This window comes from Trichechus manatus, unplaced genomic scaffold (assembly GCF_000243295.1).
Source record: "Trichechus manatus latirostris isolate Lorelei unplaced genomic scaffold, TriManLat1.0 scaffold00007, whole genome shotgun sequence".
In the NCBI taxonomy this organism is placed as follows: Eukaryota; Metazoa; Chordata; class Mammalia; order Sirenia; family Trichechidae; genus Trichechus; species Trichechus manatus.
Window position 1 is genome coordinate 22,023,483 of NW_004443943.1, and position 124,784 is coordinate 22,148,266.

General features: G+C 43.8%; 1 protein-coding gene across 1 annotated transcript; it reads right to left on the reverse strand.

Moving 5' to 3' along the window:
- Nucleotides 1–2,318: 2,318 nt before the first annotated feature.
- On the reverse strand, nucleotides 2,319–118,320 carry SORBS1 (sorbin and SH3 domain containing 1). The gene is made up of 31 exons (XM_004369961.2): nucleotides 118,271–118,320; nucleotides 116,543–116,611; nucleotides 113,612–113,707; nucleotides 110,530–110,658; nucleotides 102,228–102,254; nucleotides 102,005–102,117; nucleotides 95,747–96,115; nucleotides 91,373–91,517; nucleotides 86,836–86,865; nucleotides 82,362–82,534; nucleotides 80,614–80,677; nucleotides 78,656–78,730; nucleotides 78,263–78,325; nucleotides 67,794–67,841; nucleotides 67,531–67,660; nucleotides 64,002–64,116; nucleotides 58,031–58,114; nucleotides 53,773–53,838; nucleotides 53,102–53,203; nucleotides 48,529–48,578; nucleotides 40,079–40,251; nucleotides 37,369–37,454; nucleotides 33,851–34,018; nucleotides 29,691–29,737; nucleotides 26,025–26,139; nucleotides 25,745–25,870; nucleotides 23,800–23,994; nucleotides 21,103–21,876; nucleotides 9,022–9,080; nucleotides 5,985–6,097; nucleotides 2,319–2,561 (listed from the first exon to the last, which is right to left on the reverse strand). Exons 1-31 carry the CDS (start codon nucleotides 118,278–118,280, stop codon nucleotides 2,494–2,496), a joined length of 3,882 nt encoding a protein of 1,293 aa, XP_004370018.1. The 5' UTR covers nucleotides 118,281–118,320; the 3' UTR covers nucleotides 2,319–2,493.
- Between the last annotated feature and the right edge of the window lie 6,464 nt (nucleotides 118,321–124,784).

Below are 124,784 nucleotides of genomic sequence, written 5' to 3' on the forward strand. Positions count from 1 at the left end.
TTAACATATGATTATTATTAAAGACGGGCGGATTGGTGAGGCATACCTGGGTTTCTGGAGATACACAAACGCGTGAGGCTGGCATCATATGCAAATGTGGCTTTACAAATTGGTTTTATTTTCTAGCTGTATTTAAAGAGATGTTCAAAATTACCCACTTAATCAAGAAGCATCCCTCAAGAAACTATTAGATAAGATTATTAATAGTTTGAATCTAAGAAAGACCAGGAAACACATTAGCCAATACAAGAGTTACATTCAAAATGGGTGAAATGCTGCCGTGCAAAATGCACATACATGTACACTTTTACTATATTCCCTCAGAGAGAGAGTGAGCCAGAAAAACAGGGCTCTTGGAGAGTGGAACAGACCTTCTAAAGCAATGGGTCTTATTGGTGGGTCTTATTGTTACTAGGTCCTAAGGAATATCAAGAAGGCCTTTCTTTCCAGGAAGCCCTCCACTCCCAATCCATTAGTTTCACAGCCTATTCCCTTGGGATTAAGGCTCTTAGTTAAAAACAAATATCTCTGGGAAGAGGTAACACATACCTCTTATCATTTACACTGTAGTGCGAATGAGTCTGTAGTAGTTTCCTTCCTGAGAGCAGGATTCGAAAGAAGGGAAAGGGAAGGGAGAGAGTGAGGACACTGAGGCTGACCGGTGGAGGGTGGGAAGTTGGTGGGCTGCTAAGATGGGGACAGAAGCGGAGGCAGAGGCACTGAACACAAACTTTGCTACTTATAAAGATTCCAAACTTTGGAAAAACCATCCAGGGGTAATCCTGAGCTACGTGCAGAGCTCCAGGAGTCCCTGTACACACCCCTTCCACCCTGAATTGCCACTCCTATTTGTGATCTTGGATGTGTAGCTGTGGGGAGGATGAGAGTTTGGAGATACTGGAAACAGTCCTACGCATCTCCAGCCATAAACTACTCTCACACGAAGGTTCTTCCAGCATCCTAGTTGCTCAAAGGTAAACTAATGGAGACAGAAATATGACAATGCTTTCCAGGATCCCTCCGGGAAAATGTATCTCCTCCTCACTCACACCCTTCTTTGCACGTATCACAGTCTCTCTTGATTTAGTATTTTTCTGTGTCTGTCTCCCCAATCATCTCTGAGTTCCCAGAGGGCAGGGAATGGGTCATTTCCATCTTTGTCTCCCCAAGGGGTCTAGCTAGCACAGAGACCCTGAATTGGACGAAGCTGTGACTGAGCTCCCCAGGGCTGGGCAGGGTCTCCCTGCTTGGGTCTGGTCGCCACTGGGGGTGGCAGAAACACGCCTCCCAGGCTCACACTGGGGCCCCTGCACCTGTACCTTCTACTTTGAGGAGGAGCCTCATCAGGGTGCATTAGATTCCTAACCCCAGATCACTGCATTTCGAGTTGACACAGTGAGCCTCCTCTAAGGCTTGGAAGTATGTCTTGCTCACCTGTGTCCCTTGCATCTGGTGTCCATCACTGAGTTAAATGACAGAACACCATTCCTGGTTTTCTATGAGAACAGGCCTACCAACCCCAAACCCTGCCAGCCAAAAACAAGCCAGAAAAGAAAGGCATTCTACCAAATGAGGACACATTGCCCTGAAGGTGACCATTTATAAAAGCCAGTGATATGGGAAAGGAACACACTGCAAGTGACCTCAAGAGCCACAGGGCTTCTTGACACAATCACCCAGAAATACAAATTTAGCCTAGCTGCCTGTCCCCCAGCTCCCCAGCTCTATGGGCAAACCTCGTGTGCTTTTCTGTCTGAGTGCCAGGGGAGCCCAGGACAATGCTGCACAGCACTGAATGCACTTCCCACCCTTATGCCTTCTGCTGTGCATGGGGTCACCACGAGTTGGGGACCGACTGGATCATAGCTAACAACACAACCACCTCAGCAGGTCTAGCAAGGGATTCAGTCTAGGGCAGTTAGGGGGCCTCCACCACCATCTAGAATTGGCTTTGGCAGCCCACACTGATCTTCAGCAGTGCTAGGGGATCGGCTGGCTCTGCGAAGCAGGGGATGAAGGCTGGGAGAGTGGGAGAGTCCGTGGGTCTCAGGCTTGGAGCCTCTGGAGAATGGCTGGGGATCTACCTGACTGTCTGAGGGTAGCTTCAGGCTAAAGGACCCCTTTGAACCAGGACCAGTCAAGGCTGGGGCAGCATGAGGCATTTCTGCCCTAACTCTTCTCACAGCCTGTGCTCCAGGTCAGATCACCCAAGAGGTGAAGGGGAGGGGAAGGTTGGAGCGGCTCCAGAAGCAGCTAAGTAAATTACAGCTTTGCCTCATTCCTTTTTGCTCAGCACACGGTTCAGCCCTGCCTGATACACAGTAAACTTAGAAAGGCTTGGGTTTAAACACCACACTTTTCTGTCCCTCTCTTTTGCTCCTTACTTTATCCACTGTATTAATTATCCTATTGACTCAATGTTTAAAGAAAGAGCCCAGTTCAGGAACTATGCTTCGTTCTCCAATAAAAACCAATCTCTGGTTTTCAGTCTTCTTATAGATACAAAGGTTTTACATAGTTGCCTGGAAAAGTACCAAACTGCCTTGTCCTTCTTGACGTACCTATAAAAAAAAACACACATACACAAAATGAGAAGACCCACCTGCGTGAATTCAGAGGGAGAGAGACTTCCTCTCCAGGGTCACCTGATACCAATCTCTTAGGCTTGTTGCATAACATATGGTTTCCAAAGCTTATCTCATTTAGAGATAAGCAAAATAACATTGGGTGGCAAGCAAGGCAGGTATTTCTAATACTTCTGTTTTTCAGATAAGGAAACCCAGAGAGCTTAAGTGACATTTCTGAAGTCCTATAGTGGTGCAACGGTTAAGCACTTGGCTGCTAAACGAAAGGGTGGTGGTTTGAACCCACCCAGTGGCTCCGTGGTAGAAAGACCTGGCTATCTGCTCCCATAAAGATTACAGCCTAGGACACCCTACGGGGCAGTTCTACTCTGTCACACGGGGTCAAAATTGCCTTGGCGACACCTAACAACAACAGAGCCTTGTAAGTATCAGAGGCAGGACTTGAACCCAGTTCTTCCGACTCCCAGCCCATTGCTCTTTTTAATACCTCACATTTTTGGAGGAATTACTGCACATTTGTCCAATACAACAAGATACCTGAGGTTCAGAATTTCAAAACTGTAGGATTTCTAAAAGCCCACCAGCTATGACTCAATTCCTCTCGGAAGCCTGTGCCTAAGTCTCAGACGGACTGCCTGGCTTTACTACCGACCTTGTTAGGGTTCTGGAGCCAGGAGCATCAAGCTCCGACTGTTCCACACCCAGAACTGCTGGATCCCTAGTCTAGATCCTTCCCTTGGGAATCTCTCTCTAAAGCGAGGGTGGCAGATACATGTTGTGTCATACTACCTTCTTCCTGGCAGACATCACAATCCACTTGGCCTCAGAATCCTTTTGAACACAACATTTCGAGCAGTCACTACCAGTGAATTGGAGTTTTTGTCTAAGATGAAATCTCTAAGCTGAAAGAATATGTCAGAGCTGAAGACACCTAAAACATCTAGTTGAACCCCCATCTTTTTACAGGAAAAAGGAAAGGAGGTTGGAGAGAACTTTGATGGTAAGGAACTTGCCTGTGCTCCTATAACTGGTTAGCACCTTATGGATGAGAAAGTTCGCTCTGCCGGGTACTTTATTCATAGTCTAATTAACTGTGACCACTTGCCGCTGAGTCGATTCCAACTCATGGTGACCCCATATGCTGCAGAGTAGAACTGTGATCCATAAGGTTTTCAATGACTATGACTTTTCAGAAGTAGATTGACAGGCTTTCTTCTGAGGTGCCTCTGGGTGGATATGAACCACCAATACTCTGGATAGTAGCTGAGAGCTGAACCATTTGTGCCACGCAGGGACTACAGTCTGACTACTAGGCTACTTTTTTGAAGTGATGGAGGAATGTGAGGAAGACACTTGTCTAAAGATATTTTCTTTACTCAACTGCCTGGGATGCTCCTGTTGGAAAATTGGTGCCCTCCCTACAACCAAGTTCTTCTAAAAAATATAAATACCCCTGGAAGAGTTTAGCAGCTAATATATACTAGTGCTGTGCTATCTAATATGATAGTCACATGTGGCTACTGAGCACTTGAAATACAGCTAGTCTGAACTGAAATGTGCTGTAACTGTAAAAATACACACTGGATTTTGAAGACTTAGTACGAAAAGAATGTGAAGTATCTCACTAATAATTTGTTATACTGATTACATGTTCAAAAGATAATATTTTCAATGTATTCAGTTTAATAAAATATATTGTTAAAATGAATTTCACCTGTCTCTTTTTACTTCTTCAATACGGCTTCTAGAAAATTTTAAATTTTATATAATAGTACTCCTTATCCGTGGGGGATCCATTTCAAGACCCTCATGGATGCCTGAAACCACAGACAGTACCAAACCCTACATATACTGTTTTGTCCTATACATACATACCTATGATAACGTTTAATTTATAAATTAGGCACAGTAAGAGATTAACAACAATAACCAATAATAAAATAGAACAATTATAACAATATACTGTAATAAAAGTTATGTGAATGTGGTCCCCGGGAGGGACGGAGTGGGCCTACACAAGATTTCATCACGCTACTCATTTAACATTTTTGGACCACAGTTCACCGCTGGTAAATGAAACTGCGGGAAGCAAAACCACAAATAAGCAGGGGGGACTACTTCTATGTGACTTGCATTATGTTTCTATGGCCTGTACTGCCCTAGAGCATCATTTCTCTGATCTGGTCTTCTTCTAAACAGACCGACTTTAAGACTTCTGGGATCCTGGGGAGGAAACAGTAGCTTTCTAAGAAGCTGGTGGGGATAAGGCAACTCTTTCTGGCATCTCATTTATGCCAAGGCCTTGCTGTACTCCCCACCCGACCCTGACATTCCTTCTCTGTTACAAAGCTTTTCCAGAGAGAGCAGGGAAGAGCTGGTCTTTGGAAAGAAGACAGAGGTAAAGCCATCTGTACAGAGAAAAGGTGAGGCAAGGAATGGCTTAGTGGCTTCCAACAGTATATTCATGTCTGTCCAGAAAGTATATAGGCTTTGGGGAGAGATGAACTTCAGTTTAAATCCTGACCCAACCATGTACTCCCTGGGTGACCTCGGGTTAGTTACTTAACCTCTTTGGGCCTCAGTTTCTGAATCTGTTAAAAGACAATAATTCTTATCGTACAGGGCTGTTTGTTGAGAGGAATTCAATAAGAAAGCATATGCAGCACAGCATCTGGTTTAGAACAGAATCTCAGTAAATGCTGGTCTTTCTCTCCCCCTTCCTATTTATGTCAATCTTTTGTTTAAATTAAGCTCATTGCTTTGATTACAATTATCAGAAGCCAGGAGTAAATAAGAAGGTCTTTGGGATGTCTACACATATGCTTGAGTTTTATGGCAGAGATCTAGGATTAATCAAAATTTTGTATTGTTTCACAAGAGTTTTAAAAAATAAATTTTCCATATGTAGAACAGACATATGCACAATAGAAATGTGAACAGAAATCTAATTAATGAATCTGATAACTACTCTTCCATGCAGCAGATATTGGCATATTTGGCCAATTTCACAAATCTATTCACTACCTGCAACATCATAATAGTAGCAAACAAAACTTTGTAAGTGAGCCAATCATCTTCCATTTCCAGTGGATTCCAGTGCATACGCAAGAAAACAGGGGAAGGAGTCACTACCCAGAAACAAGAGGTTCATTCTGCTCTGCTAAAGTCAAAGGGGCAATTTAACTTTACAGTTGTTCAAATGTATTTGGGCTCAAATGAACGTCATCTACAGTGTCTTAAGGGCAGACATAGACGGTGTGACACATCTTTCTCAACTGTGGTATATGAATTGGGAAGGTTCTTCTTTTAGTACAGAGAATACTGCTTTTTGGATGGCTCATTACTCCTGGTCATTTCTTAAGTACACAACTGGGAAGAACAGCACCATGAGGTACTTACCAACAAACCATCCATCGTCACATTTTTCCATGACATCAACGATATCCCCATCTCGGAGTTCCAATTCATCATCGTTCTGTGGTATATAGCTATATAATGCTTGGTAGCTAAATCTGAGAATGAGAAAAATGAATATTGAGTGACTCAAACACTGACAGGATTAAATAATAAGTTTTTAAAACCCATTTCAACTACTCAATGTTTAAGCAGTGCTTCCTACTCATCAGTGGGGGTAAAAGTATTTTATTGTGTATCTCTCCAATAACTTAGCATTTGGGAAGATGCATTCAACACGTGGTAAGTCTATCAAGACTGACAGGAATGGGGAAGTTCTGACTCCAAGTCTTGATTAATCTTCTTATTTAGTGTTATTTTGCTTATCATAGCTAAGTGTTTTTGCCTAGATGCCCACACCCCTTAAAGTTAACCAATCCTTTTTCTTAATATAGAATAATATATGTAGATTATAAAGAATAATTAGAAATTATTTAGGCCCAGAGACATTAGTAAAATCAAATGAAATAATATTTATGCCTTCTGGTCATATACACTGAAGAACATCTGGCAGTTAAAAAATATATATATTAAAGGTATACAAAGTACTTTCCAATTGCCTCACTGATTTGCAAGACTACTTTAGGTTTCTTTACATGCCTAAACATACTTCATTAATTGCTTTTAAGGTGGATGTTATTTTTCTGAAACTCTTGAAAGCATTTTGCTTTTTTTTTTTTAAATCCCAGAGATGTTTGGGAGTAAGATTTTCATTTACTTGCTGGTTGGCCTAATGCAATTTGGTCTGTGGTGTTCTGTCTGTCCTAACAGCTGCCACCAGAGAAAGCTGACTGCTTCTGGTGAAGTCTGACAACTGCTTTGGCATCAAGGAAAAGCTTTGCACGCTTTCATTTATTCCTTCAACCAATACTTATGGAGCACCTACTGATGCGCCAATTTCACAAATCTATTCACTATCTGCAATTATAATAGTAGCAAGTAATACTTTGTAAGTGAGCCAATCATCTTCCATTTCCAGTGGATTCCAGTGTATAGGCAAGGAAACAGGGGAAGGAGTCAGTACCCAGAAACGAGGTTCATTCTGCTCTGCTAAAGTCAAAGGGGCAATTTAACTTTACATATTTCTCCAAATATATTGCTCTTCCAGTGGATGGATCTGCCTGCTAGAGGCAGGTATCTAATGAGGAATCAACAAACGCCCGTAGATTTCCAGTTGGTATATGAATGCATTTTTTTGTCCCTTTGTTTTTTTGATGTTTCTGTATTTATAGGCTGTCTCCTACCCAACCTGGATTCCTATAGCTGGCCTTTCAATGTGTGTCCTTGCTAACATCCTAAATGCCTCGTCCCTTTAACTTTCACCATTGCTGCTTTGCTAGCCTTGGCTCTGGGAAACGATGTCAATATCTGCATTTGTGTTCTTATTCCCAGACAGTGGAGACTGGCTGGAGAAAGTCCCGTAATCTTGTTGCCCGGGTCCACCAATCGGCTCTAATTCTAGATGGGCCTCAAGCTGCTCCTGCCTCTACTTCCCCATCAGTTCTGGTGCCTCCGCCTCAGCAGAGCACTCTTCATTCCACCCCCATTTCCTGAGATGGAAACTTGCTGTGGGCAGCACCTTCATTCTACTGCCCTCCAGATTTAAGTGTCTGTGTCTTCACCTTCCCTCTTGCTCCTGTTGCCGTGTGTCAGGAAAGGTCTCTTCTGGCCATGTTGAACCCCCTTCCCTGGGCTCTTTCCTTTGTAAGCTCCTTATCCTCTGGTACAAATGTGTTTAAGTCTCTCCATCCTAAAAATACCCCCCACTCCACTCCTTCTACTCAAGATCAAAGTTACTCATCAACCCTTTCTACCATAGCTTCTGCCTCCACCTCTACCAATGTTGCTATCTCTGAGGTCACTGATGATTTCCCAATTGCCAAACAAAATGCCTGGAGCACATTTTTCACTTCCTCCCCTTCTTGGCCTCTCTAAGCAGGCAGCCTGCTGACCAAACGCTGCTTTCTCTGTTCTGTGGATGTAATTCTCCCACACCTTTTCCTGTACCTCTTGCTGCTCCTTCTCAGTCTCCTTTACTGGTTACTCCTTGTTGTCTGCGAAGTTGGTTCCCCAAGGATCTAGCCTCAGCTCTTTTCTCCCTTCACCCTCAACCTCCTCAGGTAATCTTATCATGCTTCATGGTTTCAAAGTGTCCACTCTGTCCTAGCTCAGGCCCTCATTATTACTTGGCTGGATTAATGTCTCTTAACTAGTATCTTTGCCCCCCACCTCTGAAATCTGCCCTCTACTGTGTTGCCAGTTATCTCCTTAAAACAAAATATGATCCATATGTCCCTCACTTCAAAAACGTTCAGTAGCTCCCTAGTACCTGCAGAATAGAATCCAAACTTATTCAAGAATATTCTGGATTCTACAATCTGGTCCCAACCTACTTCTTAACCATGTTCATCGCTAACATTTCCTCCATGACCTATATATACTGCAATCACACAGGCCTTCATGCAGTTCTCCAAACATACCACCTACTCCATGCCTTTACATATGCAGATTACTCAGCTGGGAACTTTACTTCCCTATTCTAGCGCTCAAAATCCAATTTGCCTTTCATTGCTCAGTCCAAATCTCTCTTCCTCTGCTTGGAACACAGGATGTATCCAATAATTCTTTTTTTTTTTTTTTCAAATGAATGAATGAATCAGCCGTGTTCATTCATCTCCAGTCAGAATTAACTGCTCCTTCCTCTATGTTTCCACGAAACTAGGCTTGAAACCAGTCAGCACAGCTCTTGTTTGCCCTTGTATGGCAGTTATTCTTTATCTTCTCTCTCTCCCAGAAGTCTGTGACCCCTTTATTTACCTGCCATCTGCTTCCACACTGGTTGATGGGAAACATGATCTTGACTAGAAATCCTCAGAGAATCTGGGAGCGATTATCTTATTCCCCCAAATGGCTGCTCCCATATTCAGCCAAGGACCAACAGTCCACCAAGAATGTGAGCATTAAGTTTGCTAAGTGTACTTACAAATCTTGTGAGGTTTGACTCCTGTCTGGGGTGACTCTTCGCTGCTGGGCTTGAGGTTGCTGAGAAATGATTAAAGATGATTTATTGTCAAAAGGGGACACCGTGTGATGAAAGTCAAGGGGATGAGAAACAGTGCTGCAGTAATGAACAGATTTTTCGGCAATGTTTATGATCTCATTGCAAACTGCTTCCTGTGAGGTGGCCCCGAGATATCCAGAAACCCCCATAAAACAGTCAACAAGGGGACAAAAAAAAAGAAAGAGGAAGAGATGTAACATTCCAGACGAAGCACATAAGTCCAGGGAAACAACAGAGTTGAAGATCCAGGTTAAAAATATATATATTCCAGTAGCGGAGTGCAGGAGGGATCCAGGCGTAAGCATGGAAAAACAGGTAAGATACAGAAGAATTTCGGATTTAGTATGACTATTAAAAAAAAAAAAGGCAGCAGCATAAAAGCCTGTAATTAGTAAGTAACTGTTACAAATGGAATAATTTCAGAATAGAAATGCAAGTATGTATTCCCGATCATGCACTAATACATTCACTTAATCCGGTATGTAGGCAGAGTGGAAATAGTCTCTAAATTCCTCTGCTTTTTTTTTTTGGCGGGGTGGGGGGGGGTGGCCTAGTATCTCTTTTTACTACAATAGCCACATAACTCTTTTAACTAATGGCTTTGTGAGCTAACAAGGCATTACTCTAGTCTAGACTTCAGCAGTCAGTAAGGATTCTCTTTAGAAAAGCTACAGTCTTATTCAATAGGCATCTTACCACATAGCTCTTTTCAGATTCTGTGAGATCAGGTCCTGCTCTCAATGAATGATGAGAAGGCTGTGATCACCAAGCAAATTATAAGGGAGACATTTTAGCAGATGTCACATTGGAAAGGATTCAAAATAAAAGTGTGTGCAAATACACGTACCACACCATCACACTTGGATGACACCGGATACCCGCGGCCTACAGCCACCGAGTTTCCACAACACAGTGGGTGCACAGGAGAAAATGCAAATGGACACAGTTAGAAGCAAGCATCCAGGCAATGAAATGAGAAATTGGAAACATGGCTGCAGCGAGTGAGAAAGAACACAGGGTCCGCAGACTGGCAGGAGACAGACACGAAGGGCTGTCTTGAGAAACAGTTATGTCCCTTCATGAGCCACACACATTGGTCCCCTCACTCTGAGCTAGCAAGCATCTGTGGACATGGTGCTGTATCAGAAGCCAGCTTCAGTTATTTCAGTGATCGGGGGCCTCCTCTGGCAGCACAGGCTAATGAAACCATTAGGTCTGCATTATTTCAGTACTTATAAAATGGAAGAAGAAAACACCACCTTTGAAAAGCTCCTTGGTAATATCTGAAGTAGCAAACAAGACCTTCTCCTGGAAAAATCTGCACACTCCAGCTTGGAAGGAGATGAGCTCCGATACCTCACAGGGCAGCACTTGCTTCTAGAAATAGGACTGTGTGTCCTGACACAGTTGTAGAAATGAAACCAGTACTCCACTTGTCAGCCCAGGTACCTACCACATGTTGACATGGAAACAGGTGCAATCATGGCCTAGCAGACGCACTTTTTTAGCAAGGCTTCCATAGTTGAGCCAGGGTTTAATTTAAGGAGGTTTGGAATCATTTCCTTTAGAGAGGATTCAATTGCCAAGCTCTAGAAAGTCTCCCTAAATGAATATTTGAAGAGCCATCCTCAGAGAAACTCTCCAGGTAATGTGTAATAATAGCAATGAGCAACAACTCCAGGGCCTTCTAGAAGGGGACCCAGAGATCTTTGTGTATGACCCACTTGTTTCACAGAGAGGCCCAGAGAAGGTGAGGGCCTTCCCTAAGATCACGCAGCGAATTAGTGGTAGACCTGTCTCCTGGCTCCATCTACCGTACCACTAGACCATCTCCCCTCTTGTCCTCAGACCATTTCCCACCTTACAAAGTGCACATACTGACATTAATTTCAGTGAGTCCCACAGAAATGCTGGAGACAGGTAGGACAGGTTCATCATCCCATTTTTAAGTACCTGAGGAAGCTGATGCTCAGAGAGGAAAGCTTAGTGCATTCCCCAAAGTCACACAGCTAGTGAGAGGTAAGGCTGCATGGTTGCTCTTTCCATTCCACTACACCACCCTCTTCTGTTCATCTCCAGTGTAAGTGTCCTCATTCTTCAGGTGCCCTGCAGGACTCATTTCCATCCCTGGCATCACTTCCACACTCCTGTCCGGTGTAGGAGCGGACAGGCTCTCCCAACCCCTTCCAAACTGCAATCACTCAAACCAGGCCCCTTGAACTCTGGAAGGCAGAAGAGACAAAATTGGAAGGGACTGTTTCAAGCTCTTTCTACGATGTCTCCACACCTGTGGGCCCTTGCTGGGTGACTAGGAGCTGACTTTGTGTGGCCCCACTCACCACTCATCTGGCCTCTGGATCAAGACTTCCATGTGACAAAGGAAAGAAACGGACATTTCCAAGCACCTACCCTGTGAGCTTTCATGTGGCAGAAGAATGAAACTTGTTCTGGGAGCCCTGAGTGGGTGATATCTGCAGGCAAATTCTGACTTGCTAGAAGCGAGAACCTTCTAAAATGAGAGCTGCCCAAGAACCAAAGAAGCTGCCTCCAAAGGAAATGAGTTGCCTGTCACGGCAGCTGTTTGAGCTGAGGCTGAAGTGACTGTTAGCTGGGATATTGTAGAGCAGTGCTTCCCAAACTTTAATGTGTGTAGGTATCACCTGGGATCCTGATAAAATGCAGATACATCAGGAATGCCATCTGAGACTCTGCATTTCTATCTGGGATGCTGGTGCTGCTGGTCCACAGACCAGCTTTGGGTAGCAAGGTTGTGGAAGACCTGAATTATCCTATACTGAGACTTTGTCTACTGTGTGCCAAGATTGGTCTAGGTCATTCCTCGAGTAAACGAAAGTTCTCACAAAAACCAAGTTATTTCCAAACTCCAGCTGATGGCCTCATGACCTCAGGTAAATACCGTTCAAAGAACGACGGTAGACAATCTCTTGGCATGATCTCCACAACTCAGAGAAGCCCCTAGTGCTCTTCAGTCAATTCAATCCCAAAGGAGTGACTAGAAGCCATCATTTAGTAAGTATGTGGTGCTTAAAAGAGGTTTGATGAACCAAATACAGTGAGAAGGACCTGATATTTTACTATGCCTTTCTTTTCTAAAGCACTTATTTAAAAACAGCTTTTAAAGGACGTATAGGTTCACTACCTCATCTTTTGTACTATCTACCTCGTTTTTGTCATCATCTGACTTTTGTACTAACCTTTTGACTTGAGGAGGGTGAAAAGGAAATTTTAAGGCACAGAGAAGTTTGAAGGCTTATGCGAGGTCACAAGGTCACTGAGGGGAGAACCGAGCCTCGGTGTCTAATCACCACACACCACATCCTGCCTGGGTCACAATGGGACAGGTGGTGCAACTGTGGGAGCAACACCCAGCTTCTGCCACTTCTGAAAACAGGCACTATAACTTTGTTTCTTGAATAATTTTTATTCCAAGAGCTCAAAAACATTTCCTATGTCAAAGGTATGGTGTGCAGTAATAGATACCATCCAATCAACCCAAGGAACCACAGTACTGGAAGTGATACTGACTGCCCAGCTAGTACCTTCCTTGGTCTCAGGCCATTTCCAAATCAGAGGAAGTACATCATCAAACCCTTTACATCTGCACAGTTCAGACTCAACCTCATCCCTGAGTAGTAGAGATGGCTTGGTTCCTTGCTTAATGTTTGTTGAATAAATGACGGAAGATGGCAAGATAAACATTTATCCTATCAGGAAGAGAGAAGGGAAGATAAATATTTATCCTATTAGCTAAAATTCAGTTTCTCCCTATCTGAAATGCATTCCTTAGATTTAAATGAAACTTCTTACACAGCTGAAATGTAAGCTAGTTTTTGTTTTTTGGGGGGGGGGTATATGTGTGGTATGGAGTGGACTCTCAGTGGAGACGGAAACCCCTAATATCTATCACAAGGATTAGCCCTTCATTTCAAAGGCTGTCTACCCTCAGATTTTTTTTCCCCTCTAGGCATAAGTTTTTCCTTCCCTGGCCCCACTTTCTAACCACTACACAGCTTTATATAGTTCTTCCTTGTTCCCTGTGCTGTCCAATATAGTATCACACAAATTCTACATGTGGCTATTGAGCACTTGAGCTACGGCCAGTATGAACTGAAATGTGCTGTAAGTGTAAACATACACATAGTACAAAATAATGTAAAATATCTCATTACTATTTTTTTACATTGATTATATGTTGAAATGATACTACTTTGGCTATATTATTAAAATTATACCCTGTTGCCATTGAGTCAATTCTGACTCATCGTGACCCTATAGGATAGAGTAGAACTGCCCCATGGGGTTTCCAAGAAGCAGCTGGTGATTTGAACTGCTGACGTTTGGTTAGCATCCAAGCTCATCATCACTGCACCACCAATATTAAAATTCATTATTAAAATTAATATTATAAAATTATATTATTAAAATTAATTCCACCTCTTTCACTTAACTATAGAGAACTTTAAATTGTTTATGTGGCTCACATTTTATTTCTCCTGGACAGCACTGCTCTGAACTCTCCCCAGGTCCTCAGTGTCTACCCTTACTTAAGCGTAAAAGTAGATACAAGTTCGAACCAGGACCTCACCCAAGGTTAAAAATAAAAGGTGTATTCTCTCATGCTAAGTACATTTCAGATTCCTGGGGATGCATTCCAGTCTTTCATGTGTTTGGAAAAACAGCAACCAAACCAATATATACACGTGCTAGTGCTGCTGATCCAGAAACTGCTTTTCTGCCATGTTTGTACCCAAGCTGTACTCCTCTTGGCCTGGAGCACTTGTTTTATTCTCCCCAAGTGAGCTAAACTGCATGCGTCCTTACTGTTGTCCTGCTGCCCTTCCATCCTTCAGTTCACAGAAGTCCCTCAGAAATTTGATCCTAGCCGCCTGGGGCTGTTAATCCCTCTTCATCCACTGAACACCTGGTGCGACTGTGAGGTAATCAAGCCTTCTCTTTGAACTTTGGGTGTTTTCCAAGGCTTGAAGTCCAAAATAAACTAGGCACAGGCTAGAGAACAGCAGGAAATCCTGGAGACGTGGACAAGATACGGGAAACCCAACCTCGCCATGGCTCCCAGTCCTCTCTGGAAATATCGCCAGTCTCTTCCACCCCAGAGTTTCTCAGAGGTGGCACTCCTCTTGTCACTTCATACCTCATATCTTCTCAGACCCTGCCCCACCTTTCTGGTGACCTACACAGGCCCCCCTGTAGGGACACAGGACTAGAGTGAGAAAAGCTCAGTTCTAGACCAGACTCTGATATTGTCTTTTGAGCAAGATGCTTAACTTCTTTGGACTTCAAGTTCTTAGTCTGTAAATAAGAAGACTGAATATGATTTACGTAAACGTCCTTTTTAGCTCTAACATTCTATGATTCTAGTATGCCCATTCTATGAATTGAGAATTAGGATTAGGCGGGGCTGACATGTATCTCTGGTGACGCAGTGGTTAAGAACTCAGCTGTTAATCAAAGGTCAGAAGTTCGAATCCACCTGGCGCTCCTTGGAAACTCTATGGGGCAGTTCTACTCTGTCCTATAGGCTCCCTATGAGTCAGAATTGACCTGACAGCAACAGGTTCGTTCTTTTTTTTTTGCTTATGGCTGACGTGGCTTATGGGAGGCGGCACTCTACTCATTGCCTACTGAAGACTGGGTGAGGGAGGTTTTTGCTTGCAGCCTCCAGATATGAATGGCTAGCTCACTTCTGGTGGTGTGAAAAGTGAGGGGTTGCCCTGGGATGGTGACAGAAAATTTTCAGCTCTTGGAACACCACGGGAAAACTCTGTAAGAGAGGTAAAGGCCTGAATGATTTGGGCTCCTGGTTTTCCAATCCAGAAAATCTCCAGAGGACCCCCAAAACAGCCTCTGACTCCACTGAGTTTTTCCTGAGTTTACTGAGAAAAAGATCTCAGTTTAAAAATAAACTAATTACTGCTTACAATCTGGACAATCTCCTTGCAGATCATTCAATAGACACACATTAACTTTGCTGTAATTTGAGTCTGATTACAAACTAAACTTAAATGCTCAGACTTCATAGTTTGTAGTATGGTCTTCTGTTTCTTTTATAAAACAATTGGAAGTAGATGTGTATTAAGGTATAAAGATTTATGGAGAAATCAAAATCTTTCCAAGAGTGTAGCTTATGCCTTTGTACTCAAGATGGGCGAGAATAAGGAGAACTACTTATCTGGTGAGTGTAAACTGCAAACTTTCTAAATTATGGATTTGTGAAACCCAAAGTAGAATGATCCTCCCATCTTCTACTTCCTCTCTCTCTTTCTTTTCCCCCATCTTCCTCTATTAGGTGGGGGAACAGAGAGAATAATATAAACTATTTTTGTGCGTTTCTTCCCCCTCCTACCTCGGTATCATATAATGGGTATTTTTGAAGTCCCAACTACATGCTCTGTGCTAAGTGCTGTCATCTCCATTATATCTCATTTAAACTTAATAATTTATTTAAGATGGTCAATAGTCATCTCATTTTACAAATAAGGAAATCTAAGATCCAACTTGCCTGAGATGGGAACTTAAGAACCAGGATGTGAACCTCTCTGAGTCCAGGCCTGTAGATTTTCCACTATACCTTCATCTTCTGGACTTGTAATCTTCCAGAGAGAGAATCAGAAGAGCTGGAGAGATCTGCTTATCAAGAGGTTACCTTAATTCATTCAGGACTCTATGGCTGGCATTTGGGTTTCTGCTGATATGCACCATTTAGCCTAACACCTTTTTAGGGGTGGGCATTTCAGCTTGGGGTCTTGGTTTCCCACCTTAGGTGTTGAGAGAATACCCACTGTTTTTTTTTTTTAAGAACTGCAGCCAATGTTAAATACCTTCTGTTATTAATTTAGATATTTCCCTTCCTAGTGAGTGGGAAATGTTTTCCATTTTTTATTTGAGTTTAACATTTTTAATTTCCTTTTTGTTCCTGTAAGTTACTTCACATGCTTTCCCCCTTCTATTTCTGATTTCCACACTCACAGCAGGTCTATCTCTTTCTCCTTCATCTTTCTGGGAAGTAACCTAGCTTCCATGTGGTAAAGGACCTTCCCTCTGAACTTACCAAAGCACATCTTTCAGTCTTCAGTTCAGCAGCTTTCCCTCTCTCTTTCTAAGGCTGAAGAATATTCTTCATAATATTCTTATGCTTCTCATACACTTTGAGGACACTAAGCTTTCCTGAATACTTTTATTTTAAACTTCTTGCCCTCAGATTTTATTTTTTTGATTGGCTTCCTTCCCTTTAAAATCCAAATTGGCATCACAGAAGTTTGGTCACTTCTCTAAGGCCTGTTTTCTCATCGCATCGTAAAAGTTGACAAAAATGGGGGCTTGGAACCTGGAGATCTGTGGACTCCCAGGAGTTCTTGGATGGACTCAGGTGTGAACCTCTTGAAACTTTACACAAAGCTGTGTTTGCTCCCCCTCCAGCCCTACCCAAATACTGGCCTGAAGTCCTCAGCTGGCCCCAGATCATCAAAGGTTCCATGATCCAGAAAAGGTTACGAATCACTGGAGTGGATATTCTTTAGAGATCCATTTAAAATAAGAACTTCTATGAGGCTCTCTCAAAACTGCAGGAGGCTCAGGAAATAGCTGATGATGCTAATGACGGAGATTTTTCAAGATGGTCTTCCCTTCTGCTTTCTTGATTGTTTTAAACTTTCTTGGCCAAAATTATTCTAAACAAAATCTAAGAACTCAGTTGATAATTCTGAACTCTTGTGCATTTTGTATGTGTTTGTGTTTTTTGTCAAATTAGCTAAATTGTCCCTCAAAAAAACAAAAGAGAAAACTTTCAGTTTTCGATTGTGAAGGCCTGAAGGTCTTTAATAAGCTCTACTACTTCAACTTTTGTATTTACTCTTCTTTCTCCTTTCAACTGAAATTCACATAGGATTTTTACCTAATCACAGAACTTTAGTTCTCTTGTCTGAACCTTTTGTTTAAGGAAGGGGAAGCCGCCAGGGTAGGGAAGTGATTCATCCAAAGACACACAGCAGGTCAACGGCACAGCTGGGGCTAGAACCTGGGAATCTCAGCTTTCAGGGCAGTGCTCTTCCCATCCTCTCCTGGTTTCCCCTAGAGATCCGCTACACTTCAACCCCTCCATCTCCTGTTCAAGGAAAACACATACCTAAAAACATGAGCAACCCACCCAATGTGGAGCCAGTTTGGGAGGCCACAAAGGAGTGAAAAGTCAAGCCATTTTACAAGGAAGTGTTCACACATCTGCAGAGTTTTGGAGGGGGAGTAAGTTTTGGAGTAAGGGGGAGGAAAGCAGCAGAGCAGGGATTTAGCACCCCACAGGGAAGTCTAACAACTGATTCGCAAGGGTCGCCCTGACTGTGAGGAAGATGACTTAATACATTGTTAGGAGATGCTGATGAATGCTGGAGGAGGCAGGGCCAACAATCATCTCCCACCTCTGGTCCCAGCCCCTTGCCCAGACTCCCTCCTGTTTACCTGCGGATGCCCTCAGCTTCACCCCAACAAGACCTCACCATTCTCCATACACACTTTTCACATTCCTGTCTCTGGGCTTTTTGCCTTGAATGCCACCTCTGACTGTATGTCTACTGCACAGCTTCCTATTCTTTCAGGCCCAGATCAAATGCAATTTTTTTTTCTTGAAGTCTTCCAAATGACCACCTTCCCCCTCCTGCTGCTTATTCTTTCTCCCCATCTGGTAACTACCCGAGTGAAGTGTTTGTGACTCTTTTTCCATTTGCATTATAATTATCTGTAAACATGTCTTATTCCCCCAGGGGAGATCATAAACTCCTTTAGTTGGAGTCAGTTTCTTTTTGCCTCTTTTTTTTTTTTTTTTTCCATTCAACAAATATTTACTGAGTGTCTTCATAGACCAGGTGTCCTTGACTGTAGGGAGATAAAGTTCTAATGGGGACACAGGCAAGTAAAGGTGCAAACACAACACAGCTGAGAAGTGCTCCAATGGGTCAAGTACAGGGGGCTGTGGAAGCACACAGTCCTGGCACTTAATCTAGGCTTATGGGTGGGGTGGGTGAGGGAGTGGTTGTCAGGGATGGCTTCGTGGAAAAAGTAACATCTAAGTGGAGAAGTAAAGGATAGGTGGGAATTATTCAGGCAAACAAGTTGGAAGATGACGTTGGTGAGGTAGACAAGGGTCAGATTACATGGGGCCCGTGTAAGCCCTTGGGAGGAGAAGAGACCCTCCTGAGAGCAATGGGAAGGACCTAATGATGTTCATCCCCTCTATCTGTTGCAGTGCTTAGCACCGTACCCGGAACATCCTAGATGCTCGAATGAAAGAGTAAATAATTATAACATTTCAGAAAGTCTTTTCACTTAAGGCTCTCAGGTAAAATTCACTATATTTATTCGTCAGATACTCATCCTAATTCTCCCAAAACTACAATATTAACCTGGGTTGACTCTCCACAAGGAGAATATTGGTTGGCAGTTTTCTTGATACACAAAACTGCTCTGCAATGCACTGATCCAAGTCACGTGGCCTGAGGTTCCATCATCCTGACAGGGCCATCAGATATCAGTTGTCATTTAAATCCTTTCTATCTTTAGCTCTGTTTTTCACCCAAAAAGGGGCCCAAGAGGCAGGGAACTTACTTCTGGAGGACCCCAATTCCGGAGTTGCTGGCTCCTGCTCTTGATCATAGGAGGGAAAAGTGAGTAGGTGAGAGGAAGGTGTGTGGGCAGGAGTTTTTTTTTACACAACCCTCCAGCTCTCAAAGGGAGCAAGCCCAGGGGCCACGGTCTGGGCACAACTGTAGGCAAGGGGCTTATGCTAGAAGAGCAGGAAGGAGGGAGTAGACAGGGAGTGGGACATCTGGGGTCTGGAAGCCCACCAGGGAAAGAAAACCAATTTTCAACAAGCCTGGCTTTCTACTGAACATAATTCCCAGTGTTGCCAGCTACTCCTCTTGTATCCTCTGCTAGGAAGTGGGAAGTCTGCACGCATAACCCCGCTTGGAGCTCTGGCACTGTGCGTACTTCCTGTACACACTGGATCCTGGAATTGGGCTGCGATGGTGACTCACCACTGACCATAATGAGGTCTCCAGGCACCTTGGTTTGACTTAGAAAGTTTACAGAATTGTTCCTGTGTTGGAGACATGGAATTCTTTTCAACTAGTCACTTCACCACCTCTCCCTACTGAGCTGTCCTTTCCTTAACCAGACACACCCTGTTCCTCATCATACCATGCACACTCAGTGAGCACCTGCCCCGGGGTCAGGTATTTCTGATTTCCCTTGGCCTCACACTCAGAGCTAGGACAACAGTCTGCAGCAACAGCAGCGGGAAGCCACCATTTATGGAATGTCACTCTAAGTCCCTTACACACACCATCTTATTGAATCTTTGTAACTACCCTATGCGGAGGGGCTGCTTCCTCTCCTACTTTGCATGTGAGAAAACTGTGGCTCAGGGAGGTCAGCTGCTTGCTAGTGAGAGGCTAAGCTGGTTTCATATCTCTACCCCGCACTGCCTTTGTCCCCAGTGGGCCACCACTCCCAACACACTGGCCAGTGGACCACATAGGTTAGGCTGGAACTGGACGTCTGGCCTAGTCTGGGCTTCAGGCCTCTGTGCTCCTTTGGCCTCCAAGTATATCTCTATCACTGCACTTGTGACATTGCTGTGTCTGCCAACTTCCCTGGAACACAGCCTCCTCAAGGGCAGGGATGGGATGACCCCTGTACTCTGCCCAGAAGCTGTTAACTGTAGGCCTTGAATTAATGCTTGTTGGGTGAATCAGTGACGCTCCAAAGGGAAACTGGGATTTCAACTCTAAGGATTGAGCGTAGTTTACTATGTGTTATGTGCATCGTACATACTAAACACTCAATAAATGGTTGGGAAATGCCTTCAGGAATTCCATCTGGTTATAAAGAGGTTCCAGAATGTTCTCAGTTCCAGAAGTAGCTACAGCTCACCCAACAGGGTGGTTCCTATTTATAAAGTGCTGACCACGTTCCCAGCCCTGTGCATAGTACTTCACATGCATTATTTCATGGAATCCTCTCAACCATTCCATGAAACAGGTGTTATCTCCATGTCACAGATGAGGAAACTGAGGCTCAGAGAGGGAAGTAACTACTGAGTCACCAGCTAGTAAGAGGTGGAACAAGCATTCAAACCCAGTTCTCTCCAACTCCAAAGCCAGTATGCACTCTTAACCAGGACTCCACACTACACTTTGGAGGAGCTGACCAAAGTCTCTGACTTTTGGGGTATTAAATGGCACAGCCAAGATTAGAATCATGACCTGTCTAGTTGCCAAGTTCTTCTCCTCCTAAAAATTTTCAGCCCTCAGAAAGCCCTAAGGCCACCTTGGTCCAAATCCTGACATCTTTGTGGCCGACCCAGAGAGAAGATGGGACAGACCTCTAAAACCTGCGTGCCCCTGGATGACCCCGTGTCTGCCAGAACCCCAGGGAGCTGGGCCTGCACACTGCTCCCCAGAACCACAATGCACTGTTCATCATAAACACAGGCCCCGCACTCCCACACACAGACATTAGACAGGATGAAACTGAGCACTAGAAGCACATCATGGGTTATGGAAATAGTGCATTGCACACCAAACCAAATCACACCACACCAAACAAAAGCCTGGTGTTCTCAGCTGTGTTAGTCAGAGCAAATCAAGGACAATCTCCAAGGCATAGATGGGGCATGAGGAAGGCTTTCCTTATTATGGGCTTTTGGACCTAGAGGTGCCCAAAGTGGGGGTTACTTCTGGATCTCCAGAGGCCAGAATCCAGCCTGTACTTGGCCTCCAGCTGTGCCCAGCCCTGACACCTTATTCAACGACCCCTCCATTCCCTCCTAAGCCATATCTTTACTCCCAAGGCAAACAAATGGGTCTCGCCCGATACCCACTTGGCTTCAGTGGATGGGCCACAGTAAGATGCCTGGCCCACCCTGCCAAATGCAACGCCGAGGGCACACATGTCATGCGGCAGGCCTACCTGGCTCACACCACTCAGGGTAGCTTTCCTTTCGGCCTGCTCACCACCTCTATGCAGCTCTGTCTGCTCAGCCTCCCTTCCTGGAAAAGGGCTACCCAGGGGCTTGCAGGGCCGGCCTTCCTCAGGGGTGTGGAGATCTGAGAGTCTCTGTTCAGTGCTCAGGCTCCTGACCACGTCTGAAGGTTTCAAGCAGCTCTTCTTAGAGATCTTGAGTCCGCCAGGGCATCTCTCACCTGCCTCCTTCTCTGCTTGCCTCTCACACTGTTTGCTCTCTTCCCTCCACTGCTGCCACTTGCTCTGGTTGCTAAAGGCATCGCTAAGCTCTGACATGACCCTCTCAGAGCTTCCAAGCAGTGGCTGAGAGAAGCTATCCTGGCGGACACCTGAAGGTGGTAAGTGGATACCCCTGTCTCCATTGATGTGAAGGGAGGCCTGGGCACTGGATGCCAGGGAGTAGCGTTTGTGGGGGTGAGGTAGGGTCAGTGGGGAAACTACCGAGTGTGGGGTGGAACGATCTGACCAACTAGAATGAGGGAGGCTGAGGGGCAGGGAGCGACCGGCCTTCACTGACAAGGCAAGGGGGTCAGTGTTATAGACAGAAGCCTCTGGCAGCGGAGGCAAGGGTGCGGTCAGGGCCAGAGGACGCCTGCCTGGGACTCCCACAGTCAGTGAGATCCACTCAGAGGTAACAGCGTGCATCTCAGGGGACATAGTTCGGCGAGGGTGGGGCACAGATGAGAGGGCTGGAGTGATGAGCTTGCTATGACTAGGATACTTAAAAAGGAGGGAGAGAGAAAACAAAAGAAAGAAGCAAAAGATACAAGTGTCAGCATAAAGAAGAAAGAAGGAAAACAATCACAAGGGGGGTATAAAGAGGAATGAAATGGAGGAGATGAGCAGGACACGCTGGTGTCCAAAAAGGAAATCATTCAGTTAGGTTTGGAGGAAAGTTGGGATGTGGGTACGTGGCCAAATATGCATGCACACGTGTGCATGAGTGGGTGCAGTTGGGGGGAGGATGGGAGAAGCAAGTGGTATGGAGTTGGGAGAAAGGCTCCCATCAGAGTAGGTACAGACGGTGCCTGCTTGGTGCGCAGAATCAGATTTTCAAAGGGACACATTGGAAGCTCCCTCCCCTCCATTCTCCTCACCCCTCCACCCAACTCACCTCTGCAACCGAAGCCCTGACCCAGAACCAGGGAGAGAAAAGGTGGTCCATCACCCTGGTCCTTCCTTAGGCCTTTATTCTCTCTAGGGGGCCCAACAAAGAGTCTTCCAGAAGGGAATATGAGTAGTGTAGTCATTTTGTTTTATAACCGTGCTTGGCTCTGGTTGAGCGAAGAATCTAGCTGAGTTCCCCATACTATCACAAAGCAGAACACCCTGCTCCAATTTCACCTTCCTCCCTGTGAGATCACAGGATATGGGTCTCCCTTCCCATGAGATCACAGGACATGGGTCTCTCTCCCTGTTAGATCACAGATACGGGTTTCCCTCCCCATGAGATGGCAGAATATGGGTCTCCCTCCCCGTGAGATCGCAGGATACGGATCTTGCTACTAGGGTCAGCGATAAGCTGGTGTGAGGGGGGAAATGATCGGAAGATGAGAGAAAAGAGGTACCTCCTAAGTGTCATCCTGGGTCCTGGATCCTGCTCTCATTCTCTGGACACCCTCCCTACAGCTTACCACATGTGTTCGGCCTATTTCACAGGACCTCACCCCACCTTGCCACTGCTGAACCCAAGGCTCTAATTTTGTCTTGGCTTTGGGTAAGTGAGGATGAGTTTGGAATAACTTACATTTTAAGACAAGCTTACTCATAATTAATGTTCAGTAAAGCAAACATCTTATTATCCCTGTATACTTAATTTGTTTGAGGTTAGTGCTGACAGAGATGTCAGATGGGCTTTTGGACCTAGAGGTGCCCAAAGTGGGGGTTACTTCTGGATCTCCAGAGGCCAGAATCCAGCCTGTACTTGGCCTCCAGCTGTGCCCAGCCCTGACACCTTATTCAACGACCCCTCCATTCCCTCCTAAGCCATATCTTTACTCCCAAGGCAAACAAATGGGTCTCGCCCGATACCCACTTGGCTTCAGTGGATGGGCCACAGTAAGATGCCTGGCCCACCCTGCCAAATGCAACGCCGAGGGCACACATGTCATGCGGCAGGCCTACCTGGCTCACACCACTCAGGGTAGCTTTCCTTTCGGCCTGCTCACCACCTCTATGCAGCTCTGTTCATTCCCAGCCTCATTCCAGTGACTGCTTGCAAAGAATATGCTGAAGCTTTCTACATATTTTAGAATCAGAAGATGAAATTCTCTCTTTCAACCTTTGTCTTCTCTAGGCCAACCCTGGCCAAAAAAGATGACTAGGAGAACCACTCTGGGCCATGGTATTGATGATACTACCCTGGGCCTTGATATTCACAATATAGTGGCAGTACCAGAGCACCAGCTTCTCTAGGATAGGATGCTTACAGGATGGACTTCTGGACCAACTGTTTCCTTAGTCACCTTATCCCCAGATCACTTCCTTTGCCCAAGATCATACTTCTCCCACCAAGTACCATTTGTATGCATGAAAACCAACCCCAGTGTATGCTCTACATTGCTGCAAACAGATATGAATCACAGTGCCATCAGCACTGGTAGTTTGTTAAGTGTGAAAACTGGTGACAGGAAGTTTAGATACCTGTGGGCTCGCAGTGGCGCTACGACTTGGGGAGGAGGAGAAAGGTAGGTCACCGTAGTCCATGGGGGCTTTCACCAGTGGCCGTTTGATCACATCCACGTAAGTGATGGGGAAGATGCCTTGCCGGGATGTCCCCGGGATCCTCCCTTCATACCAGTTCTCATCCACCTGTCGAAGCAGCGTGATCCTCTCTCCCTGCAAGACATAGCAAGGCAAGGGCCCTTGTCACCCCATGCCTCAGCTGCCAGACGCCCCTGCTCGCACCCTGCGTGTTCTGAGTTATTTATCACATTCTTGGCTCAGAAAAACCTTCCCTGCTATAGCTGCCTGGAATAAACATCATCGGATGGGGATGCTAGCAGCAGTAAAGCTACCTGGATGCTGGGAAGTGAAGCTTGGTCTTTAAATAATTTCAGTAAGGGACAAGGTCTGATTCATTACCTCCAACTTGAAGACAAATGTAAGCTTTTTTTTTTAATTTAAGCTCATTTAATGAAAATAGTTATCCAGTATTCTTTTCTAAGGGAAAGGTTTTGTGGTGGGGGGGGGTCATCTTTCTTTTTATAACTTTCTTTTTTCATGTATCAGTAGAGAAAAACTAGAACACAAATAAACTTAAAGAAGAAAATAATAATCACCCATGATACCATCACTTGGGGATAACTATCGTTAACATTTTGATATATGGTCTTCCCAGATTTATTTCTTTGCACGTGTATTAGACTTGCACATATTTTTTCTTATGAGAACTATACACTGTATTTCTCTTTTGAAAATTGCTTTTTTATACTTAATAATATAGTGAACATCCTTCTTTATCAAGAAGTATATTTCTACGTTTTTAATGGTATTGCACAGCATAATGGACCACTGCAGGGTCTTCCACTGCACAAACATACAATGATCTAATTACTGATTCCCCAGCTGATGGGCATTTAGGTTACTTTTTATACAAGGCGGCTCATCTTTTTCAAAGGCAAGGCTTGCTTCTCTCAATCCTCAACAAAATCAGTAACTTTAATAAATTTAGCAAGCAGGGAATTTTGGCACACAAAGTATTTGAATTCCTCAGAAGAAGAGTTTCTGTACACAGCTCAATTATGTTCAAAATAAACATGCTGAGTTTACTCGAGGGCGATAAGGATGTTAATAGTACCGACATATCCTGTTTACTGAGCACCGACTAGATGCCTGTGTCATGTTGGGGGCTTTACATAAGTCAGCTCGTTTCATCCTCTTACAACAACTCTAGGAGAGGGCCATTTATCTTCATTTTATATATGAGGAAATTATGGCTTGGAAAGGTTATTTAACTCCTCAAAAGCTGCACAGTTGATAACCTGTGACTTCTGGCCTCAAAGCTTTTTTAACATTTCTCCTGATATGAAAAAATACTTGCTTTTTCCACTAGGCCATATCAATTATGTTATAAAACCTGTCCCATCACAGTATTCATCACATTACCAGGTGCTCAATAAATGTTGGTTGAGTACAGTTTACAAAGGATGTCTTGTTGTTATTAGTTGCCGTCGAGTCGGCTCTGACTGATGGTGACCCCATGTAAAACAGAATGAAACACCACCCTGTCCTGCACCATCATCACGATCACTGGCATGATTGAGGCCATCATGTATTTTGAGTGCCTTCCAATATAGGGGGCTCATCTTTCAGCACTACATCAGACAATATCCTAAGACTCCAGAAACACTGTCTTTCGCACTGAACTCAATGCAGTTAAACTCTGACCCTGACGTATGGTTTTTTTTTTTTTTTTAAATACCTAAGTTCAGAAAATTCTCCAATTCCTCTAACTCAAACATGACTGGTGCCAATCTCTTAGGGGTACAGACAGCACCGCTACACTGGCCTGCCAGGCCAGTGCCACACTTTCCGTAACAGCGCCATCCAACAGAGCCTAAAATACGTGATGAGAAGGGCAGCTTACCTTTCTGAAGGACATTTCTACCTGTGTATCACCATTAAAGTTAAACTTAGCAATAGCTTCGCCGTATTCCAAAATCTGCACTGGTGTCAACTTTTTGGGCTGAGCCTTCTCAGCAGGAGGGAGAAGCTGAGGAAAGAAAAGAGGCAAAAGAGAAAGTGAAAAGAGAAGAAAGCAGGGAAATGGGAGAAAAAGAAGGAAACAAAACACAATGTCCTCGGTGAGTCAGTGGTGCTTTTGGCACGACTGGGCTTTTCCTTAGAAAGAAAAGGAGCTGTGGTACCTCGATGTAGGTGCATGGGAAGATTCCCACCCGGCCGTGGTGCTCGCCTTCGTACCAGTTCTGATCAATCTGCTTATAAATGTAAACAATATCTCCCTTCTGCAGAGGAAGCTCCCTGTCAACAGAGGATCATGACATTTTAGCAGAGGTCTCAATATGTATTAAGATTAAGACACTTCAGTATTTTAGCAAAAGGAGACTCCAAGTGGGACCAAAGGGGACAGATTACAGAAAAGTGGGCTCCATATTTGGAAGTGAGAACCCCACTATTGAGGAAATTACACCACACTTGGCACTTTCCCAGTCTTTTGTGGGATGGATGTTAACACTCAAAATGACTAGCACTCGGAAGTGCTCAGAGGCCTTATCTGCTGTGGTTTTCTCAACATATTTTTAAGTGGGAATGCTGTTTTATGCTCAGAATATTCACCAATGACATAGTAATGTACACAGCTGTTTTAACTGATGTTTATTAAATGATTAAAAAAGTCTCTTTCTAAGACACCTGCCTTCACTACCCTCTTCTATACCCTAACAAGTCACACCTTCATTTAAATTACCCTCAAATCACTTGTGATATACTGGTATCCTTCTATCAGTCCATCCATCCAATCATTTCACCACCCATCCATCTATCTATTACTGTGCAGTAGAAAGGGTCTGAAGTTAGACAGATCAGGGTTCAAAACCTAGTTCTATTGCGCGCTAGCTCTGGGCCCTTCAGCAAGGTAGTTAACCTCTCTGAGACTCTTCCTTGAACTAAAATAAGAGCTAAATCAGAGTTGTTAGGAAACTGCAACGACCTACTGCAAATAATACACTTAGCACAGCACCTAAATAAATGTTAATTCCTTCCTTTTCAACTTGGAAAAGAGATTTGAAAAAAAAAAAGTGGATTTTCCTTCATATGCTCTTCATGCCTTTAAAAATTATTTCATATCCATCCCTTTGCTTGCCTCAATAATGATGTCAACACCTAACCAGGACTCCTTTCCAAAAAATGAGACAAAAAGATAAATTATAAACCCAATGAAAACTTAAAAGGAGAGCAAAACTTTTAACTTGAAATTTTCTTGAATTAAAAAAAAAAAAAAAATGAGCTAGATTTTTTCCATTTGCATCACACCAAGAACATGGGAAGCAAGGCCTCTGATTGTAATTTGGAGGGGGGCGTGCCTGCTTTGCAGAGTGCCAGGAAGTCCCACAGTACCATGAGGGATGCTGGCTAAACAATGGGGGCACATCTGGAAAACTTTACACAAAGTCAGCACTGTGTGGCCTGAAAGAACAAGGCGCCCTTTGTGGGTCCCGCCTTGATAGACAGGTTTCTGATCCTAAAGAGGCCTGTGAAGGGGATACACTTGCCTCTCAAAGAAGGGAATGTCTTTGGCCAAATTTTTGCAAAGGCCTCCTTGGATCTGTTCTGAATCCCACTGCCTTGCCCCCGTCATGGACACACAGATGAGTCAAGCCCTCAGCATATCGCCTCCTGCTGGAGATCTGTAGGCTTCTAATCCTACCACCTGAGCGGTCTCACAGCCGCAGAGGCAGGTGCAGGCTGTGATGGCCTCTGCTAGGCAAGGGAGGAGGACAGCAAGTGTGAGAGTAAGAGACGGATGCAGAGAGATCTGTCGTTATGGCCAGATAGACCACTGGGTACCTGGGGCTGCCATCCTTCCCAAACTGTGGTCCCCATCTCATCTCCCAAAGAACCACATGACAAGGTCTGGTGGGAACACAGGAGAGGTCTGGGAAACAGTAGCATGATGTACTTTAGATCTCTCCTGGAGCATCACGGTGTGCGTTAGCACAATGAAGGCTCTGAGAAGTCCTGTGGTAAAGAAACCTGTTACACTTTGTTAAATTAAGTGCTCCCACAGCACACTCTTTTGAGTAACATATTACAGGGAAATGTAGAACCAAGTGACCAAGAAGGTGCTTCAAAGTCTGCGGATCTGGCATTTACTCTTTTAAAAAAGTTTTATTAATTCTTTTCTTTTTTTTTGGAGGCAGCATGGCATGATGGAAACACCGAGTACAGAGGATGGGACCCTCTCTCTGGCCGTTAGCAATGTGGATAAATGGTGACGATTTCTCTGGAGTTCAGCCTCTCACCTATTCTATTTGGCAGGGTTGCTCTAAAGAAAAAATTGTTTTTAAGACTTTTTAAAATGAAATCTAGGCAAAGTAATATCATCACTACACCATTCAAAGAATCCTACATAGAACTTTTCCAATTCAAAGGAAAAAAGGTATCAGTTTGATTAAACTGAAAATCATATATCTCTGTTACCCTCTCCCTGGTTAAAAGAAGGGGTGGGAGATAACATTTTGAGTATTTTGCTACATTGCGAAAAATGTTTTTACCGGTGATGAATTACGTCATTAATATCCTCAGCTGCCTGGCAAGAGAGGTATTTTTATCCTCATCATACAGACGAGGGAACAGAGTGGGAGAGGTTGGGTAACTTGTCCACGGTCACAGAGACTGTTAAGTAGCGTAGCCAAGATTTGAACCCAGGACTTCCTGACTCCAAAGCCCACAATCTTTTCATTATATTAAACCACCACCTCTTGATAGCTGTTGAGTCAAAGGACTAGAGTAATTACAAACACACCCAAGTGCACCAGATTTGCCCTTAGGTTCTGGAAATCGTGGCCTGGTCATTCATTTAATGTTGGAAGATATCAGGACCATGGCTGCTCGGGCCCCACATAGCACTTCCCAGCTTCCAAGGATGGGGAGCCTCCTATCGGCAGGACAATGGGATGGCTGCTGGCTACTTTATTTTCAGCTGCCAGTGGAAACTTATGGCCCATTTTAACCCTCAATTAGAAATAAAGTGAACAAGTTCCTTTTAGAACCCAGTCTTTGGTGGAATTACCCAATAGCATCCTATGGAAAATAAAAAAAAGTTCCCTGCTCCCCTAAATTTAGAAAACACTAAGTTAAATAAGCTAGTCAGGTTTATCCATTGGAGGATTTTTAGAGCTATTAACAGTTCAGTGAGCAACACAGTACCTCTTCAAGGGGGATGGGAGGTATACAGTATGCAGTGGTTTCCAAATTTATTTTCATGATGGAACACTTTTTTCTGAGAAACATCTTCTAGTGCTCTGAGGAACATACTTGGAGAAATGCTAGTCTCTTGTGGGTTCCCACAAAGCCTTTAATCTCCTGGGATGTGTTAGCAAAGCTGGTAAAGTTATCTTCCTGGTAACTGGTTATGGTTCCTTCTATGAAAAGGGCTTGTCAGATCAAGTCACACCTTAATCAAGCAAACTGAGCCCCTACACAGGAGGGGACAGGGTGGCACAGCAGGTGAGAGCACAGGCTCTGGCCTCAGGCTGCCTGAGTTTGAATCCTGACTCCTTCACTTACCAGTCTGGGCAAGTTTCTTAACCTCCCAGTTCACCGGTTTCCTCATTTGTACAAAGGAGATAATAATAGTACCCAACCCACAGGTGGGTTATAGTGAGGGTTAAATGAGTTAACATATGGTGAGGGGTGAATGGGTTAAGCACTTTGAGACACAGTAAACTCTATTAAACTTAAAAAATTTTTTTTTTTTTATTGTTATTACTTCTCCCACTCTTGTCTAAAAATGTACTGCTGTGTTTCAAAGAGGCAGCTAAGGCAACAAATAAATATGACATGGCACTTACTTTAGTGTCTGAGCTTTAAAGTCAAATTTGGCTCTGGCAGGTCTCATCTAAACACAAGAAACAAGGACAGGTTAAAGTCACGGATTGTGTACAACAAAAAGGACACATTTTCACAAGTTTCTTGAAAGCAAAGCAGGGAAATTCACTCTAACCATTTCGTTCTGGTGTAGAAATGTGGGCAAAATTCCAGTTGCCTGACCTTAGAACACTAGATGAACATTCAGTCAACTATGTCATGCATGAGAATGCCCCTCAGCTGGGCCAGATTTGGGAAGGAGATGGTTAGAAAAACCCCAAAGCTGACCATGGCTCTTAAAAAAATGATCCTGTGGTGATCAAAACAAAGTGACACAGAAGTCATCAGATGTTCTTATCTACTGTCTCACTCTCCAGGGAACATCTTCTATGTGCCTGACTTAAACCATGACCTGCAATAGATGAAACCTCAACATACCTCTCACCTCATCTTCAACTCCATATGTTCCTCATGGTCTGTGAGGCCATCCAAAATGCCAGAGAAAGCAAGCCCAGATCTCGTTCTCTTTCTGCCAAGACATTCCCATTCCTGCTGGGGGCAGCCCTCTCCTTCCAGACCCCAGGCGTGGAATCATCCTCAGCCCCAGTCTCCATTTCCTCATCTGTCTGTCATCAAGTCATGTCAACCCTCCCTCCATCGTTCCACAACCTGCTCAGGTCTGACCGCTTGTTCCTACAGGCACAAAGCTTCCTTTCTCTTCACTCTAGTTCACTGTCACTCAGGGCCACAAATAACATTCCTCAAATGCTTCCATCACATCACTTCCTTGAAGTCAGCTGAGGCACTCAACTGTCTCTCAGACCAAATCTCAATTCCTAACATGCGTTAAGACCCTTTGAGCAATTTCTCCCTACTCTTACTGAATTGCCTTTCTTAGTACATCCAGGTCTTCTTCCTGTTCCAGTCAGGCAAATATATTTGCCACGTCTCACCTAAACAACCTGGAATTTCTTCATCTCCGTTTCCATCAAGAACTGTGCCTTTACTTACCATATTTATTTGCATATCTTTCTTCCTCATCTTTAAAAAAAATTTTTTTTTTTTTTTTTTTTTTAATTTAAAGGCAGGTAGGAGAGAGAAATCATGTGAGCAAGCTGTTCTGGCTGCTAGCATAATTCTCTCCCCCAGCCCTGAGCAGAACCCAAGGTCAGCAGGAATAGCTAGTATCTGGTGCTGCCTGAGCACCAAAGTTTCCTTTCAGCAAATGGGGCCTTCCAACTTCAACTGCCATGACCTTCTGGTCTGGGGAAACAATGTGATGAAAATTAAATTATACATTTTCTCCTCAAGTGGAGGAAAAAAAAAAAAATCAAAGACTCTACGTCAGAAAATACGATATTCAAAAGCTTTATCAACCTTAATTTTAGATCCTAATCCCTCAGTAATATGCCTCGTATTTCCAGGCTCCTTAAACTGCGGTCTTATAGGGATCTTCTTAAGGGCTATGAGTTCGTCAAAGGAATTTTTTTACTTTTGCATTTTTATTTTGATCTTTCCACCTATCTACACACATACATATTAGAAGTCAACTGAATACCACCTTATAATCAAGTTATAGCCAATACCAATTTCAATACCTGCATCTGTGATCAAATAGCATAATTTAATTGTTGTGGGTTAATGAGAAAAGAATGGATGTGAGGTTACAGATAAATGACAAGTTCACAGAGAAGGCCAAGTGACCAAAAGGTGCATTATAAGGACACAAGTTTCACAGTGATTCCAATAGAAAAAAAGCGGTGAGAGAAAGAAGTCACCACATGGCACTCAGTGGCAGAGCTTTGTGAACTTTAAGGAACTGATACCAAAACAGCACCATATTCACACCTGGAGTGGTAACTGAGTTGGGCAAAACAACATCACTTATCAATTCCATTAATAAACTATATAGGTGTATAGTTTGTTTAGTATTTAATTTGTAAATTGGTTTGGCTCAATCAACTAGGAGTTGGTAAGATTATTAATATTTTTGCATTAAAGGGTATCTATACATAACTCAAGGTTGACAGACACTGACTTCCTTGAATTCTTAAGAAACATGTGGGTCATCATTAGTTGTACAAAGCATAATCTCCCTTCTCATCTTCCTAATTGTTCCTGAAGTTGAATCCATCTCTCTCCTCTGGCTCCCCCAGCATTGTGTTACTACAGGACAGACTAACTCTGGGCATGAGGGTGCCTCTCCCACTAAATTACCAGCTCCCCTAAAGGCATGGTCTGAGTCCTGTTCTCTGCCTCCCCACAGGGCCAGCCTTATACAGAATTAGTGGTCAAACAAGTTCTACTGAATGGGACTGAAGTCCATTTACACAGCATAGTGCACCTGGGACTTGTTGGTCTCTACTTTCTCATGTCTGTCAGTCAGCTTCTAGGACAGTGATTCTGAAGGCATGGTCCCTCAAATGGTATCATCAACATCACCTGGAAATTTGCTAGAAATGTAAATTCTCAGGCCCCAGCCCAGAATTCAGCAACCTGTATTTTAACAAGCCTTCCAGGGGACTCTGATGGTAGCTCAAGTTTGAGAATCACTGCTCTAGAAGAAGGGAGGTGGGGCGGGTTAGGCAGAGCTTGCCTCTGCCCATGGTTACTCCAGCACAGCTGCATTTTCATTGGCATGCATTATCTATATGTGCAAATGTACAGCCCTAAAGTGCCTTTGCATGTTCCCATCTCCACCTTCATCACTCACAACAAGGCAGGCCTGTGAATGTGGACAAGCCATTACCAGAGCCTTCAGAACAGAGCTGCTTTGAGGAGAAGCTGGAGCACTGAGGGCCAAGGGGCTGTCCTTCCCTGGCAGGTGAGTGACACTTGCTAGCTCTTGCCTCTTCCCTGTTAGTTTCTTTTTCTCCATCATTTTGAGTTTCCTTCCCCTCCCCTGTATTCCTTCTTTTAGTCGGTTCCCTCTTTCTTCTATCTCTTCTTCCCAGATACTTTTTCTTTTTTTTTAAAAGCCATTTGATGAATACCTAGTGATGCCTCTGTCATTCAAAAGATATAAACATAATATTAACCAACTATTATACTGAAGCAGCCCTGGTGGTGCAGTGGTTAAGTGATACGGCTGCTAACCAAAGGTCAGCAGTTCAAATCTACCAGTTGCTCCTTGGAAACGCTATAGGGCGGTTCTACTTTGTCCTATAGGGTCACTGTGGGTCGGAATCAACTTGACGACAATGAGTTACTATACTGAAAGGTTACAAAACCTGTGCACACTTCGGGTATCACTCCGACTCCCTTCTCTTCCAAGCTCCCTATACACCACTCCCTGAAAGTAGATAATCTTTGGCAGAGCTACTTAAGGGTCACGTGGCAAAACACAAACTCTTATACCAGATGCAGCATTTGGCCAGCACAAGAATTTCAACATTAGTGCAGGAGGCCAAGATATTTCAAAGGCTTGTTGTTCTCCATTCCTTTTATAATATTAAGCTTTTGTAAGCTGAGTTTAGAAATGTCAAAATTAAGGGAACAGATGAAACCTCTCTCGGAGCTCTCTTACCCGCTGCAGGCTTAGCCTAACAGCAAATCTCTTTTGGTTTCAGAACTCTCCAGCGGGGTGCTTCAGCCCTACTCCACACTTTATACAATCCATCCATCCATATGTAAGCAGCAGTATTGTTCTCTGATACTTCAATATTAACGTCAATACATTTCGGGGCCTTTGTAAATGGTGTAAAGAAAGCACTGCTAGCTAACTTTTAGAATATCAAGTGTCACTAAACCATCTCTTTAAAGAAGACTGTTACAACTGTCTCTATCGTAAGCTACGAATGCACATGGACTAAGGTATAAGGGCTCTAAGCAGAATGCACAGCATCGGTGGTAAAATGCAGGATGTAGAGGACTGGGCTCATGAAGGCAGCTGACACGCTAAAGGCATGCATGAGGGTTGCACCAGCAGATCCCCGTCCCACAGCCAGGCATGCTTGAACATACAGAACACAGGACATAATGGGGATCACATCCTTGTACCAGCCATGAAAGAGCCAAAGCAAGCCTAAGTGCAGCCAGGATGACAGATGCCGTTTGGAGAACTAGTTCGGCCTATAGGAGGGCAATGCTGGGGGAAGCAAATATTGCTTTGGGTCAAGCGCAGATCGAGGCGACCAAAACAGACCTCTGACCCAGATTTTCTTTTTGCAGTATCGTCTATATTGAGGAGGTCCCCAAAGCGCTCATTAGTGATAAACTGATGGTGTGTCGGAATGACGCCCGTGTGGCGTCGAGCTGCAATATCGGCCTCTTCTTGCTCGCGCTTAAGTCGTCTCTGGTCCGCTAAAAGTTTCTGCCACGAAATTGCATAAAATGGGCAGTGAATCATCTGGTCCAGGGTACTGGAAAACTGCCAACAAAAGCAACTGAGGAAAAAGGGGCTGGGGTAACAGGGAGGAAACCTTCAGGGTCAGATGGACTTTATGGCCAGCCACAATGACTACATTCCCATATAACCACCTCCCGCACCCTCTGTGTGGGAAGGAGACAGCCGGCACAGGAGAAACCTGGGGGAAGCTGGGATACGGGGAAGGAAGAATTCCATACAATTACATGGCCTGGCAAATCATCCCCTGGCTCAGCCAGGAGCCTCCTGCCTCCTGATCCACCGGCAGTGAAGGCTAGGTGAGCCCGGGGCTAAGTTCAGAGCATTCATGAGCATGCTGGGCTGCAAACGGAGGATGGAAGTGCTACCCTTACCTCTCGAAGGCAGTGAGGAGTGCCCACAGGGATTCCCATGCTGGGGCCAGAGTGGGGCTGACTCCCCTAGCCCCTATCAGGCCAGCTGAACCTGCTACGGGCTCAGTGGCAGCTGAGGTCATTTTGTGCTTCCTGTGTCTGCTACTCTAATACGCTCAAAAGAGCAGAGCTGCCCATTTCAGAAAACATAATACCCCTTCTCCTAGGTCAGCTAACCCTTCCCTTAGGAGGTCTTAGCACGCGCACAAAAGGCCATTTATATGCCTGAGAGAGAACATCAGTTACGTACTTTCTTAGTTAACTATTTCTTCATTAGGTGGAATGTAGCCAAGGTTAAGGAAATGAGGTGAAATATAAATACATAAAATAATAATGGTACCCGAGGTTAGAAGAGATATTCTCTTCCACACTATTTTTAAAAGCCTTTTCAAAAAATTAAACAATGTTGCATTTTACCAAATGTCCTCTTGCTACCTCTGGAAATGATCCTATGAAATATAATTTTAATGTGTTTTCTTATCTTATACTAACCTAACATTCCTGAGATTAACCTTTCTTGTAGGAAAGTATTCATTAGAATGGATAAGATAATTCTTGGCATGCTCAACAAAACACCAGCATTCTTCCAGCAGGCAATTATATGTCTCAAGTGACATCTAGAAAGGATGGTGGGCCTGTTTTCTTCAGGGTCTATAAATACTAAAGTGACAACTCATCCAATGGCTGAGGGATTTCCAGCACTCAGGTGAGCTGTTGTAAAGGCCAAAAGAGAAAAGACACCAGACAGTGTTTGTAAAGCACGGGTCATGGAAAGAGCACTGCCCCGGGAATCTGGAGCCCTGAACTTCAGCTCTGCCTCTGGGATCAGGTAACTTGCTATAAGGTCTTAGGCAAGCCACCACCTTGCCATGGTCCTTTCCTGGATAAAACAAGGGCATTGGAGAGATGATCACTAATGTCAGTAGGGTTGACACGTTCTTATTTTTGGAAACGCCATTACATCAGTGTTAAGAATAAAGAGTTTACGTAGAAAAGTGCCAGGACTAACACACTATTGGCTGGGCATTCTGAGTTGTTTCTACAGCAGAGGGAATGGACTGATGCTTAGGCTACCATATGCCCTTGCTCAGCACCCTGGTGCTCTAGCCAGGGTTAAATATAATCAGTGGACATCAAATGGAGCAAAGCTCACAACCTAGTGCTTGAATCTCTGACCTCAGTAAATCCGTCAGCCCCAGTTTAACCACATAAGCCAAAAACTATGGATAAGAACAGGGAACCTTTAAGGATCTGTGAGTTCATCTTATTCAGGGGACAAGGAGCTCGCCTTCTATGTGCAAATTTTATTACATTAATTGCTAAGCCAAGTAAGTAAAATATGCTTCCCACCTGCTAGGTAAAATTCCACCACAAAACTTTACATGCTGGATATGAGGGTTTGTACTAAAACGGAATTTCATCTTCATTCACATAGAATCCCAGGCCTGTATAGGTGGGGATCTTACATCTCGAGATGTTAAGTGAATACTAAGCAAAAAGCTAAATAAATGAATCGATTCTGTGGCCTGATGAACACTCGTGAGTTTCTGGTCTCGTTACTACAAATGATCCAGTACATCAAATGTGTCCTCTTGTATCTTTCCATAGACAAGTACAGGTGTCTTACTGAATCTGTTTGGATTGTGCCTGGCGAGGGGGAGAGGTACGATCATTTCTTTTTTTGACTTTTGTCTCACCATCTGGTAGCAATGATTACTATCGTTCTGCTCTCCTCAAAGTCAGCATTACCCTAAGTCCTTAAGGAAAGTCCACTCACCAAAACAGCAGAACACAGAAAGAAGGCTGTAGACTTTAAAAGGAAAGGGACAGACTTTAAAGGGACTTGAGCACCCTTCACCCACTGCCGCCGGGTTCAAAACAATTCTTCCGTCTCTTAATTGATTACAGGAAAATGGACATAAGAGCTTGGTTTACTCCATAGGACCATTCTCCTGGGAATGCAAAGTTCAGAAAGCATTTACCATATCAACGTTTGATGACAACAGAGCTTTTGATTTTGCCTATTTGCCAGATACGTAGAACTACGTCTTCCTAAGTCCTGGAGAGAATGGGCTCCGTTCCCTGCCCTGTTAGTCACATCACTACCACAAAGACGTTTCAGCAGCTTTGCGGAAGGTCTGCATTTTGAAGTTCTTAGCTCGGGTTTACCAACACTTATTGGGGTATCTTCCATCATTTGAGTTAAAAGCAGTAGAGTCATAGGCCACTCTCTCAACTTTTATAAAATGTATCATGGTCATTATTCTTTTTCATTTTCCTTTTTTTATTCCTGCATCTTTCCACATTGGAACTATGCTTTGGAGCACTGGTGGCACAGTGGTTAAGAGCTACGGCTGCTAATCAAAAGGCCAGCAGTTTGAATCCACCAGCTGCTCCTTGGAAACCCTACTGGGCAGTTCTACTCTGTGCTATAGAGTTGCTATGAGTTGGGATCAACTCGATGGCAAAGGGTTTGGTTTCATTTTTGTCAATAGAGGGGTGAGAAGTATTGGAGAAATATGTGGGTGGACTTCCCTAGAGAACATCAAGGCTGGGGAGGGAAGGCATCAAAGAGGGAAGCAAATTCCAGTTTCCCACCCATGAGGCACTGAACAACCTCTTCCGGCACACCCCTACCCCTCGCCCCACCCCACCCGTGCAGCAGCGCTGGCTGGACTTTGCATTCATATCCCAGTGCCCGTGGGGAACTCAGTTCGATTTTTTGAACAAGTAGACTAGACGAGGAGTGACTAAGCCTGTGTCATATTAACAAGTCACAGTGAAGACCCAATCTTTGCTTCTAATTGCGAGGCCATGTCCCCTCTCAGACAGATGCCTAGAATGTTTACTTCCTTCCTGTTTTTAGCTGAGGAAGAGCTAAGAGATTTTAAAGATAGGATTTACCTCTTTGTCATCATGACGTCTTCGGATGAATTCTTCTGTGGATTCCAAGTAGTCAACTGGTATAAAGTGTCTTGGTGATTCTGAATCTTCAAAACAACAAAGTAGAGTTAAAACAGGCAGCAATTTAGCTCAGGAAAGCAGGCTGGGAAACGAATTCCAGCTATTAACATTTCGCAGATTATAAATACCAAGATTTTAACAGTCATTACTGATCAATAATCAGATTCTGAAGAAAACACACCACCCCCCTTTTGGATCTACTTGTGAACTAGTTTAATACAAAGGAAACTAATCAGAAGGCAAAGGTGAGCAAAAAGAGAGGTCCTTCTTGTAAAGTGTCCCTACTAAGAGGCGTGCAGTATCTTACAGGACAAACCGTGCACTCACACACACACACAGGGCCACCGAGAGAGGCTGCCTCTCAAAAAACCATGGGTAAGTCGGGGATTGGTGCAAACAGCAAGGGGTTCAAGGGTTCCAATGACTGAATTTCTCAGATGAGCTAAACGGCCAATTTTTCTTTCGAAACAGAGTTTGGCGGTTAGTCTAAATGACACGGGGACTTTGTTTTTAAAGAAGTGCAGCCACTACGAGCCATGATTAATTGCCAAGCAAAACAAACAGAAAACAAAGGACGGACCAGAAAATGAGCACCAAGGGCACAGGGGAGGGGGGAGAAAGCAAGCAAAGTGGAGACGGATGAGATGAGACTGGTCAAAGACACAAAATGCCACCTCCGCAGGACGTTCCCAGTTCACTTTGAGGGTTGTTGTTCCTGTCCAGGCCGTGGTCTGAGAACGGCACAGCATTCCCATTAGTAAAGGCCCTCGGGCAGTCCTCTGGCACTGCCGGTCTCTCCTGTGGGGGTTCTGAGATCCGCCTAAGCCTTTCCATGGTGTGCCGGGAAGACAGGCGTTTGGGAACAGAGGGCTTCCCCCCAGAGGAGGGCTCGTGCTGAAGGGGCTGACTGGGGTGGTCTGGCCTCTGGCATGCCAAGAGGCCTGTGGAATCACCAGGGGAAGGCTGTCTGGAGGGGTGCTGGAGGGGCTTTTTCAACCGAAAAGGCAGGGGGCTCATTAGGTAGATGTTCCTGAGGAGAATGCTTTTGTCGCCTCTGGGGTCTGGGCGCCAGTCAGGCTGTCTGGAGGTCTGCTGCTGCTCGTGCTTCCGGATGGTGGTGAAGCGGGTGTATGAGGCTGGGCAGGTGCCCTTGCACTTGTTGAGGCGATGTCTGGGGAAGTCTCCATGGACACTGCTGCTGCTGCCCTCTCTACTGTCACTGGAGATGTTTGAACAGCGGTCTAGCTCATCAGAGCAGACTGAGAGGGGGTCAGAGGGCACAAGGCCCCTGAAGCCCAGGGTGGGGTTCGCTATATTGCTGCATGTTGGAGAGGAGTAGACCCGACCAGGGTTCATCACATTCATCTCCCTGGGCCGGAGCTTGGTTGACTCAAGGAGGGACTCAGCTGAGCGGGCAGAGGTCAGGCCGCTCCGGGACAGCACAGGTGTGGGGGACTTGCTCAGCCTGCCGTACAGGTCCAGGGATGGCATGGACCGGGACCGCTGAATCAGCTGCTCAAAAGCTGTGATACGAGAGGAGACAGTATGCTTGGGGATGTGCTCTGAGCCCTCCTGGCTAGGGCCCAGCTCGCCCCTGGCCAACGCCAGGCTGCTCCTTTCAAAATGGGAAGCAAGATCCCGCACACTCGCGGAGGAGCCAGAGCCCAGGAAGAGGGCAGCTCGGTTGATCTGGTGCATGTCCCGGTAGAACATGGAGAACTGCATCCCAGCCTTTCTTGAAAGAGGACAGGGCCTCCTGGTGCTGGAGCTATACTCCTGGAGGCTCATGGTGCTGCTTGACTTGCTGTCATATTCCCGCCGGCAGCGCGTGAGCAGGTTCTCAATGCTTCCCCCCACATGCAGGGGGAGGCCTCTTCTGGAATCATTCAAAGAAGCTGAAACGCAAAGGTTCTCACAGCTCTGAGCCTTCTCTGAAGACAGTAGGACACTCTTCTGTTCCGGCAAAAGAGTGCTGGGAGCAGAAAGCCTGGGTTTGAATTTGGAAGGAAGGATTTCCGAAATGCAGGCTTTCGCAGCAGAGAGGGGCTTCTTGTGCTTACACACAGGGCCTAAAGCATTGCTAGTGTAAAACGTTCGGCTAGGAACTGAAGATGAAGAAATCATGTGAGCATTCCCACCTTTACGGTCCACTGGTAAGCATGCAGAATAAAATAAACAGACCCATTAGGTTAAAGCTGAAAGCTGCTAAAGAAAAAATAAAGGAGAGGTAACATGCTCATCTTCCTTAAGGGTTTTTTTAATTTTTATTTCCAGTCCATGTCTGGAAGCAAAATAACTGGTGCTGCAAAGCAGGTGCAAAGACGCAACGAAAAAAATGGCCACCCTGCTAGAGTCAGGAAAGGCTGAAGCTCGGCTAACTTCTAGGAAAAGGGAATTAGAACAAAAAAGAGAGAGAGAGATGCTTCAGGGAGAGCAAGGTTGGGGGTTCAAGGGAAGGGAAACTATCAATACCAGAAAGAAAAATGGCCGGTGAGAGAACAGGGGATGGGATATCAAGGGCTCAAAGACCTGGATATAGATCCGAACAAGTCAGAGCCTATCCCAGTTGCTGGTGGTTGCCCCACTGCCGCCATCACCAAGGTGACGGCTGTGTTTGGGAGAGAGAGACCTGCAGGCGTCACTCAATTACCTTTAGTGGAAGCTGAGCTGGATGGTCGCTTGAGCCCACTCAGGCCCTGAAGAGGGATGTCGCCACCTTCCAAGACACTTTTATAAATCTGCCTCTCATTTTCCAAGCTAGTAAGATCCCCGGGGGCCCCATCTGATTCCCTCTTCACTGCATGGAAGTTGGAAGAATATATACTATGAACAATGTAATTTCAAAAAAGAAAGAGAGAAAAGGAAGGAAAAAAAAAAAAAGATAAGAGTTAGCATTTTTCTCAAAAGCACATTACCAGCTGAGGACTAGAAACACACTTGCTGGCCCGCTAATCAAGTGCTGCCCTTTCTAAAGGGCGTTCTTATGTAGAGTAGGTTTCTACAGACAAGACAGGCCCACCGGTGCCCAGAGTGCTCAGGAATCTTGTCTAAACAGGAAAGTGCTCTAATTGAGACGATTGTATTTGTGCTTGTAAAAGAGCAACTCTGTGAAACAATGCCGGGGGAAGGGTGGGAGGGAGGCAGGAGGGTGGGTTGGGTGCCCAGTGCTACATGCAATATGGCCCAGCCCAGGGCATGAGCAGAGCTTCTGACATGGCGCCGGCCAGTGTCAGCTATCTCAAGTCCGCTCCTTGGACTATTTTCCTGGGTTGTTCTCAAACGACTTGGTTGATAGAGCATTAAAGTCATCTGCCAATCAGCAGTGTAACAAGGAGGCGTCGGCTGCCCTGAGCCTCCGGGAAAATCAGAGACTAAGAGAAACTGGAACCTTCCGTTCTATGTGCTCTTACTAACACAGCCAAATTCTGCACCCACTTCTTTTAGAATGTGTTCAGAAGCTTATGACATGTATTGTGAGTACAAAGTACAGTTCAATTATAGCCTTCATTTATTTTTTACCGTGCTTAAATCTAGGTATTTTTGCAAGTTACCGCAAGTCCTTTTTGGAATGAGGTGGGGCATGGAAAAAAAAATTAAGAGCACTTGTCGAACCCCTCCCTTCTCCTAATCCCAGTTTCCTACGCCCTCAACTACTGACACGTTGAGACACACACACACTTATTTCTCAAGAAAGTCAATGACTCTTTTCCCACCCAATTACTTAGGCTGCTGCTTGGCTGCATTTCAATCCTACTGAATTCAGTTTACCGGTATCAACACTATTTTTTCACCTCTGAAGATCCACAGCTTGATGGAATTCCTTCCTCCCAATATTTCATAATGAATATTTTTAAATATATAGAAAAATTATACTAGTGAATACCCATACATCCACCACCTAGATTCTGCAATGAACACTGGGCTGCATTTGCTTCATTACACGTCTATCCACGTATCTTTCCCTGTACCCACCCATCAAAGACGAATTTTTTTGTACTTCACACAGCTGGCCTTTCCTGAGTCCCCAGGGTCACAGATAATGATGGCAATAGCAACCCTACACACCACTTGGTAAGATGTCCTACGTGGCAGGCACAGGACTAAGTGCTTGACAATCATTCTCTCTCTAATCCTCACAAAAAGATCTTATTTTTTCCATTTTTGAGATGAGGAAACTAAGGCACTGAGAGATTCCATCTCTTGTCAAAGAATAGTTAGTAAAATGGCAGAGCTGGAACTTGAACCATGTTGTCAGACACCACACAGACAGTATTCTCAGTCATTGTTTTATAACATTTCCCCATAACCGAGGAGTCCCTGGGTGATGCAAATGGTTGACGTGCTTGGCTGCTAACTGAGAGGTTGGAGGCTCAAGTCCACCCAGAGACACCTCACAAGGCGTGGTGATCTACTTCTGAAAATCAGCCATTGAAAACCCTATGGAGCACAGTTCAACACGTGGGGTTGACTTGACAGCAACTGGTTTTGGTATAGATGTCTTTTCCCCTTGCCGACTAACAGCTGCAGGTGACTGAGGTCAGTTTGTTGAGCAGATGGTCTCTAGAGCTTCGCTCACCTTGGTTTTAAGCTACAAGACCTCCCTCAGCACTGGGGCGTGACTCTGACAGTGGCTCCCATTCTGCTGGCCTCTGAACTGCCTCACCCTCAGTCAGAAATTCCAGTCCATCTTCCCTGTTGTTGTTAGTTGCTGTCGAGCCAACTCTGACTCATGGCGACCACATGTGCATAGAATAGAACTGCTCCATAGCTTTTCAAGGCTGTGACTGTTTAGAAGCAGATGGTCAGGCCTATCTTCTGAGGCACCTCTGGGTGGATGTGAACTGCCAATCTTTCGGCTAGTAGTCAAGCACTCAACAGTTTGCGCTACCCAAGAACTCCTCCATCTTCCCTTGTCATCGAGTCGATTTTCAACTCAGCAACCCCATGTGACAGAGTAGAACTGCCCGGTAGGGTTTTCTTGGCTGTAATCTTTACACAAGCAGATTGCCAGATCTTTCTCCTGCAGAGCTGCTGGGTGAGTTCGAATTGCTAACCTTTCAGTTAGCAGCCAAGGGCTTAACTGTTTGTGCCACCAGTGTTCCTATCCATCTTCCCTAGCTCCTCTTAACTTCCTTCCGCCATAACTCTAGGCCATAACTGGCTGCCTGACCTCAAATCTCCTCTACTTCACCTGCTGTCAGAACTCACCCCCTCTCCCCTTACCCTACTCTCAGGCTTTATTCTACCCATTATCACCATGTTTTCCTGCTTCCCCACCAGAACAACAAACCAGCACTAAGGAAACCTCTCAGGACGGACTTGCTACAGTCAACTGTTTTCTTTCTAATACAAAAGCCAACAAGCTTTTACCAGATGTGAACACTTTGCAAATCAAGAGCTCCTTGTTTAGAAACAACACCTGGAAGCTCTGGAACAATATTTTTAAATTTAACATCCGTATCAGCTCTCCTAATGTTGGAAAGACGGGCATCATTTGCCCCATTGTACAAAAGGGGAAACTGAGGACCAGGGTGGTGGAGACATTTGCTCATGGTCACAGAATTGTTAGGTTCTTGCTGTGTCCAGGCAGGTCAGAGAGGAATGAGAAAAGCAAACTGATACCCCAGGCTGGATGAGGAAGACCCAGTCAGGATTAGCAGCTACCGATTAACAAAACAAATTACTTTCAGAAGCTCAGCTCTGAGCAGTCCGGCTTGAGCCAGCTTTCAGCTCAGGAAGAGCATGCCAGGAGGAACCAGGGCACAGAATTCACCCTCTGGCTAAAATGCAGAACTGGCTGCTGAGTTTCAAGGGAATTCAGTGAACACACACTCACGGTAAGACTAAGGAGAGAAGAGAGCAATCACGTAAGGGCCATGGTTTCCAACTGTGCTCACAAACAGGCTTTGGAGGCGGGATCCTGGAAGTCTGAGATTCCAGTCTGACCCCAGCAAGCAATGTGGATCAGCTGGGGCAAACCCGCTCTGCTAAAATACTTGAAAACAATCTTTTTCTATCAGCCTGAATTTCTTTCATCTGCAGGAATAACAGGTGTGGTTGAGACTATCCAAGAATCCCATCTTCAAATCTGTTTTCTATGTAGAGTTTTCTTTTGAGCCCCCGATACATTCAGCTGCCTTCTAGATTTCTACACTTAGATGTCCCTCAGGCATCTTAAACTCAGCTGTCCCGAACCAAATCCAGTTCCGTTCCTCCTCCCATGTTGAAAATCCACCTACCATCACCCAAGCTGAAAACCCAGGGAGTCATCCCTTCTCCCTCTCCTTGCTTCCCAAACCTAATCAGTCACCATGTCCTGTTTACCCCTCTTCTGGACACAGCTCACACCAGTCCCTTCCCACTCTATATCCCTGGTATCTCCGTCTCATCACCTCTCATCTACACCTCTGCAGTAAGCGCACCATCACTCCTCAAGCCTGGACTCCCTCCAATCACCTGTGCAAAGCACTGCCATCAATATTTCTAGAAACGATCTCCTCATGTCATTCCTCTGCTCATTTATTCACTCAACCAATATTTATTGAGCACCTACTGAGTGTCAAATCGCTCTCCTAAGTGGAGATTCAGCAGTCAACAAAACAGACACAGAAGTCCACCCTCATGGAACTGAATTCACTGTTCAGAATCACTGGGTGAGTTCAGGAAGGGGAGGGGAAAGTAACCGCTGTTAACTGTAGCTTTGGTGGAAGGAATATGGACAAGGTGAAGAGGGAGGCTTCATCATTAGCACTTTGTACTGCATGAAAATTTTAAATTATATTCATGTTTTATTTGCAGCTCCTCTATAAAGTCTTCCTTGACTTTTCCTCCCCACAAGACAGAGGTGCTCACTTCCTCCTGGGTCCTGCCGATGCAATTACACTTGATTTTGATGGTTATTTGCAAGTCTGTCTCCTCTGTTATACTTTGGACCCTTGAGGGCAGGAAGTTTATCTTGTTAATCTTTGCATGCCTGGTGCATAGCATTGTGGTTCAATAAATATTAGTTGAATAAACGATTCTATAAATTAAATGCCTACATGCACACAGATTTCTGACACATTTGCCCAGGAGAATGTCCAAAGTTTCATATAGTTCTTCGGGTAATGATTTGTGTTTTGTTCTTAGATTAAGGGGAAAAGGTGTTGTCTATAGTTGTAGCATCACCACTTGGGAAACAGCTGCTTGTTCTTGACTGCCACCTGCTGGCCAAATATAGTAAAGCTCTTTGGTTAGGCAAAGACTACTGTGCTGAATGATGAAAATGTGTAGTCACCACTGCTGATTTATAAACATGATAACTGTAGAGAAACAAAATACAAAATTGCACATTCACTTTGATGGCAACTATAAAAAAGGTGATTTTTGAGGGCAAGGAATGGTAGCTGTATTGGGATACCAGGACTACAGGTGAATTTCTTCCTTCCTGCTCCATTTTAACGTTTTAATATAAATTCTAAATTGTAGTCTGTCCAAGATATGAAAGCAGATTTAAAACAAAATCATCACTTCCCCAGTCCCCACAATACTCTGGACCTGGGCCGTCTGTGACTCTTCTTTATTCATTCCTTGGATTAAGTCAAGTCCTGCCAATGTTTCTTCCAACAGATCATTCCCGTCCCGCAGTGAAAGGGGCCCAACTCAGTTCGCAAGTTCCCTGCCTGTTCTAAGTTAGGTGGAGTCTAGCGAAGGGAGATGAATAGATCCATTCATTTATCCAGCAGGCACAGATGGTGCCCTTTCCTGTCTGTCAGACGCTGCACTTAAAGGTGGCTCCTCACCACACTAATTCCAGATATGGACAAATCTTACTCATTTGAACAAACTGGGAGAAAACCAACTCTGAATTACTGAAAAATCCCCAAATGGTAGAATAACAGAAAGAAAAAACTCATCTGTTCCTGCTAAGTATTTCATGAGAGCAGGCTAATGCTGAAAAACAGGTCTTTGGAGACCTAGTTCAATGATACAAATAAAAGTGCTGGGTAAATTAACACATCGAATATCTTTACGTACATAAATACTTAGAATGGCTGAAACAATTTTCTCTTTTAAGCTGTTTACATTAGTGCCCTTCAATCCTGTTAACACAATATTACAAATAGTTGCTAAATTGTTTTTTAATAGCTCAAAACCAGGAAACCTTAGTGTGGCTTCTGTAAATTTATTACTGAAATTTGAATCAGTATGGTGGAGATGAGAGTTTACTGCTGACCTCAGTCCCTAGAACTTCATTGCCCTACTCTGGGTATACCTCTGCCGTGTACCAGCTGTGTGATCTTGGGCACACTAATTATGCTGCTTCTATGTGTCTGTTTCCTCACCAATCAAATGGAGATTAAAAGTGATACTTAATCCTAGGATGTTGAGAGGATTAAATGAGGTAAGGTATATAAACTGCTATGTATAGGCCCTGGCACACAGCACATGTTCAATACATCATTAAGACTATCATTTCATTCAAAACCTGTACTCCTAACCCTAACAGTCAGTGGTAGCTGCTTTCTCTTCTGAGCTTTTCTTTTTTTCCTAAATAATTTTATTGTGATAAAGCATATAAACAAAAATTTGCCGTTTTAACCATTTTTAAGTGTACAATTCAGTGGCATTAATTACATTCTCCATGTTGGGCAACCACCACCACTACCCATTTCCAAAAGTTCTTCTAAACTCTTTTGACCCTAACAGTCTATTTCATTCATTTGCCACTTTGCCTTTTTATTTTCTAATACTTATTTTTTGTGTGTTGTATCTTACAAACGAAGGGACTATATCTTATGCTCCACTGTATCTCCTATTCTAACATCTAGCGCAGTGCCTTAGTTCTAGCAGAGCTAAGGAGTTCACTCAGCTGGCCACCTGAGCAGCCTTCTCTGCCTTGTGCATTTCAGGAAGGTAGGGGTGGGAAGGTAGGCCAGGGAGGCCAGGCAGCAGGGTTAACGTTAAACAAAAAAATCAAACCCATTGCCATCAAGTTGATTCCAACTCATGGCAACCGTACAGGACAGAGGAGAACTGCTCCACAGAGTTTCCACGGATTGCCTGGTGTATCTGAACTGCTGACCTTTTGGTTAGCAGCTATAGCTCTTCACTACTATGCCAGTTGGGACCCTGGGTTAACATTGGGCAGTCCTAAACAGCAGGAGCAAGGAGAGATCTAGCTAACAAGCCCGACTGGGTGCTGGACAGTCAAGATGGTCAAAGTGACAAGCCGAGCACAAACAGGCGGACTTTGGGAGCAAGGAGAGTTTGCTGGGAGCTGTGGCTCTGAGGAGGCCCTTTATCCTTGGGTAGTCTGTGGTCATCTGGCTAGCTTCACCTTTGCAAACACACTTCTGGGACCTAAAAGGCATGTGACTGTTGTCATACTTTGAGCTGAAGGCACAGCTCAGTTTGAAGCTCTTCACAGGAGTGAGCTTAGGGGGCAGTGAACTTCTGTTAAGGGTGGCAGAAAAACCCGGAAATGGATAGCAGTGTGGTTGCACAACTTCATGAACGTAATTAATGTCACTGAATTGTACATGTAAAAAAGGCTGAAATGGTAAATGTTTTGTTACATAGATATTTACCATAATTTAAAAAAAGAGAGCGAGCCTCGGAGCCCAGAGCGGGGGCAGAGAGAAGGGAGGAGGTTCTGATGCCATATCTGAGCCCTGACGCCTCTTTGCCACATTGGTGGCCTCACCACCAAAGCCAAGGTTAGGAGAAGAGACTTTATACCTGGCCTTCTCGAAGGCAGAAACTGCCCTCTAAGGCAGGTAACTTTCACTCTGTCTGCTGTCTTAATATAGCTTCTCAACTTCTTCTCATGCTCTGGGGTATATTAATAATAAAGCACACATATTTATAGAAGGTAAATTAACATAATTAATCTGGCTAGAGCTTTTGATTACTACTCTAAGAGGATTAAGATTTTTCCATTATTTCACTGAAATACTCAAATCTCAGCTGATTTTCAAATGAAACTCCTCTTGCAAAGTACCTTCTTTGGCAAGGTAGGTAGGACCTGCCCAAGTGACCATAACACTTGTCAAAAAATCCATAAACTCAGCATTCAGACCAAGCTGGGCTTCTTATCTGAACAGGTGAATTCTGCTCGTTTTGGATTTACCCATCTCGGATGGCGCAGGTCATAGTTGTGTCTTTCCCCCCAACCATATTTCAAAGAACGAGATACAGACATGTTGGTGATAAGATGAGATGCTCCTACCAGAACAAGCTCCTTTCCCAAATCTACTGGATGCATCTGGTATGTAAGACTGAGCCAGGCACTGGGGAGACACAATCCATGCCTTTGAGGTGTTTATAATTGATCAGCAATTATAAAAACACAAAGGTATAATTCAGGTATACGGCAACAGACATGTGTCAGGAGAGGTACTAACCTGAGACTGGGTATGGAAAAGTTCAGTTAGGGACTATCTGTACAAGCTAAAATGTTTGCCATTTACCTTGCACATAACAAGGGTAAGGGTAGTGCTGAAAAATGTTGAACTGGGACAAGAGCTGCATGGCAAAGCACTCAGAAAAGTAATCTGGTAGAGGAGTCAGGGTGGTTTGGGAAGGGGGAAGAGCAAGGAGGCTGGTGGTTACCCTATGAAGATGTAAGTGGGGTGTGTACACATTAGCACGCAAGAGTCCTAAGGTTCAGTATAAGGATATCCACCCACATCCCCGTTTAAGAATCAGATACATCAGCCTCCCCGCTTGGCCCCATCTTTGCCAACCCCACCCTCCCCCAACCTTTACATCAGATTCCATCTGTCTCAGTCATCTCTCCCATCCCCCAAGAATCAGCAACAGATGACAGTTTCAATTCTAAACTCAACAAATAAACTCACATTCTAAATGTAAAGATATCAACATGGGGAAAGACCTATCAAAGGTAATATGAATCACCACAAAATTAATTTAGACAAGGAAGAGAGGCCAGAAGAAAAGTAATCTGAAGACTATAATGAGACTGCTAGTTGTCACCAAACTGTCCATCATTCGAAGCCACAAACTGCTACAAATAAAACACACTTTGGATCTAAAACACAAGCCTCTTTCCGTTTCTGACATTTTATACATGAAGCTATATAAACAGTGACAACTTACTATCCAGGAGATTCTGAAGAAGCTTCCGGAGTGGGGCTGACTGCCGAGCTCTGTGAATGTTAAAAAAAAAAAAAAGAGTACAGATGGTTTATTTTGACTCAGATGCTTCACACCAAGGGGAGAAAGAGAGAAGTCATTTTCCTTTTCTAGTTCAGGTAAGTACCTTGGGGAGACAAGAAGCCTGGCTAGAAAGGTTTTCCGTGCTGGTGGAGGGTGGTGGTCTCTTTCTTTGGGAGGACATCTCTGGGCAGGTGGGCTTACCTACTCTCTGGTCTCTCCCCTTCCAGTGGATGCAGCCAAGGCCCTCTGGGTGGGTCAGGACACCACCTCTTCGCTTATATTTATTTCAAGTTGCAGTCCCACTGGGTGGATGGCTCACTATTTGGCCAACATGCATTAGTGTTCCTACAACAGCATATCCTTCACCAGCTTCTCCTTAACCCTCAGACCCTCCTGCCAAGCCCATCAGATTCCTTCATGCACCCCAGATGCCACCCTCAGAGGGAGAGTCATCCAACTCTTTAGGTTCAGAATGTACAAAACAAACTTTAAAATACCATACTGTCTTTAGATAATTTGTTTATGCCTGCAGATTTAGAAGCATGCAAATGGGTAGAAATGCAATTTCACAAAGCCTGTTAATGACCATTTCAGCACGAATGGGGGGAAAATCTTATAAAGTTATGGGCCACTGCCCAAAAGAGAAGAAAACAATTAACCAAGAGGTACATACAGAGAAAAAGCAACGTAAGTATATACTTTAGGGTTTCTGTTGTTGTCTTGGAGAGAAAAATGCAAAGCGTTCAATGTATTTGTTTTTAAAAGTAACGTGTTGAATAAATCAATGTAAAAATTAACTTTAAAATATACTCGAATCTCTAATAATGACCATTTAAAGGAAAAAAGCCATCTGGAGGAGAAGAGATAGTTGGGGAAAGGAGAGAGGCACTAGGAGTGGGAAAAAAGGAGGTCGTGAAAGACGAAAAGGGAGATGACAGGGAGGGAGAATGAACCTTCATCAAGGGCTCGCCCACCTGGCCCTCTGCCTGATGAAACACCCACCCTCAACTTGCTGGGTCCTTTAGTTTCTGAGACCACCTTTGCCCCAGGATGAAGACTCTGCCCCGCACCCATTATTCCTCAGAGAGGGCACCCTTTCTTACCTCCACATTCATCCTCCCAGCTCTTTTGGCTGCCCTGGTCTTTCCTGCCCACTCTCTCTAAGCCTCCCACCCCTCGGCACCTGTCCCATTCTGGTTCTTCTACTACCTTTGATGAGCGTGTTGTGCTGCTGTTAGGTGCTGTCAAGTCGGTTTCAACTCATAGCAACCCTATGTACAACAGAACAAAACACTGCCCAGTCCTGCACCATCCTCACAGTAATTGCTATGTTTGAGCCCACTGTTGCAGCTACTGTGTCAATCCATCTCATTGAGAGTCTTCCTCTTTATCACTGACCCTCTACTTTACTCAGAATGATGTCCTTCTCCAGGGACTGGTCCCTCCTGATAACATGTCCAAAGTACATGAGATGAAATCTCGCCATCCTCACTTTTAAGGAGCATTCTAGCTGTACTTCTTCCAAGACAGGTTTGTTCGTTCTTCTGGCATTCCATGGTATATTCAATATTCTTTCCCAACACCTAATTCAAAGACATCAATTCTTTGCTCTTCCTTATTCATCGTCCAGCTTTTGCAAGCATATGAGGCCACTGAAAATACCATAGCTTGTCCCTGATGCATCTTGGAAAAACTTTCGCATGACCTTGCTGAGTCTTCTGGGAACTTCTTCCTTCCTTCTATGATCACATCCATCTCTTCCATCAGTGCTGGACCCCTGTGGAGTCCCTCGATTCTTTGCCACATACTTACCCAGCAACCTCCAAAGGCTTCAGAAACCTCTTAAGTAGCAAATCTACTCACCTTCCCTTGGAGTCTGCTTTTCTGGACCTCTCTGGAGCACTGCATATTTCTCAGGCTTTCTCCCCTTGCTCCATCAATCACTTTCCCCCTACCTCTCTGAACTGTTGTTCCTCTGCCCCTCCCCTTCTTCCTCTGTTCTATGTCAGTACACCCGAATGGAGAGTTGTTGGTCTCTCATTCTTTTTCTTAACATAATTCCCCCATGGATGTTTCATCTACTCCCAGGGCTTCAATCATTGCTTCTCTGAAGGTGACTCCAATCTATTTCTCAAGCCCTTGCCCACCTCATGAGATTATTTTACATTTCCAACTGTCTGTTGGATACTCCCTATATGATACCTGACCAACACCTCAAAAGTAAATTACCAAAACTAACTTACCTCTACATTGATTTCCCCACATCTTTCTTATGTGAAGTACTGGCACCTCCACTCTCCCAGATGCCTAGCCAAAACACCATAGCGTTGTCTTGCCTCCATTCCATCCCCCCAATTCTTTTTCAGATCAATTAATTAAAATGTGCCATTGCCATTTTCTCTCACATCTGCCCTTTCCCTCCTTTCAGGCTGGTCCTATGCCAGTATAGGCTCCCACCATTCATGCCTGGACTACCACAGTAGCCCCCTCATCGCCTCTCACACTCCAGGTTCTTCTTCCTTCAATTCAGCCTCTCTAGAACAATGCCACTAATCTTCTTAAAACACCTCCTGAACTACCTCATTGGTCTGAGGGCAGAATCAACCATCTCCGTAACCTTGCTTCATGAGTAGCTACAATCCCTCTTTCCCAAACCGACCTCTCACTATTCCCACCCATAAATATCAGTTCCAGCTGAACCTGTCTACTTATCCCTTGAATGTATCTTAAACATGGTCACTTCTGTACTCTTTCTAATGCTTTTACCATGCCCCAAATGGATGATCCCTTCCTTCACCACATATCTAAGTTCTAGACATCCTTTGAAATCTCTGCTAACTCCTCTGAGAAGCCTTCCTTGATTTTCCACAAGATTTCTCTCTCTTTTCGTACTTAGAGCCCATCCCCTTCATTTAGCTCTTAGTAAGCACTGATGTGTACTGTTGGTGATCTTACTTACGAGCGTCTGACTAAACTGTGAAGCTCTTGAGGGTAAAGTCCATTTCTTATGCTGACTTAGAACCCTCCCTCCACAGCATGTCTTATGTGCATTCGGAACTAACGTGAAGATGACTCATTTATGCATCAGACACTTCTTTGTGCCCACTGTGCCCCAGGCAGGGTTCTAGATGCAGAACAGTCTCTGTCCTTAGGGAGGCTGCAGTTTAGTCATTCTCTAGTGCCTTTCATCCTTGTAACGTGTTACAGAACCTGTTACCATTTTGGACTACTTCGAGAAGTGCCCCATTTTCGCTTTTGGCTGACCTGTAATCTCAGAGCCCCCATATCCATGCCCAGCCCACCTTAGGACTTACCTGTAGCCAGAGTCCTCACTCTAGAACTGTGATTACTTCCCACCTCAGACGTTCAATCCCACAGTGGCTGCACCGGGTTCAAGTCCCCTCCCCCATTACCTTGATCACACACTCAGGTGTCTCACCTCGGGTGCTTCCTTTGAGTTCCGATTCCTGGACCTACCCACTGCCTTCTCTGCCTCCCTCTTCCTCCAGTGACTCTCCGGATTCCCGAATCCGAACCCCTCGGACCTGCCTGCAGCTACTCAGCTTCTGGCCCTCTTACCCCAGCCCTCCTTGGCTGCTGCCACAATCCCCTGGTTTCAGTCTCTGACACATGACTTTGCGTAGGCCAGTGGTCTGACTCTCCTTGTCTTAGTTCTGCTCAACTATAACTGGTCAACTAGCAGTTTACATTTTTCCTGCCATCGTCTGTGGACCTTCCCAGCTTCTTCAGCAGTGTCCGCAACCCCTTTTTATTTTCTGTGAAGATAACTTTTTCTTGTAAGTTTTTTTTTATTTTGTCAGGGAGCTTTCCAAACATTTAGTATTTCTCCCCCTGGGAACCTTTACCCTGGACTCCCTTTCTGACATACCATTTAATAAACCACATTTTGACGTAGCTCCCTTTAAAGACATCCATGCAGGTTGAGTTTCAAACGCTTGTTTGTGGCCAGGCTGTCTGGCCTCTGGAGTGCATTTTTTTATTAAGTACTTTCTGACCTTTAAAATGATAACTACTACTACTCTGACAGTGCCATGCACATAAGAGGCACTCAAATCATGGCTGCTGCTTTTGAAAATGATCTCTGAGGCTGGCATCTCCCAGGGCTGCAAAAAAGCCAAGGAAACTGCCAAAATTGGCTCCCTGAAAATTCAGAGAAGGCATGCAGAGGTGAAGGGAGGGAATTTAAAAGGGTCGCCTCCTGAAAGCAGAGAAAGAGACCGGTAACAGAGGGGAGGGTACATAGTTTAAGTCGCCAGCCATGCTTCATATATTTGAAAAATTCCCCTTAAGGAAGATTGCAAGCTCAAAAGAAATCCAAGCAAAAATTAACTCTGGGGAGAAGAAATCTAAAACAGGAGTCAGAAAGCCATACAGCTTAAAACAACCAGCATAACTATCCATCACCTCAACTACATCAAAAACCATTTATCACATAGAAGAAAACAAACAGAGCTTGAGAGGAACTGATGGCATGAGAAAAACTAGGAAATACCTGTGACAAGTTTGCACTGGGTGCTTTATTAAGCGTCTCCATTTTTTCTAAATCTGCCTCTAACTCTGTCTGGCAGAGGTTGAGATCTTTGTCTAGATTAGTCTGGTTAAAGAAAGAAAAGACAGGAAAGAATGTTTTAGTTTAGAGGAAAGGGAGAAAGAATGGAAGGTTAAGTTTGAAAAAATGAATTTTTTAAGTGTTACTCTTTAAAAAGGCAAAGATGGCGTGACTAAAACACAAGAGTTACTAGAAATTAGTTAAAGACATGAAAACAGAGAATGCAACATTAGGCATATAAAATATAAATCCTGAAGTAATCAGAGCTTCTAAAATCTATTCTACTTGCTAACGAGAACTACAAATACCACAGAACCTACCTTTGTGGAAATACCTACGTTCTCTCTTTCCAAAGTACGGTGAATGTGATAATTGTTATAGCCAGAAGAAGAAATAACTTCTTTCAAAATCTTTATACGTTAATATAGGTTCTCAGAGACTACTTTGTTAAATTGTTTTATCACCAAGCCAAAAAAAAGAAAAAAAAGTTATCACCAAGTCAAAAAAAAAAAGTGATTTAAGAAAACAAAACAAAAAAGAACACCACAACACACTCACACTAACCAAGGCTAGAGAGCACGCACACAGTCACAGAGGAGGCACGGCCGAATTACCTTTCTATCCTCTCTAGGAAGGATAGAGCAGTCTCCAGGAGTATAATCCCATATCTTTTTGGGAGGCTGACGGGAAGCAGAGGAGGAAATGAAGAAATGAGCATAAGGACATAAAGACAAACACGGAGACTTGTTCAAACAGAGGGGGGCACGCTGGGAGAACCATATCAACACAGAGAGGTGAACTCAAAAGCAAACGGGGTGGGCTGTTCTAAGAAGGTCACCTAAGGTCACAAGGCTGCCTCAAGGAGGGACCCTGGAGAACTCGGGAGCTGGAGACATTAACTAGGAAGCTTGTTTCTATGTCTACGTCTGTCTCAAGACTAAATAATTGCTGGAACCTAAACAGCAAAAACTTTAAAAAAAGAAAAAAAAAATTAGAAAGAAAGCATTAACACCAATTTGAACAAAAATAAAAACATTTCAATTCCTCACTGTTCTTTTCCAACTAAGATGGACGCTGGAGTGTCTACATTTTTGAAGCAGTCTTTCCCACTGTAAAATTCATTGTTTTAACAAATGTGTGAGTTTAGTGATTTGGCCCACATAGGGTAAGCTAACTAAATGTGCTTTCTGTGGTTTTTCTTCTCTCTTGTGGCAATGAAATCCATTTATAAAAGTGTTAAATACTGCACTGTATAACTACACAATTGCACATCAGTAGTTTTAAAATTCTTGTTTTACAGTTTAGATAGAATTTGATAGCACCGTTAATCGATATAGACATATCTTCCACCCCACTTAGAGAACAGAGTTTAAACTTGAACTGTACACTATGAGGTTATTTCTGTTTTCTCTTTTAATCTCTCATGTTAGAATTAGAGTTGCATTTCTAAAGCAAGTATCTGCCCGGAGATGAGGTAAAGTTTAAGGAGGTGGGAGTTGGGATGGTGAAATATTCAGAAGTTACAGGTCAATTCTAACGCTGAAACCTGTCATTAGTATGTATCCCACCAATGGGCGGGCCCCGTTGGTCTCCCTATTTAGACATGGCATTTCTTATTTAATGACCTCTGGGGAGATAAGAAAAAGGGCTCATTTATAGCTCCTAGAATTGTATGCAAATTTAATTATAATCAACTCTATGGAAGCATTCATATTGGTTTACACTGTGAGGTTCTGCCTTGAGCTTACTAAAAGAAATCACATTAATTTCTGTAGAAATTAGAAGAAAAAGCTGATACCCAGCTTCGCTTTAATGAATCTGCAAAAAAGAAAACTGATCTGAATCCAAGGTGTGTTTACCACTGACAACAGGTCAGCAATATCATCTCTGTATGTGGACTTTTGGCATTTTGTAAAATTGGTATTAACGATTATCATTAATCTTTAAGCACTTGATACACTTGGACTGTCCATCTTAGAAGGACACTTTTAAAGTCACATATGGTACCCCTAGAGTCACTTATTTACTGCAAAAAACAAGACAGCATTTATAAATTAAATTGGTTTTAAATACTCCTAAAAATGGTCCCTGTGGTCTTGAAATATTTTATATTCTGCAACAATTTGTTAGAGCTAAAAGGTATTACAGTCAGGATCTTGCTGAAATGTCAGCTGGGTTTTGGCTTGAAGAGCAAATGTCTAGGGTCAAAGTTCTGGCAGGCTCTACTCAATCAAGGGAAGGGTGTCCCAAGTTGGTGTGAAAAAAAGTCAAATGATGATCCATATGATTTGGTAGGAGTTTTAATTTCATTTTCCTTTTGGATTGTGTGTACAAATGGTTAATGTGCTTGGCTGCTATTTGAAAGGTTGGAGGTTCAAGTCCACCCAGAGGCACCTAAGAAAGGCCTGGCAATCTACTTCTAAAAAAATCAGCCATTGAAAACTCTATGGAGCATAGTTCTGCTGACACACAGGGGCTCGCCATGAGTTGGAGCAGACTCGACGGCACCAGTGGAGGTGGTTTGAATGGCTAAAAATCTTCTAAAACAGCTTCCATGGTTCACACCACTGCTATTTACGTCTCTTACTCTTTGGTGGTCCACAGTGGTTAGAGCAGAAAGCGAAGAGAAGAAAAAATTTCTCCCCAACCCACCTTCTTCCCAAACAATGGGAGTAATATCCAGTTGTCAACTTGGAACCTTTCATCTCAGTGCTATTTCTCAGCATATGGGCATGGAGTTATTTTGGCAAGTCTTCAAGAGTGTTATCTGTTAAAATATGACCCACATAAAAGGAGCAGTCCCATTAAGAAGGACTCTGATGTCTGTGTAAGGAATGCAGCTGCCTCCGGAGAAAATGCCATTTTGGAAAAGCATCTCTAAGTCTTTAAATAATTAAGAGGCAGTTACAGCAGTGGGGTAGAGATACAAATTATAGGAAGAACTCAATATACATTCCTTTTAATTGGCTGTGTGGTACTCAGACCATATTTTCCAGTAGAAACAATGTTATTTGACAGAAGCCCATTTAGTAAAACAAATCAATCATAATTAATTAGAAAAATATTGTTTCATAACTTCTCCTAAAAGCTAGTAACTGAGATAAAAACAGTTTAGTTATTACTCGTATGAGGAGATGGCTAGGAATTTGTGGATTCTGAAAGGGACTTAAAAAAATCACTGGTATGAACTTTTTGGAAACCGTGGTGGTGTAGTGGTTAAGTGCTACGGCTGCTGACCAAAAAGGTCAATCTACCAGGCTCTCTCTGGAACTCTATGGGGCAGTTCTACTCTGTCCTATGGGGTCACTATGAGTCAGAATTGACTCAGTGGCAACAGGTTTGCTTTTTTTGTTTGTTTATGGACTTTTCGTTCATAAGGTAACTTCAAAACTAGTAGCTTTTGATTTCCTTGATGAAGGTGTGGCATTATTGTTACACACACCAATCATGTTTTTTTCCCCTTCTGGAAGGACACATACTAAAAGAAGCTTTTTCTTTGTTTATTTAAAAAGAAAAAAGAGAATTAGAATACTGTTAAATATTTGAACTCCGAAAGGATTGCCTAAGATAGGTTTAACTGATGTCTGAATGGTGAACAGCAGAGAAAAACGGAGAGACAGAAGACCGAAATGGCATGTGCACCAAAAGCTTTGGTCAGGTTTTGGGTGAGATGCTTTCCTCTCGTCTGGTCAGTAGGGGGTGCTGTTCTTTCACGACAGCTTGGCTGCTATTTGGAGATGGGAGTCCAGGAGGGAACCAGCTGGGTGAAACCTGTTTCTACAAGTAGGACGTTTGCAAATCAGGTGCCCTTAACTCAGAAGATGCCTGGGCTTTCAAATGAAGCTCAGCATCACCAACTCAAATTACTCTTCTGGGGCACCTGCTTAATATCTCTTTGTCTTAGTCTTAATGAAAAATACACATTATGGAATTTAGCATTTTACTGAACTCTAAAGTTAATTCCTATCTGCAAACAAAACTATCATCTCAAACCACAGTAATTCACCCGCTAGATTCAATGTTTAATTTTTATACACAAAACTCCTCCGCATTTTTATATACGTTTTTTACAGTTGTAATAATTAGGACATTAACTGGAGTTTTAACGTCAGCTTCCAGTCATCTCCAGTGGAAGAATGAGCTCAATTCTGCCTTCTGGTTTGATACTCCTTTGGGTGTAGGGCTAAGAAAATCCTCCTTTAAGTGCCAAAAGGCATTTTGCACCAAAACCAACTCAGAGGCATCACTGGGAAGCTGCAGAACATTAGGCTGAACACTTAATTTGCTAAAATTCCTATTTCCTATTTTAAACTTTGAGAAACATTATCCTAACTCATGGAAATCACTCCCTAAAAGTCATTTACAATGGGGCTGTGCTTATGGGTCACACCTGCAAAGAAAGGCCCTTCCTGACCTGTTCTGGCCCTTCCCTTGCATATGTGCTGTTAAAAATGCCATTGAAAGCAGTGACAGTGCTAGTCTTCTCTGTGTGTAATGCAGCTCCCTGCCTGTCTTCAGCATGCCATAAAGACTAGTCAGTGAAGGGAAAAACAGCTGAACTAACACCATCCACAGGCTCTTGATATTTGTTGCTAGCGGTGGGAGGTCCTGAGAGGAGCAATGATGTAGTGGTGTCTCTCTGGGATATTCTGGCAAGAAATACTTGCAGAGCTCACAGTCCTTTCCTGGTGAAGTGAAGCAGTGGAAACCTCACAGGCTGCAGTGAGAATGGACAGTCCCACTCTTGATGCCTGATGGGCTACAACCCACTTCCTGAATTCCTTACAAATAGCTCTGATTCTTTAGCAGCAACAATGCATCAACAGCATCATTTAAAAAGGTGTCTATAACCACTGAAGCTATTAAACTTACCGGTTTCCCAAACTCCAATTCCGAAAAGAATTTATACCAAGGTTCATTCTTTAAATCTATCTCTTCTGGGCTTATATCCCGACTCTATAGGGGTTGGTGATAGGGAAATGGAAGAGAGAGAAGGATAACATTATGCAAAGATTACATAGGAAAAGGCCAGTAGAGATGCAGTGGTTTCCAGTGATATATAACAACTGCATTTAACAGCAGCAGCCATCCATTTTTACTGACATCAAGCAAAAAAACTGGAGGAAGTGAAAATGCTGGGAGAGGATGGGTTTATAAGAAAAGGGAAACTGAGGTAGGGAGCAGTGAGTGAATCATTCTCAGTCCTAAGGCAGAAGGCAAATGGACTGCAGAAGTAGACTCTGGACCACAGTGCTGCTCTCCACAACAAACCTGAATCTGGGCACAACAGTATTCCCCAGTAATTGTCAGTACCATGGGAGAAAAGAAAGCCCCTATTTCCTCTTTATGAAGTATTAGTGACAAGCAAATAACCTGGTGAGTACACCACACATTTAGCCATCTATGCCAGGTGAGTACAGCAAACAATTTTTATGGGCTAGTACAGTTTTAGTACTTATTTGCAAGGCTGTCTTAAGGTTTTCAAAATAAACGCAAATACGGACACTTTATAAAAGCCAATTTGTTAATACTGCATCTTTAATGGCACATGAGCAGGTGAGAAACCATGTCCTGTACACAGTAAAGTGAAAGATGATATAAGTAAAAACAGAGGACACAAGTGGAGAAAAAAACATTCTAAACAAGCATCTGTGGAGATGAGTACAGACAGAATATTCTGTGTTCTAACAAATACATGTTAAAGAACTGGGAAAAATAAAGTCAAGAAAAAGCTGGACAAGACAGATAACAGAACAACAGGGGGGAAAAACTTCTGGGTTATGTTACAAAATTAAGTTAGCTTTCTCACTTTATATAGCTTAAAGAGGTAGTTCCCATAGACTGATAAATTTGACTCCATGGGATTATATATATACATACTTATTTTTTTTAGAACATTTTTTTTATTGTGCTTCAGATGAAGGTTTACAGAGCAAATTAGTTTATCTTTAAACAATTAATATACATATTGTTTTGTGACATTGGTTGTCAGCCCCACGACATGTCAACACTCTCCCCTTCTCGACCTTGGGTTCCCCATTACGAGCTTTCCTGTCCTCTCCTGCCTTCTCGTCGCTGCCCCTGGGCTGGTGTGCCCATTTAGTCTCGTTCTGTTTTATGAGCCTGTCTAATCTTTGGTTGAAGGGTGAACCTCAGGAGTAACTTCAGTCCTCAGTCAAAAGGGTGTCCAGGGGCCATACTCTCAGGGTTCCTCCAGTCTCTGTCAGATCAGTAAAGTATGTTCTTTTTTTTGTGGAATTTAATATTTGATGAAATATTTATAAAGTTCTGACACCTTATTCCTTGGAATAATAAGTATTTCTGGAAATAATTAGTTGGAAAATGAGTGCCTGGAAAGCAAATCAGGATTTCCCCTTAATAAATTGGAGGTATGTTCACTTGAGACAAGAGGGTTTGAGGCTCATGGCATAATTAAATTCATACATATGAATTAAAAAAAAACTTTGATAATCAACAAAAAAGAACAAATGGTGGATTTCTGACAACAATAACAAATACGAAATGTAAAAATTTTCTACTGAGATTGAAAATATCATCTGAGAAACTTGACTCCCTTGGGGCTACAACACATGAGGAAGGGGGCTGCCTGGAGGAAGGGTCCTGTGTTCACGTCTTCAGGGCCACTGCTTCACAAGCAGTTCCTCCTGGACGCCATCTTTCTTAGCAGTTCAAACTGTCAAGGTACTCAGCTGCTAACCGAAAGGTGGGAGATTCGAGTCTACCCAGAGGCACCTCGGAAGAAAGGCCTGGTGATCTACTTCCAAAAAATCAGCCATTGAAAACCCTGTGGAGCATAGTTCTACTCCGACACACATGGGGTCACCATGAGTTGCAATCAACTCAATGGCAGTTGGTTTTTTGGCTTGCAGTTTGTAGAAATGACTGTGAACTTTCTTAGTGATATTTATTAACCCCTTCTTTAAAGATTCTTAGAAGAATCTTTACCATTATTTCTGTTTTTGTTATAAGTAGAGAAAGATACGGACATATAGCAGAGAATCTTTAACTGAAATTAAATGAATATAAGTTAGTTGAATTCAGAGGGAAATGTGTACTGAAACAGTTGGTCCTCTAGCATCCAGATAAAGCTGCCTCCAGTCTTTAGCAACTCACAACTAAAATCTTGTCGGACAAGGCTTGCCTTCACTGAAATAAATGAATTCTAGTATTTATTCAGTAAAATGAGGCATAGTACCTTCAAGGACACAAGTATTCCAGAGAGACAGTTTAGACACTGGGACATTCTAGATCCTTATATGATGGAGTTTCATGGAAATCTTATTTCATGTTTATTATTTTTACAAAGACTATTTATAAACTACTCTCTGGGAATAGGTTAGGCTTTTTTTTAAAAAAATAAAATGTTACCAACTCTTTCGGCACACTGCTTAAAGGTTTTGGGACTCACAGCCTTGAAAGAATTAACTCATTTTATTCCTGAAGGTTGTCAGCAGATTTGTTTACTGCCCACGTTATTGCTGTGCCGGGAATTAAATCAGGAGGTATGTCAACCAGCTTGGGTCCACAGCAGCCTGCCTCAGTCCTTTGAGCTGCTCAGAGATAAGGGGAAAAAGGTAACACCACACAGCACTAACATCTACATTTGATTCTGCCGTTTATAACCCAACTATAGATCCAATTAAGTAACAAAAAGGAAAAGTCCATTGGATGCAGAGCAGGATCCTGTCCCAGCAGGCAGGCAAGCTTCACAATGCTGGGCAGAGTTCTCTGATGCTGCAGGCTACTCTTTTCCCAACTTGACAAAATCCTTGGAAAAGGCAGGTGACTCCCCAGGAAAATACCGATTCTCCTCAAGGACAGTTTTGCTGCTAGAACAGGACCCAGAGAACAGCTTAACATTTTATTTAAATAAATAATCTGAATGGGGTATGGTCATCTGCCCACTTGATAATGTTCATAGTTATTTAACCCACACTGTTGCACTGGATTCTCTCAATGTTTCAGTAAGGTTGGCAGGCCAGGTAATATTTCTATTTTATAGGACGTTCAGAAAGGTAAAGGGACTTGCCTCAAGACATAAGGCAGAGTCAGAACATGAACCCAGAACTCAGATCTTCCAACTCTGAGTCCAGTGCTCTTTCCACTGTATCAGTGAGAAGGGGACAGACCCGTTAAGTTTGCAGATGACACTGAGCTAAAGCAGGGGTAAGTGAGGAACCTGAGGGGACAAGGAAGGGACTCAAAAATCGATCTTCGTGAATTGGGAAGAAATCAACCTGGGTAAAACCCTTTGTTTTACACCTCCAAAATAGAATATCTGTAATTACTATATTTAATGTCTGTCCTTCCCACTATGGGAGCAAGGACCCCACCATCTAACCCAGGGCTTGGCACGTAAGTTATTCTATGTATTTCTTTAACTGAACTGAAGTTCCATAAGAGACTCTGGAGTATAACAGAAACAAAGCTTGAAAAAGGTCATTTCTGACAAAGCAGGGTCTGATCAATTAAGCTCCATTTCGGAGGCCAGAAGAAAACAGACTCAGATTATGATAAATGGGGACCCAGCTGAACAGGTCATCAAGGTGGTAAAATTTTCTTTGGGCGATTCTGAAGGCATTTCATTGACTGGGGTGGTTTCAGGAGCTCTAGGGCAGTTTTACAGTCTACCATCCTCCATGCCTGCGAATAACATATAGATGTGCTCTGAGGTCACGATTTAAATTGCTAGGCTTAAGCAGACATGAGTACCTCAAATTGAAAAAGAAAACTTTTTTTTCCCAAAAGGAGTTGTACATATCTGACAGAAAACTTAGATTCTATATCTGCCACTGGTTAGTATACTTATCCACAGTTAACAAAAAATGTGGGAGAGACTCAAATTCTGGCAGTCCTGATGCTGGATATCGAAAGGCAAGCCTGACACACTCTAATTCATATTCCAACTTCTGTTCATGTCGCAAAAAAGTCAGGGAACAAAATTCAAAAATAAAAGACTAATTCAACTACTGTGAAGGACAGACGACCAGAAGATTGAGGTTTGACTGAAATGTCTCTCTCAGATAAAAAACACTTTTCTTTGGAAGAACAGTGCTAAATTGGGTGAAAGGCACTAACTTAAACGATTGGAAGGTCATGTTCGTCCCTGGCCCACCTTCAGTGTTTCTGCCCCATGACGGGGTCCACAGAGGGGCTCGGCACAACACGGAACAGCTTCTTGCGCAGAAACACCTACATGGTGCTATGCAATCAATTTATATGGTCACCACCACCCTTCAAAAGGACACCTCCATGGGGGTATTACAAACTTATTTTCAGGGTTTGTAAAAACAATACCAATCATCCCCAAACTATAGTGTGGAAGACACTTGTGACCACTGTGGTATCAATGAGGAAAAAAAACAAACTATGGGTTTTTTTTTTTTTTTTTCCTTAGTTCTGAATGGTGGTTAAATTGCTAGGAACCAAGAAAGGAAGGAGAACAAAGAATAAATTAAGACAAGGGCCAAGCCGTCTGTCAAAGCAATGGCAACCTATGAACAGTAATGCTATTAGAACAAAAACACACAAAGGCCTACAAAGAGTCCCTGATATGTTTTGGTGGGTTTCAGACTTGTTAATTAAATGTCACGAATATAGCCAAACAGCATGACTTTCTAGGAACACCTGTATGGAAGGTTACTTTCCACGTTTATTATGTAACAGGTACCTTATAACGGGGAGAGAACCTCCAACCATGGGTGGAGTCAGAGGAAAAATTCTCTGTACTTCTCTGAACTTTTTGCTTAAAATAACTGTGGTGCACAGTAAAAGCTGCAGAATGACAACTCAAAAGCATTTCTGTGAACTGTTGACCTTTCTCTAATTAAAATCACTTATCCCTTTGTGCTTCTAAAGATGTCACATTTTTATTTTAGTAAAAGTCACATCAATTATTCCTTAAAAGCATGTTGAGCAGAAGAGGTGGAGGAAAAATAATTGGAACCTGCATTCTGAGGCCTGCTTCTTTTGTACAGGGTATGGTAACAACAGCATTTTAATAAAAACCAATCCCTAGCATGATAATTCTATCCTGCTGTCACAGGTTGGAGGGTTGCAATGTTTATGGAGCTTAAGAGAATCCTTTTAACCCCAATCAGAATTATTTTCTAATGATGAGTTAATAAAAGGAAGCATGATTGGCAGGTGTGAAACTAACGGGTTTGTAAACATTCTCCCCTGTTGCACAAAACAAGGTGCCTTTCCAGGGTGGTCTGCTGTGCCCATACGGGCCATTTCCCCCACTCGTAATTGCCTGGAGATGGGAACTTATGTAGGGAGCCATAAGCCAGACTGAATCAGAAATCAGTCTTCAACATTGCACATACCTAAAAAGGAAGACCTAAAAGACACAGTCTAGGTCTTTTTTTCCCAAGTCATAACATCGTATTAATTATTTAGCTTATGATGCACTAGTAACTTCTATAAAACTGATGCACATTCAAATGAGAATCACTTAAAAAAAATCAACAACTCACTTCAGTCCAGTTAATAATCAACCTGATAAATTAACCGTTAGATGTTTAAAACAAGACAGCAGCAAAATCAATCTTGACATTAGTATAAAAACTAAAATTAGTCAAAACCATGCATACAAAGAGCCACAGAGCCACAATAAGAGGATTCTTTGGAAGCAGAATTTCAGGACTTAATTTATGAACACCTGCAAAAATGAAAAGGGTAAAAATACTTCACTTTTTTCATTGTCTTCTAAACAAAGCAAGCCTATCTCCAGGGGGAAAGAATGTAATCCAACTGCACAGTGCATCCAGATTAAAGAACGTGAGCTGCACGAGACAAAGAACTTTAATATGCACATTACCATCTTTTTGTTGGTCAGAACGGAGGACTTGCCCGGCTGATATTCGTAAATGCTTTTGGGCTCTGCACGGTATTTTCTAGTGTCCACTTTCTTATCTGGGGGCTCCCAGTTGTTTCTGTAGAATGAAAATCCTATTAAAGCTGTTGTTATGAAAACTGACATCGGCTTTCAAACATGGTCTGACTTTGGTGGACTGTCTAATCAAGGAATTTTTATATCTGAAGAGTAAACTCAGACTCGGGGAACAATTCGTTTGTGCTCATTTCCTTCTCAAAGCAACCAGCTCAGTCTTTGTGTTCACTTCACCAAGGGCTTGAGGTGTCCTGTGCTCATAACCAGGCATCAGGAATCAGAGAGAAGAGAGAAGGAAGAGAGGAAGAAGCAGCAAAGCTTGCTCTGGAAAAATCGTTCACCTTGCTCTGCTCTCAGGAGTTTATCATCCCCAAACATACCTGTACTTCCCACTCACTCTAACACAGCGAGAGAGAACGCAGGTCCTGGAGCCAGTCAGCTGTGATTCTAATCTCTGCTACACCACATGCTAGCTAAGTGATCTCGACCAAGCACTTTACCCTTGGTGCCTCAGTTTCCTTATCTGAAAAATGGGGGTGGGATTAAGAGTCGTGGATGGTGTAAACAGTTAATATGCTTGGCTGCTAACTAAAAAGTTGGAGATTCAAGTCCACCCAGAGGCATCTCGGAAGAAAGTCGCAGTGATCTACCTCTGAAAAATCAGCTATTGAAAACTCTATACAGCACAGCTCTACTCTGACACTCATAGGGTCACCACGAGTCAGAATCGACTCAACAGCAACTGGTAGTGAGGATTAAATGAGACAGTGCATAAATAACTTAGTACAGTGGCAGGCCAACAGTAATCACTCAATAAAAGTTAGCTGCTCTGATAAGGATGTCCCTACCTGTTCCATACCCTACCCCACCACCCACCAATCTCAGACTTTGGCCGAGATACTCAACCTAGGCTCCAGGGATGGGCTTCAGAGGATGCATGCATCCTTTGGAGATGGCATGCAAATATTCTATGCAGGTGCATTTTGTACTGTGAATATATTTAGTTTTTCCTGCAAGGCTATAAACTTATTTTTTTTTAAATATTTTATTTTTTTTGTTGTTGAAAATGTACACAGCAAAACATACACTAATTCAGAGGGTTCTGGACAGAGCTGGAGAAGGATGTACAGCATAATTCTAACTCACACAAAAAAAAGACCAGATTTACTGGCCTAAAGGAGACTGGAGAAACCTCGGGAGTATGGCCCCAGACACCCTTTTAGCTCAGTGGTAAAGTTACCTCCGAGGTTCACTGTTCAGCCTGGGAGTGGACAGCCCCGTAAAACCAAATGAGACTAACGAGGTACAGGAGTCCAGTGACAAGGGCCAGAAGGCAGAAGGGGACAAGGAAGCTGGTGATAGGGAACCCAAGGTTGAGTAAGGATATTGTTGATGTGTTGTGAGATTGTTAACCATTGTCATAGGGCAACATTTGTAGTAACTGTTAAATGAGAAACTATTTTGTTCTGTAAGCCTTCATCTTAAGTGAGAATAACAGCACAACTGGAAGAGCGTAGTCAATGTCACGGAACTGTGCATGTAGAAATTTTTGAAACGGTGTATCTTTGGCTATGTGTATTTTCACCAAAAAAAAAAAAAAGGTTGAGAATTTAGAGGGTTAATATGTTGTGGGGTTGTTAATCAATGTCATAAAACAACATGTGTACTACTGTTTCATGAGAAACTATTTGTTCTGTAAGCCTTCACCCGAAGTACAATAAGATAAGAAAAAAAAAAAAAACATACACTAATTCAACAATTTCTACATACACAATTCAGTGACACTGATTCCATTCTTCTAGTTGTACGACCATTCTCACCCCCCTTTTCCAAACTGTTCCTCCACCATTAATATAAACTCACTGCCCCCTGAGTTTCTTCTCTAACCTTTCAGGTTGCTGTTGTGAGTTTGATCCCATACACCCATTGCCGTCAAGTTGATTCCAACTCACTGGGATCCTATAGGACAGAGCAGAACTGCCCCATAGGGTTTCCAAGAAGCGGCTGGTGGATTTGAGCTGCTGACTTTTTGGTTTACAGCCATAGCTCTTAACCACTGCGCCACCAGGGCTCCATTTTGACCCCATATAGATACTTCTTTAAAAGAGCACAATGTTCAAGGCAGACATTCTTTACTAATTAAACTAAACTGTTTGGTTTTAAGAAGACTTCAGGGGATATTTTTGGTTTAAGGTTTAAAGATTATCTCAGGGCAATAGTTTCAGGGATTCATACAGCCTCTATGACTCCAGAAATTCTGGATTCCATGAGAATTTGAAATTCTATTCAGCATTTTATTCCCTTTTGATTGGGATTCTTCTACAGAATCTTTCATCAAAACGTTCAGTAATGGTAAGGCTATAAACTTCTTGAAGGCAGGGTGATGATTTATATATGTTTATACTCCTCCCTAACACCTGGCTCAGTCTATACATAGACAGCACCCACTAGGTGCTTGATGAAAGGATTTATGAGTGTGCCCAGACTTCACTTCAAATTAATTATCAAATTCCTCAGGTAGATGCCACTTAAGTATGCACAGGGCTTTTAACACAGCCACTCGATTTTCTATGAAGATGTAAAAGATACAGAGGTTTGAAACTGAGCATGTACATGAAGAAAAAGTAAACAGTTTGGCCAGTCTTTTGCGTGTTGAGAAGTGGTGGAAGACGGGGCTGGAAAGGTACATGGGACATCAGTCCAGATGGCATAAGAAGGTTGTACCACAGGACATTTTGAGAGTATAAGAACTCAATACAAGGAAACAGGGTTGTTCAGTGCAGGCATTAAGAAAAGGCTAACGCCATCATTAGAACTACTCTCAAGCCTTATGTCTCAATAATAACATGTTGCATAAATAAGTAGAGATTAAAAAGTGCAGCTTCATTTTAAAATTATATTTTCTGTTACACACCTTGCCAATATGCACACAGAGTATGAAAATACTGAAATACATGACAAATCTACTGAAATACATGAAAATACATGACAAAGCCTGCAGCTAAGATTTTTCTTGTGAAAAAGTAATCATTATCGTCAACATTAATTAAGGACATACTGTGAGTCAGGCATCACTACAAATGTTATGTGTATTATCTCATTTTATCCCTGCAACATTCCTAGGTAGGAGGTGTGCTATTTTTATTCCCATTTTACAGATGAGGAAGTTGAGACTTGGAAAGAATAAGTCATTGCTAAGAGGTGAGAGCGTACGGACTCAAAATAAGGTCTACCTGATTCCCAGCTCTGATGCTGCCTGATCCAGCAAAAAGAGATCACACTTTACTGGCAGACTGTGTACCAGAGCCTAAACCACAGAACTGATTGTGTCCATATAAAACAAAGGGGACAGAGAAAGCTCTGCTTCCGTTTTTCTGAGGAAGGAGGCTCCTTGGTCTCAATACACATTGACAAGGGCCCTGGCTGGTAACAATGAACAAACAATGAGGGTACCTACCTTTCTGGGCTTGACTTTAGGGAGGAAGAGCGAGCTGGGAGCGGTAGCGTGGCCGACCTCTTAACTACCTTCTCACCATCAATGTAGCTCATCTCACTTTTTGAGCGAGGCACAGAAATGGGAGACTTTGCTGGAGAAAGAAAGTGTGCACAAAAGACTTTAAAAATGAATGGCTCCCCAGGAAAACTGAACATAGGAAGGCGTCTTCCCTCCTCCACCACCTTCCCTTCCTCCCCCACAACCAGGAATTCTAAATCACTTACTGTCTTCAGAAAAGGAGTATCGAGGAGAGTACAGATCTGAATCATCATCTGGTGAACAAAACAAAATGTAATCAGGAGAACTAGCTCTAAGGTAAGAGAACCAAGTTACATGCTCCCCACCTCCACAGTCCTGCAATGGCGTCCTGCCACATCGGGGAGCCCAGTGCTGGATGCTACACCACGGCGAACATCAGAGGAACAATGTTTGGAGACTTCACCCAACCAAACTGGACCTGAGGTCCTCAGTACACTGAGCATACTTGGGGGATGACTGTGCCCGACACCAAGAATACATGGTGACAGCTAACCAACAGTCCTCAAGAGCGTCTCCACAACCAGAGATGGAGCACAGGGTCCCTAGCCTGGCTGGGTCAGAGGTAGGGGCTGAGATGGACGTGTGGAAGGCCAAGCTGGAGAGTATTGGTGTAGCCTGTTGAGTTCCACAGAGCCCTTCCCAGGGGCCCTGGGGGCTGCTATTAGAGGCCCAGAGGGTCTGGTTTCTGGCCCCTCATCTCAGCCTTGACCTATTTTATATGTTAAGGTTCAATATACAATACCTTTTAACAAAAAAGGCTCTGCAGTTAAGAAAACAGTCTTGCAAAAACCACTATATCACTCCTACTCCCTCATAATAACTCTTTGTTTCAATTCCAACACGACTTGGTTCCTTGAGTGGATTTCTTTCCTCGAAACACAACACACCTGTGGCTGATGTGGTTCTCCAGTTTGCTCTGCGAAGGTATTGCAAAGGTAAGTGTCTAAATTGTGACTCTGAAGCAAATCAAACTCCCATGAGTTTCTGTGGCAAGTGGTGGCTCTCCAAGGGTGTGACAGTCATCCCTAAATAAGCTGTACACTGGGTGTCATGGATTGAATTGTGTCCCCAAAAAATATGTACCAACCTGGCTACGCCATGATTCCTGGTATTGTGGGGCTGTCCTCTATTTTGTAATCTGATGTAATTACCCTCTATTTTGTGATGTGTTGTAAATCCTAACCTCTATATGTTAATGAGGCAGGATCAGTGTGGGGTATATCTTGAGTCACAGTCTTACAAAAAAGGTGTGACTCAAGTCATACTCTTACTCAAGTCAAACCCTTGCTTAACTCACGCGCTTTAACTTATAAGAAATAAAAGGAGAGAAAAGCGAGCAGAGAGGGGAGGGACCTCGCTACCACCAAGAAAGAAGAACCAGGGTGGAGCACATCCTTTGGCCCCTGTGCTGAGCACCTCCTAGACCGAGGAGAAGACCGATGCCAAAACACATGGAGATTTCCAAGTAACACTGGGCCCACAGATGTTGAAAGAAGACAAGGACCTTCCCCCGAGCCAACACAGAGAGAAAGCCTTCCCCTAGAGGTGGCACCGTGAATTCGGACTTCTAGCTTCCTAAACTGCGAGAGAATAAATTTGTTTGTTAAAGCCATCCACTTGTGGTATTTCTGTTATAGCAGCAATAGAGAACTAAGACATTGGGGCTCTAAGATCTGCAAAATCAAACAAGATCTGAACTCTCAGGGCAGTGCCTGCGTTTTCTGAACCAAAAACTGGGCCATAGACACACTTATGGAACTCTCCTGAAAATGTAGGCTATTTAGTCACTATAACCACAATGGCCCCCTCTACCGCATTACTTCAACAAGAGTTAGTGTGAAACAGCCTTTTCCATTTCTTACTATCTTGCTAACCTGGAATTCAGAATTCATGAATATGGAATGAAAACTCAACTCTTAAAATCCATAACAGCTTCAACAAAGCACATGAACTAACCTATAAAGGCAGGTCAAAGACTCCAATGTAATATGTTAATGACTAAGTCCTTTATTCTATGCAAATTATTTTAAGTTTCAGAGCAGAAAAGGCCAGAATACTTCATGAGATGAATATAAAGGTAGCACTGCTATTATTCTAAGCATTGTTCAAAGACAGCCTCCCTAACTATCACCCCTTCCTCCCCTCCACCCCTTTTTCATCTGTCCTGGTTTACCCCAGGCCAATAGGAGAAAGGTATCAGGTACCAAGGTACCTTTTTTCCTTTCCTTTTGCTTTAAGGATAGTCAACATCAAGGTTGAGCAGGGTTATACCAATACAGTCAAGCTTTTTTTCTACTATAAACTGAGTGTGCAAGTTTATTTATGTTAACTTCTAAAAATGGGAGACAGGAAGGAATTACGTGGATAAAATGGGATCCAGAAATAAGTATTTTCAAAGACTGTTCTAAATAATTTTATGCTGTCAGTTTTTGTGTTGTTTTTAACAAAACTTCTGATTACTGTACCAATAAAATGCCAGGATGTTACAGAGAACTAAAAATTAGCTTTGACTGCAGAAATCTGATTGGAGAAATAGTTCTTCCCCCAAATCAAAATTAGCTTAGTTAGAAACCAGTGTATGAACTGCTTAAACTCCAGTCTATCATTTTAGCTCAAATCCCTGTACCTCTCTGAATTATGGAGAATTTACAGCCCATCAGTAGATGATGCCAGAAGGGTTAAATCTACAGTGAAACCTACGAAAGCCAGAACTTGAGGTGACTGCCCTGTTTTTCCAGGTCTCGTAAGTCTTCCACCTTTGACAGGTGCAATCCTACCACTTTTCTATCACTCTCTATTAGTGGAAAATATTTGAGTTTTCCTTCTCTGACAGGCTTCCATCTAACACAGGTTCCAGCTTTTGCAGATTTTAATGTATAACTATTAGCCGGTTCTTGAGGTAAGAAGCAGTTTTCATGGGGAAAAATTGTATTTAAATATTCAAAGATTTTTCTTTTAAAGCTTAAGCTCTTTAAAAAAAATTCTCCCTAGAGCTCTCTAATGTAAAATTCTAGAAAGTTTATCATAAGAAAATGAGGAATCGTTTTTTTATAAGATGGCAAAAATAGCATACTTAGGGAATTAAACAATTTATGCACTTTGAATAGTAGAAGAAATAGGAAAGATGGTGGGTGAGGCAGCAGAGGCAGTGTGAACAAGTGAATGTTCTTAAAGCTCGTTTATTTTGTGTCGGTGGGAAAGGAATCTCAACCCCCATGAGGCTAACACAGGGCAGGGGTATCTGTGTGAACCCCTTCATTTCTCACACAGTGTCCAGAGGATCTGAGTCTGACACTTGGATTTCAGTTCATGGGCTTTTAAGAGGGCAAACTGAAGCTGTACAAATTCATCTAAACAGATTAGCAATTACGACAAGTTCTAGCAGATGTATAATTTACTCTTAATTTTTCATGTTTGTCTTACAAATTTAATGAAAGGAACTTATATCTCAGCTTATGAATAAAAATAATAATCAGAGTTATCATTAAGTGCCAAATAGTAGCTGATAATTTACTAATGTAATCTCACTTAATTCTTGCAAAAACTGCATAAGTAATATTATTACTTCATTTTATAAACGAGGAAACTAAGACTCAGAGAGATTAGGAAACTTGTCTTCAGCTACACAGTGAGACCGAGACAAAGCAGGAATGGATTCAAGGTCTTTCTGACTCCACTTCCCTATGCTGCCTCTAAGCCCTGTGACAGGGATGGGTACTCTGTTCTATCTTTCACCTCCGCCTTATCTGCCCAGTCTTGGGAAAGGTGAAAAATTGTGGATATTCCATAATATCATGGAAGAGGCAGGGGAGGGTGTTGTTCTGACACTTCCGTCCCACACTGCAGTGTCAGCCAGGCTGATTCTACCCTCTGAAACCTCAGCTCTACTTTTCTGCATCACCCCTCCCTGGTGACACTTAAGCAAGTATTCTCTGAATTTAACTCTCTGCTCCCTTCTAGTTTTCCTCCTGCTGGTCTCCAGGGACAATGGGTGAATCTGAGCCACTCTTGCTACATCTTCCATTTGTTTCTTCTGCTACCTTCTCCTGGTAGGCTAAGTCCACACTGGGAAAGACAGGTATGAAGTTAGAAATGCCAATGACTGGGAAAACTGGGCAACCAGAAGGCAAGGATCACTTGTCTGCCTTTCCACACACTGTTGTTGTCAGGTGCCATTGAGTTACTTCTGACTCACAGCAACCTTATGTACAACTTGGCAAGGGAAACATGTGGGTTTATTTTATTTTTTTATCATAGTTACAACATTAAATGAAATATTTCCCAAGTCGTTTATGAACCAGTGTCTGAAATCCTGCCCTCACAATCTCTACAAGGGTTCTTTAAAACAATGCCATAATGGGCTCAGCTGAGCTGAGGTCTTGTGATTCTTGCTCTCGATGGAGCCACAGGCTGGCTGTGCCCCCAAGAACACGAAGCAGAGGACGCCAAGCTTTGGCAGCAATACGTAGAACTTCCTGTGCCAATGAGTTCCAGAAAGCTCCAACACTAAGCAGGGTTTACACAGGGTGAGCAACTCACTTCTGGGCCCTGAAGACCCCGGCTGGGCTCTGATGTTTACACACCAACAATTCTCAACTGGGCTTTGGCAATCTGTCTGTAGAAGCTCAATCTAGGGACAGCCACTCTCCTAAAACTGCCAGGAGGCACATATTAGCCTTTTCAACCACAGAGACTTTAAATGAGCCTCTAAAAGACTTTTCCTGGTGGTTTTTGTTCGTTTTTGAGAACTTGTAACAACCTTAGAGACAACTGGAAAAAGTACTGGTTGAGAATTGCTGGTTCTAAAAAAAGTATGCAACTGACCAAAATGGGGTGATGAGAAAAAAGCATCGTTTGCATAATCACTTGCCTTATCAGTTAAATTTCAATTTTATGCATTTCTTAGGACTTTAAACTTATTTTTATAACATTCATGGCTCATTTTCAACACAATCTTTTTCCGTTATTCCAACTAACTCCTTCTGCTTTCCCACACACACCTAGGGAGAGAAAGCATAAAGAGGTAAAGGGAGACATACGTACACAGGCACACATACATGTACCACAAATAAAATTATTCAAAGAAAAAGAAAGACAAATGTAGGGTTGTATACAAAATCTGGGTTGGATGGAAGAGGAAGAATACGCAAAAGGAGAGATGGGGCACAGATAGCAAGCAGTCAAGAGAGCTTGGGAAACAATTCACAAAGCTGTGTATGTTTTGGTTAAGGGCAATCAAGTTTTAAAGGATGAAAAAAAGAACAAGATGGGACATAGAGTTGGTGTAGCAGACAAATACAGAAAAAAAAGAAAGAAAGAAACAGAACTCTGAAGGAGTAGAAGATAATGAAAAGGAGCAGGAAAGAAGTTAAAGGATTAAAAGTGTGTGAGAACCAAGGGGTGGAAAAGACTCACCATCCTTATTTCCTACTTGATTCCTGGACTCAAAAGTAGAAAAGGAACAGCCACTACCGTTCCTCAACTATCTTGCAGGCCAGTTGGAGATTTTTCCACTGGCTAGGCAGAGACCTTCTGGGGCAGTTTTAGTCATGAGAGCAAAGGTGATGGATCCAAGGAGCTCAGCCCCTCCTCTGGGCAGTACTCGCTGGAGTCTGGGGCAGGAGGCACAGATCCTGGCCAAGTATCTTCACATTAGAACTATTTGCTTAAAACTCAAGCAAAATAAGGCTATTCTTAGAAATCCTATAAGGCCGATGGAGGGTTATTTTAATTCAAATATGTACAGATGTGTCTGGGAAAATCAGCCTCCTTAAATCCTTAACTTAGAACATCCTTGTCTAGGAATGAGGAAAAAACACAAGGAGGTGGGTCACCAGAACATAATACGTTGCCACACCTGGGGATGCCTAGAGGTGGTGTCTTGAGTCACTTCACCAGGAGGTGGCAGCGGCCACCAGCAGCCTGAAAGGTGGTGGAAGAAGTATCCAAAAGCAAGGGGAAAAGCTGGTCTCTGGGACTTTACCTCTGGCCGATAGCCCTCCACCCTGACATAGCCTAATGGGTCCTCACAGGTCATGGACCACAAAGTAACACATCATTTGAAAACAACTTTCATTTCATGACATCAAACTTGCCAAGAGAGCCATTATCATTTGGGCAAGTTCAGAGTGGAAAGGCTAGCTCTTTTGAATCTGTATTCCCCACTCTAATTCTATATCCAAATTCCCAAAATTGCACCTGGGTGAGTATTTTCCTCTTTTGTAGTGGGTGGGAAGGGCTGGTACCCCTCCATTCCAGTGGTTCTCAATCCTGGCTGTGTGTCAAAATCACCTGAGTTGCTTTCCTAACTAAATATTCCCAGACAATACCCTGGGAGACACTGGATCAGCAGACTGAGGAATGACTGACTCAGAAGCACGGGGAGCTGTATGCCTGAGTTAGGCATCAGAGAGCCTTGGCAAGAGTGGAAAAAACAAGCACACAAAATGTATCAGGAGAGGGGAAGGAATCAGCAGAGCAGTATTTAACAGAGTTAGCAAAAGTGCATGTTTGGGGGTCATGTAGACCTGGGTAGGAATCTTGGCTCTGCCACTTACTGTGTGATCTTGCACATGTTACTTAAGCTCTCTGAGCTTCAGGTTCATTTAGTAAAATGAGACCTTACCTCTTGGGGTTGCTGGGAGGATAAAAATGAGATAACAATTGTGATGCACTCAGTAAGGGGCCTTGTATACAGCAAGGGCTCAATAAGTAGCAGTCTCATTGTCATCATGGTGGTTACCAAAAAACCCATTGCTGTTGAGTTGATTCCGACACATAGTGACCCTATAGGACAGAGTACAATTGCCCCATAGGGTTTCCAAGGAGTGGTTGGTAGACTCCAACTGCTGACCGTTTGGTTAGCAGCTGAGCTCTAAACTACTGTGCCATCAGAGCTCCACATGGTGGTTATGATATAATTAACAGGATTATTCTTGTGAGTTCACTTAAGTACTACCACTACCTACATTCTGTTCCTAAAGCAGGAGAGACAGGAAAGGGAAACTACTCTCTATGGCTTGTCTTCCTTTTGCTCCAGCTTTGAGAAAAAACCATAGGCAGGATTTCTGAAGACTCATCCTAGCAATACTTCTAAGGTTATGGGTACAGGGGTGGGTGCGGTCAGAGCTGGTGTCCATCAACACACCCTCTCTTCACCTCCACAATCTTTCTGAACAAGTAGCATCTCAGATGCAAGGAAAGGACTTTCACCTTTAACAGAAAGAATGGAATGAAATTCACAGACAAATAGCTTTGGGTCAGAAGGGAAGAAAAGAGGAAAGAGATGGCCAAGTGCAGGTTAAAAGACAAAGAAAGTTCGTTTGTCTAGCTTTACTTCAATGTTATTCCCAAAGGATTTCTTATTTTTATTTGTAATAAGTTTTCTAGTGATCAGGGTATGTAGCAAAATTATAGGAAATAGGTCTCTTGAATTCAGTCTAATCTCTACAAACGCCCCAGCCCTAATTCCTCCCAAGTGTCTCATGAAATGAAGTATAATTGTTACACCTCTCCTGCCCCATAAACAGCAATCTCAAAGACTGTAAAATGATTAGAAGTGACTGTTCTTTGTTGGACTCTACAGAGCTTTAAAAAAAACGCACACATTTTAAACCTCAATGATTCAGACATGATTATTCTATTTATCTTCTAAAAGTCTGGCCAGAAGTTTACTTTTCATTGTTGCTGTTAGAAGGAGGGAAGGCTGCTAAGCCAGCATAAACTTTAACACAGTCCTTTACTATTTAGGAGAATCAGCTTTGAGATACTTAGAAATGTCTTTTATATACTGTAGAAACAACTAGAACTCAGAAGCAGCAGTTCTTAGGCGAGGCTTCTGATAAGCTTATTACAAATCATTCTAGTTTCAAATTCTGAATTAAACAAACAACACTAGCCACAACCTTCTCCTCCCTAGGGTACAGACTGAAATGACGGCTTACATTTCTCAGCAAAACTGTCTATTTCTTCAATGCTCGTTAAAATCTGTAGTAGAGCCTCCATTCAGTGCTAATCTGTTTTTAACGCCATTTCTTTGAAAGGTATAAAGCTTTCCTATGTTAAAGATGTGCATAGAGCCCAGGGCTCCAGGAGCAGAGCTGCAGCAGCACCAAGGACAGGGCTAATGAAGCTCTGTTGGAGCTCACAGACATCAAAACCACCCATCAGGGATCCACAAATTCAGAGAATTCTTAAAACTTAAAAAAAAAATAAGAAAAAAATCAATTCTTTAAAATTCTCTAGCTCAAATGTTTCACTCATTTGTAAAAAGTCTTCATCTCATTAAATAAATCAGTGATATATGTGTGGATCTGTCAACTAGGCAGGGCTGGGGGCAAGAGACGGAATCTTTTAAAAGATCTCCAGGAGAGAATACATCCTCGAAACTTGTGTTAAAGTCTAGTCACCTTTGGTATTATGAATTTTTTTATGTCCAACCTAATTTTTTCCTTCATTATTTTAAGACTATTTCTTCTTCTTTGGTCTTTGAAAATGAAAAATAGTAAGACTGGCTACTAAATTAACATAAAAAGGTATCATGTCACCCCTCGCAGTTTACATCTCTCAGCAAAATAACCCCAATTCCCTCTTGTGCCTGACTCGATATGGACCAGAAAGCTACGTTATTGTTAGCCAGGGCTGCTGGGTGTGGTGGCTGTTGACACAGAAGCTTGGGGTGGGGAGTGGGGGATGGTGTGAAACCCTAACTTCAGACCAATAGCCAAGCTGCCTGGGAAAAAGCTGCTGGCGAAAGGCCTAGGGCAGGCAATCTTTCAGTCTGATAGGATCGCTGTTCTCCACAGGACATCAGCAGGTGGGCCTTCATCTGCCCACAACTATGGGATACCATCCCTTCAGGCTCGCTGTGATCAAAGGTGACTGTATACTTGCCATCTTTTCTAGAAGGGAGCTCTAGCTTAGCAGTGGGTTTGGCTCTCAACTCCAAATAAAGCACAAATGAAAAATCACATTGAGGCAAAATTATCCTGAAAACACTTCTCTCTGTGTTCAACTTAGCCAATCGTTTCTTCATTACTGTTCTTGGTTAGAATCAGCACCCCAAGACAGATAGACTAGATCATACCACACCGAACAGAAGTTCTGGCAGACAGTGAAGAGGTTATTGGTTAATATTAAATGATTAGCTTTTCTCTTTCTTAAATCTGGGTTTGTTTGGTAGACTTTTCTTTCAAAATAGGCTTTGGCATGAAATAGTTGGAAACCACTGATCTAGCACAGGAACACTCAACTATTTCTTAGATTGAACAAAATCTTACTTAGTTTTGGGAGACCAACACTGGAATATGGTATTTTAACTAAAACTGTATCTAACAGATTCTAGGACATTATCCTTGAATATGTTAAATATCAATAAGAGTTTGGCAAATGACAGGATGGATGACTTAATCAATGGTGAGAAAGGCTTTGTGATGGTTTGCTGAGCTGATCAGAGCAGAGAACCAACAAGGGGGCAGGGCTGGGCTTCATCCCTAGAAAAGAACTCTGGTTCCATGGTCTAAACTCTTCACTCACCAACCTTCTCCAGGTATTTATTGAGCACCTACTATGTGCCAGCAAGGTTTTCTGTGGTCTTTGGACACATGCTCCTGCAACTGCTATTACACTGGACATAATTTGTCCAGGTGAACTTGTCTAATTCCTTGCTGAATGTGAGCTTCCTGAGGACAAGAGGCCATGTCTTATTCATGGCAACATCCTCAGTGCCAAGGACAGCACATGGTGCACAGCAAGTGCTCAATACTAATTGAATAAAATGACTAAAGTTAACGGCTCTCAACGTCTTATCCTAGAATGGCATTTAACAAAACCTCCTCCTGCAGATCCCATCCACCTCTCTTTTTCTGGGCCACACATCCAAAGATCAGACAATTCCTAAAGACTAAGATAATTCTCAGTATATTGCCCTTCACTCACCATTTAGAACCTTCTTTGACACTAGGTTAGAATAATTCTTCAATTTTAAGGCTTTTTGCCCCAGAAAAGAATGTTTCAGACTCAAATGTGGTTGCTGCCCCCCAGCAGGTCCAAATTCCTATCCAGCTCTTTCATGAAATGTTTTCCAGCTTGGTCAAAACCCTTATTTTCAAGAGATATAATCTCCCAGCATGACTGAATTTATACCTGGATACCACTTCAGGAATTCCCTACCAAGGAGATATACCCTGAGGGCCCATGCCAATAGGGACCCAGTGACAAGTCCGTTGCACAGACAGGACTGGTGATTTCTCTGTTGTTGAAAGCTGGCAGGTACCTCCTTCTACCCATCAGCCGTAATGATTCTACGTCCTGGAGTCACTGCGCAGCCACTAGCACCATATGACCTCCCCAAATATAAAGCCCTGGGTAGTTGGGGTAGGGACAGTTTTTCCCAGAGTCCCACAATGTTCAAAGCAGTATAACTAAGCTCACGTTGGCTACCTATTAATCATGTAAACCTTAAGGGAACAGGAATAAAACACTATCTGGATAGACCCCGGTTACACAGTGAGGAGCGAGACAACACCACAGAACACAAGGTTAGAGGGAAGCAAATGACTGGGAGACAGCTTTTAGCCACCAGGAAAACACCCAAGGTGAAAAAGAAAGTAATAGCATCAGTACAAAGGGAGGCACACAGTTTTCCTTTAATTACCTTCAGATTTAGGACTAGGAGTAGATGCAGGAAACTGGTAGGTAGGAGTGTAAGGACTGTCCTCTGTAGCAGAGAAGAGCAGTGGATTTTGAAACTATCCACCATGAAGTGGAGGAACTGACAAACGACTCTTTTGAATGGCTGATTACCTATTTTAGTGTTATTAAAGCACACGGGTATCACACTTAAAAATAGATTAATGAATTAGAAAGAATTTAGTTATTTCTAATATAGCACATCATGCACATAAGTGAAATAAAATTTTTCCCAGCCAAACATTAAAAAAAACAACTATAAAAATAAAATCTAAAAGCCAAATCTTATTCCTATAATGGAACTATAGGAATTAATTTAAGGCTAGGACAACAGATACACTGTCTAAGTTTATGGTACCTTCGGAATTTTGCTGGATTTCAGGAAGTTCAGGAAATTTGTATGTAGGGAAATAAGGGTTTTCTTCAGGAGTGTCTAGGCAGAAGAGCAGGTTTGGAAGAGAGAATAGAGGAAGATACAAATGGAGAGAATGAATAGGAATCCATACACAATTCAGGCTCCCTGAATTCTGGAAAATACTAAGCTTCACTAGTGATACGAAAAAAATTCAAACTGCTTTAAAAAATCCAGTCCTTTTGCCTGAATTACTGAGACACATCGAGAGAGACAATATCATTTTTCTTCTTGGACAAAGAATTACGTGTTTAAAGCCTCTATGGGCAAGAAGCATTCATCATAATGTTTTAAGTTTTCATTGTTTACAGGCAAGAAAGAGTATGCTAGTAAATAGTATGTAATGAAAACACTTTATCATGAAAACGATTTTTTATTTAATCAAAGCTTGTGTTGTAGACATTAGAGTCAAGGCAAACAGGTGGGTTATTAATTTTTCAAATAACACTGCCTATGTGTAGGGCAGGTAGTTTTGTTTAGAACCTGTAATTTAGGTTAACAACTATAATCTATGAGGACCCATGCTGCCCATGGGCAGAATGAGAGATTTTGCACGTATACACCCATAACTCAGCATCTGAGCTGCCGAAGCTGGGTCTGAAGGTGAGAGAGACATAGATTGCTCCAGGAAATGGACAGCAGCTTGAGCACATGACCAGTGGAACTGACCCAGCCGATCAAAGAGACCCCAGCCTTTAGCATCACCATCATGGCTGAACTCATCCCCCCAACCACAAGGTATTTACTCTTGACTCTGAAATGCTCAATACTGAATGTTCCGATATTTAGAAAGTTTGAAGAGGGGCACACTCAGGTTCATTGTGAACTCTGCAGGAGCTAATTAACAGTGATGTTAGTTGGCAACCAGAGCTAATCAGAGAAATTGGATATCTGCAGCTTAGGTGGAACACCGACCAGAATGCTTTGGCTTTGCCTTCATGTGTCACCCGTGCCAGGCGGCCAGACTGGATTTGGCCACAGGGGAGGCTGGGATGCTCTGCCTGTGGGAGAAGTGGTACCCCTCCCACCGTGCAGCTACATCCCTGCCTATCAGCTGATTGGCGACACCAAGGTGATGCGAGCTGGGTGGGGGAGGCTGGATCTGCCCAAGCACTGGCCTGGGGCTCTGCCACCATGCTGGGTCACCTGCTGACTGCCCAGTGGGCCCCTGATTTGGAAGCACTCCCTTCCAGCTTGAGCAGGCTCTGGTGTGTCAGCTCCTGTCCGACTCCCAGGGCTACCAGCCAAGTGCTGGCTCCCAGATGGGGAAGATAATTTTTCACATTCAGGCTGCCTTACAGGTGCACCATGCATTCTTCTTCACAAGGCATGATTTGCTCTCCTCTGGACCCTGCAACACTCCTCGGAGGAAGGGAAGTGGGACAAGTGTAGAGAGGTACGCGATTGGCCCAAGGACACAGGAGTGCTTGGGGAACTGAATCCAGGTGAGAATCCAGCGTTCTTAACAGTCAGTTCAGTGCTTTCTCAACTCGCTCTGCCCCCAAGGCAACGGAGGGCTGACACACGGAGGTGCACCTTAAGCTGGAAGCAGGTGGGAGTTGGAGCTGCTCGTGTCCCCAGGCAGGTAGATGCTGGAGCACAAGCAGATGCATTCCATAGCATCTGGGAGGGAGGACTTGCGGGCTGCCCTCAAATCCAGTATCTGAGGCAGGCGTACAAGTGCCTCCCCCTCCTTTGCTCTGAGGGTACATGGCTGGGCTCGGGGAGGCCAGGGCCTAATGAAGTCTGGGCTCAGGCAGGCCAGTTCCTAACGCGTTCCAGTCACAGGGCCTGTCTTCTGTCATCAAGCAAAGTGCATTTAAGCTCTCACCCCAACATACAAGAGTTAATATACAATCGCATAGCACACAGCACAGCACAGCATCTACAAACAAAATCAGTACCTCTGTTTAGTTTGTGGATCTGTTTAAACATAGTCTTGTACCAGTCTTTTGATCTTTCGGTGTTCTGGATAAAAACAAAGGCAAAAAATAACATAAAATGTAAATCTTGGCAAGTTTTGAAACTTCTATGATTACCAGCCTAAAATCAAAAAGGAAAGTGGTAACATCTAAAGTCAAAACTCAGCCATGTAACTCTGTGCATCTTTGCAATCCCACATTTAAATCTTTTAAAAATTGTGAAGCTTTTGAGAAAGAACAGACAGACCAAGAAATTTAGAACTGAACCTGCAAAATAATACTTGATCAAAAAGATGCAAATTTTGAAGAAAGCAGACAAGGATCCACTTGGAATGTGTCCAATCTTATATAATTTTTTTAAAGAGCCAGATAGTAAATAGTTTTCCTTTTTAGAGAGAATCTCTCTCCATAGAGACTATACCAGACTGAAGTAAAAAGACAAAGAGTTTGCTTATTAGGCCATGCCTCTGCCACTTCCAGGTTATTCTGCAGAAGTGCATCTAAGTCACCTTGCACAGGGCCAGATTTAGAATGCATACATTAAAACATAACCTGTTATAGCATCCAATGCCAGGGAATATTCATCCTCACCACAAAGCTGTTTTTTTCTTTTTTTTTTTAAGATAAAAATAAAACAGAAGAGGACAGATAGGCGGTTAGATCAGATATCTTCACTCCCACTTTACAAATGAGGAAATGAGATACAGAAAGCCAAAGTGACTTGCCCAAGGTCACAGAGCTGGTGAAAAGATAAGTGGGAGGGCACCTGACACAGTGCTTAGGGTGTGGATTTGGGATTGGACATAATGCTCTGCCACCTACAAGCTGTGCAATCTTGGGCAAGGAACATAAGGTTTCCTCGTCTATAAAAGGGGAATGATACTAGTATCCATCTTGTAGGGGGAGTGATGTTGAAATGAGATCGTGCACTGAATAAAGGGGAGCTGCTATTACTATTTGTAATGATTCTCTTTCTATATTATGACCTAGAGCCTTTTGAGACTTAGCCCACTGCTGTTTCCATCGGGTGATGTGCCTCCTAGAGAGGGGCACAAACAAGTCCATTTGCCTAAGTGGAAACCACAGAGAAATATATTGCAGCTGTTGGGCACATGAAGAAGAGTGGAATTTGCCCCAACACAGTTTCAAAAGTTGGCCTTCCCTGAAGTCCTCAGGGCCTGGAGAGAGCTGGGGTAGGGCCACACCAGATCTCCTCTGCTCTGGGGCCTGGGCAGGCAGAATCTGCCCCGTGGTTCCCTTGGAGTTTCCTACTCTCTCTAGACAGGGTGTCTCCTATCAAGTGAACTTTTTCCTCTCACTCTCCCCAGGGTTGTCTAAATGACTCTAGACCAACAATTTCTGCATGTGCTCCACAAAATAAAGGAAGACTGAAAAACACAGCACTTCCCCTTGAACACGCCCAAAGCCTCTCAGAAGTTCTGCTACAGAGAAACCCCTCTGACTTTGCTTCACACAGCTTTTCCCCATATTCCTGTAGCCACGAAACCCTGTTTTCATGAGACTTGTTAACACTTAGCCCACTCTAGGAGGGGCTGCTGCACACTGAGCCCAGGACAGGTGTGAGCTCAGAGGCTCTGCAGCCAGTGGGTTTGGAGCATGGACATGGTGAGGGCCCTTCCTGTGGGAGAGTTCTCGTGCACTCAAGAGTGCATCTGTACTGGCTTGTTTAGGACGATGCCTAAGGAGGACTTCTAGGTCAGTATTCATACCCGGAGTGGAATGCCCACTTCATCCATGGATGCATCGCTTAGGTCCTGAGCACTCTTCACCACCCGCCTACTGCCATCCTTTGCTTTTCTTTCAGTAGCCCTGCCTGGTGAGGTGGGTTTTTCCTGGGTTGGTGCCAAGTCCTGCTCTTCTACTCTTCTTTCTGGGACAGAATCTGGAAATGGAGACAACCATTAGCTGAAGTTCTTCTGGGACCTTCAAAGCAAAAGACTCCATCTGGGAAAAGCATCTTTGCCAATTCTCCCCCTCCTAGAGCAGGGGTCAGCAAACTACAGCCCCGGGGGTCAGAAAACAGCTACACCCATTCATTTACGTAGAGCTGAATAGTTGTGACAGAAACTGTAGCCATATGGCCCACAAAGCCTCAAATATTTACTATTTTGCCCTTAAAAGAAAGGTTGCTGACTCCTAACCTCAAGGACGCGGATCAAGGCATCCGCGCGACCTGAGAACCTGAGGATTTTATTTAACTCATGTGAATCCTCTCAGTCGTGGCTTTCCCTTACAGTCTTCAACAATCACATGTGAAAAGACATGGTCTGGGTACTAAGCCTCACCAAGCAGAAAGTGATAAAGACACAGTTTTCAATTTAGCAGAAAGGAGGGTCATTTTTCTTGGAGAACTGAGCTGTTAAGTTTCCAGCAAGTTTATTCTACAGCCTTCCTATGGTAGTCCCTGAACCAACAGCACCAACAGCACTTGGGAATGTAGGCCTACTGGGTCAGAACCCACATTTTCACAAGATCCCAGGTGGTTCCTATGCACATTACAATGATAGAAGCACTGACCCACAAGACTACAGCACACAGGGCCATGGGAAGGCGCTCTGACTCCAGTGACCCTCCCATCACATACACTGTCTTGCCTCCCTCAGAGATAGCACCCAGGTTTCTAGCAGGGAAGCTAGGAAAGAGTTGGGGAAGTGAGGGAGAGAGGGCAACTTCCTTTGGACCATGGTAGCTTTGAGATGACAGCAGGTATTTAAATGGAACTGTCCCAGAGTTCTCTAGAAGGAAAAATATGGGAGTGGAGTTCAGGCGAAAGGCCCTGGCAGAAGCGCAGGTTTTGGAGGCAGCACAGTGAGGCTGAAGTTGAGGGGATGGAAGGGCTCAGCGGAGGAGGGACGCGAGAACAGAGTCAAGGGCTAAAGTCAGCGCTGAGAGATGCCCACAGTTACAGGTGGAGAAGCAAAAACAAATCCCCCCAGACATACAGAGTCATCAGGGGGATAGAAGATGAACCAGAATACAGAGCAAGGTGTCACTGAAACCAAGAGAACTCCAGGAAGCAGGCACTTACACATGTAAAAAACAAACAAACCAGAAATTGGAGTGGAGGCAGAGTGGACACTAGATTACTAAAAAAATCAAACCAAACTAAACTTGTTGCTGTCGAGTCAATTCTGACTCATAGTGACCCTAAAGGACAGAGTAGAACTGCCCTATAGGTTTTCCAAGGAGCAGCTGGCGGATTCAAACTGCTGACTTTTTGGTTAGCAGCCATAGCTCTTAACCACTACACCACCAAGGTTTCTGGGTACTAGATTAGGCAAGAGAAAAGTCACAGGAAAGCCTCCCTTTTCTTTATCCGTGTTACGGACTGAAATATGCTCCCCCAAAATATGTGTTGTAAATCCTAACCTCTCGACTCCACGTCAGTGGGTATGCCTGTGGTTATAATCGCAGTTGGCAATGCGCTGTCTTTGTTATGTTAATGTGGCGGGATTAGTGTAGGGTGTATTTTGAGTCCATCTCTTTGGAGATATAAAAAAGAGGTTAAACATGCGAGCAGAGATGGGGGAAGAGAGATGCCAAGCCACAAGAAGATCGCCCAGGAGCAGAAGCTCAAAGAGCCAAGGAACTTCCTCCAGAGCCGACAGAGAGAGAAAGCCATCCCCTAGAGCCAGTACCCTGAATTCGGACTTTAGCCTCCTAAACCATGAGAAAATAAATTTGTTTGTTAAAGCCACCCACTTGTGGTATTTCTGTTACAGCAGCACTAGATAACTAAGACAACCCCAAGAGCTTTGAGATGAAGGATCACAGCCATGCTTTTGCTTCCCTTGGGGAAGGGAGGCGTGGCCCCTCCTCATCCTATGCCACTCCCTCGGTCCTGGCCCCTATCTTGTTTTCTTGTCTATCTATCCCAGGAGACTGTGAGCTTCCTGAGGCCAAACACCATGCAGGTCTCATTCTCAGATACTCTCACTGAGCATCAAGCCCTGCGGCGGCTCCACAGACACATGTTAAAGGGAGGGAGGCTGCCTGGGGGCCCCTCCAAGAACCACCACCACAGGGGCTATAGGCAAAGCCTTACTCCAACGCACAGAAGTGGAGAGTATCAGCCCGGCCAGCCCCCTCCTTTGGGAGCTCTGGAACATAATGGTACTTTTTCTTTTTAACTTATAGTGAATGCCTACTTTTATGCTCCATTCTCTCACCATCACTACTGATCTGTCCCACAAGCCAAAGGAGGCTGCATTAGGCTTATTTTAGAGCTGAGAACCAGCTTCAGCCTGCCAACATGGGGGAGAAGGTCTCACATTTATACAGCACTTTACAGTTTGCAAAGCACCCCCCACTCTTTTCCCATCACAGATGATCCTTACAACACCTCTCTGAGGCAGGGGCAAGGATTATTACCCCCATTTCCCCCTATAAGGAAACTCTGGCTCAGAGAGGTGAAGACACTTTACCCAGGGAGAGACAGCCAGAAGAGGATAGAGCCAGGACCACACTCGGTTTGTCCTAACTCATGGCTGGATCCCTTTTTCATCTTTTCCAATGATCCTTTCAAACTCCCAAAGGCGGGAGGGAGCACACAGGAGCCACCTTTTCAGAGCCACCCTGTTCTCAGCAACCTGGGCTGGGGCCAGGGGATGAAGTGGGCTGCAGTGTGGCAGCTCAAGAAGGGGACAGCAAAGGACACCTTGAGCTCAAACACAGCCTGTCCTAGTCCTGCAGCCAAGTCTCGATAAGCTGAGAGGGTGTGAAAACCCTGTGCCCACCCCACCCAGGCTCTCCATGAATCACAGGGACAGCGATGGATGAAGTAACACAGAAATCATGTCATAGCTGCTCAGAAAATGGCGGTTTTTATCATCTACCGGATCAGGGGTTCTTAACCCTGGAGTTCACAGGGTCTGCAAACCCACGTAAGTCACATGCACATGTTTGCAAGGGTGTGGCTTTTTCTGGAGAATGAATCTACTGCTCTCATTAAATTCTCCAAAGGAGTCCGTGACTGAAAAAAGGTTACAAACCATCATACAGCTCTATAAGTGGCTTGCAGTAGCAGAGTTCCTTGATAGAGCCCTAGAGCTTGGCTCCGTCCTGACACAAAGTAGGCACTCAGTAAAATCATGGGGAGCCAATCAATGGAGATGCCTATTGATAAGAGGACCTCACATCTATCAAGCACTCAGTGAGTGCCAAAGCCTGGTGCTAAGCTATTTATAAGCAAATTTCCATATGATCTTCACAAGAACCTATGAGATAGGTACTACCACTTTCTCCACTTTACAGACTAGAAAACTGAAGCCCAGAGACATTAGATGAACTGCCTGAGGTTGCACCAGAGTAAGTGGTAGAACCAGACTCAAAGGAGAATGGCTACAGGAAGTCATGAGGAAAAAACTCACAATTCCCACTGTTGGGACTGCCTACATGTTTTTCCCCTCCCCACCCCAACACTGTCCCATTCCTGCACACTTTATCAGGGAGTGAGTCCTGATATCTGATTATGTTTGCAGTCACTCCTCACCACTGCTGGCTCTCGATGAACCACCTGCTCCTCCAAGTGTGATCGGCACGGAAGGCAGCATCAGTATCACTTGGTTAGAAATGCACATTCTCGCCCATACCTATTAAATCCGAATCTCTGGAGTGTGGCCTGGAATCTAAGTTTTGACAAGTTCTCTAGGACAGTCTTATGCCTGCTCAAGTTCAAGAAGCAGTCTCTAGCACCCTCCTCCAGGCGCTGCTGGTCTGGAGGCTCTAGCTGGGCCCATCTCCTGGCATTTGGGCTTGCCACCTAAAAAGGGAAGAACTTGCCCACACTTCCCAATCCCCGACTTGTGTCGACCTAGGAGAGAGCTAGAAGGAACAGAAAGGTGACCTCCTCAGAGAAGCCTGCCGTGAACACTCCATCAAAAGCATAACCCCTTGTTGGTTTTATTCAGAGCATCCTGTTTGCATCCACCCAGACACTTATCACAGTTCCAAGGGGCACGGTTACTAGCTTGGTGTGCTTGTTTGGTCTGTCCCTGCCAGGCTGCAGGCTCCAGGGAGGCAGAACCCTCGCCTGTGTCCTTCATGCTTGTAGTGCAACAATAAGCTCAGTTCCCAACACACCAGAGGAGTCCTAAGACGTTGCTTATTGAGTATTCGGTGGTGGCCAGAGAATGGCTTTAACAGAAACAGGGGTTAACAGGCTGACAAATATTTCTCACCTACCTGAAAGGTTACTGAGTCGTTTCTGCTGTTCTGTGACAAAAGAAGAAAACACAGTATAAGTAAGATTTAGATAGCACACGGTGAGACCAAGAAGTCCCAGCACAACTCATTAGGATTCCAAACTCTGCTTCCTCAGTTGTCCTCTGGGCTTAGACACTAAGATGTCATGTGGCCCAGCTGACTGCAGGGGCATTATCATGGCTCCCATTATCCAGGTGTGACCTCCTCAGATATGCACAAGGAGAGGGGACTGGCACTGTTTCCTAGCTGTGCACATCTTGTCTTAAGAACCCTCCCAACTTCCCTGCCTTCAAGTGAGCAGGACCTTATACTACCTCAGTCTTAGTACCTTTTGAGAGAAATGTAATTGTAATTATAATCATGGCAGTTCCCATTTCCTGAGAGCTTGCTAAGTGCCAGGCACTGTTTTAAGGGCTTTTACACGTTAATGTTTTTAATCTTCACAACAACCCTAGCAGGTAGATAAGATTATTCTCCCCACGTACAGATGAAAAAACTGAGGCATAGAAAAGGAACTTTTTCAAGGTGATGCTCCTAATTATTATATCAACCCGCTGGTCCAGGGTACAGAGAATCTTAAAAAGTCAGTGTTGGCTGAGAGACTTCAGATAACGGGCACAAACAACCCAAGCCGACACTGAAAACCAGAGCTGGGTCTTGAACCTGTATCCTCCAACTCCTAGTCTGGTGCTCTTTCTGACTCTAATCACATGCCCCTGCTGCTCTACAACTCTCTCAGTCCCCTGGGTACTCACGGGGGAGGGGAAGCCAGCGTCTCTTTTGGAGAGTCCTGTGGGTACGTGATATGGGACAAGCAAAAAAAAAATGACCTTTACCTACCACAGCTGCTAAATATAAAGCAGCCACACAGATAAAAATAGAATGCTTGCCAGCCCATGGGTGCTCTGTTATCGTTAAAGAACGTCCGCATTGGCCAGGTCCCCACCCTCCCACCAGAATCAGTGTGGGCAAGAAGTAAACAGAGAGTGGCCACAGGGCACTCACGGCCAGGAAAAGCGGCGCCTGTCCACATTATGGCATGTGGATGGGCCATGTGGCTGGACAACCAGAAGTCCAGCTGGAGCTCAAGGCTCAGCTCTGCTGGTAACGGGCCAGATGACACAAACCAGTCATCTCACCTCTCAGGCTCAGTTTCCTCATCTGTTAAATCAAGGTACTCTACTAGATCTGTGGTCCCCAAACTGTGGTCTGCAGGCTGGTGGCGGGGCTTTCCCAGCCGGCAGAAGCAAATTTATTCCATTTTAAAGACTACGTTATTCCCACTTCTGAGGTGTGAAAAGGCCTTTCCTTCATACGATAGGACATGTGATGGTAGACAGTAGCAACTATTTTTCAGCAGAGTTATTTGGCAAAGTTAGAAATTAGCAACCCTAGGGTAGTGTCTAGACTGTCTTGTGGACTGTGTTCAGAAAATCCAAGTCTCGGAACCACTGAGCTCTTGCTCTCCAAGTGTGGCCCATGGACCAGCAGCAATGGAATGCCCTGTAAACTTGCTGAAAATGCAGAATCTCAGGCCCCACCCCGGACCTCCTGAATCCAAATCTGCACATTGAAAGGCCTGAACTAGGGGACCCATGGGGCTCCTCCAGTACTGAGTTTTCTAATTCAAATCTTCCTTTCCATACTGGTCACAAGTGATTTGTTCTCAAACACGTGTGGTATGAAGACTCAGGAAAGAGAGAAAAGGGGCTGTGTTGTTCCCAACCGGCAGTGCCAGGCAAGAGCTCGGTGCCCCTCTATTTGCTTAAAGTAGGGGAAGCTGCATTGGACAGACATGGATGTTGTTCACAATGTGCCCTGGGACAGTTTGAGCAGGAAACAAAAAACAACAACAACAAAAAAAACTGGGGAAGCTTTTTTAGGATGACTAAACTAGAATTTCAGAAGTAGAGTAAAGTTATTCTTCCCTCAGGAGACTTTGCAATAGTTAAGAAATGGTCTTCACGAGTGTTCTCTATGAGGCAAGGCAGAGCTGCCAGGTCAGGCACATTCCAAATTGAAGCCAAAAAAACACTCGACCCAAACCCCGTATACAAGCAGTAATACAAGGCTGGGCGGTTAGGCTCTTCCAGTCTTCTAGACTCTTCCTGCCCTGCCCTCCTCAGAGAACATATGGTTTGCTCTTTACGGAGCTGTTGTTAGCTGTCAACGAGTTGGCTCCAACTTCTGGCGACCTCACGTATAACAGAATGAAGCTTTGCCTGGTTCCTTTACAGAATGCTACCATTTAATCGGAGTCACTAGGGAGTGCAAACAGTTAATGTGCTCAGCTGCTAACCAAAAGGTTAGAGGTTCGAGTTCACCCAGAGGTGTCTCAGAAGAAAAGGCCTGGTGACCTACTTCTAAAAAATCAGCCGTTGAAAACCCTATGGAGCACAGTTCTACTCTGACACACACTGGGTCATCATGAGTTGGAAGTGACTTGTCAACAATGGTTATATTATTATTACTTAATCCCAAAATTCTAAAGCCGCTACTTGTTTCCTTTTCTGAAGGATTTGCATCTCACCACATAATTCTGATTTTTAAACCCAAGGACAGAACTCCCACAAAAGAGAAAGGCAAGAGCCAAAGGGTATTTGGGTAAACAAAGGAGTTGCATTTGTTCTAAGAAGAAATACAAAGGAACTACAGACATTTCTGTGCCCAAAGATGTCTCACTAGGTGTCATCAGAGGGAACTTGGAGGAAGCAGCTGACATTAGACTTAGCATTTCCGAAGAACCAAGTTGCCTTGGGAATAAATCTCATTTTTAAAAGAAACTGCATTTCCTTCTGGGAATTAACTTGCTTCTGTTTGACTGGGTTTTTTAAAAGGATGAGTCATAAACAAGTTCATAGAGAACCAAAATTTCACTTTGTCCTAGATCATGGATACTTTCTGGGCACAGAAAGCTCCTGCCAGGAAGGGGCAGGACACTGCTAGAAGGAGAATGGGCTCTTACATAGTTTAGTGCGAGGGTTGGGACCCTTTGATCTTTTGAAGAACACAGATTCATGGGTGAAAATTAATATGGGGGCCACGCATAGTGAAAAAAATAAAACCACTAAAACAACTATTTGAGTGGGAAGATTTTCAGTGACAAGAAAGAGAAAATGTTTCATTCATCTGTTCTTCAAGTTAGGAGCTAGAAACAGAAAACTCTATTTAATATGGAAAACAATTAAAAATAGGCTCCAGTCTCATTCTTATCCAAGTTAATGCAGAGGGAGGAGAGCTATGAAGCAGGCAAGCAGGAGTCAAGAAAAGGAAGATCTGGTACCAAGTTCTGAGCTCTGAACAAAATAAGTCTTCACTGTTCTTTAAAATTCCAACCAAAAAGCCCTTTCTACACTAGGAAGCAGCTTGAAAACTTTGTATTTCACACTGCAGATGACTTTTTTGAAGGGAAAGTTTATTCCTCTGTGGAATTCCAAAAAGGAAAACTTAGGATTCAGTATTATTCTCTGGAATTTCAAAGCAGAAGGGTCAACATATACAATTATTACCTCGAAGCACTTCTGCCTCATCTAGTCCTAATGTCCTTCCAGAGATGGGAAAGACCAACCAGAAGCAGTCAGAGAAACTATAGAAAACATACACTAAAACTCAAAGCAGAGCTGTCTGGGGCCACATAGTGTAGGAGCAAAAAGCGCAACAAATCTCTTGTCCCAGAGGGCACCAGTGAGCAACAGCCCAGGGCAATAACTACTGGCAATAATGAAGGTTATGAGTCACTAAGAAAAATTCAATAACCTCTGTTTTAGAGGTAGAAAAACCTCTTTTATATTTTAGAAAATTTTCAATCCCCTCAAAAAAAATTTTTTTTTAAAATTTTTGTCCTTAAAGGGATTACTATGTCTTATAGAAAATTTGTTATGTCAAAGAACTAAAACATTTATAACACTACTTAAAACAGGTATTACTGTACCTAGATTTTCCAAGCAAAGCCTCTGATTAGAATTCTCATGACAAGGAATTACGAGACACGGACTTTTTCCTCTCTTTTATTTATTTATCTATTTGGGTGTTACCATCTGAAGAAGACAAATGTGAACACCCAAGGTGTATGACATGCATGGCAACAGCTTACTTATTGACATCTGTTGTTGTTGTTTGCTGCCGTCGAGTTGGTTTGGACTCATGGTCACCCCACGTGTGCAGAGTAGAACTGTACTCCATAGGGTTTTCAAGGCTGTGTCCTTTCGAAGGAAGATCACTAGGCCTTACTTCTAAAGTGCCTCTGGGTGGGTTTGAACCGCCATTCTTTCAGTTAGTAGTCCTGTGCCACCCGGGGACTCCACCTGACTTTACACCGTATCAGAGGCCTCTGCCTGCCTGCTGTCATCTGTTGTCTGGGTCATGGGAGTGAATAAACTGGGGCAGGGTTCCTTAGGAAAGTTCTGGATCTATGAAATTTTATGTGGAAGGGCAGAATTCTTGCCATGGATGTCATGGAATAGCTAGGCTGATTCCAGTGAGCGGGGGGAGGGGGTGCACCATGAAGCTCCCTTACCTCGATTGTGTTGCAAGAGCACAATGGTAGGATTGACGATTGTTGTCGAGGGATAAGCAGATGATGGCTTGCTGACTGGTGTGAAGGTTTGGGTGTCCGTCCCAACACGGGACGAAGAAACTTCATTTAGTAGAGGACTTGAACCCTGGAAAGAAAGCAAACATTGTAACTAACCATCAACACATAGAACCTAGAGTTAATACTTTCTCGAAAGAAGAAACTGAAAGCTAGAAGGACCTAATTATAAAAAGAAATGTAAACAATGAGACATATCATATCATTAATTCCAGTTAGCAGTTTAATCTGGAAGATTTATTCTCTTTGCTGGTATTAGTGAGGGGAGAAAGAGGAAAGGTAAATGTTACTGAAAGTCTCAGCAATTATCATTCATTATTTTTGCCTGGTAATAATCGTGGGTCAATCCAGTTACTGAAAAAGCAAATCAAAGTAGAATGACATGCAAAATTCATGCAGTTTCAAATGTGATCCAAGAACAAGAGCTGGTTTAAACAGGAAAGTTTAGTACAGTTGTGTAGAGAAACATGAGACAACGTGAGGACAAGAAGGCACCGATGTAATGACCGAAGAATACAGTAGCAGTAGTCTCGGAAGGCTACTCTTAGCATCCGCCTCACTGAACAATTCCACTAAAGCTTGCTTCTGGAATCTGGATATTATTCTGTCTTGATATTATATTTTTTCACTCCAATACTGGACTGACAAAGATCCCTGCGAAAGATGCCCTTGTGAAAATCATGACTTTAAAAACCTGAGGTCACTGTTAGAAATACCAGTAAAATTATTAATTCTAATGCTATAATCGGCATGATGGGAATAATATTAATCTTTTTAAACAAATGAAAATAAGACCCTGAAATGTAACAAGGATATTTAGACACGTTCCTCCATCGTATCTATAAGTTTTGCAAAGTTTCTATTTTGGAATTTGCTGACCTTAAAACCAGGATGTCATTCTCAAATGATTTTAAGAACAAGATTTTGATAGTTACTGTCGAGGCAATTATTATGGCCCATTAGAGATCTACTACTCTGTAAGTGGAGTCCGTGGGTAGTGCAAATAGTTAATGTGCTTGGCTGCTAACAAAAAAGGTGGCAGTTAGAGCCCACCCACAGGTACTTTGGAAGAAAGGGCTGGTAATCTACTTCTGAAAAATTAGCCATTGAAAACCCGACAGAGCACAGCTTTACTCTAACACATAAGTTGCCATGTGTTGGAATCCACTTGATGACAACTGGTTTGGTTTTGGTTTACTCTTTAAGCACCCCCAGGACAAGGGCCAGGACTCCCTCTTTCTCCTGCTCCCCCCAGTACCTAGCCCAATGCTCTGCAGACAGCAGGTGCTCAGTAAACGCCACCTGAATGATAGGAACCATCTACCAGCAAAGGTATTTCTAAGCAACTTCTGCCCCAAGAGAACACGTGCCCAACCAAAGAGATGGTGTGAATTTCAGCACCTGGGACAGCTCATGACACACAGTAGGGGCTTTGTAAATGCTGGTTGGGTCAGTCCATCCCCTTGGAAAGCTCCCTACATAGCCATAGCTGTTGGTTATGACAGGCAGCTCAGTTTATTGAATAACCTTTTCCCAAGACTTGAGAGGCACAGTGTGATCTTGTACAAAAGTACCTCATCTCAATTTCTTCATTTGTAAAGTAGAAAATAATTACACTCTTCCTAATTCACTTCCAAAGTGAGATAATAAAGATAACTGACATATCAGTGAAAACTCTGCCAGAATGCACCCAAAAAACACAAAATACCAGGCATACAGCTCTGTGAAGTATAAATGCCTAATGTGATGTCTGGGTGGATCGTGTGAGCATTAGGCATTTAAAAATGTTCCTCTACGGTGTGTGTCTTACTGGAACATCATAAAAATGGCTATTGACTAAAAGAACTCAGATCAATTAACATGAATTCCATTCTTCCCTCTTACTCTCAAATAGCTGCAGGAGCAGATACCAGCTCAAGGCTCAGACACCATCCACTGGGGCTCCTGCTCTTCCTGACAATTCTCATTCAGCGGAGGAACCCCAGCAGGTTCCTTTTTCACTTCTTTCTCTGTTACTCAAGGAGCCTTGGTGATGCAGTGGTTAAAGCACTGGGCTGTTAACCGAAAAGGTCAGTGGTTTGAACCCACCATCCACTCTGCAGGAGAAAGATGTGGCAATCTGCTTCCATAAAGATTTACAGCCTTGGAAACAGTATGGGGCAGTCCTACCCTGTCCTATAGGGTCACTATGAGTTGGAATCAACTCGACAGCAGTGTGTTTGGTTGGTTTCTCTGTTACCTGGGGCCAAACCAGAAGTTATCAGGCCAGTTGAAGTCTTCCAAGGATGTCTATACCAGGCTGATTTGAGAAACTGGGGGCACTGTCCCGGCACCATTATATGATATACATGAAACAAACTGGATATGAAAGCCTAGATCTAAGCAAATGATAAATTACAGGGTATACAACAAAACTACTCACGATGGTAGACTAGTGCATTAAAGCTAAGACTCACTTTACATGCTACTCCATGAAAACCCATTCTGTGCTAGGCAAGAATACCTGCACTCTCCAAAACAAGACTGGGACTTTCAAATTTATCTCTAAGATAAGCTGGGGGTGGGGGAGATCTTGGTAGAGGTCAGTGCAACAGAGAACAACTGAGCATTTTTCTTCAATAGGGCTGAGCACACAACTCGATGGAAATCCAGCCCATAGGCCATGTCTGGCCTGGTCCTGATTTAACACACTATGGTGCATCTAGAAACTTAAGAAACCTCAGCCCGGGGTACAGAAGCTCCCAGCTCTGGTTTGCCTGATGCCTCACCATAATTTCTCTAACAAACCAAAAGGAAGTTTCCTTCCTGCTTTCTGCATGACCAGCTTCGGCTTGATGAGCTATTTGGACCAGTTTTACAGGCAAGTCTCTAAACTCAAAGGGAGGTCAGTGATTTATTGGTTACATCACACAATTACATGACCTGTTAGACCACTATTTCTTAAACTGTGGTCTGCAGATCCCCAGCATCTACCAGGGTGCTTGCTACCAAGTCAGAGTTCTAAGTTTCCTGCCAGACCCACCCAGTCAGAAACTCTGGGAGTACAACCCAGGAGACAACAATTAACAAGCTTCCCTGCCCTCAGGTGACTCCCAAGTACGCTAAGCTTGAGAAGCTACTTGACTCAAAACACCCTTTGAGAGCACGAGCTGTGACCTGTTCAGTTGTACCCACCACATCCAGCAGAGTCTACAACATGGTAGGAACTCAGTGATTAATTAATTAGCCACTTACTTACTTTTGAGTGGCTCTGCCCCTCCTCCTCCACTTACTATGACAAGTCCTCGGCAACGTATCCACTTAACTCTACAACAGTGGCAGCTAACACTTATCGGGCACTTCCTCTGTGCCAAGGACCGTATTAGAGACTTTTACATACTTGATTCCACTGAACCTCATATGCTGTGAACTGAGCCAGGAAACCCTATTTTATGACTGCTACTGAAATTCTTTCAGGTTCTCGCAATTCCCAGGGCTTCTGAGGACAGAACAGAGACCCAAGTACTTGGACTCAGCTTTTTCTTTAAAGGCCTTTGAGCTTTCTTGCCTGTGATGGGGACTCTTCCCCACGGGATGAGACCTGAGGTATCAGAGCCCCTTATGTGCCCATGACCACTGGTCCACTGTTTTGCCACCCGGCCCCTGAGAGCCACTACTCAGGGCCCCAGCAATTTCCTGTCTTTTGGGGAACAATCCTAACATTTGTACAAGGCGTTTAAATCCATTTGCTAAATTAAACCCAACTCTCTCCTTATTTTGTTTTTACTTTTTACCTAGTCTCTGTCATTTCTACATATAAAAGACAGCTTGTTTACTCATTAAATCAACCAAAGAGTGAATCTTTTCCTCCCCAACAATCTCCCTGCTCCCTGGTGGAGAAATTCTTGTTATTCCGCACCACACCTGCCATTGACTTCTCCACATAATCTTCAGCTTTCCTGAGCTTTCAACATTACATCTGCCTCGCCTATAAAGATGTAACTTCATAGCTGAAGTAAAGGCGACAGATGTTGTTTTCTCTGAGGGAAAACAAAGTTCTTTCAGGAAGATGTGCATTCCAAACAGGACAGAGAAGGAGGGGTACTTGAGAGATCCATAAACAGCTGCGAGAGATCCATGGCACACACGCTGGAAGCATGCACTCGAGTGAAAGCAAACACAGTTCCAGTTGTCACACAAGTAATAGCAGCAGCCAATGCTCAGTTCCTCAGGACTTAGTATTCCAGTGAGAAAGAGGTATTTTACTGCTGGGAGCAGACATTCAGGAAAGCCGTGAGGATGGAATTCCAGCAAGCTTACGGTACTTGAAACAGCTCCTGGGAGGTCAGGCTCCAAGACTCTGTGGAGGTCCTCTGGGACTGGGGGGACCAGCGGAGGTGGTGGTGAGAAGGATGGTGAAGTCTGGCTAACGGGGGGAAAGGAGCCAGAAGCACTGGCTGGCTGGCTGTGGTGGGGCCGCCTCTGCAGACGAGGGGGAATGAAATCATCTAGTGTCGGCAAGGTCAGAGGTGAGCCAGCAGGGGCAGTCGCTGGGAATGTGGGAGCGCTGCCAAGCGGACCCAGAGATGCTGGAGGTCTGGCAGTGCCTTCTTGCCCTCTGTCAGTGTTAACCAGGTAGAGAGGGACAACTATTATCTCAGGCTGGGCTGAGCTGGAGGAAGTGGCATCCTGTAGGAAATAAGGGGGTCGTTATGTAAAGGGGTATGGCAGAGAAGAAGGAATTCCATATTTAAACAGTTGAAGATGGACATGCAATGATGTACTCCGAGAAATATTTAATCGGTGCCCTTTCCTCAGAGTGCACGAGACAGCCAGTGCTAGCCAGTTGGCCTCCCGATACTCTATGACACAGAGGGAAGCCCATCCAAGTTTACTTTCCATCCATCTATTTTTGAATCCCTTTAACACTGTATAAGAGAGAAAGCAAGAGAACAACAGAACACGCAAGCAGGCTGTGTTTAACCCCACAAAACCGCCTGTAGAGCCTGGAAGCTTGGAGGCAAATACAATTTCTTTTGCATCTTGCTATAAAACATAAACACACCATACCTCACCATATTATTAGTCTACGTTCCACACTCTGGCATACTTACACATTTATGGAAAAAAGAGAGAGGACTGTGCTGAGATGTTTAGAGAGAAGAACTGGGGATTCAAGCTGCAGCAATATTAACGATGAGAGGGAGGGTAGGGCAGCCCAGAAAACAAATGAGCTGTTCGCATCAATTTAGAAAGAGACGGTGTAGAAGACACACACACATTCCTAGTTCTTGCCTTGGCTGGATAACACGGCTGCAAAAGGTAAGGCTCTTTTCTCTTCTGGTTTTCGAGATCAGAGGTAACCTGGGGGCCTAGCACAGGTGGTCTCACTGCTTCTGGGAACGAAGCCCCCAGGAGAGGACTCCCACCAGGGTTAACGGCATCTTTATGGATGTCAGAGAATAGCTTGGGAGGGTCAGAAGGAGGAGCAAAGGGTGGTTTTCCCGTGCCGGCTGTGCGGGAGACAATGCTGGGAGCCGGTGCTCGAGTGCCTGCAGCTTCCGAGGGAGTGCCTTTGGCTGGGTCACATGCAATACGAGAGGCGCTTTCCGATGCCGCCAGGCAAATGTTATTGGATAAACAAGGTACATATAAGCTGCTGACCTTTTTATTCCCAACTGCCTTATAACGTGGATTAGAGCTCACATTCTCACTATAAACTGTCCTGGTGACTGCATGGTGCTGCTGGGGCTGGGATAAAGCACTGGGGTACGTGGAACCAGGAAGCCGGGGACCAGGACACACCGCACCTTTGGGAGCTGATCTGGCGGCCAGGGGGCGAAAGACCGGCTGGGGCTGTGAGGGGGCCTGCTGCCCGGGGGTGCTAGGTGGGATGTAAGGCTTTGGTGAGCTCAGGTAGAGGGAGTCCCTGGAGGTAGAGCAGAGGGTGGGAGGCTGCCGTGCAAAGCGGTCCTCTTGAGGGAGTGGAGGGTGTGGGGGAGAGAGAACCTTTAGTATTGTTTTCAAGACATGATACCAAAGCAGGGGGAAAAAGAGGAGGGGAAATGGAAAGAAGGACGACCATTAGAAACACAGCATTAACGTCATACAAAGACAAAGCAATATTTGGCACATTTTTAAGCAAATCCTCAGTTTAGATCCTCATGGTCGCTATATTTCTCTCCTGGGTTAAAGCCATGTGGCCAAGCACTTAATCATATCTACCTGTGAAGGGGCAGGCCTGACTCTCCTTTATATCAAAGGAGGCTGAGCGCAACTTATGAGATGCCATTTACTGAGTCAATTTTGACACCAATCCTTGGTTGACCCGAACTTTTTTTAGATCTCCTGACTGAAGAGGGGTGCCAAAGGAACTAAAATGTCAGTGGGAGAAGCCCCAAAGGCCCCAACTCCCTCTCACATCTCCTTTCCTCAAAGAGACTTTTTTTTTTAAGTCTTTGGCTTTAAACTTTTAAGTTTATGCTTTCTGTACTTTTTTGTGCAATTTTCTGTAAACCTAAAACTGCTCTAAAAAATAAGTTCATTAAATTTTAAAAAAAAGTTTAAGTTCACTGAAACTCTTTTGAGTGCCTTTCACTATTTTCTCTTGGGAAAAGGAGAAGTGGAAGAATCATCCTTATTTGTGTTCCCAGGAGGCAGATGTCTTAATGGAATCACTCAGATCTAGCAATGAGCTCCATAAGCATAACAAATTAAAGCTCACCAAGAAGAGAATGCTAAGGATTTACAATCCACATGTGCTCTTTTCTCAGAGGAAACAATTTGATGGAACTAATTATTACAAGGAAGACAAGCATGAGATTAAAAGCATGTAGTCTCCCATTTTTGATGCACACAAAAAAGGGACCAGTCAATGAAGCACTTGATTGCCTGGTTTATCAAATTCCAGCCCCATCCCCATTCCCACCCAGCTCATCACCAAACACAGACAATTCTAGGTGTTGGGCAGTCAGCCCAGGACTCACGGCATAAGTCCAAAGCTCTGGCTACAGGTTCACAGCTAGAAGGTTATACTTCACATCTCATTCTCTCCCTCAGCACAGCTCCTAGCTCCATCTTGGGTCTCAGTGGGGTAGAGGGTCAGGAAATGGGGTGAATCTCATTTCAATGGGAACCATCTGCCAGCCTGTGGCTCAACTGAGAATCAGACCATGGGATAAGGAAAGTTCATTTTCCTAGATTTTCTTCACTGACCTCTGACTTTCTTTAAAGATATCCCAGTACTGGAAGAAAACCAGAACGGTCCTCCAAAATGCACAGGTGAGGTATATTAGAGATTGGTCACTATCTGGTAAATGGGTTGTGACCAAAAAATGGAGAGGGTGCGAGAGTGTGGATCTGTGTTTTTGTTTTGTAGAGTACAGGTGGCAAGGGGAAGGGATGTTAGAAAGGGTAAATAGGTGAGAAGTGAAAAAGTTTTATGAGCCTGGATTAGAATATCAATTCAGAGATAGTAAATAATCTATCCTTTAACAAACTCAGTTTTCAAGTTGCAAACAACCTCAATGGAGAAGAGCTATTTCGGTAATTCTAGGTTAACTTGATGCCTGCCTGTTCTATCAGGTGGCCATGATGGTTCCAGGAGAATGTAGCCATATGTATCAAACCAAAAAACACAAAATGAGCAGCTCCTCTTCATCAGTTAGCAAGCAAGAGTATAACCTTTCAGATAAACTCACTTGGTTTCATTCACCTTGGGCTGGAGATTGGGGCATGTTCACAGACTAACTGAAGCTTTCTAGAAACAAAACACTTTGTTTACCACACACCAGAGGAACTGCTGGGTAAGTTGAAAATGGCTGTTAAGGACGTTAAGTAAAAGACTATTTTGATTTGGGCTTGGATTTACTTTTACTTAGAGCTCAAGCATCCCATATTCGATTCCTTCTTGTCCAAAGATAGAAATCAATTTCAGTGAGTATTTAACTTAATTTGGCTGTGGCCATATATGGTGGCTGGGCTGTATTACATCAGGCCACAAGCCTTCCCAGGGCTCTGACCCTCAGAGAGGATAGATACTTCCCCTAGACTGTTGACAATGCACTTAGAGCCAAAGGCCTTCCTGTCCTGGGGCTTTTTTTAGCCCTAAAGAAGGGTGTGGGGGGATTGCACAGTGACTTTACATAGAAGCAACTATTTTTTGTTTTAAACATTGTAGGAATCACATAGTTTGCATCCCCGCCCAGCTGGCTATTAATGGAATTTCATTTATCTTTTAGAAAGTGGGCCAGTAAAAATGAGGCTGCTTGAAGAATCTGCTATGTTCATAGTTTATATAGTTCCAGAAACCACCAGTCTCGACCTCGCTGGGAACCATCATGGTGGTGATGACATAAGAGAAGGAAGCCTGGGTTCCCTGTTATTAGGTGGGGAGAACAAGGCAGCAGGTCCAGGCTGGCAAAAGGAAAAGCCTATAGGAGCACCAGGAAACAGGATTGCTGTCTGTCTTTATGCGGAGATGGTAGGCCCGCAGGGTTTGAGAACTTTCTTCACCTGAAACAAACCCAGGATGGTCACTAGCCCAGCCCACTTTGGCTCCGCCTGAGCTGGTACCCACTCACAGCTCTGGCAATGGCTAGACAGATAAAGAAGTCATTTTTGAATTAAGAAAGAATTAAAAAAAAAAAAAGAAAAATTCAAGAGGTAATGCATGACTGAAAGGTTCTTGAAATTTGGATGGCCAATTTTACATTGAATATGCAAAAGAAAACCTCTATATTGGCAATTTACCAGGTTCCCTTTAAGGGAAAATTCTTGGACAGTGACAGATAATGAGAAAACATGGTGTTTGTAGGAGATATTACGGGAGGATTATTCTTACTAGATCATAAACTCTGTGAGGGCAATGTTTAACACAGTGATCTGAATACAACCGATGCTTGATAAATCTGAGTTCAATAAATGTATTTTAAAAGGCTTAAGGAATTTTCATTTACTTCACATGCTTTGAAAATTACCTCTTTAGAGAGCTGTTTAAGAGGGCAAAGGAGTTACTGAGTTGCCCTTTGGGCTAAGTCACTGATAATGGAAGAAAAGGTATGCTTCTACATTTGCTGTGGATTACCGTAATCAGCACTATTTTCTAATTTGGACATAGCCAATTACATCAGTTTTTGAGATGGCTGAAGAAGATGGCAACAGTTAACACACTTATATGTGGGGAAAGCTTTTAGAAATGGAAAAACCATGACGAGTTATTTACTGGACAACTGACCTCCCAAGTCCCCGTGTCTGATGAGGACTTAGGGAGGCGAGGCACATTTGCGATTCTAACCAGTGGTCCTATGTGCACTGGGTGGTACCTAAGGGAGCCAGGCCGTGGCAGACGGCAGAAAGGCTGACTGGTGCTGCTCAGCACACAGGGCAAACAATTTAGCAACCAGCTCTAAGCCTGGGAAGATATGGATCTGCAGAAAGGAAGACAGCGTTTCTGATTCAGTTTCATTCAGGGACCAGTGCCATTTTGAGTTCTCAGAAGCAGGAGCCAGAGGATCATCGGAGAACAGGGGTGGGCACTAAGGAAGGACATGCGGAATTTCTGCTCCTTGTGAGTCGGGGAGAACAGTCACAGAAGGAAGGCACAGGGAAGTGGACACAAGAAACGCATTTATGCAGCCGTTTTTGAGCAGCACAGCTCCCTTTAAGAAAGACTGCTCCATTCCATGGATATGGCTCCTCTATTTAAATCATTTGCACAGATGGCATGAATTCAAAACAGGGCCTATCCCATTCATCAAAATGGCAAAGTAGCAACAGGGAAGGGAAGGAAGAAGGATAAGGAAAACAGCTGAGGGAAAAGACTTAAGGAAAAATTATCCCTACTCTATATTGTACAGTGGAGCCCTGGTGGCACAATGGTTAAGTACTCGGCTGCTAACCAGAATGTTGGCAGTTTGAATCCTTGGAAACCCTAGGGCAGTTTCACTCTGTCATATAGGGTCGCTATGAGTCAGAATCAACTTATCAGCAATGGGTTTGGTTTATGTTGTACAATTGTGGGGGATTTTCTTTTACAGGATAGAACTACAACTATTTAAGCTCGACTGTACTGCCATTCCAACGTCAACCAGCCTGCTCCTCAGCCACTGAATACGGGTCTGGGCAAAGCTGCCTGATCTTAATCTGTAAGGATATAGTTGCTGGAACTCTTACAGTCCCAAATCCAGCTAATTAATGGAATAAACACAAGAATGCACTCTTTTCTTGAATATTACATGCTAAAAAGTTAAAAAAACAATAACAAACAGGCTCAGACCTTTTCCCCACGTATTCAAGGCTAAATGGATTCCCTCTTTCAGAATATTTTTATACTAGTATCAAACCTAGAAACATCAGGCCTATTTCAAATACCCTGGTACACACATCCTATGTCACTGCTCCCCTGGGCCCCAACTTTTCCAAACTCTGGTCCTTGTGGGACCAGTAAGTTCTGCCTCAGAACTTAACTCCATACACAGTTGGGGGACCAGGAAGTCACAAGTCTAAGCTAAAAAAAAAAAAGACTCAAGATTAGGTGTCACTCACCAGTACCCACCCCGCCCTTGGGCAGATGCCTACCTGGGGCTTGTCGGAAGGAAGGTTGGGATGTACACTTCTGTAGCCCTTGGCAGCGAGTGAAGAGGGTTGGGCGTTTCCATTGGCATCAGCACTGGAAGAAGGCCTCCACTCATCTATGAAAAAAACAGAAACCTCTCACTCCCAGGAACACTCCCTGGTTCCCCTCTAATTCAGGGGTCCCTGGTGGAAGGCAAGAATAGAAAGAATGCAAGAGACGCCATACCTGCTGAGGAATTCTCTGACTCCAGACCTACGTTTGGTGCAGAAAGTGATGAAAACAAGAAGAAAAGAGGAAAAACAGAAATGGTTACATTTGCAGGAAACAAGTATGCGCTGCCCAAAAGGATGGAAACCCAGTGCCCCGTTGTCTGACACAAAACGCCTTCAGTCACGATGTCCTAATTACCATAGGAACCCACTCTAAACCATGATGTGCTCACAGGGGCTGACCTTTGAAAACACAAGGCTCACATTCACAGTAATGAAGAAACAATTGTTCCTTGACATTCTTATTTTACAGACAAAAAGGCAACAGAATGCTCTGCTGTCCAGTGCTCACTCACTCACTCTCATTCCCCTTCAAGTCTGATGTGGGTTCAGAATGACCTCTCCTCTCCTCATCAGCAGGCTGGGCGAGCTCACAGACCCAGGAGACTGAGACGTGGATAAGCACTTTGTCCAGGGGTGTTCATGCTGGGCTAGGGGTAGAACATGATTTAAGCCCAGAGGCATCTGCTGTGATAACGGATTTTTTTTCTCCCTGCCTGCTTTTCTTCTTTCCATTATATGAGCCATGAAAACACTTCAAATCTAATCAGCGTCCTGAGTTTTCAACACACTATAAGGCACCTTTGTCTCCCTTCAGCTGGCTACCACCTTCTCTCCCAGCCATTGTTCAACACACTGCAAGGTCCCTAAACCTCTCCTAAAATGACCCACCTGGCACCATAGGCTGTACAGCACAGTGGTTATGAGCTTGCCTGGGGAGACAGCCAGACTTGGATTTAAATCCTGGTTCCATCCCCTTCAGGCTCTAAGACCCTGGGTAAGTTAAAAGCCTTAGTTTCCCCATCTGCAGAATGGGGACAACAGTATGTCTCCTTCATGAGGGTTGTTATAAGGATTAAATGAGATAATGTATGTGAAATGCTTAGCAAGGGTGCCCAGCAGAGTTCAACAAATGTTTACTATTTATCATCACCCTCTGTATCACCTCTTAGCTCTACTCTATCCTCCATCTAGCCCAGGGGTCTGCAAACTTCCTGTAAAGAGCCAGACAGTAAATATCTCAGGCTTTGTGGGCCACACAGTCTTGGTCGCAACTATTAACTCTGCCACTGCAGCACAATGCAGTCATACACAATATGTACATGAACAAGCATGGCTGTGTTCCAATAAACCTTGACTTATGAGCACTGAAATTTAAATTTCATGTTATTTTCATGTGGCATAAAATATTCTTCTTCTTTTGATTATTTTTCACCATTTAAAAATATAAAAACCATTCTTAGCTTACGGGACATACAAAAACACATACGGGTCGGTCAGATGTGGCTCACAGGCCATAGTTTGCTAACCCTTGATCTAATGTGACAACGTGACATCTTTGTCTTACAGGAAAACCTTCACTCTCTAGTCTGCACAGGGGTAGTTTCTCTGAACAGCTTCATTTTACAGATTGGCTAAGGATTCACCCCTTTAAGTATCAAAAACAATTTTCTCTTAAATTGCAACAATGCTGAATGAAAAAATTTCTAAAGTATATTGCGTGTTCTTCTTAGCCTCCAGGGGCTGCTCTGCGATGTAGGGTCACCAGCCCTGTACGACATGGCCCTAGACTGCTGGGACTTCCCTTCCCTGCATCTACCATGTTTTACTGTCCCATCTTCCTTTCTAAGTTATTTCTAGTCTACCCTGATCTGTCAAGTCATTCTATCAAATGTATTACACTTGTGTATAAACTAAATAGCAAAAAAAAAAAACAACTAAATAGCAATAGGCTCTGAGTGAGAGGCTATTCAATAAAGTACGTAAACTTTGTACACGGATTGGGGGCATATTATTTTGCCCACCTTTTGATGCTCAACTGACCTCTGTTGAGGTGACATTATCAGACACATGAGTCATAGAAAACTGAGATGTGACTGTCCCTCCAAAGCTCTAGGTATCATAAAGGCACTATCACTTTGGCATCAGACTCCCTAGAGTTTGAGTCCTGACTCTGTCTTACTAACTACACACCTGTAACAAATGACTGCCTCACTGTGAACTGGAGATCATATCCACCTCTTTAGAGTTATGAGGACTAAATGAAAGTATATCTAGCACAAAGTATATGCTTAGTAAAATTGGAATCCAAATCATTAGGAAGAAAAGTTTCCCCAGACATAGACATAAATTAGAGATTGTTGACCTCTGACATTTGATAAATAGCTTCAAGAACATTATATCCTTGGGAATGGACCCATTTTTTCTTCCCATTCCAAGTCTTTAAAATGGTTCCTTTCCTCTCATCACCAAAAAAGGCAGCTCCTAGGACCTCTTTAAAGCATTCCTCTCCTCCTTATTAAGGAGGGTGGTATTTCTGATGTTCCACTGTCCTTCATCTGTTACTGAGTCTTCTGAATCTCGAAGGCTGGTAGCAGCCCAGAGCCATCTGTGCCTCAGTGCTGTAGGATGAAATTTTATAAACATAATCATCAATTATTCACTCTTGATTGAGGAGACTCTCAAAATGCTTCTTTCAATAAATGCTACCTTAGAGCTTTCAGGGGAATCAGAGGAAGTCTTGGAAATTTGGATCTGAAATAGGTTTTATAGCCCTGAAGAGATCAAGTCTTTCAGCAAGAAATATAACTGATTTAACCTTATCTTTTCATCCATCTGTTCTTTATATACAACCTTTTCTTCTGGCTTGTGGCCGAAGTCTCCTGATAATTCTCTTTTATCTCATTCTGTGCTAGTTTTATTCTGGCCTGTTCTAAAGTCTTTCGTTGATCAGTTATTCTTGGGATCATCAGATACTTTTCATTGTGTTAATCTTGATGTGTTCTAGTAACGTGTCAAAAGTGGATCTAAGCATGCTCCGATTTTTATTTGTGTTTATTTTTCATGCACACCTCATTAAAAAAAGACTACAGGGGGTGTCCCAACTGCTTCAATGTAAGTTTTCTAGTGATATGTTTTTGCTACTGCCACTTCTGGAGAACAAATCTGACATTCAAAGTGGAGGAAATGAGTTGATCATAAGTCCGAGAATCTTTGCGTCCAAAGTTAATTTTGTAGCTAAAAGGCAGTAAGGGCTGGAGACAACTGGCACAGAGTTAACAAAATTTAAGAGTTGAACTGGACCTTGGTATCTGAGTTGGAACACAGATACTGGCATATCAAGCACAAGGTCTTCAGGCTAAATCAGACAGGAAGCTCCGTTTTGCACCCACCACAACCTTGGGCTCCTTGTCTCCTGACCTGGAGAAACGGGTGGAGTCACTCTGGACCAACACGATGCTCTCTCAAGACCTGGATCCAACCAGGCACAGAGACCAGAAAGCAGGGATAAGATAATGAGACCTCTCCCAGGGTCAGGGGGCAGGACTAAGATTACTGTGATTCTCTTTAGATGGTTCCTATCAAAAAACCAAGGTCTACAGTCAGAGGTTGAGAAGCTGGTCAGTAAGCTATGATTAGGGATCCATAATCAAGCCACCACTCAAGGGCAGGAGTCTGGAGAGTGGGTTAAAACTGGGCAACGCTGAAGACTCCGTCTGCCACTCTACCTCAGAGAACGTTTCCATCTTCCTAATGTTCACTTCAGTGCAGATGACTCCCAAATCCACACCATGGGATCCAAATGCCTATTAAAAACTTTCTCTTAGAAGTCCTTCCCTAGGCAAGAAACTCCATGTGTTAAAAACTGGAACTCAGCATTCCTTTCAACCCCTTTCACAAAAACTAACCTCTATAGGTATCACAATTACTCTCTTAGTCAACCTGGGAAGATGCTTCCTGGTCAGCACAGAGTCCTATCCCTCCTTAGTCCTTAAATACACTGCATCAAGCCCTGTCACTTCATCCTTCCAAATATACTTTTACACTTGGCCCTGTTCTTCATTCCCACTACCATCATCCTAAGCCCAAGCTGTCATGGCCTCAGATTTAAATTACTTCAAATATTTGACAGGCCCCCTGTTAATGACAACAGCTAGCATTTAATAGCACCTATTATGTGCCCAGCTCTGTGCTAAATGCTCAATATGAAAGAGTTCATTTAACCTCACAAGTCTATTATGATCATCTCTATTTTACAGATGAAAAAATTGAGGTTCTCTACGGTTAATTTGCTCACATCACAAGGACAGTAAGGAGCAGAGCTGAGGCTCAGTAGAGGACGGTCTGACCCCAGAACTATACCACCTCTCAACGGATAATGGAGTTAGAGCAAGGACTAAAAATAGGGGGCACCCCTGAAATGTAGATATTGAGGGGACATGTAAGGAAGAAAACTGGGAGAACATAGATGCTTTCAGTCCAGGCAAATAATCAGCAACCTGGAGACCCACAAGGCTTGGAGGAAGTAGTTAAGGCCAGGGAACAAGGCAAGGAGGAAGCAGATAGAACAGCTGGGGCAGATGCTGGCTCTGATGAAGAGGAATGGAGCTGGATGCTATCTGACATTAGCTATCTAGGAAGGCGCTGGGAATAGGAAGCATGCCCAATCCTTGGCAACAGCCACTCACACTCGGGCTTCCAGTGTGAGCATGGCTACCTATAAACACCAAAGCTGTTTTCATAAGTCCATTCAAGGCCCAAGGACTCCCAGGCCCTAGGACAGGACTGGAGACTGGTGATGACCAGCAAGTTGCCATCAAGAGGCTCATATGGAGGAGGAGAACGAGATATGAGGAAGGCTGGAGAACCACATGGACACAGCCAAAGTCCAGAGACAGCAGCATGCTGGCCAGTGGGTAGTATGGTAAGACGGCAAGTTCCCCATTCCTGAATGTTCCATCTCCAGAGTCATATCCTCTTTTAACATTACTCCCCAGTGTTAACTCACTCCAGCATGTTATAAAATACTCTTAATTAACGTGGTCCCCCCCGCAAACGTGGCTTGTTCCTTTCCACCCACACGGCCCTAGGATACAATCTTGAATTTGTCCCCAGTGAATGAGATTCTGTTTGTGTTAGGTCAATTCCCAAACTTCCCAAGGTCATGGAGCATTTTGGAACTGGAAAGGCTTGAAAACCATCTAAGCCCCTCGCACTTTATATGGCTTCAGAGGCATTGTGACTTACCCATGGCCAGAAAGCAAGTTAGTGGACTAGGAGTCCACTCCTGACTCTTTTGTTGCAACAACCTGCCTCTTGCCCTCACCTAATGCACCCAGAATTACTCTCCCTTTTCCTCCCTTCACCCCATTTCTCATCACAGTTACCAGAGACTAACTTAGTGCCTGGCACACAGATGCTGCTGAATGAATGTTTGCTGATTTGAATTCAATGATTTCAACTTACCAGGAGGAAAATAATCTACTAAGATTAATTTATTGTAAAGTGTGCATGACTGATTACTCCCCTCTAATTCTTCAGAGTTTTGCATTTGAAAATTTTTTCAAAGATTTTTTTTTTTCAACCAAATTAGTTTGTAGAACTTCAGGAGATGTAGGATTATTTGGGGGCTAGAGAGAACTTCCTAAAGTAACTCAAATCACTATACAGTACTCACAGCACAAGCCAACACATGGTGGTGTTGTTGGGTGCAGTCAAGTCGGTTCCGATTTATAGCAACCCTATGTACAACAGAATGAAACACTGCCTAGTCCTGTGCCATCCTCACAATCATTTATGCTTGAGCCCATTGTTGCAGCCACTGTGTCAGTCCATCTCGCTGAGGGTCTCCCTCTTTTTTGCTGACCCTCTACTCTACCAAGCATGATGTCCTTCTCCAGGAACTGGTCCCTCCTGATAACATGTCCAAAGTATGTGAGATGAAGTCTCACCATCCTTGCTTCTAATGAGCATTCTAGCTGCACTTCTTTCAAGACAGATCTGTTTGTTCTTCTGGCAGGCCACGGCATATTCAATATTCTTCGCCAACACTATAATTCAAAAGCATTGATTCTTCTTCCGTCTTCCTTACTCATTGTCCAGCTTTCGCATGCATATGAGGAGACTGAAAACACCTTGGCTTGGGTCAGGCGCACCTTAGTCCTTAAAGTGACATCTTTGCTTTTTAACACTTTAAAGAGGTCTTTTGCAGCAGATTTGCCCAGTGAAATGCATCGTTTGATTTCTTGACTGCTGCTTCCACGGGTGTGGACTGTGGATCCAAGTAAAATGAAATCCTTTACAACTTCAATACTTTCGCCATTTATTATGATGTTGCTTATTGGTTCAGTTGTGAAGATTTCTGTTTTCTTTATGTTGAGGTGTAATCCATTCTGAAGGCTGTGGTCTTTGATCTTCATCAGTGCTTCAACTCCTCTTCACTTTCAGCAAACAAGGCTGTGTCATCTGCATATCACAGGTTGCTAATGAGTCTTCCTCTAATCCTGATGCTGCACTCTTTTTCATATAGTCCAGCTTCTCAGATTATTTACCTACCACACAGATTGAATAGGTATGGTGAAAGGATACAACCCTGATGCACATCTTTCCTGACTTTAAACCACACGGTATCCCCTTGTTCTGTTCAAATGACTGCCGCTTGGTCTAATTAAGGTTTCTCATGAACACAATTAAGAGTTCTGGAATTCCCATTCTTTGCAATGTTATCTGTAATTTGTTATGATCCACATGGCTGAATGCCTTTGCATAGTCAATAAAACACAGGTAAACATCTTTCTGGTAGTCTCTGCTTTTAGTCATGATCCATCTGACATCAGCAATGATATCCCTCGTTCCACGTCTTCTGAATCTGGCTTGAATTTCTGGCAGTTTCCTGTCAATATACTCCTACAACTGCTTTTGAATTATCTTCAGTAAAATTTTACTTGTGTGTGATATTAATGGTATTATTCGATAATTTCGACATTCTGTTGGATCATCTTTCTTTGGAATGGGTACAAATATGGATCTCTTCTAGTTGGTTGGCCAGGTAGCTGTCTTCCAAATTTCTTGGCATAGAGGAGTAGGCACTTCCAGCGCTGCATCTGTTTGCTGAAACATCGCAGTTGGTATTCTGCCAATTCTGGACCTTGTTTTTTGTCAAGGCTTTCAGTGCAGCTTGGATCTCTTCCTTCAGTACCATCGGTTCTTGACCATATGCTACCTCCTGAAATGGCTGAATGTCGACCAGTTCTTTTTTGGTACAGTGACTCTGTGTATTCCTTCCATCTTCTTTTGCTACTTCCTGCGTCAGTCAGTATTTTTCCTGTAGAATCCTTCAATATTGCGACTTGAGGCTTGAATTTTTTCTTCAGTTCTTTTAGCTTGAGAAATGCCAAGCGTGTTCTTCCCTTTTGGTTTTCTAACTCTAGGTCTTTGCACATTTCATTATAATACTTTGTCTTCTCGAGCGGTCCTTTGAAATCTTCCGTTCAGCTCTTTTACTTCATCATTTCTTCCATTCGCTTTAGCTACTCTACCTTCCAGAGAAACTTTCAGACTCTCTTCTGACATCCATTTTGGTTTTTTCTTTCTTTTCAGTCTTTTTAATGACCTCTTGCTTTCTTCATTTATGATATTCTTGATGTCATTCCACAACTCGTCTGGTCTTTGGTCATTAGTGTTCAATGTATCAAATCTATTCTTGAGATGATCTCTAAATTCAAGTGGGATATACTCAAGGTCGTACTTTGGCTCTCGTGGACTCGTTCTAATCTTCTTCAGTTTCAACCTGAAATTGCATATGAGCAACTGATGGTCTATTCCACAGTCAGGCCTTGTTCTGACGGATGATATTGAGCTTTTCCATATTCTCTTTCCACAGATGAATAGTTAATTTGATTCCTGGGTATTCCATCTGGTATTCCACGTGTATAGTCACCGTTTATGTTGTTGAAAACGGTACTTGCATGGTGAGGTGCAGTATACGTAGCATGTGTTCTACTCCATACATGTGTGTTCACACTCTTAACCACTAGGGGGAGCTCAAGGCTCCCTCTCCTCCACCACCTCCACTCCTGGCCATAGGATCAGCCAGGAAGTTGGTAAATTGATTTGGTCATTTTATGGGGCTATGGGGTTGCGGACATGGCCCTTACCTTTAAACCAACCCATATGATTTAAAGCCTGGGAGCTGGATCTTCCCTAGTTAGGCCTGCAGAGGCTGGATTAGGCTAGTTTTAGGAAGAAATTACTTTGCATCCTCTCCTGGGCCCCACCTTTCCTGGAGATTAGAATGGCAATGACAGTGGGTGAGTAGTCAGGCATGGGCCCAGGAGCATGGTGCCAAGAAGCCACTCCACCACCCACTTTTAGTGCTGTAGGGCATTCAGACCTCCCCTCCTGAGAAGCAGCACAATGGCCTCCCACCCTTCCCATACAGCTCCAAACTTCTCTCTTCTTTCAGAGGGGTGGCGCACCTGGTTTGCTTTCTGAAAGTGGCGTTTTCTGAGGGCTCACAGGGCTACTGCTTGGGATTTCTCTGTAGGAGGATGAGGCCCGGAGAGTCACCGCTCCCTTGCCGGTACAGATTTTTGTAGGATCCATGTCTGAAAATAAAAGACCCAAAAGAAAAGCCTGAATCCAAGATTCACAAAGGAAGAAAGCAACAGTCAGCTAGCAAACGGTTACAGCTGGGGAATGAGATGAACCTGTTTACAGCCACATGCAGTCTTCAAACACTTGTGATCAATGAAAATTAACTTGTAGGTGGTGGAGAGGGCCAAGCCCTGTGTTCAGAGGTTTGCTGCCACGCATCATGAGGTTAGGGGAAAAAGGAGGCAACAATGAATTCCGAGTAAATGTATGAGTTCAATATCAGCAGAAAACATTTCAAAATGAAAGCAGGTTTATTCCTTTTATTAAATGAAGTTTAGGCGGGTGAGCAGATTTCTGACCAATTAGTTAGAAAGTTCAAGAAAGAGTTTATGTAAGACTTCTCAGGCTTCCAGATCACCCTTCATATAAAAGAACAAGTTGGTAACCTAGCGAAATCAGGTGGTTGTTTGAGGAGAATCACTGTTCCTTGCAGTTCTCCAATGAGAAAAGGAAAGAAAATCTCCTGCAGCAGCAAGTCAAGCCCCCTGAAATGACGAGACAAAAGGATACGCTGCCTGGGGAGGAAGATCATGGGTGACAGTGCCTCACATTCCAAACTTAATGACGAAAACTCACACCAAAGAAAACTACAGTCTCACAATAGCCTAACAACAGACCCAGGTCATCTTAAAGAGTTCCATTTAGAAGGATTTCAATATCAGCTTCAAACAATCTAGATGGCCACCCTCCAGGAAAGTCAGTAATGAGGAGACAGGCAACTGTTGCAGACCACATGGTTCTAGAAGGCACAGGTGCTGAATGTTTCTGTCTGTGCAGCTGAGCTGAACTAAACTCCATGGTTGCTTTTTGCAAATTGCTCACAGGCTGGATCCTGACCTAAAATTAGCAAGATTAGGATTATGGGCTAAAGTGCAAGGAGGCGCTGGGCAGGATGTGGACTCAGATATCCAACTCCTCCCCACCCTGGGCCAGGGCAGAGAAGCAAAGCCTCTTCTCCCCATTTTCCACTCCAGCAGCCCCTTCCTGACAGCTCAGAAAGGCTGATCATCAGTGCTCCAGAAGAGAACAGATCTGCCCTGTCAGCACCTCTTCCAGTGAAAGCCAGGCACAAAACACAATGTATGGCAGAGCATCTGACTTGTCCAACCTCATCAAGAGGATAAGTGACTGATGTCACAAAACGATTGGGCAAACTGGTTCACAGTGATTTCCAAACAGTGAGGGACAATCTGACAGATACAGCCCATCAATCGGTTCCAGGGCTCACAGCCAGGTTTGTCCAACTCCTGAAAGCACCAGCAGGATAAAGCACCACCTATGCCTCACTTGGGAATCCTGGTGGCACAGTGGTTAAGGACTCAGCTTCTAACCAAAGGTTAGCAGTTTGAACCCACCAGCTGCTCTGTGGGAGAAAGGTGTAGCAGTCTGTTTCTGTAAAGATTTACAGCCTTGGAAACTCTATGGGGCAATTCCACTCTGTCCTATAAGGTCACTATGAGTTGGAATCAACTTGACAGCCAACAGGTTTGGTTTGGTTTTGGTATGCCTCACTTGGGGATCTATGGGTGGCGCAAATGGTTTGTGCTTCACTACTAACTGAAAAGTTCGTGATTTGAACCTATTCAGTGACTCCCCAGAAGCAAGCCCTAGAAATCTGCTTCTGTAAAGATTAAAGCCAAATAACAAAGCTTATTAAGAAAATGTTCTGCATCCTACTTTGGTGAGTGGCGTCTGGGTCTTAAAAGCTAGCGAGCGGCCATCTAAGATGCATCAATTGGTCCCAACCACTTGGAGTAAAGGAGAACAAAGAACACCAAAGACACAAGGAAAAGTATTAGCCCAAGAGACAGAATGGGCCACATAAACCAGAGACTTCATCAGCCTGAGACCAGAAGAACTAGATGGTGCCCAGCTACCACCAATGAACGTCCCCTGGACTCTGTATCAGCTCAGAACTAAAACAATTTCCGAGGTCAACTCTTCAGACAGGGATTGGACTGGACTGTGGGACATAAAGTGATACTCATGAAGAATGTGCCTCTTAGTCAAGTAGATACAAGAGACCAAAGGGGCAGCTCCTGTCCAGAGGTGAGCTGGGAAGGCAGAGAGTTAGGAGCTGGTTGAATGTTCATGGGGAATCAGGTGCGGAGGGGAGGAGTGTGCTGTCGCAGAATGGGGTGAGCGGTTGGGGTCTCATAACAATATATGTAAAAAAAAATTTTGTTTGTATGGGAGACTAACTTGAAATATAAACTTCATTTAATTACAACAAAAACAACAAAAAAGATTACAGCCAAGAAAACCTTATGGAACTCAGTTCTACTCTAATACACGGGATCACCATGAGTCAGAATCAACTCGGCAGTAGTGAGCTTTTTGGGGGAGAGGGGAGGTGGGGTATGCCTCACTTGTCCCATTTTGTACAGAAGGAAGCTTTGAGATAGAGCCGAAATCTGAACTGCACCCCAGAGGAAGGAAGTGACTGCAGGTGAAGTGGGGGTTGGGGCACTCTGGGGGCATTACAGAGGCAAGTCTAAGGTTTGGCATCCAAGGCAGCTGCTTCAGATTCAGCCCAATCCAGAGGTTCCCTGCAAGCCCAAGTTAATTCTGGGAGAGACTGGAGTTTTAAATAAAGTATTGGGAATTGGAAAGCTGCAGCGAGAGCCAGACCCACCCTAGAGTATATTTTGGCCTCTGGACTGATAGTTCTCTTAAAGAGCGGAGGAGCAAGGCATCTGTTCTCAGTTCTCCACACTTGCTGGCTCACAAACACACAGTCACATACGCACAGAGAGGAAGAAAGGAAACAAACCAACAACGGGAGAGAGAATGTCTCCTAAACATGCAAGGATTAAGCCTCAAAGTATTTGTTAGAAGGAAGGAAGGAGAAAGGAAACAGGATCTGCTAACAGTTAAAAAAGGAACAAACCAAAGGAGAGATACCTGTCCGGAGTACTAGGCCTGCAGAGTGTTTCACTGTCTTCACGGGAATTATTTTAACAGCAGAAATAGAGCGTGCACGTAAAGGGTCGGCAGTGGCTGAAAACACAAAACGGTAAATGGTGCATCCAGAAGGAACATTTGGGAAACACTCAGGCAGTTGAGGAACTGAGCAGGGACAATAGGAGGAAGTCGCCCACACGAAAAGAATAATACAAAGAGCAGTAGATGCAGTAATTAAAAATAACCTTTCTCTCTTTTAGGGTTATAGACCAATACGGCAGAGCCCTCCCTCCAACATCACCCAGATACAGTTGGTCAGGGTTTATCTGTGCCTCCTGCCACACCGGGAGCTTGCCAAAGCCCTGGACAAAGAGATTTACAGAGACACAGATGGCCTGGCAAACAGAGGAAGGGGAGAGCAATTAGAGTCTAAGGCGTCCCTTGGGAGAACGCTGGACGTCCACACTGGGGGGAGGCCCAAGGAAGCAAGCTATGGCCCGTAGGCCCCAGATGAGAGAAGGAAGGAAAAGAACAAGTCTGTTAGTTACCTGGTCCCTTCAGCCATCACAGATGCTTCCCCCAAATCATAACTTCTAGGGTCCTGGGTCTGCTCTGCCAATCATATCCCTCTTGTCCCAAGCAAGTGAGAACCCCCATCTGCTGGGCAGCAGATGGTCTTACTTAAATCCACTCTTTCCTGGTCAAGAGGGAGCCAAGCATCCAAGTGCAATCTCAAGACTCTGGGCAGCACCCAGGTGGCACAGACCAGGATCCAGACACCCAGCTGAACTTTCAGGAGGGCTGGGATAACTGCCTAGGATGCAGTCACACTGGTGTCCTTAAGTCTTGGGTGGTCCTGGTTATCTACCTGCAGGGTTCCTTGGGCTCCTTGCCTCCCCAGATTCTGAAGTCTCAATGGTGGGCACATCCCTAAACCCTCCTTCCCAGAGCAAGCCTGTTGTGAGGCATCCTCTCGGCCCCTCTCTCCAACGGAAATAAAGAGAGCAGGGAGCTCATGTGCTAGGGTGCCAATGCTGCTCCAGTGAATGCCACCTGGAGGTCTTGTGGCCACAGATAATGCCTGGGGGACACGGCTGTTTGGGAAGCAAGACTGTCGCTGATGAATCAGCCATCGTGCTGGCAAGCCAGTCAAAGGGGGATGGGGGAGGGAAGGCACTTCAGCGGCAGACAGCGCACCCTCCAGTCCATTGTGCTACCACTGCCTATAGCGTAGGACACTCAGTAACTAAGTTAATAACAATACTCCACATATAAAGATACAAAATACTTTCACAGCAATTCTAATGACTGCTCCTATGACCATCTGGGAGCCTGGCTGGGTGGGAGGAGTTTTGTTACCATTTCCAGGTAAAGAAGCAAGAGGCTCAGAGAGCTGCTCAGAGTCATTCAGGTCCTAAGTGGAGAGACGGAGACTAGAGCTCTACTGTCCTGGCTCCTGGTTTAGAGACTGCCCCAGGCCACCCCGATGACCCTCAGGATACATCTGCCTCCTTCTTTCCAGCCAAAGGTGGGTCTTACCAAGGAAAGGGTGGAATCCATTTCTATCTGCCAACCTTCCCTCCCCCTCTTCGAGTCTCTTGTATAAATGAATTCACAGGGATGGGGTTGGTGGCCCCGCAGGTTTTAAAAGCATGGAAACACCCACCCCTTTCCATACTCCTCACTGGATGCTTAACCACTCCCCTGTACCCACTCTGCCGTACGGTCCTTCAACATTCCCGAAGTGCAACTTAGCCAGGATTGTCGGAGACCCCAAGACCACAGCAGACACAGCCCCACACCAAGAATGGAGGAGGCCAGCTGGCAGGGAAGCAAAGAAGCAAGGAAAACAGGACCGTGCCACCGAGGAAGCCACCCCCAAGCCAAGCAAGCCCCGTTCTCCCCACCTCCTCCCACTCTGTATGCTCTCCCTCTCTGACGGGCTCCTTCAGAGTCTCCGCTTCACCTTGTCTCAAAAGATATAGTTGACTGAACCAGATGGAAATTACAATCAAAGGCCAAACATGTCAAACTCTGAAATTATTCTTTGACAGCTGTTGCATTTTGACTTAAATACTCAATGCCAGGATTTTTGCCCTTCCTTTCTCATACCATAAAATCTAGTTGGATGAACGTACACAGAATCACTGGAACCCAGAATTTGAGCGCGGCATTAAATACTGCAGATTATCAAACTCCCTCATTTTACAGATGAGGAAACCCATACCCGAAAAGATAAAGGGTTTCCCAAGAGGCCTCTGTTTGTGAGCAGCAGAGTTGGGACTTGACCCCAGATCTCATCACTCCAACTCAAGCGCTCCTTGAACACTGCATCAGTCAGCCCTGCTGCCTGGCTGTTTGGGCAGCCACGGTGAGAACGTCAGGATGACAGACCCCAGGGCAAAAAGGGCCTTAAAGGTCATCTTCTCCACCATTTATTTTACATTTAAATCTTTCATAAGGAAGTTTTAAAGGCTGAAAATACAAAACGATACACATGAAACTAATGCCGCTGCAGTAACTGATTTTAATGCCTAAAGGTCAGGACTGTGAAGGTGTCACTGTTGTGCTCCCGGTGAGGGTGAAATGCCAGCAAAGGGAGATTTCAGGCTGATCAATGCTGTATGCACCAGGCATGAAGAACACCTCCGTCCAGGTATCTGATCGGCTATTCACAGCATCCCTGTGAGCTAGGACCAGTTTTTAATACTGTCATCTCACAGTATGGAAATGGCAGCCTCAGACTCATGAGATGCCAGAATGTGCTCATGGTCTCAGAAAATCAGTGCAGGAAACAGGTCTCCTGTTCATGGCCTGATTGGGCCAATGACTATTCCCACCAGTCAGGCAGGGCAGCCCAGGCCAATGGACTCTGCACCTTCTGGAAAAGCTTTCCAGGACCCAGCCCAGGCTTCTTTTCAAGAGCCTTACCTTTGTCTTGCCCATTATTGCCTGGTGCCAACCCGTTCACCACAGCCTTAGAAGCATCAACATCACATTCTGAAAGAAAGAAAAAGAGCACAAGGCTTATGATCATGTATCCCCAACATCTACTGCATCCCGAGCCAGTGGGGCTGGGGGCAGAGTACAGAGTGAAAACAGATGGGGTCCTGCCCTGGCAGACCTTGGAGTGGTTCCATCCACCCTCATGCATGTCCTGTTCCTGTTGGTTCATCCCCACGCAGGTTTCTTGGGTTTGGGGACAGGTCCCTAAGGTGTCATTGGAGGGCTCCGACAATGCTGTGTGGCCTGAACCAGTGAAGACACAAAGGCTCTTTGGGAAGGGAGTGTGTTGTGGTGATGTACATTCTCTTGCCTCCTTGCTATGACTTCCTTACTGGTATTTTAAAAAAATCCACATAATACCCTCTAAATGGCCTCTCCTGCATGACAAAGACCTATCTTCCTAGTCTATCTTAGCCTGGAAGCTCTGCTAAAGCCTGTTTAGCATCATAGCAACACACAAGCCTCCACTGACAGACAGGTGGTAGCTGTACATGAGGTGCGCTGGCCAGGAATTGAACTCAGGTCTCCCACATGGAAGGCGAGAATTCTGCCACTGAACCACCAATGCCTCATGCTATGTACTTTAATCCTCACAAAATTCCAATGAGTTGGTGCTGTTATTATGACCATTTTACAGAGGAGAATGCAGAGAAGGGTCTGCCACAAACCTGAGGCCACACAGGCAGTGTGATGAAGCCACGGTGTGATTTAGGCTGTTCCACCCCAGAGTCCTCCTTGCCCCTAACAATACACTATCCTGCATAGTTTAGGATTTGGCTAAAAGGCACTGTATGTAAATAAATGAGAAGGCTTGTTTTAATTGATAGATTAAACTCTAGATAACACTCTAGAAATAATGCAGGATTAGGAGGTCCTAGAAGGAGCAGGAAGGTGGTTGTCACTGTGATGTCCACATAATCACCCCCTACCCCCACCTGGTCTGCTGGTCTCCAGGGCATGCTCAGAAGCCAAGCTGGGCCTTAATCTCCAGATGGAAGCTTCTTTGCCTGGAAGCCTAGACTGGAAACCTGACAACTCCTGGCTGCACAATAAGTAAGTCTGTTCCCTTCACTGTCTTCCCCAGCCCATGCTTTCCACCCCAGCCTAAAACTAAAAATACTCAAATCCAGTCATCTGTTTAGGTGCTTGATTTTTACTATCAAAGGCATAACAAAAGGGTGAGCAAGCTGCTCTGCCAGCCTCTGTGAAGGAAGTGTTGGATTAGCTCACGCCCTGGGGCAACGGCAGTCTATCTGCTTACTTTTGCTGCAGTCACAAGGATTAAGGAATGCCACTGAGGTGTATGCATATGTCAAAACTGATCAAACTGTATATTTAAAATACGTACAGTTTATCCTTGGCCGATTATATCTCAATAAAGCTGTTAATAGAGGGGGAAAGAGTAATTGTAAAGATTAAAGACATGGTGCATATAAAGAGCATAGTTCTGAATACATAGTAGGTGCTCAATAAATTATTAATAACAAAAGTGGTGATGATGATGATGATCTATGACAAAGCTTGGGTTCTCACCAAAATCTCAAAAAATAAAAAATAAAATGCCGCCGACGCCTTCAGAGTACGTGTGAAATCTGGATAAGCTGCCAAGAGAAGCTTCGCTAAGGACAGAAAGAATAGTTTAAAATGACTTACCAGAGCTCATGGTGATGTCAGACAGGTCTTCTGCAAGTGGGGCTCTGAATCGCTCTGTAGAAAACAAACACCACACAACGGAATCAATGAATGGCAGGTTCAAGAGAAATTCTGTTTATCTTCTTTAGCATTAAAAGTACAAATACCACGAGCCTTGCTACCACAGAGCTGAAGTAGGAATCAGTCGGCCAGGCCTTGAGGACATCACTCACCCTCCCTGCACTCAGTCTTGTCACTCGTAGTTGGTTTAGATGCTATCCCAGATCTCTTCCAGCTCTAACGTTTTATGAAAAATCTCAAGTCACATGAGTGCACATGGGTCAAAGAAAGGGTGAAGGGAAGAACCAAATTTTAGGACAAAGAGGTAAAGTCACAACACAAACTGATTATCAGAGGTTACTAATAATACTAGTGAACACTTACATATAGCATTTTCTATGCATGAGGAAATGTTCAAGTGTTTTAAATATATTAACACATTTGAACCTCACAACAACCCTATGTGAAAAGTACTGTATTTAACACAGATGAGGAAACTGAGGCATTGAGAGGCGAAGTAACTTGCCTACCTAGGTGGTGGAGTTGATACTGGAACCCAGGTGGTGTTATTCTAAGGCCCAAGTTCTTAGGGGCTGCACTTTACTGCCCTTAGGTGGGACCACATTCCATTTACTGAGCACCGATGTGCTAACTGATAATCGTCTGATTTAGTATGGTCTCAAATCAAGGAAAGCTTAAATTGTACAGGCAATGCACTAACATATCCAGAAAATCTCTTCCTGAGGTATAATTTCCACACAACAAAATATATCCATTTTAATTGTTCAATTTGATAAGTTTTGACAAGTATATACAGTCTTATAACCACTACCACCACAATTATGATATAAATAATTTCCATCACCTCCAAAAGTTCTCTTGCGCCCCCCATAGTAAAATCCCATCCCAAGTCCCTGGCAACCACTGATCTGCTGTCTGTCACTAGAGTTTTACCTTTTCCAGAATTTTACATAAACGGAATCATAGTGTATGTAATCTTTGTGCCTGGCTTCTTTCACTTAACACAATACTTTATAAATCAACTAGCCACATATGTTTAGGTCCATTTCTAGACTCTATTCTGTTCCATTGATCTATATCATCTATCTTTATGCCAATAACATGCTGTCTTGATTACTATAGTTTTATAAGTCTTGAAATCAGGTAGTGTGAGTCCTCCAACTTCATTCCTTTCAAAATTATGTTGGCTATTCTAAGAGGTCCTCTGCATTCCTATACAAAGTTTAGAATCATTTTGCAAATTTCTACCAAAAAAAAAAAATTTAAAAGTTGGCTGGGTTTTATTGGGATCATATGGAATCTGTACATCAAGCTGGGGAAAACTAACATTTACAATATTGAGTTCCAATTCATGAGTATAGCATATTTCTCCCTTTATTTGGGTCTTCTTTAATTTTTCTTGGCAATGTTTTGTACTTTTCAGAATACAAGTCTTGCACATACTTTGAACAGCAAAGTCCTAGAGAACAAAACTGAAGGTCAGATAATTTGAAAAGCCAAGTCTTCAGGATATGTAGAACCTTGCTACCTAAAGTGCGGTCCACAGGTCAGCAGCACTGGTATCAGCTGGGAGCTTATTAAAGATGCAGAAGCTCAGTACATCAATATTCATCGAAGCACTATTCACAATGTCAAAAGGTAGCATAAAAAATGGCGGGGAGGCGGTGTCTGACCTCCTTCTACCCCACAAGGGGGAAGGAGAACCAAGATCAACAGCCCAAGGCTGATACCAATGAGGGAGAGGTCAGACATGCCTCCTCTCTCCTCCATTTTTACCAATTCTGACACCAACCGTCCCTCACACAGCACTCTCTACTTCTCTGCTGGGTTCGATAATTCATTGCAATGGCCACAGAGAACCCAAAGACCATACTCACAGTTATGAGATTTATTATAAAGGAGGTAACCATTACAGTTCAGGCTCAGGAACACTCAAGATATAGTTCTTCCATCAGGACAGCCTCTTTCCAGCCATGCTCACAGGCACGCCTCTCCCTGGCCCTCAGTCTCTGCCAGAAGGCACTCAGCTTTCTCTCTTGGTGCACTGGGAAGCCCACCACTGCTGTCTCCTGCTGCTGGGTCTCTCCTTCCTTCGTGGTGGGCTCCTCCCTCTCTGCTTTGGAATTGGCTCTCTTCTAAGGCAAAACTGACCAATCCCCTTGGTAGGCCACAATTATCCTATCACACTATCACCTGGGTGGGAGTTACAAGCCCATGACTAGAAAGGCTAAGCACAAAAGTAATTAATGGCACAGCAGGTAGAAACACACAAGTGCCCATAAACAGATGAATGCATAATAAAATGTGGTATATACACACAATGGAATATTATTCATCCACAAACAGAAAGGCAGTTGTGATACATGTTACAACATAGATGAACCTTGAAAACATTATGCTTAGTAAGTCAGACACAGAAGGGCAAACGTTATTACGATCCCACTTATATGAAATATCCAGAATAGGCGATTCATTGAGACAGAAAGTAGACTCCGGGTTACCAGGGGATGGAGGAGGGGGAGTTTCTGCTGAAGGGGTACTGAGTTTCTGTTTAGGGTGATGAAAAACTTTTGGAAACAGACAGTGGTAATGATTGCACAACATGGTTAATGTCAATGAATTTTACATTTAAAATGGTTAAAACGGCAAAATTTTTGTTATATATATTTTACCACAATAATTTTTTTTTTTAATGCAGAAGCTCAGACTCCACCCCAGACCTCCTGAATCAGAATCTGCATTTTAACCAGATCCCCAGGTAATCCCTATGTACTTCGAAGTGTGAGAAGCAATGATGTAGAGAAAACCAGCTCCCTAGCTCATGAATTCTGTAATAGGGATTGCAAGACACAGTATCAAGAGTCTGTATAAAAGACATATACTTTAGTTTCCTTTTGAACACGCTGAGGTCATGCACTAATTTCCTTCCTAGGGGGTTGATTTGCTTACTGTCCTTGGAATTGACAAGGAATGAGAATGCCAGGGGTGAAAAGGAAATCATTCTAAGTCCTTCTCTGCAGCCCAAATCAGCAGTAGCTTTGCCTCTGTCACTGTCAAATACACCGAGACTGTCTGTGTCTGCCCTTCAATAGCTGCCTCAGATTGTTTCTAAACTGAGGAAACATTTGTTCTTTCAGTCAAGGAACGCACAACCTACTGTGTTCCATATGCCCCAGTGGCTTCCATTCCTAGTGTTATGCTACCTCAGATTGTTTCCCAGGACCAAAAGGGCTGTCGTGGTGTCACCCAAATGCTTTTATTTTTAAAATAATTTTAATAATCTAAAAATGATTATGTTTATGTTAAGGTTTTATTTATTCAACTTTATTTTTATTATCTAGTCAACTTTTAAAGCATGACTGAAGATATCTTTCTGATTCAACCATGAAGCCTTCTTAACAGAAACTGCTTATATTCCTTTGCAGTCCTTTCTAAACTTTATCTATAGGCATAAATAGCATTTCCACAGCTGCAAACATATTGTCTGAACAGCTTTGCGTTCTAGTTTTTAAATTAAATATTTTTGTGAACATTTTTTTCTAGGTTTCTGCACAGTCATCATATCCTTCATTTTAATGGCTATATAATATTTCATTATAATGCTACTCCATAATTCATTTACCAATTCCCTCTACATAGCTGAGTTTAATTCATCTTAATTTTAAAACTAAATACATAGCACACAGTGTTCGCAGGCTAGGAAAGAGATGAATGGAGATGGTTTAAGAACCAAACCAACGGGATGCCTCAACTTACACATGATGAGCAATCACTGTCAGATGTGGTGGGCCCTTTGCACGTTCTATATTTCTCTGTCAGTAAGAAACTACTGTCAGTCCCCACCCTAAATTACAAACCCATCTGAAGTTCACAGTCAGGGATGATATCCAAAATAGATCACAAGCATTTTGCTATAGATGGCCACCAGCCAGAGTGGATGTGCCAGGTGTTAACCCTTGAGTTGTTGGATGGTGAGAAGGTGGAGAGAGACTAGATGCAGGGTGAAATGATACTGTTTCAACATTTTAAGAACCAACATGATAATACTGGAGCACAGGGGAGTATCAGCTCAGCACATAAAGGCTTTTCAGGTAGTAGGTTCAGTTGTCGCTCTCACTTGTGATTGTTCGAACCTGTAGCAGGTGATGCAAAAAAGCAGGGGATTGTTTAAAATTAAAACAAAGCAACAACAACAACAAAAAAAAAAAACCTGCAACAAGAAGGACAGTGGCAGCTTGTCACTGCCAAGAACAGTGCCCGGTGTCCAGTCCTCACCAGTGGTGGCAACAGCAGCGACATCTTATCCAGATTATTCTAGGGCCTGATTTTGGCTCTGATTCTAGCCAACTCAGCCTCCTTGAATCCTGCCCCTGTTCTGAGTACAGGTCTCCAGCCTGCCATAAACTCTGCCATAAACCCAAGATTCTGATAATATGTCCCTTTACGGTTTGAGGGGACCAGAGGTGGTTTCTGGTTGTTTGTAGCCCAAGAACCTTGATCAGTACAAGGGTGGCGGGAAGGGGGAGAACATGATTACAAAGGTTTCATCTGAAGAGAAGAATCTTCATTCCTCTCTCCTGAAGGTAGGCCAGACAGACCCGAATCCCAAACGGCCCAGCAATGGTCTTGTCTCTATGGCCTGAAGAGTTCAGAGTCAGGGCAGAGAGGATGCATCCAGGAAGCTGCACAAACTGAGCTGGACCGAAGAACACAGAATGCTTTGTAAGTCATAATCTAGTCCCTGTAGTTTATTTTAACGATGTTTTGTTGCTGTTAGCTGCCAACGAGGCAACCCCACACACAACCAAACGAAACACTACCCACTCCTGCACCCTCCCCATTATTACTGGCAGATGGACCACTGTGATCCATAGAGTTTTCATTGGCTAATTTTCAGAAGTAGATCTCCAGACCTTTCTTCCTAGTCTGGAAACTCCACTGATACCTGTTCAGCATCATAGCAACACGTAAGCCTCCACTGCAGATGGGTGGTGGAAGCATATGGGGTGCACTGGCCAGAATCAAACCTGGGTTTCCCGCATGGAAGGTGAGAATTCTATACCACTGAATCACTAGTGCTCCCATTACTTAGGGATAGTGGTACAAACGGTTGAGGCTCAATTACTAGCTGAAAGGTTGGCAGTTTGAACTCACCCAGAGGCACCTTGAAAGACAGGCCTGGTGATCTGCTTCCAAAAGGTCACAGCCTTGAAAACCCTACGGAGCAGTTCTGCTCTGACACACATAGGTTGCCATGAGTCAGAATCAACCTGACAGTAACTAACAACAACAACAGGATATTACTACCATGTGTAGAACTTGAGAGTTTATTTTATATAAAAAAGCTCTGACACTTAATATTTATTTTAAAAGTAAGTTGTAAAGAGCTTGGTGTGGTTGAGAAGGTGACACTGCATCTTTGAAATTCCCTCCATAAGTCCCTTTCAAAGGAGCCAGGCACCTCTGGGTAAAAGCCCAAAAAATGAATAGTGCCATCTTGTGGCAAAACAGGATAGCTGCAAGTGGGCAGTTATCCCCAGGTGAGTTGCAGGTAGGAACCTATACAGTGTCACAGCTTGGGTGGGCCAGGAGGAGTCAAGCCGCCATTCCACGCCTTGGGCTGTTGGGACCAACCATACTTGGTCAAAGCACCACAGCATCAACACAGACATTCCACCAGAAGAACAAGATGTGAAGTAGAGTTGTTAAGAATGTATTCAGAAAATTAACTGAATGGTTCTGCATGGTCCCTCCCTAATTCCATGAATCTGTAATTCAAAGATAGGTTTTGATGACACAGGCTGAATAATTACTAAAAAGCAAAAGTTACGCTTCTGACCAAAATAGGATCAAATAACTAAATGTGGGTTGTTTATTGGGGAAGGAAAGAAGGTCTTTCCTTATATGGACAGTTCAGGGATATATGACTGGGGAGGAATTGAGTGTGACGATGAATTCATGGTCTAGCAAAGGTTCATAGAAGAGAATGGCCTTTGGTTGAGCCTCTCACATAGCATGCTCCAGCTTTCCCTATGGTGTTTTGCCTCTGTAGTTCCTCCTCATCCCCATTAAATTATAAATTCTGGAGGCAGGAGTTGTGCAGTCCTCAGCACTGAGCATGCAGTAGGTGCTCAGTCATGGACTTTGTCTTTGTCTCTATTTAGCCTTTAAAATCAGTGGTCATTGATGGAACAGAATTGAGAACCCAGATGTAAATCCATCCACCTACGGTCACTTGATCTTCGACAAGGGCCCAAAGCCCAACAAATGGGGAAAAGACAGTCTTTTTAACAAACGGTGCTGGCAAAACTGGATATCCATTTGCAAAAAAATGAAACAGGACCCACACCTCACGCCGTATACAAAAACTACTTCAAAATGGATCAAAGACCTGAATATAAAACCTAAAACTATAAAGTTCATAGAAGAAAAAACAGGACCAACACTTCAGGCC

Bases quoted from the DNA above. Each gene is read 5' to 3' on its own strand.
- SORBS1 (XM_004369961.2), bottom strand. The intron at 113,708-116,542 runs GTAAGGCTCTTG...TTGTGTTTTCAG, and splicing joins CAATAATGGGCAAGACAAAG to CCACTGCCGACCCTTTACGT. The intron at 58,115-64,001 runs GTAATGTGCATA...CAACCCCTATAG, and splicing joins TTCTGACCAACAAAAAGATG to AGTCGGGATATAAGCCCAGA.